Below are 144,179 nucleotides of genomic sequence, written 5' to 3' on the forward strand. Positions count from 1 at the left end.
GGGAAAAAAAGTAATTAAGAGCAACACTTAGCTAGCAATGAGGAAAGCATTCCTTCTCAATCAAAGCATGGCTCATTTAATCACAATCAGTGTGCTTGTGTCAAGCAAATGAATGAGTAATGGCTAAAAGACCTTACCAGCATTGCTGGAAACTACCAATTGCTACTTGGCCAAATGCAAAACACCTCTAGCTTTAAGTGAGGCAAAATTTGTGGGGAAAGGTATTACCTTTAGTTAGAATAGCTGTGAAAATAAACAGATACATAAAAAAACACAGACCAACCAACAGAAAAACAAAACAAAACCAAGTCCCTACAAAAATTAAGCCCCCAGAAGTTGAGTTCAATGAGATAATTTCAACTGATGTTTAGAGAGAGCTGTTTGCAAGGGCCCAGATGAGGCTGTTAGCTGCTGAGTAGAGGACAGTGCCCCATTATTGCCTACACGACAGTGAGAAGCCTGAAGGAACTGGCCACAAGGTTTGCTGTACAATAATTTCTACTGGGTATGTGATTTTTAATATCCAACACTTTTTTCTTTTTCTTCTTCTTCTTTCCCCATCCCCACCCAGCCCCCAGGCCTGTAAGGTTTTAAGATATAAAGAGAAACTAAAATTGTGTTGCTCTGGTTTTGTGTGGCATTACTGAGTAAGAGGGTCAAATGTGTTTGTGATTCTTTCTGACATGATCTCTTATCTCAAAAAGGAGTCGTCACACTGCATAAGGAACTGTGTTTGGAGGGCAACCTACTCACTGACAGTGGATACGTAACCCCAGCTTTATCAGTATCTATCAATGAAGTAAGAAGTTAAATTACATTTATTTACACTACTGTAAAAGCTACATGACTACATAGATGAGGCCTCCTATTCTAAACTGGAGAAGCGAAAAATAAATAACCTTCCAAGAACTGGGAAAGGATAACTGCATACTTATTGTAGATTACAGCTTCTCTCATGCTCTATGAGAATTCTTTGAGGGAGGATAGCTTGCCAAATCACATCCAAGCTGTAATGAATAAAACCAACCAAGTAGATGTTAGAAAAGAAAAAAACATAGTAGCTACACAACGCTAACTTCTCAAATACAAGTGTGATAAACACATAAATGTATTGGCTTTCACAAATCATAGATGTGATTATGTGGATATAACTATACAAGTTTATAGTAACAAAACCAAATCTCAATAAAGACATAAGATGAGCAAACCGGAGTCATACAGTAGAAGAATCTGTAAAGTTAAAAAGAAGAAAATAAGGGGGGGGGGGCTGTTGCATGCTTGATAGAAGAAAAGCTGATGCCTATAAAATATAGAGTTAAAGTACTTTTTTAGCTTAACTTAGGTTGTAGAAAGAGAACAATGTTTATGTTGTTAGCCTGTGGAATTTAGTGGCCCCACTAAATGTGAGTTAACTGTTTCACACTGGTCCTCTAAAGTATCTTTAAAGAACAATGTTTGTGTTGTAAGTCTGTGGTGAGATAACAAGATTTAGTGACTCCACTAGGCATGAAGGAGTTGCTTCACACCATCCTTCTACTTATCAGTTAGTTCAAAGACAGAGCCTCCCAAACATCTGCTAGCTTGGGATACTCCTGTCCTGCTATAAATTTTGCATGAAGGTCACACTGTTTCAAATCTTTGTTAGTTATTAGAATAACTACAGATATGTCTGGTTTTAGTGAGTTGTGTAATTACTGAGGCGTCCAACTGGGCCAAAGGTGAAAAGCACACTGCGAGGAAGACTGCTTACTTCATCTTGAAGACCCCTACTCACATGAGGAAGACTGATTACTTCATCCTCAAGACCCCCGCCCACAATTATTGAAGAGCAGTGCACAGATGCCAAGAGGAGGAGACTTATGATAATAAATTACTGGACCTAATTATAATGTTCCCTGCCTATATGAATATGTATGTGACTAATGGAATTGTGAAAGTATATAAATCTGTTAACAAATACTAATGACTTGCACCTCTGGCTACGGTCACGCGCCCAGCGCTGTTTGCTTTTGCTTTATTGACTTTGTCCCTTAATAAAACCTTGTTATCTTGTTTATAGAAGTGGATTCGTATTTCACACAAGCACACCATTTATTCTCCTATCTAGTAAGATATTGTTTAGCTGATTCTTATTTCTCCCATGATAAAGCAGTGTTTTACCGAAGCTCAGCACTCCATAGTCAGTATGCACAGGTATTAGCATATACTAATCAATTACAGTTGTTACAAAAGATACATAACCCAAGAAAACCAGGGAGACAAATGCCAGCCTCAAGACTTGACTTCCCTCATGGCCAGGGCTGTCCACTTCATGGCCTGGCGACCCACAAACGTGGCAGAGCAAGAGCTCCCATCTTATCAGTGACAACTGGGAATGGTTTCCTTCATAAAATAAGTGTCTTCAAGTATCTCTACAGCTCCTGTATTACTTTTACTTAAAGTTGCAACAGCAAAAGAGCAGCTCAAAAGCAACATGGTCCAGAATGACTAGGTAAGGCTCATCTCACTACTGCTGCTACAAACTACTGCTATAAAACACTTAAGGTAAATGACTCATGTCCTAGTTTTGCTGCCATAGTTCTGCCTCTGTGTCTTCCCACCATGGCAGCTGAGGCAGTCCAGGTGAACACAGGACCCGGGGCGTGAGTCCTGCCGAGAAAGCCACGGCGGGGTCCCCATCAGGCGCGTCAGCCCTGAGCCATACCTCAGTGGGGGACCTGAACGGAGACTTGAGGGTTCCAGGGCAGCCGGTAGGCAGACTAATGACCACAACCACCTCCACAACCCACCCACCGCTGCCACCCCAAGCAAGGCGCAGCTGAAGCCTCCACCACCGCTCAAAGGAGACAGGCTAGGCAGAAGGAGCAGATAGCACTGCGCGCAGGGAGTCCAGTCCGACCAATGGGAGGACGCGGCTGCCGTGGTCTACGTACGGCATCACGTCCGACCAATGGGAGGGCGTGGTTGCCGTAGTGTACGTACGGCATCACGTCTGACCAATAGGAGAGCGCGGCGGCCGGTTTGGAACGTTGGTGGAGGAACGCCAACCGGCTGACTGAAGTCAGGGCTGTTCTGCTGCTTCCTGTACTCCGAGGCCGAGCGCGCCCGTCTGAGGTTGTTGGTGAGGAGAGCCGGGGCTCTGCGGTGGGCACCGGGGCGGAGTCGGCTGCCGCTGCGGCGGTATCGCCTCCGCCCGGGGCTCGGGCAGCCGCGGCCGTGCGAGAGACGTGCCTGGCGTGGATACGTTTCTCTGAGGAGGTATGGTGTGCCGTCGGTAAGGGTCTGTGTTCAGTGTTAGAGGAACCAGGGCCCGCTGCCGGCCCCTTGGGGACGCTTTTCACCCTTCACTACCCGACGTGCCGCCCCAGTGCGAACGTTAAGAGCCTGCGGCCTGGACTGCGCCGCGGGCACCGAGCAGTTTGCACGTCGGATAATCGCCGTAATGGCAGTAGCCGTGCTGCAAGGAAGTGTTTTGAAAGTGGTCTTGTCTGTGCGGCTTTTAACGCTTGTGGGTGTCTAATGTGTGTATCTGCGACTTAAAAACATCACTAAAAATTCCCTGCTGTGAGGGTGGTAAGATCCTAGAACAGGCTGCCCCAGGCGGTTGCGGCTGCCCCATGCCTGCCAGCGTTCAAGGCTAGGCTGGACGGGGCTTGGAGCAACCTGGTCTAGTGGCAGGTGTCCCCGCCCGTTGCAGACGGTTGCAACTGGATGATCTTGAGGTCCATTCCAACCCAAACCGTTCTATGAGCTTTACTCTTGTTTCTCTGTTCCTTTTCTTTTGGCACTGGGGAGCGTTATGCATCACTAGCTTCATGAGTTCTTCACCCTTCATATTTTTAAAGGAGAAGATGGCTGAATGCTTGAAAAAGCCTGTCAAAGACACTCTGGATGGTATAAAAGAACGAATGAAAGAGAAGAAAAATCAGAAATGGATGAGGTTGGATAAAATTAACCAGATCTGCACCGTAAAGGGCAAAGTAGCAAGTAAGATGCTTGATGTCTTAATAGTTTTCACAATTTTTTGGGTTGGTTTTGTTTTTTAACTAAGTTGAAATATTTGCTCTTGTGTTGTAGCCAACAGCTCCAAGAAAATTAAGAGCCTTCAAGCAAACAACAAAGCCCTAGCTCAGGCTTTGCAAGAAGAAAAGCTGAAACTGAGGGATGCCCAGGATACTATCCTTCATTTAAAGAAAGATTATCAAGATCTGAAGCTTCAGATGTTTAAATTGCAAAGACATCTTAGGCTCAAGCAAGCACAAGGACTTGTTGAGGTATTTTTAATAATAACTTTATGCTGTAGTGAAGCTGAACATCAAAATCTGCACTAATTTAGTCAACTCATAATTTGATACGTTCTTTCATTGGTAGTTGGTACTAGAGTATGACAATAACAGCATTATTTTCCTTCTTTTGTTTGTTAGAATCAACTGCAAGCCTTGAATAAGATAATTTCAAGAGTTTCTCAGAATTTACTGGACTCAATTAATCTCCTTGGCCCAGCAAAGGATCTGTGTTCCATGGGTGTAGTAAGTACCTTCTGCTCTAGAGAGGCAGGATTTATGTTAATTCTTCTCCCCTTATTACTTCCAACATAGATGCTCATAATTTTTGAGACTTAAGCTTAGTTTGGAGGTACAATTTCTCCCACAGGTCCCAGTATGACATGTGGTCCACAATGTGGGCATATGTAGTAGATGTTAGTGGGACTGATGCTCTGCTACACGGTAAATGGGCACCCTGTTTTTCTATGGGTTTATGTCTTGTTCTCTGTACTGTCCTTACAGTCTTTCCTCAGTCCACTGTCTGTATGATTAGGCTGGTGATGACTTGCAGGAGCTGAATATGTGAGATCCCACACTACTTTGTGTTTACACAGCCAGAAAGAGAAGCAGTCAAGGGCCTCTTTGGCCCTTCTTTGGGTAACCTGGCTGTTGACTAAAACTTGTATATCATGCAAGCTTTTTTCATCTCTTTAGTCACATTAAGATTTATTTTGTTGACAGAATGGGAGAGTGCTTTCTTCAGCTCTTGAAAACGGTTCCAGTGTCGCAGGGCCGATACACTCAGTGTAAGTATCTTGTATCAGTAAGCTTAATTTTCTGACTGGAAAAAAAGGAAGAACTCTAATGCAACAAAGCAGTTGTGTTGTGATAAAATACATTGCTATTTGGTAAATACTGCCTTTTGGTATTTTCTCTAGAAAACATCTACAGTGTGCTGATGGGGATGACCAAGTACTTCCGAGTGGGATGGAGGCTGATAGCCATAAAAATGAGCTCATTCCTTCTGTGTCAGAGACCCGTGAGGAATCTGACAATGCCATTTCCTCAAACAACCTAGTTCCAGACAAAGGTAACTATATCAAAATACCAGCCACTGCTGTATTCTAAATCAGGAAAAAAATGTGTAAGTTTAAAAAATAATTAATGCTTTTGGGGTAACTCAAGTATTTTTCCACTTATTATCATAAAGGTTAGGTATTAATGTTGGCAAATTTTGAATGAAGATGCCTAGTAAAATGGGGGCGGGGAGAATTGAAAATGTTTTGTCTTCTATATACCTGCAATATAGTTTCATTATATACCAAACAGTTCAACAGAGTAAAGTCATATTTAGTCATTTAGTATCATTTATGAAATCAACAACTGTTAACAAAGCAAAACACTCAGAAAATAAATGACCCATAGATAACCTTTCCAAATGGAACAGCTTAGAGGAAAATCCTAATGTAGTATACTTAACTGCTTCCTGTCTGGAAGCTGTATTAAACAGAACTTACCTTGATTGCCAAATACTAGTTTATACATATCAATGGGGAAAACTCTAAGAATAGTCTTAATTTCTGTGAGGTTCAGAACTTGCATGACACTTAACAGGTTACTACTATTTAACTTTCACATGACTTTCTCTTCAATTGCAAGGACAAACATCTGATTTTCATCTGGACATCATAGAGTCAGAGCTGGAAAATACTTCTTCAAGCAGAGAGGATGGACTTGGTAACCTCTTACCAAAAAATGCCTCTATTAGGAATTGCTTCGTGAAGTTGAGAAATTACAAAAAACATACTAGTGTACTGAACCATTCAGAAGCACCTGCTTCAACAAAAAAGCTTCCTGAACTGGATGAAGTTAGACTTGAGGAAAGTCTAGAGTTGTGTGCTGTAGAAAGCAGAAATTTAGATATTCCTCAGTTGAATGAAAATGAGGTAGGTTCAGAGCTGGTGTTGAGGACGACAGATTCTGAAACTGCACAGTCCCACTTAAACAGTAATTCTGATCTTAAACAACATGAGTGTAAAAACAGAGAAGACTCTCAAGTTAGGAAAGAGAAGCATCAGAAGGCAAAACTGGAAAAGCCTAAAACTTCCAGACAAACACCAAAACAAAGACAGGGTAAAGAGGCTTCCAAGAAAAAGCTGGATTTCTTGGGTGGCTTCAGTGATGCTTATGACTTTCATTTGGAAGAGAGTGTCCATCTTACACCTTTTCGACAAAATAAGGTGAATGACACAGATACTGGTGTGGATGATGAAAATGACTTATCTGAAACCAACACCACTGAGTCAAGTGATATTGAGGAAGATTCAGATGACAGCATCTATGAGCCGTACAAGGGTAAATCAAAAAGAAGGAGAAGTTCGGTGGACAAGATAGGTACATCACCAGTCCATGCACGGCCAAGGTCTAAAAGATGTTTGGCACAGCGTGAGCAGAAACTGCAGAATGAAAAAGAGACTGAAAGCCCTAAGTCAAGTGACAAGTCTATTAGTAAGTATAGCAAATGTTCTGTAATTGGTTTTGTTTTCTTGATAGATAACATTCTTTAAGGGATTTAGACTTCTATTTTAGGGTGGTTTTTTTTTTTAATACCAACAGATTAATGTTACAGAAATCATTAGAGTAATTATTTAGCTTTCTTTTCTCTCAGCAGATTGGAGTTAAAGACATGTCTTTTATAAGCAATTGGTCAACAATAAATCAATACTGTATTTTAGATGTGCTTAATGATGTACTAAAGCTGAGGACAAAAGAGGGGAGAACGAAGTATAAAATGAGATAAGTGTACCAATACATCACACTTTGCTGGACACTGCTTAGTGTTAACTTATTTTTCCAAACTGAAATCCAGAAATTGTTGATCCTCTTACGTATTTTTAAATACAACGTGAAGATAATAGTTACAGCTGAAAGTTACTTCACATCTAGTGTGTTCACTGATGTTCTCTTTTAAGCTAGCTTGCCTGAATTGTTGTGTGTCTAATTTCATCCCAGGGCAGCCTTCAGAGCCATCTCATGGTCATCTCCGTGATGTTACCAATACCACTTCATTGCTCCCCAGCACTGGGAATGCAGCTGTTGACCCAGGAGGTGAAGGACCACGATCTCCAAAACGCAAGCGAAGCTGTACTGTTACTGTGTGCTATAAAGAACCAAGTATTGGAGGGTAGGTGTCTTACTTTCCAGTTTGGTATAAAATGCTCATAATATTCCATCAAATGGAGGATTTGAGGGGGTAGTTTGAATATTAGAAAGAAATTCTTAAGAAGCCATTCAAGGAGAGGTCTAATGTTAGTAAGATGAAATAGTTCATGTGTGTTAAGTGATGTTTGGAACAAAACTCAAATTTTTTCTTTTTTTTTTTTTTAGGAAACTCAGAAGAGGGGATCCATTCACAGACACAAATTTCCTGAATTCTCCAATTTTCAAGCAGAAAAATAATGCCAAGCGCCTTCCCCACAGGAAAAAAACTGTGGTGAAATACAGTGAGAAATTTGTTGGCTGTCATTGATATTTGCAGTCACAATAGCAGAACCATGCTGGTTCCATGAAGAAAGGAAATATCCAGGAAATTGTTGCACAATATTTTGCATGAATATGCCATTATTTCTATGTGTCTTAATGCTAAGGCTATAAAATTAAGGGGGGCTGGTTTCGCTCCAGTGACTTTTTCATGATATAGAAGACACAAGGCTACCTTTGTAACTAAGGTGATTCCATTCAAACCCTTTTGCAAGAAGGCAGTTTCTTATGTAAATTTGTAATTTATGTTATAATTTTGTAACTTATACCTTGCTTGTTTAGACACTTAAGATCAAATGTTTTGGGGTTTTGGTTTTTTGTTGTTTGGGGTGGGGGGGGGTAATTGTGTTTATAAGTATTCATACAGCTCTTCTTGTAATTGGTTGTAATGGTTGTAATTTCATATTGAGGTTTCTAATAAATGTTTCGGTCATTGTAAACACATCTGCGATGGCTGGTGTTCTTTTAGCAATTTCTGTGTCTGCTTCAAGTATAGCAATGTCATCCATATGCATGCTCCAAACTACTGTGCTCCTTCCCCATCTTCTGTGCCATAAGCTTTGTCAGTTGAAATTCAATTACGCAGCTGGAGCTCTCTCAAGTAGCAACTTAGGGTTACTTGGTACTGCTGTTTAGAAGTGTTACTAACTTTGTGCCTATCTGGTCAACTGTGAAGGTCAGTGAACATTGCTCTACTTTGGGTGAGGGTAAATTGGTTTTATGGAACTTCATAATAAAAGCTTCAGCTACTGAGAGTTTGAAAAATATTTTTTTCACAGTACTAGCCTTTAGATGTTGGAACTGAAACTTAACCTTCCATTTGTATCCTAAAACTCTAGCTCTGGGTGTTCCCATACTTCTTAGTACTATAGGAACTTGGTCACAGTCATTTAACTTTAGGTGCTCTTTACTTTCAGCAAATGAATTTATAACAGCTACATTTCAGGGACAGAAAAACAAACAAGGTGACAGCAGCGCAGCCTCACACAGGGTAAGGTGCATCTGGCTTGGGGGTTTTTGGATTAAGCTTGATGACCAAGGGCATGTGGGATATGGGGGTCTGGTTGGAAAAAAGGATGCTTAGGCAATCAGGAAATGTCTGACCAGCATTGTCATCTCCTTCACAATCCTGAGCGACCCATGCGCTGGTCTGCCCCCATGCAAGGTTGGATCTGCAGCTTCCCATGCACCTTGTCACCTGCCATTTTGACCCTCGCCTGTCCACACAGACAAGTCTTGGTCATCGTGCTTGTAGTAAGCATGGGTAAAGCCCTTCCCAAATCTTCACAAAGCCACGCCAAGCCACCAAGCTTGAAGAATGGCAGTTCCATTGCAGCTGCAGAACAAAGTCTTGAGTAGTCTGAACTGCTTCTTAGCAGTCTCAAAAAAATGTCTAAGCCACTTTAGACCACTGTTTGCTACCCTCTGAACAGTGTACGCTTTTACATGATGTGGCACAGAACTTAATCTTAGTGGATGGGGGAGGAAATAAATCTTCAGTGTCTAATTGTCCGTTAGGTATTAGACATCTGCAGGTTTGTTTAGGATACGTAAAAGAAGTGTACCTTCTGAATAACATGGTGAAAGCAGTGTGTCTGCAGTGTGCTCCCGTGTAAACTGGTTTGTGAATAAATGAAGGACTACTAGACAAACATGAGAAAACAGCATGAGCACACTTTGAGGTTAAAAATCAAGTACTGAACAGGTCAAAGTATTGTTTGAGATATTGAGGAGATGGGAGTAACAACACCTAGCTCTGTTAGCACAGAGATGGGAGTGCTAGCTGGAATAGCCACAGCTCTCCATGCTGAAGTATCAGCTCTGCTTAACAGTGTTGTAGTTGTAATGCCAGAATTAAGTAATGAAAAAAGACCAAAATAAGTAGGGTTTTGTACATATATAATTTAAAACTATTCTGTACCAGTACAATATATTAATTTTACAAATGTAAAGTTCATCAGCTGTTAAAGCATTTGCAAAACCACATATCCTAATGTAACTTTATTGCACAGTATCTATGAAAATATTAATTCTTAAATTAGAAAACAAATGTGTCAATATAGAAGAGACGATCTGATTGAAAGACAATAAGAAAATCTACTCTGAAAATAACAAAAGTTCACAGGATACCAAGCTTAACAGGTGCATCTGTAGGCCCAATCTACAAAACAGGATTACAGCATCCAGTACTGGCTATTAAAAGAAAAACAATGCTCACTGTACCTTTGTTACAGATCCAAATGCAGGTCAGACTAATCTCATACAAAACACTATGGTAAGTCTAGTGTTAACATTCTGAATACCTCGTGTACCACATTTACTACTTCCAGGTTATTCCTGATATCTATTTGCAGAATCATGTTGTGATTTAACATTGCACAGGCATTTTGCAGGAATATATTCTTTGACACAGCATAGGATTGGGTTTTATTCAGTCTTACAGCTATTGACTTTTACCAGTGTAACATCTGTAAATATAAAACAGCAAGAACAAAAGTTGAATCTGTTTTTCACAAAAGCAGTTATAATTTACAGTTACAAACTCTGATTAGAAAATATCAAGTGACAGCTTTTTGGCCTGTACTGATCTCCATTAGGAAGTTAGGTGTACCTCTTAAATGTAGTGTAAGCAGCAAAGTATATATGTAAGTGCTTATTTTGAAGATATACTAACATGAGTTGTAAAATGTTAATATGTTCCTGGGTCTAAATAATCACATTTAATAAGCATTTACAATAAAGCTTGGTAGAAAATCCAGTTTACCACAGAGCCAAGTATATGAGCTAGAAGCTGTCATATGTTGACCTCTTCTAATAGTCTCACTTCTGCTAAATAACCCAAAGAGTTTATCAGTGAAGAGTAGTAAATAGGGTGGGTCATGAAGTACAGCAAAACCTTAACTCCACTAAGCCAACTGACATTGACTAGGATATGCAAATCGGATTCTCTGAAGGTCTTTTAGATACTTATGTCCTGCATAAGCCAAGTCACTATGACATTACACACCTAGCCAGATTTTTTTTGTTGTTGTTTTTAATAGTGGTTATGAGATTACAACTTACAGGTAAAATATTTATCAAAACCCCAAATTAATAGAAAAACTTGCATCTATCAAAGCTTACAGGCAGTCCTTTTCCAGAACTGGCTGTTCTTTTCTCACAGCTTTTCAACCAGCTGAGTGTTTCTTTTAAAAAATAATATCTTATAAAAAGATTCTATAAAGAAACAAGTGTTTCAGAACCCCCCAAATTGTTGTTTTCCCTTACTATTTTCTTTTTTTTCCTGAAAAAAAAATAATAAAACTTTATCAAATAGGTACTGCATTAGGTAAGCTATAACATCTGTTGTCTGGGAATTTTCTTCATATTCCCAAACATGTGCAATTTCCCACATGTTTTGTGGGGTTTCTGAGGCTGTCACTGATAAACTTATTATGAACATATGGTAATCGGCACACAAAACAAATTTTTTGTAATTAAATACATTATAAAGTATTTTAATAAAATAATTTTTGTAACTTCGGTATAATACATGTTTGCAAAACTAAGAGGGTTTTTAAAAGTGCTAAGTATTAAACAGAAGTTTCTTGAAACCTTTGAGTCTCACAATGCAGATATAGAACGGCTTCCCTTGCCCATAAAGTAGGCACACTATGTGGTTGTAGAAAAGACAGTGTCACTTGTCAATTAATCCAGCTTCTTTAATTTTTGTGTAGAAGAATTTCTCCAGTATATTGGCACATTTGTAGTATTCACTCTCAGGGGGGTTGTACTCTCTGCAATTTGTAAAGACTCGCTGCAAGTCAGCCATGAATAATTTCTTAGACACGTAGTACCTATTCTTGAGTCGCTCACTCATTGTTTTGAGATCTGTACAGAAGAAAAATAGATTAACAGCATTTGACTCAAATACTTTTGGTATGCAATATCCCTTTAGACTGCTTTGCTATTTAACATGAACTGGCAAAGCTAGGATGTGGAATTCCTAATTGCCTTCATCTAAGGCACAGTCCCTTTTTTTTTAGCTTCAACAGCAGCTGAGCCCCTGGAACTAAGCATTATTTCACTGTAAGAATGACTGTGTGTAGAGTTTATTTATTTCTTTAAAAGATTAAAGCATCATAAGTTTTCAGTGGGTCTTAGGAGTCCCTAGCTCTCCACTAACTGCTCCAGCTTTGCTGGAGGAGGCCTTAAGAGTTTATTAGCAAAGAATTCAAACATCACAAACCATGTATGTTAATGTAAAGCCCTCACTTCTGTGTGAACACAGCAGAGATGAGATATCTGTCTGTACTACAAGCAGTACTTGCAGCTATGAGAAAAGATTAAATTTGATTCATGCTCTACATACATTTTAATTACACTTGCAAACTTTATAGTTATGTATCCCTTGTTAAGAGTTATGTAAGAACACAAAGCATTGTACAAAACTTTTGCTTGCAGAACATTCTTTAAGAAATGTTTTCCTTTATACTAAAATTAGTCATCCAGAAAACACATGAAGCACCTCAGTGTTCTACACACGGCTGCCTTCCTAGTAACTCTCATCAGGCGTTTAAAAGTTTGGCAACATCACAAGTGTTCTAGGCGGGAGTACAGGAATAGAAGTAGTGGGAGGTGTGCTGGATGCCTTGGCTTTTCTCACCTCAGAGACTCTATATTTTTTTTTTTGCAATACTTGAGCCAGGCTTCAGTAGCACCTTCGTGAAGCCATAACAGAAACAACTGAAATGAAGACAACTTACTGACAACAAGTATTGCAAGGACAGCAGAGACCAAAGACTTCCAACACAAGGACCTAAGTCTTAAAAATTAAGATTTAAAAATGTGGTTGCAGGTATTTTTGTTTTGGTTTGGTTTTGAGGAATTTATTCTTATTGGTTTGGGGTTTTTTTAATGGAGTTTTAACTTCGATAGAATAGAGAAAAACCCTGTCAAACTGAGAAGAGTGGGTTATTTAAGAAAAGTTTGATAGATGCTCTCAAATACCTCTTTCAATTATACATAAATTGCCATTCACTGGTGTTGCACAGTACCTTGCAAAAGCAAAGGCTCATTCAGTTCCCACTGAGTCTGAAATTCAGGTGCCTACATTTAAACTAGATATCCATAGTCTAATCATAGCACTCAAGTGAGAAAGCTGTTCAGCTCACCCTAAAGCAAACATTGCCCAGCTGGTCAGCTAAGTTGTTCTCTAACTCCAGTGAAAGTTTGGCTCCACCTGCCACTGAGCAATTCAGCAGGTGGGAAAAAAACTCAAAAAAACTCAAAACACCCCAGCAGTGTTTCCTGAAAATAAGCAGCTGAAAGAGCACTTAAAACAGGGGGGAAAGTATTTATACGTGAGAACTGACCATAGACGATAGCCAGAAAACCCTACAGCCATACCTCTCTAATATTGTACGATTTAGTCTGTATGCAAACATAAAGACAAATGTATCTTGTATGCGATAGCATAACAAAAGCCAATGATGTTTTTTCTTAATTGAAATCATGTCTGAGCAGTTTTTGTGCAGAATCAGCATGCTGGCAGTGAGAGCAGACAGAAAGCAGTTGACCATGAATCAGGAAGTGGTTTAGTTGTGGTGGGTTCCTTAGCTGAAAAACACAGCATAAAAACTAAACTAGTGGCTCCAGCTTAGTCCTAAAATGAGAACTGCTGCCCATGTCTCCACTGTGATACATCTGAGCTAGGAAAGGACAAGAAACATTACTATTTAGGGTTTGCCAATCCAGGCAGAAAGTTCTTTGTAATCACTGTTCAGATTAAACAGCCATCTAGATCTCTAGATCTAGCTTCTGCTCAGAAAAGGAGACAGAGAAAACTCTACCACAGTAGGGTGTCAATATTATTTTTTTCATTGGTAGAAAATACATTTGTGTCAGAGATACAGGAAGCCAGCTGCTGTTTTATAAAATACACATGAATTTGCTATTCGGAAAGAAGAAGTTGAATATAAAAAAAAAATCATTAAGCCAAATTGGTAAACACAGAGTAGGTGCAAAGCAACAGGAACAAACACTTTCATTCTCTGAGAAACTGACTGATAGTAGCCTGCAATGAACTTTTATTTCATTCTCTAATAACATTAAAAGGTACAGAAACTGTAATTAGCAAGATGGAGGTGAGAACTGCATAAACAACGGAGTAGCAGGATTCAATTTTAAATCTGCTGCAAAACAAATCAAACCATCTGTTTAGAACAGCACAGAATCATCACTGAGATCATATGACCCAGCAATCAAAAGAGAAGAAAAATGTTATTAGCAGTTGTGTACTTCCCTTTGCAAGTAATCCTATATAAACAACAGCTGCATGATTTAAAAACAACAATAAATAAGTAGACAAACCACCTTACCACCTTGTGCAACTTAGGCAGATCTAAAATATGAATGTAAAAGTTATCTTACAATCAGTTGCATGAAGCGTTTTCCTAAACTTAAATTGAAGCAAACTGTTAAGACTTAATAAGAAAATCCTGGTACTTCTGAACAGGCTTTCTGTCTATGATTTAGAAGGCTTAAATCTGTATTTCAAAGCAATTCAAATGGTCAGGTGTTTCTGAAAGTTTGCCTTTAACATACCAGCAGGATCTGCAATGACCAGTTACCACACACAAGAACATATTTGTACAACTCACATAAGCTAGCTCAGTCCCAAAAGTTTCTAGCTGACTGCACTGTTTAAAAGCTCTCTGGAGCATACTAAGATTTCACATGTATACGCTATATATATATATAGCTACAAAGGTCACAAAGCAGTCATAAATTTAAAACCACAGCATTGTACTCTTGGCACTTCAGAGCTGAAAGCTATTCAGCTGCAAATAATATATATCTCAATATAAAACAATCAGATTACATTTTATCTGCTATGTCTCTAGCCATAAAGATTTTTAAACTCTATACTTAAAAAATGTTAATGTCATTACCCATGGGAAACCTTATAACTTCATAATATCCAGGAGCTTCAGTTCTCTTCACAGGTTCCATGAAGGGCCAAGCGCTTTGGTGGCTCTTTGGTAAAGAAAAAAGTAAGGTATCTAATATGGAAACTCTATATTGTAAATCATTTTAAAATCTTTGCAGAAGATAAATTAGAACTAGCACTCACCTTCACCTGCTGCAGGATGGTTTTTAATGTGCTGTAGAGTTGATCTGGATCCTTGGGCTCCTTACTTGAAAGAAAATATGAAGACAGAAAGATTAGTTTAGATCCCTTCTAGATTCCTGTGATGTCCATCCTACCTAAAAGCAACTCCAAACAAAACAAACAAACAAAAAAAAAGCACTTAAGAACTCATCCCATGAGGATTATTTATCTGGTTTTCAGTGGATCAAAGGAAATATCAATTGACATTATTTAAAGACATTTTTCAAAGGAATCTCCAAACTGCTTCATCATTTTACTTAGTACAGCACTTACCCTCTCTCTTTTCCACTTGGTTTCCAGCCAGTTTCTCCTGTACACCAACAACATGAGACATTACATGGGAACTACAGTAGGTCAAAACATTAACTGAGTTATTGCAGCTCTAAAAAGATAACCCATTTCAGCACTGCTGCAGTAAAATGGGTTTGTTTTAATAAAAGCTACTCCTAATAAATGACACAACCATCTAGCCTGCAGCCCCATTCAATTTCCTAAATGCCTCTTCCTCCAGACTGCTGGGAAGATTCTAAAATATTCTTACATGAAACACATCCTTTTTCATTAACTCAATACATATTTTACCACAAACTCAGTAAAGATTAACAACATCAAATTTATCCAATTTGACTCTCTAGAGAGAGAATACATGGCAGAAAAGCACAGTTGAGAAAAATCCTCCAAAAGATGATACTTGTTTTAATTCTGTTTTGTAAGTCCATGTTTAGCATAAAACTCATTCTTGTACAGGAGTGTAGGGCGTAACAGTGGTGCCAGAGGAAAACTGCTGACTACTCTGTGATACAAATCAAAGAAGAATCACATATAAATAAAATTACACACATCTACATAGAAGTGGATCCATCTGGGATGTGCAGAGGAAATCTCAGACAGCAATTGTAATGGAAACAGAACAATCTTTAGAGAAATCAAATCACCAGACCAAAACAATTACATTTTAATCAAAAAGAAATATGTGACTACACTAGTATTTCTAGTCTTGGACCTTTCTTTGGCTATTCTGATTCTGTTCTACATCAAAAGTGATTGATACATACTAATTCCAGGAATGCTTTCTATGGGAATCTGCCGTACTCCATCTTTGAAGCAAGAAAGGCCAGGATAAACTTTTCGTATCTGAGCTTGTTTCCTTTCTATGAGCTTTTTAATGATCTGTAATAAAGCAGAAGAGAAAACAGAAAATAATTGCTTTGCTCAAAAGTTACCCAAAGGATTAATGAAAAGCTGTGACAAACAGAAACACTCTCGCTTCCTAGTCTTATGGTCCTTATAGATCCACTGAACCTGGTAGTAAGGGTGAGCTACCTGGCCAAACACTGACTCTGCAGATGAGGCTACCAAGTCTCTCTGCTGCCTTTTTAGGCACAAATCTGGACGAATAGGAGTCATTGCTTGCTGTATCTATCAGATGCTGCACAGCTCCTGGGAAGCTGACAGCAGAGGTAGGGAAGGAGATTTCCTGGGAAAGGTTTGGGAGCTGGCTCTAATTCTAACAGCTAGTGCTTCTGAACTGCTTTGCACAGCTGGTCAGAAATTTCAAGACACATATTTCAATGCACATAATATGCTCCTATTCCAAAACTTTAGAGATACCTGTTCATTTTGAAGTCAGTATGTAACTGTTGGAATTTCTTAGGTACCAGTCAGAGATATTCTTACTGAAGATTTTCTCTTGAGGAAGTCAGAATGATGCCACTCTTTGGAACTGAAATTCTGCTCTGCTTGTAAATGCCAGGAAGAGCTTTTCCAGTTCTAGGGTACACTCTGTTCTGCTTTGCAATCTCATTACCTCAATTCTAAGTGAGTTGCTGTGGTGCTCTTGATACACACTTAGACGATTACCTAAGCTTTGTGTATCCTGAATATGTCATTTTCAAAATTACTTACTTCATAACCAGGGGTAAAAAAATGTGCAGCCATTCAGACCATCACAGGTTGAGATTTTGGAAATAATGGACATATTGGGCATATTTATATTCTTGAGGACCTTCACCCACACACAGATAGCATTTTCTCTCGAAGAGGAAAAAAACCCCAGACTTTCAATAGAGGTTACAAATGTTAAGAAAAATACAGCATACACCATCACACTGGCAATATTCCAGTGTAACATCAAAACACTTTCAAACTGATTGTTAAACACACCTTCAACTCTTCATATAATTTAGGAACTAGTGGCTCTTCCCAGTTAAAACAAGCTGTTCAACACTGACTACTCACAAGTCAGCAGGTCACAAAGTTTTGCATAAAAGGATTTTTCAACTTTTAAATAGTGACCGTAAATGAATTACAAATCACACAGTGCAAACTCACAAATAGTGTCCTGTGACCAGTACCCCGTGCTGGGTGACATGGTCTTAGCAGCCAAAGAAGTAGAGTAACCCAACCACGCAGAAATAAGAGGGAAAAAAATACTATCTATGTTGTATGGACATATAAAAACTTTCCCAGTGAGTGAAGTTAATAAATGTTGCAAACTAAAAGTACAGCACTCAGATACTGTCTTTCTTTCTGCAAGCATGGGCTAAATAGTTCTACTGGAAGGAAAACGACTGTTCAATAAAGATACATTTTAACAAAATTAAAAGTAATGAGATTTGACTAACCTTGAAAGAAAAAATTATCTTTGTCATTTGTATCTCTTTAAAAGCCCTTTAAAAAAAAGGTATTTAAACAAAACTGGTAACATCTTAAGTTATTTTGATAATAAACTGCCTTATGGAATAAATAAATAATATCTCACATAAATTCCAAAAAGGGCAGCCTGCAATTTAAGACAGGTCACCCTTAATTTGTATATTAAATGACAGGAAAAAGAAAATCCTCTTTCCTTCAAGTAAAATACGTGACATGCAGTACAAACACTCCAAGTGTTCAAAAGTCACTCTAATTAACATTACAGTCAGTAGGGGAGGGAGGAAAAAAACAGTTGTCAAACCTGCAGAACAACTCGGTCTCACAACATTTTGCTTAGTTACCTGTGACAGAATTTAGCTATGAAATACTCAAAATATCAGTACTTTTCAACCTTTCTGTTTTCGTAAAGTTAGTAAGGTACAATTTATTGCTTCTGCAAAATTAGTGCGCTGGAACTTAGATGAAAGTTTTATTCTAACTAATAAAAGTATACACTGCAATGTTTTAAGCACCAAAGAAAAGAAGAGCTAACCTGGCACTGACTGAATTGTTTCTAAACATCTGAATAGATTATAATGTTCACTGTTTTATTTAACCCTTTACCTCCTTTTGCTTTTTAATGATGACAGAAAATTCCGTGTAGGGGATCCTTGGATTTAATTCACATCCCATTAACGTGGCACCCTCATAATCTTTGATGTAGCCAACATATTTTGCTTTTGGTACTTTGATATCTTTGGAGAAACCCTGAAGAAGAAAAAAAGATTAAAAAGAAAAAAAAGTCCCTCAGGCTGTCATGATGCCATTTTCCTTTTATATTTGTTTTAACTTGAAACGCTGTGATGATTTACAACCAAATTCATCATAATGTTAAAATACAGACAGTGCAATGGAAAGAGTTACAGACCACTGTTCATAGTGTTGCAAACACCTTCTCATAGGAGTCACTCAATTCAAGAATACTTAATTGCTTATATGTATAGAAAAAGCAGGGAATAGGGGAGATAAAGAGAGGGAGGAAAAGATCTTTACTGTGAACAAAGTTCATGAGTTTTCAAATATTTTGCTACTGCCAGTCCTGTAGTCATTAGTCATAAGTTGCTGTTGAAGTAGATGAGATGACAGTAATTTTATAGCTTGAAAAAAGTGATTTTTTTTAATTTTTAATTTTCAAGTGAAAAAATCACAGAATCCCAAAGGTTGGAAGGGACCTCGAAAAATCATCCAGTCCAACCCCCCTGCAAGAGCAGGGAAACCTAGAGTACATCACACAGGAACTTGTCCAGGCGGGCCTTGAATATCTCCAATGTAGGAGACTCCACAACCCCCCTGGGCAACCTGTTCCAGTGCTCTGTCACTCTTACAGTAAAGAAGTTCTTCCTGATGTTCACGTGGAACCTCCTATGCTCCAGTTTACACCCATTGCCCCTTGTCCTATCACTGGATATCACTGAAAAAAGCCTAGCTCCATCATCCTGACACCCACCCATTACATATATGTAAACACTGATGAGGTCACCCCTCAGTCTCCTCTTCTCCAAGCTAAAGAGACCCAGCTCCCTCAGCCTCTCCTCATAAGGGAGGTGTTCCACTCCCTTAATCATCTTTGTGGCTCTGTGCTGGACTCTTTCAAGCAATTCCCTGTCCTTCTTGAACTGAAGGGCCAGAACTGGACACAATATTCCAGATGTGGCCTCACCAAGGCAGAGTAGAGGGGGAGGAGAACCTCTCTTGCCCTACTAACCACACCCTTTCTAATGCACCCTAGGATGCCATTGGCCTTCTTGGCCACAAGGGCACATTGCTGGCTCATGGTCATCCTCCTGTCCACCAGGACCCCTAGGTCCCTTTCGCCTTCACTCCTTTCCAGCAGGTCAACCCCCAACCTGTACTGGTACATGGGGTTGTTCTTCCCCACATGCAAGACTCTACACTTGCCCTTGTTGAATTTCATCAAGTTTCTCCCCGCCCAACTCTCCAGCCTGTCCAGGTCTCGCTGAATGGCAACACAGCCTTCTGGTGTGTCAGCCACTCCTCCCAGTTTAGTGTCATCAGCGAACTTGCTGAGGGTACACTCAGTTCCCTCATCCAGGTTGTTGATGAAAATATTAAATAGCACTGGTCCCAGCACTGACCCCTGAGGGACTCCACTAGTCACAGACCTCCACCTAGATTCTGCCCCATTGACCACAACTCTCTGCCTTCTTCCTTTCAACCAGTTCTTGATCCACCTCACTACCTGACCTTCAAGCCCACACTTCCTTAGCTTGTGGGAGACAGTATCAAATGCCTTACTGAAATCAAGAAAAACCACACCTACTGCTCTACCATCATCCCTCCAAATCCCATTAAAAGTTCCAAAGTTTTGCTACAGTCTTTATACAGTTCAAAAGTTTATTGAAAAACAAACCAACAAAAGAATTAACCAGCACAATAAAGAGCAGTGTAGGAGTCTCACTTTGGCTGCATTTTATTCTTCTGTTACAGTGCTACCTATGAAACCTCAGTAAAAATAAGGAACCCAAGCAGAACTTCTGCCTCACAATTTACCATCAAAGGCTTCAGACTTACATGGAGACTCAGCACCTCCATATTTAGGAAGAGACATTTTAGACATGAAAAGGGTCTGTGCACGTATCTGGTTGCTGTGTCACAAGCCCAGCTTTTATTCTTGTCAATGTGTAGAGTGAATTGTAACAGTTTTATATACAGAAGTATAGAACATCTGAAGCTGGAAGGGACTTAAGGAGATCATCTAACACCATCCCTGCTCAGAGCAGGTCTCATTAGATCTGGTTGCCTAAAGCTTTATCCAGCCTTTAAGACTTTAAGACAGCGATTCCACAACCTTCTGGGCAACATTTTCCAGTATTTGGCCACCCTTAGGACAGGATGGGAGGGAAAAAAATAAAAGAGAAGTCCTTCTATCTAGTTGCAATTCCCAGTGATCCAACTTGTGTCCATTGCTTCTAGTCCTGTTGGTGTACGTCTCCTAGAATAGTCCAACCTCTGCCTTCGCTCTACCATCTGATCAAATAGTTGACACTTACTTAATATAGCAAATCTATCTGACAGATTAGACATCACAATCCCTAACTTGGACCTCATGCTTCAAATCAGGAGTGACAGGGAGCACAGGTCAGGTAAGTTCCAGCCTGCTGCAGGTAGGTCTGGTCCTTCTTTACACTTCATATAAAATGAGTGAAGAAACTGAATGAATAAAGAAGCCAACCCCTATTCAATTGGATTTTAGACTGAACAAATCACAGGCTACACTGCACACCTATACTCTGATGAATCCATCAAAATAAAATACATTATAAGCCAATATCATTACCCAAATGAACACAAAGCACGTATTGTAGATTAAAAAAAATACACATAAAATTGCACAATGCATGATATCCTACTAGTTCATTGCATCTAGTTTATTATTACTAGATGTTAACTTCTTGCACCAAGCAATTTCTTACAGACTTACTTGTTTTTTGAAGTAGCCGATAGCATATTCATCTGCATATGTGAGAAAGTTGAGAATGTTGTGTTTGATGTGGTACTCTTTCAGATGGTTCATTAGGTGAGTCCCATAACCCTGTGTGAAAAGTGCGAGGAAAAAAGCCATTACAAAGTATCTGGGGACTGCACATGTTAGAAACTGTGGACCAAGGGTTATGACAGACTGTTTTTCAAAAAGCCATTTTTCCTCTAGATCCTGCTTTAAAGATTTTCTCATAAGTAACTTGGTGAGGTGTACTCAAAATCAAACTGTTTTCAGCCTTGTAAGGGTATCTTTATGACCCAACAGGGAACATAAAATATAACAGCTTCCAATGTCTGATTCACTTTTAATCTGAAGGAGACCAAAAACTATGGATTTAAAGACGTATATAATCTGCAAGTTGTAATTCAAGTTGCACACATTTTTTTCCTTTTCAGCTAGTATCAACTATTAATAGTCACATATTTCATCAATAAAAAAACTCCATACACTGTAATAGGGCATCCCTTCTTAGCCATAATGTTTCAAAACTGCAAAGCAGCAATATCAAAATTACTCCTTCTAGGGGCACCCATTCTGAGAGAAGATCTCTGATTTGCTGTGTTCTGTGCACCTGTAGCAGAAACTGCCTCAAAGGACTTATAATCTGAATTTATCATAGCACGTAAAAGGGAATAGTAAAACAGTTATTACCATAATAAGCAGCATAAAATTATTGAGTCCACAGTCAAATAATAGCTATGGCTTCTGACTGCACACAGGAATAATTTCCATTTTCATTCAACCTCAAAGTAATCAAAAGGTTCCACTTACTCACATTTCCAAGTGAGTTATAGTCTTTCTGCTGTGAGATGAAGAAATGTAAAATAGACAGGAAAGCCCATAATAATGTGTTGTTCCTGCATATATTCCAGTTTTAACATCATGGAGACTAACTGGACACTTACAGAAATATACATGGAATTGGTTTTGGTACTCTGGTCTTGAAAACTGGGGGCATTTTTACTTAGGTACTTAAGCCATAAAAATACATTACAAAGTATATACTTCTGAATTTATAATTTAATAGTTCCAAACATGGAAATAGCCAGCTAAAGCAGCAAGTTAGGTAAGTGCTGAAGCAAGCAATTTAGTAATGACACATTTTCTTTAAAATTCTACTAATCTAGGAACAAAACCTGTGCATTTTTCCTTCATTTCCAGCTAGTGTTCTATTCAGACCTCATATTTAAAATTGAGACCTCGTACATGTAAAAATAAGTACTTCTGAATTTGAGGAAGCTCTTAAATCTGTATGTTCATTTGTTAGTGGCACACATCATGCATGGCATTAGCTGTCAAGCTTCTTCTTTGTATTTGATACCATGTGAAGTGGTACAGCATTATTTGGAACTCAGAAGTGCTCAAGATAATGAAGACACTTTCTGACTGCAAATTTTAATTCTCAATTTCTTTGAAGAGGACAAAAACTCTGAACCAAAATTTTTAATGAAAAATGTCTTCCTTAAACTCAAGTTAGCAGTACATGAGCTAGCCAAGCTCCTCACTTGCCTGCTCATCAGCAGGGTGGAAGAAACAGTGTATGAGACTGACATTTTATTTACACCTGAAACACTGCAATTCATTCCAGCAATTTTAAAGCATCTAATCTTTGACAAAAGAGAAAAAGTCACCTTTGTGCCTCAAAGAAATTCCAAAAATTATGATGACAATTATTTCAGAAGTGCTGCTGAACTATTGTTTTTTATAACTTTCAAAGGATTTATTGATTCTAACACTTGCCAAAGTCTAACATTCCTAAAAGGAAACTAAGCCATGTATAGTAAAATTTAAAATAACTTTGTAACATGGGATCAAACTACCCCCAAAACCAGTCCAACTTTTAGCTATCACATATAAAGAAAAACAGAATTACCCATATTCCTTATTCAAATCTCGACTTGAATTAAAACAGGAATTTATTTTTGCCAAGAGCAGGCAGTTCAGTTATGTGTGAATATTTAGTTTTTCTCAGTTACCTGTTGGTAGCGGTCACCTTACTCAGGAATGTGGGAAGGCAAATTTGCAGAAATAGTCAATAATACAGCGCGGCACACAGATGGTAACAGAATAAAGTGAACATTATGCGTGCATATGCAAGCTAGGAGGCCCTCTGACGGGTCAGATTTATTTGCCCTATCATATTCTTCCTAAAGAATCACAACACATCTTTGGCAGCCTAACTTGAGTAGTGCAGTTGGTTGTTTTAGTAGAGCAAAAACACCTTTTATGAATTAGTCAAGCTTAGAATAGACCTAGTAAGTATATTCCATTGTTGTTTGTATTTGCTAAGACACTTTGGATACTTTTATGACAGGCCCTTGCTAAGTGCAGGGGATCATTCCTCTCTTAACATCAGTAAACATAACCCAAATACTGACAGTTGTCACAGGCTTTCAATCCCACTGTAACGCTTGCACACCCTTCACAAAATCTTTGCATGTTAACTGCTACAAACCCCGATTAGCCCACATCTTCATAAGTTTCAACTGAAAACATGAAGCTAGAGCACCATCTAAAGGCGAACTCCTGAATCAAATGGTCATAGTCAGATCTTCCTGTCCCCTGGGAAAGTGGGGGAATTCTCCTGTATTCAGTGTTCTCTATTCTTTCAGCACAGCCCCAGTTCTCAATACTCAGAACATTTTGTGAAGTTAACTCAAAACGAATGAATACAATAGACCATATGCTTATATTCAGATGCAAAACTATAATGTTTTTGGTATTTCTTGTTTTCATTGAAGTCATGTAATGCTGCAAAGTGACTGAACACAACTTATTGTCACACACAAGCAAACTTAATTCAGTCTATGATGAGGTGTTACATTACAAAGGCAATTGCAGGAGACAGAGGAGTGAATTGTCCAAGAATGGGAGACAACTGGGCAGGAACTGGTGTTGACAGAGATTTCATCCAATTAATTACAAGTAATCCTATTATGATGTAATGATTCTAAATCTGCACATTTGTTTAGGTTTTGTGTATAATATTCAGAATTATTACCTTTCAAACTCCATTACTCTTTGGCGACACATTAATATATTTAACATAACTAACAAAATTAGAAGCATATGCAGTTAGTGTATGTGACTCAAATGCATTTCATAAACTCTAGTAGAGAATTATTTTTACCTTGACTTGTTCATTGGAAGTCACAGCACAGAAAACAATCTCTGTAAATCCTTGAGAAGGGAACATCCGGAAGCAGATACCACCAATAACACGACCATCTTTTATTAATGCAAGGGTCTTGTGCTTCCTGACAAAAATAACAGTGACTTTAATTCATGTACATACTATATAAAGTGCCATTACCCTCTTTTGGTTTTGAATTTTGGTTTTTTTTTCACAAACTTGTTTCACTCCTTTCCATTATGCTAATGCAATTGTATATGCCTCTGTTAAGCCAGCTGCTTGTATCTACAGAAGAGTTGCTATTTTAACATTATGCTGTGAATTTATCATAAAATTCATCATTCATGCAGCAAGGTCCTGGCCTTGTCAAGTACTCCTGGATGCTAGGGTAATGCTCAATAAATAAGAGTTGTGTTGCTTTCATTGAATATATTGCTGACAGTTAACCATTATACATTTCTCAGGATGATTTTGCCCTGACTAAATTAGAAATTAATGGAGTTACGGGACAGCAAGTCCTTTCTAAGGGATTCCTGTTTCCTTGCGTGCACTCTCTATAGCTATGCTATCAGTTTCAAATGCAGCTGATGAAGCAAGAAATTATATTTCTTACTTCTAATCACCTACTCCCAGTGGAATTAAGATCATAATAAATACCCATTTCTGTTGCACTTACATTGACTGCCAAGAAATACATAACATGGTGCAATCTGAACTCTTGTGTCAAGGATTAAGAATTTTAGTGTAATCCTCAAGGTCTGGAAAGATTTACCCTGCACCTGTTATCTAGGTTATTCAATACATGGTATCATATAAACTGTATAAACAATACAGTAAACTACAGAAGGTATCTTTCTGGGGGGAAAGGTTGGTGCCAAAAGTGAGCCCTTGCAAAAAAAAAAAAAGTCTGAACACTAGCTATATTTTATGTGCTTAAGGGGATTTTATATATTTTATATACTTTTTTTTTTTGCACTTATTTTGGTGCTCCATATTTGTAGAACTACAGGAGTAATGTAGTACCTTTAACTTTTCATTTTGTTTACTCGTGTTTGAGTTATTTAAGCAGCAAGATTCAGTAAGGATGGCCATTTCAGAAGTAAGACTATCAAAAGGTAATAAAAGGTAATAGCTGAAAGGAATATGGGAAGAGAACTGTTGGATTCCAGTCTCTCACACTTGACACAGGTTTGTGTGTACCCACTACTCAGAGCAGGTCTCCAGTGTGTACCCTTGGAAATACACAGCAAATGCTGGGGTACTCTGTCCAGGCAATGTGCTTTGCTTCCTCTGGGTTGACTGTTTGCCTCAGGCACATAAGGGAGGACATTTTCTAGTTGTAGCAATATCCATAACTTTTTCTCAAGCACAGACTGTTCTCCAGACAGTTTTTTATACAACACTGAAACTACCAGCAGTTCCTCTCAGCCTATTAGAAGAGTCTTTCCCAATAAGAAATGGGGGAGAAGGCCATGACTTAACACCACTGTTTCAGAATTTTGCTTTGATGTTCAGTTACAAGGGAACACGGTGGCTTCAACCAGTAGCCTCTGCTTGAGATCATAGTGCTGCAAGGGCACTTAAGTCAGACAAGACCCTTATGCTGCCTCTCTCTCACAACCAAGCTGCGCTTAACCCCACATGGTAAAAGAGTATGGACTGGTGCTGTTTCCTCTGAAGAATCCAGGAGAAGGATCCATGATCAGCCTCCTGTACCTGGAGACTGAAGTCCTGTCCAACAATCCCCAATACTGGGCAGTTTGTACTTCAGGGACAGCACAGACCCAGCAGCAGCAGCAGCAGTGTTTGCTGGCACCAAGAGAGTACTGCCAAGGGAATGTAAGCCTAAAAGCAGAGGAAATGGGTCCAGGAGTGTTCTCCTAACCACTGCTGTGATAGTACTGAGCACAGAGGTTGATACAGTCTGCGGTGAAGAAAGGCCCTTCCACAAACCAGACTGCGTATTTGGCTGCAGTCAGCTCAGTCATTGCTCCTCAAGGTCTCTGCTGACACACAATGAACCAATAGGCATCCTCCACTGGAAAGTGCTGTGGTGAGTACAGCAAACCCCTAGGCTATTATTGGGCATGGATTGTTCAGAGGCAGAAATACGGGGAGAACAAACTGGTCAAAAGGAAGAAGACTGCAGGAAACACAATGGTGGAAAAGTGGACACTTCTGAGGAGAGCCTCCCTTGACACTTGAGCAGCTGAGGCACAGTCAGGACACTAAGGCAGGTGGAGGACAATGTGCAACTTCTGGATGCTGCTAAAACCAATGTGTCTCCTTCCAAGTGCCTGTGGTGTATCAGCTGTACCCAAAGCAAAACAGGAAACTTGCACTGATAAAGAGAAAAGCAACATGCTCGGTTGAGGAGTGATTTCTCCCATGCTAGCTCAAATGCTGCTGTTCTTCGGAAATCCCACAAGTTCTCACTGAAAAACTTCAGTCTGCTGCCATTTGGCTCACAATCTCCACAGAGGATGGAGCAGCCAGCAGGTTAGTTTGGGCCTGAAAACTACCAATAAGTACTGTAATTACTTTCTGACTTTCAGTTCCAACATTTGAAAGTACAAAACAAGTAGGAGCCTTCCCCACAGCCCCACATCCCTGTATTGGGTTTGCATGGCAAGGTTTTGGTAGTGAGGGGGCTACAGGAGTGGCTTCTGTGAGAAGCTGCTAGAAGCTTCCCCTGTGTCTGACAGAACCAGTGTCAGCCAGCTCCAAGATGGCCCCACTAAGGCTGAGCCCATCAGCAGCAGTGGTAGCACCTCTAGGATAACATAGTTAAGAAGGGGAGAAAATTACTGCACAGAACAATTGCAGCCAGAGAGAGGAGTGAGAACATGTAAAAGAACAGCTCTGCAGACACCAAGGTCAGTGAGGAAGGAGGGAGAAGAGGCGCTCCAGGCACTGGAGCAGAGATTCCCCTGCAGCCCATAGAGCAGACCATGGTGCAGACCATGGTGAGGCAGCTGTGCCCCTGCAGCCACTGGAGGTCTATGAGGAGCAGATCTCCACTTGCAGCCCCTGGAGGACCCTATGCCATAGCAAGGGGATTCCCAAAGGAGGCTGTGACCCTGTGGGCAGCCTGTGATGGAGCAGGCTCCTGGCAGGACTTGTGGCCCCGTGGAAAGAGAAGCCTGTGCTGGAGCAGGTTTGCTGGCAGGACTTGTGATCCCACAGGGAACCCACATTGGAGCAGTCTGTTCCTGAGGGACTGCAGCCCGTGGGAAGGTCCCACAGTCCTTCCTATCTCCTGTAGGAGGGACCCCACACTGGAGCAGGGAAAGAGTGTGAGGAGTCCTCTGAGGAGGAGGAATAGGCAGCAGAGACATCATGTGATGAACTTACCACAACCCCCATACCCCTGCAACACTGGGAGAGAGGTAAAGTTAAGCCCAAGAAGAAGGTCAGGGTGATGGTGAGGGAAGGTGTTTTAAGATTTCCGTTTTATTTTCTCATTACCCTAATCTGATTTGATTGGCAATAAATTAATTTTCCCCAAGTTGAGTCTGTTTTGCCCGTGACAGTAACTGGTAAGTGATCTCCCTGTCCTTCAACTGACCCATTAGCGGTTTGTTGTATTTTCTCTTCCCTCTCCACCTGAGGAGGGGGAGTGATAGAGCAGCTTTGGTGCCTGGCATCCAGCCAGGGTTAACCCACCACAGTCCCACAACAAGAAGCCATTTGTCATTAATACAGCCACCAAGGTAGTAATTGGGCATAATCCAGTTAGATTTGCCAGGATTTATAGGGGCTTGAAATTGGAAGAGTAGTACAGATACAGCTGCCCTCCATGCCACCTTGGCTGGTCCCTTCTTACACTGCTACCTCCAACCAGCATCAGGCATTCTGTTTCACCTATCAAACCACCCTCCAGCAGTACTCACGGATCAAAGACCAAGCGCGTGATGTACTCCTTAGGCATTCGAGGCAGCTGATGGGAGAACACGTTCTGCAAACCAACCAGCCACATCATGATCTTCTTGTTGGGCTTCTGGTTTAAGGAGTTTCCAACCACGTGGAATTCAATCACCCCCCTGCGCTCCTCCAGCCTTGCTGCCTCATCCCGGGCTGAGTGAGCTGAGAGGAAATTAGTCTGTACCACATAACAGAGAAATAAAATGACATTTTGGAGAATTTATATCCTCTGACAGAACAGCCTTGATGAACAAACAAGTGAAATCCCCTCTTCTTTTTTCCAAGCCACCATTTTATAAAAATAGAATTATCAATGATAACTTTTTCTTTTTGGTAGAAGTGACACAATCAAATGGGTTGCCCAGGGAGGTAGTGAATGCTCCATCCCTGGCAGTGTTCAAGACCAGGTTGGATGAAACCTTGGGTGATATGGTTTAGTGTGAGCTGTCCCTGCCCATGGCAGGGGGGTTGGAACTAGATGATCTTGAGGTCCTTTCCAATCCTAACTATTCTATGATTCTATATACATCTACACTACAGCATACAAAGGCTATTCAAACTTATTTTGGTAAAGATTAACAACAGCCATGATTATGACTCAAGTTCCAAAATCTCCCAAGGATCAGCACCCAGCCAGCTGAAGCCTATGCCACTAAGTCCACTTTAGTCTAGCCAGCTTGGACAATAGTGGATTTGCTGACACATACTGCAAATCCCAGATTTTAACAGACAAAATCATGTATTTTCATTTTAGTAGTGTTTTCCACTATCTGTGCCACTATCATAACAGCCTAAAAAGAACATCTTAATTCCTACTCATTTCGCTGTTACATATCTAGTAATTGCATCCATGTATTTGAATGGAGATCAAAGTAATACAGACAATTTATTTAACTTTTTTTCCCAAGATCATTTTACAATGCCAAAACATTTCTGCATGCACATACTGTTTGCTTTTTAGAGCAAAGTTTGGCTGCTGCATTTCTAGTCACTGCCAGCCCCAACAGCCAGACTGGCACAGCATTTGTAATCTGCAGAGCCATCAGTCACAGTATATAGTTTGAGTAAGAAATGTAGGTGGTTCCAAATCTTCAGCAGTCACTAGCTAATCCTTGGCAAACAAGAGCTGCTGGCAAAACATAGCCTGGCAAAAGGAACAGAAAGAGGAAAAGCCAGCCAAAAAAAAAAAAGTGCAGTTCTGTGCATGGCACAATTCTGCAATTCTGTTTGTTTTTCTCCTCCAGCAGGAAAAAAAAAAGAGCAACTGTGGAAGACAGAGCAAATAACTGTTTAGAATCTGCCCTTCTGCAGGAGACAGAGGTTTTGACTTTGGATCTTTCATTCTGCTGCAATATTTGAAGCCCGTGTACCTTGCCTTATGAGCTACACCTGCAATTAACAATAAAAAGCATTCTCTGGAACAGTTCTGCAACAAAAGTACCTTGCAAAATAAGCTGGGCTCTACTTTTTTACTATCACTACCTTCCAACTCTCTTTGCAAATAATGTACAATGCATTAAAAAAAGCAAAGCAGAACTATTCTCACATTAATGATACATTTCATCAATATTTTTGGCTTGCCTAATCACACTCTTTCAAGGTTTCTAGTTTTCTTATTGGCAGCATGGTCAGTTTTGTGGACTTTGTAATACTCTATCCATGTGGAATAGTTATTAAAGCTGGACCATTTGCAAATGGACCATTTGCAACACCAAGTCTACATATTTTTCTCACCTCTGGCCCGAGCATTGCTGCAGGATCTGTAATTGTTGACATTACTTCATTGATTAACTCAATAGGAATATCTCCCACAACCCTTGGTCTTTTGGAATCCTCCAGAGAATAGGGTTCATTATTTTTTCTCTTTTCTCCTAAAAAACAAAACCAGGATAAATTAGAAACAACCAAACTGTCACAGACTAGTACTTTAAAGTCTAGCACTTTCATTATCTTCTTTAGTTTGTATGCCAAGTTTGGGGTTTTTTAATCACTACAGAAAGGGAGAAAGAGAAATAAATGAAATCTGAACAATGCTTATCATTTCTGCAATTTTGTCTTTACACTAGGATATTAGCATGAAGAAAGATTAATACACCTCCTATACCTCTGTAGTTCACAATGAAATGATTTTTCCTATTTTACTTCAACATATTTTGCAGTGAACCTCTGTGTTACTGTCTTGGAAGGTAAGTGCACAATACACAAATTATGGTGCATACTTCTAGATTGGGATTTACTAGAATTAAGTGTCCATTAGAGATTTCTTTCACCCTTTTTGTAAACCAAGCAGCATGTACAGTCTGACACATCATACATATTTAACTTAGAAAATCCATGTAAAGTTTCTGAATCAAAACATACCATGTTAATTATTAACTGCCCTACTAACTGTGGACTGACCTGTAATACAGCAAAAGCAACTAGGTAAATGCATGAAAAGAAGTCTTCCAAAGAGTAGTAAAGTTACAATAATACTGATAGAGCCAGATGCTAGCTCAGGATTTACCCAAGCAGCAAACTGCCAAATACTAGCAAAGCATATAAACAAGAATATCAGTCCATAGTTAACTTGTTCCTGCATTTTTTCCCTAAAGAAAAAGAGCCAGAATGCCAAATTTGTGTTTGTGACCAGCACTTGAGATAAGTTAATTTGGTTTTGTTTATTTTTGTGTTGTTTTGGTTTTTTAAGATTCTTTTTCTGAAACAACTAGGTAGTTTAGGGCCCCCTATGCCCATTGTTTTACACATATGGTATAGATTTTTTTACCACAGTTATAGTACTCTAAATATATGGGGATCAAATGTTCATCCATTCCCCTTTTCAGGCTTTCAAGCAGTATAACTGCTTTCTTAACAGTAGAATTTTACTGTTGACCTCCATTTGCTGTGAAAGTTTTGATTCCTTTTCTTTATTTCTTACTTCTTACACAGTTATTCACATGTGAACAGACCTTCCTTCTTATTTCCCAAGAAATCAATTTCTTGTTTTAAACCAGAATTTTTTTAAGCAATCTGTCAGAAGTTCTCTGTAAATCCAGGTACACAAAAACCTTTCCAAATGCTCATCAATTCCTTCACAGATATGTACAATTAACAAGTTCTACAAAAGGCACACTGAATTTCCGTGCATCACATTGCTCACACATTTATTCATTCTATTCTTAATCAGTATATTGTTGCTTCTTCTAATTCTCTGAAATAGGAAACTTAACACTGACAGTTTCCTGAAGTCTCTTGGAACCCCTTTTAAAACTGGTTTTGCATCTGTGGTGTTTCAATTCTCTAGTGCCAAGGGCAATTCCGCTGACAATTCAGTTAGCTTTTTAGTTTCATATTTCTTTTAAACTCTCAAAGAAAAGTAAATATTTCTAGTGACTACTTACTACTCATTTTGCCGATCTGTTACTAAAAAAGAAAACCTGCACTCATTCCCACTTTAAAGACCATTTCCCAATTTGTCCTTCAAAGAAAACTGCTTTTCAGGAGCCACCTTAAGTTCTTCTGCAGCTAAAAGGCTAAGAATTCATTTAGCTTTTTCTACTTCCTTGAGGACTTACTTTACATAAGCTCGTGATCATCTCTCTGACCTACAGACTCTCTTGACAGGCTCATTAATCCTGAGGTGTTTGAAAAAGGACTTGTAAGGAGAATTTATGCATTGAACAACTTGTTTTCCCAAAAACTTCTGGGGTTTTTTGCTTTTTTTTTTACCCTGACCTCATTCAGGTTTTAAATTTAACCTGGTTGATGTGTTTCTGCTTTTCTTCATTGTTCAAATGTATGCAATTTCAGTACCTTGAAAGATTAAAACAGAAACAATGCAATGGCTCCTTCTCCTCTGCCTTTATTTAAATGAAATCTTTTTTCATGGCTCAAAATATGTGTACTCCAAGCAAAGTTTTTTTCAACAACCTATGACACCAGCAGACCTTTCCTCATCTTAATTTAAAATTCTTAATTTTTTACTTTTTTTTGCAAATATAGTTGCCATTTCTGCTACTTAAGCATTACCATAATTGAGAAAAAGTCTGTGTACACATCTTTTAGCAACAGCACTTCGTGATCTCTACTGCAGAGTGAAGGTAATGGTCCAATGTACTGCAACTACTAATACCGACAGAAGCCAAAAAGCAAGTCTCCCTCTTCATTACCTAGGTTTGGGTCAAGGGCAGAAGAAACTTTGCAAGCAGGACTCATATTTCCACTGTTCGGCTGCTCCAGAGATGAAGGACTTGCACTGTATGAAACAGATCTTGCAACAGGAGGGGGACTGATAACTGCAATAGCATAAAAGACAAGCATAAAAAAATTAGGACATGGAATCCATTAGGTGCTGACATACCCATGGAGCCCGTTATGATTCTGAAGGACTTTCATAATGATGGACCCAAATTCACACCCACCACCTCAGAAGTAGCAGCTAACACTGTGCAACAAAGCAATGCCACCAGTTTGCAAACAGAGACACTAAAGATTTATCTCAATATATTTTTCTAACCTTCTACATAATGAGACTGCATTATTGTTGGAAGAGAGAGTTTGCAAGTATCAGGCTTTATTCTGCAGTGCTGCGCATAAGCTAAGAAAACAAACTTCCTTCAGGTACCTGCCAAGCCTGCTGGCATTTAGCTTCATGAAAAGGCTTTTTTGTAAGGGCCTATTGAGAAGCAAAATCTCATCACTCAGCTTCAGATGTCCACTTTAACAGTGTTCAAAGAGAGGGTGGACAAATCAAACTCAATAAAGAGGGAAGCTGTTGTACCAGTTAAGAGGATGAAACTATCGTTTTAAAATGCCACAGACTAACATCTGTCTCTCAGATATTAAAAAAAAAGAAAACCCAATTCTCATCCCAAATCATCCTGGTTTTAATTTGTGTCAGGATTTTTGGCAGACAGGCAGGACACCTGCAGTCTTTCTCCTTGCCTTTATCCTGGTGTCATCAGCAGCAACAGCTCTTTTGTGCCGTGCTTGTGCCAAGAATCCAATGCTTGAAAGATGCACATTAAAATGAGCCATTACATATGACAGAATGAACTCTGAGGGCAACATGGTTTTTAGAGTTGCAGTGAACTTGTGCCTAAGGCATAATTTGCCAGTCCCTGGTGCAGACCAGGAATTTCTCACAACAAAAGCCTGTATCTATCACAGTGGAATTTCCCTACTACTTTAACAAATTCACTAGCAGATGAATTCAGACGAAGTGCTGACATGATGATTTTGTCAACTGATAGCCAACAGTTGTTTCAAAACAGTGAATTGTAATAAAATATTGAATTAAATACTTGAAAATAAAGCCAGCCCCTGAGCTGTATAAAACGGATTTTAATAACTTCTGAGAAGGAAGTAACAAGAGAAGGGGAAAGTGAAATATCAATGCCTCCCTGCAATTTTAGGGATGACTTACACCTCAGCACCACAACTGAGGAACAGTGCTGCAGAATAGCCGATGAGATGCATGGCTAAGAAATAAAGCAAGAAAAGGCTATCAAAAACCCCAAAGAAAATCAAAGGTGTGTGTGCACAGGCAATGGGACACCTGATGTGGAAGATCTCTACTTCCCTACTGCTAGGTCCCTATGTCTCTTCTGCTACAGAGTCAGTGGACTGGCATGATCCTCATGTGAGGGGACCACTGTCCAGCACGTGACCTACTCCACTGCAGGCCATTTACCCACTGGCACTGGCCATTCTCACTCTCCCACACTGAGTGCACTTGTGTCACTTGAATACTCAAATGATTTACCTCTGCACTCAGCCTGCTCTACTGGCACCTTTAGTTAGCTGGATTTCATCATCAAAATGGGATCTTTATACGAGAAAATACCAGAGGGTCAGGAACCTGTTCTTACATGAGACAGACTGGCTTCAGTATAGGCTGCTATTTATAAATCTGTGTATCTAAGTCTCACTCCTTAGAATTCTTCACTTATACAGGTTTACCTTTACATTCAGATTCTCCCTAACACAGCAATAAATGAAAATTACCTGTTTGGATTCCCAGCTGGCCAGTTCGGGAACTAGACACCATGAAATCCTGATCCCAAATGGGAGAATTCTGGCTGTACACTTCTTCTTCCAGCATTGACAGAAACCTAGGCACAAAACCAGGTGAAATAATAACAGGAGGATTCAAAACAGGTTCATTTTCAGAATAAGCATTTACAACTTTTTTAAATTTAAAAGTATTTACTGATTCAGTAAGAAAATGCTGTTGGCCAGTAAGTTTTTTTAAAACAACAAATACATACAAAATCACAAGGCAGATTAGACTTTAAGAACCCTACTTCAGCAGAGTGCTTTCACCTATGAAAATTTATCTTTGATTATAAGAAATATTTATCTAATTCACAAATGCAGAAAGAAACAGTTACAAACTACTTTTACAGAGCAAAACTGCATACTAATAAGAAAGCTATGAATTGACAGAGGTCAAGGTACTCATGTTATACAATGATGAGAAACTATATTTTGACAAACCAGTGTTTTGCAGATGCGTTTGCTTTCTGCCTCTTAGAGATTTATAAAATCCCAGAGTTAGTTATTAACAATGCTCTTAAGAAGATATTTTAATTTCTTTAAATGTCCTATTGTAACATTTAATTGCATGTTTGCTCTTGCATAACAGTACTTTTAATCTTACTTTGGTACACTTAGAGAAACTGTGTTATTTAAACCTCTTCCAGTATTATTCTATGTAAGAGAAATTCCACAGATAAGACTATCCAGCGCGCTCGCCTTTCCAGGACTAATACATCAGCTCCAAGAAGCAAGATAGTTGCTTTCCTATGTTGCAGAAAGCAGAAGTTGATATGGCACATTTTTACTCTCTAGTCATCTATATGTATAGAAACTATCCAGGTGAAACCAACAGACTGTTGAGTAAGACTTCCTGAACAGGATAAGGATTTTCAGGATCAAGTCCTCCTCTTGTATGCTCTTGTATTTGATATATAGGACATTTATATCTAAGCACAGCAATGTGCAGTGTTTGCTGCTATCTATACAGCTGATAACAGCTAAAAAGTTCATAACAGCTACTTGACCAGCTGTGATGGAGCAGAAGCACTCATTAAACTTCAGCCAAGGCTACATTTACAGGCAGTGCAGAGGCTCTGTGTTCAGACTGCTTGGTGACCATTTCCTAGGTACACACACACATAAACTGTGGGTGCTCCCTTTGCCCAGAAAGGAGCTGCCAGAACAGCCAGGAGCCCAGCACTGATACCAGGCACTGGCTGTGTGCTCTGAGCTGCAGCTACTACCCAGGGTTCACTGCCTAACACCAGCAGAGCCACAGGTTGCCCAGGGGGGTTGTGGAGTCTCCTACGTTGGAGATATTCAAGGCTCGCCTGGACAAGTTCCTGTGTGATGTACTCTAGGTTACCCTGCTCTTGCAGGGGGGTTGGACTGGATGATCTTCCGAGGTCCCTTCCAGCCCTTGGGATTCTGTGATTCTGTGAAATGCTTCAGACAAGTACAGCCCATAAAAGATTTCAAACATTATTCCCATTTCCCACAGATCATCAGCAAACAGTGCTTGTCTTTCTTCCCCACCCCTCCCCCCCCCCCCCAGCAGAATACTAAAAGGAATGGCAGTGAATAATACTTCTTTTCAAATTACTTGATCTAGGGTGCAAATGGAAGTGGAAACATAAGGGCACATGCACACCTCCTTCCTTCTCAAATCTGCTTCTTGTATCAATGCATTGTAAAATCCTTTTTTATACCTGTTTGAGGACCAGATCATGATCCTATTCCCAGATATACACAAACGTTCCTGTATCAATAGCAGTCTACCCCAAAGACAGTTTATATTCTTCAAAGTGATAAAAGGCACTATTAATAATAGTAGGAGCAAAAAAAAACCCTGTCTCTACTCAGCTCTGGAAAGCTCACAGCTTTCACTCCCCTGAGCACTAACCCAACTCTAGCCCCAGAAAGTAGCTTGCATAGCATCACTGCCACCAGCCCTCCTGTAGGTTCAGTTCCTTTGTCATTAGGAGGCACAGACTTTTAAAATATGGGATAGAGAGCCAAGCCACCCTCACAAAAACAGGTATTTTTTAAGTGAAGCACTATTTTTAGGAAGCATACACTGAATGCATCTGTCACCATCACTCTTAACCAGCAGTAAAATGTTTGAAATTAAGGACTGTCAAAGTTGTGCATGTTTTGAGATAATTCATTCTCCCATATAGCCCAATATGTAATAACTGCTATTTAACTGTGAGAGATCATCATCTGTCTTCCAGTACTGGAATAGGTAGTCAGTATAAAATTCTTTATGATTCACTAATGTAGTAATACTGACTACTCTCTGTCAAATCAGCACATCTTTTCTATGGGTAGGGTTACTACTTGTTCCCTATTACAGTGTTGACTTAAATTCTTAGCTGTATACAAACTCCAGTACAACACTCCATTTTTACTGCTCCATCACAAAAGCAGAAGCATTCTGGAGATCTGGACCTATGTTGCTTCCAAGAACTACAGGAAAAACAAATAAGTGACCAACAGCACCTGCTAATCGGCAATAAGCACAATCCCCCAGCAAGATGAATAATTCTTCCTATAAAGTAAAGCCCTAGGACAAAGCAAAACAAGCAGCTGTGTACATACAATACACTAGTTCAAGTTATGACAGAAAAGAAAGCTGCAGTATCTACTTGTTACTGAATAAAAGAAGAAACTATTTTAAGCTGCAGGTAGTTTTTCCATTTCCATGCCAAAGTTGCGTACTACTAGTTAACCTTGAGTGCAGGCATGTTGCGACCGCTTACTTTGGAAAATGGGTGAGGATTAGTGTTCGTTTCTCTTGAGGAAGCTTGTCTTTTTCCTGCCTGGCCTGCTCCAGCAGCTGTCGTCTCATTACAGTAAAAACAGAGCGAAGCAATGTCCTACCAAAAACCTGGGTGGTTTCATACCGAGGTAGACTGTCACAGAACTGAGGGACATTGCAATAACAAAGCCACCTGTAAAGAGGAAAAAAGCCAGGTAATTATCACCATCTAACATACGAATTAATGCAATAAAACCACTACCCACATCATTTATAATGAAGCCAAGAGCTATATGACCATATAAATCTGTTCCACGTCAAGTTTGCACAGAGTTAAGCAGCACTTATATTGCCCAGTTTTTTAAAGAAATGACAGCCAAGTACTTTTAACTCTCCATATATTCTTTTTCTTTGCAGTCTAGTTTCCACAAAGCACTCTTGCTCCAGACATTAATAGACCACATAAAATTCATGTTGATGGAAGGTATTCTCTTCACATTCAGCCTGCCATGTCTCCTGCCTGCAGCTCCAAAGACCCTTACACTGGCCTGTTTTCTCCTCCTTAAACTTCTACATTTCCTCACATAGATGCAAAAAGGTGGCACTTTTAACTAGCTCCATCCCAGTCTGACTGGACTCTCAACGAGGTCTTGCACCAGCTGGCTTCTTCCCATTACACCCTGACTTGATACTCTTTAAGTTACAGTAACTCCCTCCCTAATGAGTTTTGCATTAAGTATATATGAAATAGAGCACATCATGTTACTCTTCTTGGAAAAGGGATCATGGTACTGACTACATGGGTCATGATATCTGTTAATTTTACACAGATTTTGATATCTGCATGTAAGCGAACAGTCAATGGTAGCAGAATCAGACCACAATCATTATAAAAGCTCCAACAATTAAAAGAAAATGTTATGAAATAGATGCAAACAGACTGTGCTGGATCAAGCATGAGTTTTCTCGTCTGAACCCGAAGTACAGCCTGTCTCAAAATGCTCTTCCAAACTCCTGTGTCTTAATCTTTGCAAACACAAAAGTTGCAATAGAGTTGTGAAATACTGTTGTTTGCAGGCCTTTACTCCCTGTTTTTGACTGATAAAAGCACACCTCTCAAAACACAAGGATGAGTGTGAAACTCTGATATAGATTCATGCAAATCATTCGGTTTTCAAATTAGGACTGTCACTCAAATGAAACAAGAAGTCACAAGGCGTACTCAGCACCCTGAGCAGTGTCTTGAACACCACAGAGGGGCAAAGCTCACAATGACAGGTTAGATCAGCTGGAAAGAGGTGGCATTTTGGGATGCAAGGAACCTTAGAGACTGCATGCAGGAAGGTTTGAGAAACCACAACTGACAAAATGATTGACAAAAGTCATCAGCCAGAGCCAATGCTAGCCATTGATTCCTAATAAAAGTTGACTCCAACCATAAACAAATGGAGGTCAAAGACCCACCAAAAATGGTCTTAGGATCCCCATGATTATCAGAAAACACTACTTTATACCAGATAGTTATTTGAGGTGACAGGTCATCTGAGAACATTTCAGTTGGACACAGACACAATGCAGTCTGCTGTATCACCAGTCACAGTCTCAACTCATAACAGGATTGGCAATTCTCCTTCAAGGAGCTGAGGTTTGTCAGAGGAATGGCCACCAGGGAAGCAGGCAGAAGGCAGCGCTCATCCTCTGCTAGGAAAGGTATCCCGGGCCATTCCTGGGAACAGGCACACTGAAAGAGACCTTTGCTAACTGCTACCTGTGCTCACAGGCAGCATGTTAACTGTTGCCTGTATTGGCAACCTTTATCATTGCTGTGCTAACTAAAAAAGGCATTGCACTATTGTTATGAGAAAAACAAAATTGAGATCCAGCTTTTTATAGTAGCTCTTCTTCCCCCAGGGACTAAGTTATTCCCTTGAATTCTGACAATGTATTAAAAGGTCATAACAAAACCTGCAATTTTAAGGAACTTACTCCTCATTTCATATTCAAGCACTTACAAAATCATTTTAATTTTTTAAATCTTCCATGATTTGGCTTCAAAGTGTGATGCTTTACAATGCTTAATGTTACCTTTTTTTTTAATTAAGTTGAATAACAAATTGCTTGAATTTTATCTTACATGAGGCTCATATCGTAAGAAGTCTGAGAGCAATTCTGCAAACGCAGGACATGCAAAAGTACTGCCAGATACAGATGTTTATGACCTCCACCCCCTGGTTTTGGTTGATGAAGCCTACCTCTTGGAACACAATGATGCATGTGAAACTCTGATATATCTTCACTAAAATCCTCAGGTTTTCATACAAACCCCATAACTGCAAACATTCAGAAGCTGCACCTATGGCATATGGGTACTGGTGTATTCCTGAAATGTATATGTGACATATTTGTAAGCAAAACTTGTAACAAGCAAGAGCACCATTACCTGGTATAATTCACTTTATACCCTGCAATATCATCATTGGGTGATCTTAGTCTTCGCTGAGAAGGTGTCTCCAGGTGCCAGTAGTTAATGCGGTTCAGAAACATTTTAGCCAGTTCCACTATTGTTTGCCTTTCCTTTGAGGGTAAGTGGCTAAATTTGTACTGCACAAAATTATTCACACCCTTAAAACAGAAGAAAATTGTTTCATTACTTAGCCATAATTTTTGCAAAAGTGTCCTCAAGCATTCCTTACTCTCTGTTTATTAACTCTGAACTTGCATTACATGGGAAAGAAAACAAACACAAAAGACCACAAACCTCTTGCTCAGCTATTTTTGTAACCACCACAAGCAGGTTCCTCAGTAAAAAAAAAGAAGGTACATCCAGATGTTTTATTATATCCACTTCCAGCAGCTGACTTAAAGGGCAAGAAGAAAAAGTCTTTATTCTTCCTTACTTCTCAAAGTAAAAAACTTTGTCAGTGGACAGAGAAAGATCTGGTAGGCTTTCTTCTACCTGCCATTTTTGCTGATAACCATTCTGCATGATTTATTTCCTCTGTAAATCAAGTATAAACTACTAACCTCCCCAGCTACTTTTCAGTAGTCAATTAGGGCTTGTGGATTTCTAGTTAAACTTGTGAATACACATCATATTATTCCTTCAAAAAGTTAACAGTATTTCACAAGTTTGTCTCCTCATTGCACTTGGTATGCTACTTAAAAAAAACAAAAAAAAACCCCAAAAAAACTACAAAATATAGTAAAAATGTATGAAGTGCTACAATATATATATACACACATTATGTTATAAATGAATTACAATACTGCTGCTTAGCAGAACATTCCGCATGACTGAGTTGCTGAACTGCTAGAAACAGAATTGAAAACATCAGTCTATTTCAAGGGTAAGTTATTGCAAAATACATGTAAAAAGAACTACTGCTTTATCGCTATGCCTTACTTTCTTATGCAAATTGAACTGTATGTAGAATGTGATGAAAAATTATGTAGTACAACTTTTTATTTTAATTATTTTAATGACTAGGAGTGTATGAAGATTACACACACTTATTCTTTGTTCAAACTCAAACTAAAGAAGAACTTATAGTGAAGATGCCCCAGAAATTCAGCAATGAAGTGTTTTGATTTTCCTAAATTAGAAGAAGTGAGAGTTGCAAAGAAATAATTTACTGCACATAACAGACTTCACATTTAAAATACCCTGATTAACAATAGAGCATCCATTCATCCACTTACAGGAAAACACTGAGCTCCTGTTTCAGTGAGGTATGTGAGCCTCTGCATAGTCTGTCTAGAACTAATGGCCCACTTCTGTGCTAAAAGTGCATTCTCAGGAGCTTGTTTAACCAAATCTGAATTTGTCATATGTTCTTCATCCACTGAGAGTTACAAAGGCCTCAGTTATTCTTTGTTTTCTGCTTTGTTTTTTATTGTCTAGTCTTTGAAAGAGAAAGCTATGATCTCACTGAATTGGACTGTAACATTTTCATTGCTTTACAGAAAACAAGTGTCATTTTAATATTGGATTTCAAAACTTCAACAGCATTTTTCATCACTTGAAACAAAGATTAGAACTAGCACACATGAAAGTAGTATTTTAAATTCATTCTCTAAAACCACAAAAAATGTCAGTTTCATTAAAGTATAAAATGAATGGTGAGAAAAGTCAAATAATGTAACTATTGTACCAACACTACAGGAGAAGCAGCAGCAGCAGTCTCCTACAGTCCCCCTCTTTGTCACATACAAAGTAATATACAGAACCAAGTGCACACTACCTACAATGCCATATTTTCAAAACTAGTAGACTGTAACATAGTAAACATAGTCAACTATGTTTAAAAAAAAAAAAAAACAAAAAGAAAAAACAAAACCAAAACAACCTCTCCTAAAAAACATTAAATAATAATAATAAAATAAAGCAACACACAACCAAACCCATGTTTTGACTATTTACCTGTTCAATGCTGGGTTTCTCAAATGGGGGACTCTCCAAAGATCCTTCTACTACAGGTTTTCCCATCTGTAAAATGCACTTCCTCAAAAGCTGTTGAAAATAAACAAAATTTTAAAAATTAGGATATTTGCATAGATAGGGTCAATGGAAGCCAGAGGTACACAACACACTGCACGCAGTGCTGAAGACCTTCTGGCTATATATCAGCTTGTCTAGTAATCTAAATTTGTACCTAATAAACTTCATTGTTGATTCAGCTTCTTAGAAACGTGTGTAAGGGGCCTCTCCGAGTGAATGCAGGCAGCTAGGTTAGCATTTATGACAACTGACTTTTCGCAAGAGGGTAAGACTTGCAGGTTGCGCTGTTTATAGATGGGACTCGGGGTCAGATCCTCAACCATATGGGTGACTTTTGCAGCAGTATATGGTACACTGCAAGTACCAGAACGTCTCACCCAGAGTTAGCCACTAGAGTATCACATTGGAGAAAAAGTCTCACCAGATAAACTCAATATATGCATGAGGGGCAGTGACATTGGCTTATGTATGAGTGAAAAACCTGACATCATACTACACAAGTTCAGCTTACTTTGAACAGGTAGAAATAAACTTGCTTGGTGTCTGCATCTTCTTCTTTGTGGACACAGGTGAACAGATACTCTACATCCAATACAATCCCCAGGAGCCTATTCATTTCTTCTTCAGACACATTCTCCAGGTGTGAAACATGAGCAGCTAAACAAAATAAAAGTCCAAACCTGTAAAAAGCCTGCTGACAGAACCAACAGCACAAGTATTCCCTAGGATATCTCAAACTAAGCTATAATGATAAAGGCATTGATCCTGTAATAACCTACTTAAGCTGAACATCTTCTTAGAGGTAACCGAAATATGTATCACATCAGAGCAATTTGTAAAGGTAGTCCAGTGGTGGCAATTCCCACAGCAGAAGAAGAAAGGCTGATAGGAATCACAGTGTCTTTTAACACTTGAAAGTGACCACAAAAACCCTGTTGCTATAACTACATTGCAATATATAAATAACTACACACATTTTTGTCCGGGTACTATGCTTTTCAGACAAGGTTTCTTGACTAAACATAATAAATCCATAATTCCCATAAACTACATAATCTAGGTGTTGAGCAGCACCTTATCCTGTGAAGATTAAAAAAACAAAACAAACAAAAATCAGCTCCATAAATACAGGTTTTTTTTTTAAAGTGGACATTATTGGCTAAGTCTCTTACTTTCATATCATGTAAAGTCAAACTACACTTTGTGCACACTATACTAACAAAGCTTTTGCAGACTGCACATGCTCATTTATTCAGAAGTTTAAAAAAACAAGCATCTTTTAATGTATCATAATTTCGAAGCGACAAACTCCCTTTTATCATCTCCAAAGGTAAAAACAGATCCACATCTGTTATTTTCAAAAGCTTGAGGTTTCTACAAGTGAAGCAGAACATTCATTTCAAGCTGGTTTGAACAACTGGCCCCAGGAAAAGAGAAGGCAAAAAGCCCCAAGAAGTCAATTCCCAGAAAGAGTATATTTGCATTATAAAAAGCAATGACCTTCTCTGACTCCAGGCCAATGTAAGCAGTTATGCACATCCTTTCGTCTGAAAGGACAAGAAAATATCCTTTAAAAGAAAAGGAAAATTACTTAAAAGGTTGTCCATACAAGTTTTTCTACAAATTTAACCAACATTTACTTCTTAGATACTTATTATATAAACTTAGATATGCCAGTGCAATTAGGACTGGTAAGCAATTTTCAAAGCAAATCTGACTCCTTAGTGAGGGAGGAAGCAGGGAGTAATAACATGACTTGAAAACAATCCTATTTATTGGCCACCTGACAAATATGGTTTGTCTGGGGAAGGTTGGTATGACACCTGCCAAAACATTTAAAATTTAATAAATTTGTTCAGCTTCAAGTAAAAAGGACATCATAGCTCAGAACACTAAAAAGATGCCAGCAACTGTTTTCACTTAAATGAACATTTACAGTGTCCTAAGTTCTGAGCATATGCTCAGAACTGAAAGGGGATTGGGGGGGGAGGCATCATGACCTATCTTTAAGGACAAATATTCAGCATTCTGGGCAGAATAAAACCATTTTGTTTCTGTCCTTGAGCCAGATATGAAGGTTTAATATTCCCAGCTGTCTGATCTTGCAAAAGTAATAATTTCCCTTCTAGATGAGCACTGCATTAGAAATTGATAACATACCAAAGAAACCTTGCACTCGACTAACAAATGAATAAAACATCAGCATAAGAAGCCATTTCCAAGCAGTTTCCATAACAATACTGAAAGTTACCTTGACTACTTACTGGGTGTATTTAAACATTTTATTAGAGACTTATTACCCACAAGGTGAATCTAAAAGCAACATAAAATATTACCAGCATGCATTTACTACTACCTGTTACCTTTTACTGTAGAGTCACCAATGTTGCCGCATCAGCCCAACAAACTCTTTCTTCAGATGTTCACAGCCCTTTCCAAAATTCTTGTGGCCATTAGCAAACCTTTTACTAAATCAATGTTTTTGTACACTGACATTAAACACTGCATTACTTTTGACTAGCATTACACAGTCTCATCCATCTGCATTGCCCAACCAGTACAACCTTCTTCAGCTGCTGCTGTGCTTGCAAAACAACCTCACAAAACAAATAAAACAAAGAAAATCACAAGTATAGGTTGCTACAGTATGCAGAAGAAGAAAGCAAGCAGAAAGAGTACAGCCAATGCAATGATATGAAGACCTGTTAATTATTTTAGTTGTGCAACTTCAATAAGCAAGTACTTCAGTGTATGATTGAGGAGCAGTGACAAAGTGGATTAATGAGAACTGTCCACAGCCTACCTCAAAATCAGTGTGTACATAAAAACACTACTGATCTATACAGCACAGGCAAACCAAAAAATACTCAAATATGCTACATAAGAGTGCATAGCAAGAACAGAAGACAGTGCTGGGAAAAAAAAAGGGAGACTGTGTATATAATGTACTAACACATTAATTAACTAGTTTTAAAAGTGAATCAAGACTGAAAATGTTTACCAGCAGGAAACAGTACCAAACCAATCAAATATAAAAGAGTGCCTCTGACTATGTACCACGTGTTCTTAATGCACATGTAGACTGAATTCTCCTGAAACCCAAGTCAGTCACCACTTTATGGTAGTGATGCAATACACTGCCCAAATAAAAGAAATATGCATTAAACCCCCAGGACTGAGCCAAGCCGTGGGTCTGAGCCACAAATAGAAGAATACAAGTCATACGTGAGTAGGCAAAATACAAGAAAAGAATACAAAATGAATACAAATCATAGGCATGTAGACAGAAATAAGCTCTATAAGCTAATACAGGCCACAAAACCACTTTACACACCAAAAACTGCACTGCTTGAAGATTGAACCATACTCCCAAAAAGAAATGTCTTAAACAAGACCAATGCCTAGGATTGCCTTCAGAAGAAAATATTAAATTAAAAAAAAAAGGAAAAAAAAGGTAAAATTCAAAAACATCCTATATTTTACATCACGTATGGCTTTCACCAGACAGGAATTTCTACATCACTATTTCAATGGCTCTCCAAGGAAGTGAAAATGCAGTGCAGATGATAATCTGAAGCCTACACACCTTGTGGTCACTCTGGCTTTAAAGGCATTCAGCAAGAACACATGCTAATTTAGAGATTAATAGGAAAACTATCTTGGAAAACACTGCTGAAAGACATATTTCTGCCAGTAAAGTGAAGAAGCACAGCAATTCATTTCAGTTATTCCAAAGGAAACATCATCCTTATTAGCTGAAGTCAGAAGAATAAGAAATACTACTTTTTCTAAAAGCAGCAATAAAAAAAAAAAACAAAAAAAAAAAACAAAAACAGTTTGTTCCATAAGGTACATTTGATGGTACTGGTTTTATAGTACTGATTTGCCCTGGCTCCCTAGCTCAAGAGTGATTTAAGATTTCTCAATAGACCAAAACCAGCCTTAGACTTTAGAAGCACTGAGTTTTTCTACAAAATACATAGCATCCACAAATTCTGCTGAAGAACTGGGAACTGACAGAAATAACATCTCATAAGATTTGGGTGAAAAAAAGAAAGACCCCTTTCTTCAAAGGCCACAGATTAAAGGGACAGGTAACACAAGGTCCCCTAACTGCATAACCAAACTCAGCACAGAGAAGCTATATGATGAAAGTTTAAAACTAACTCAGCTAAAGCCACCAAACTTTCTGTCACACTATGCAGTTGTTAATTTCCTGCAAGTAAACCCAGAGGATGGGGATGTCAAGAAAGGAAAGGAATCTGCTGAAAAGCCCAGAAATAGATCAGATGTAGTTAGAGCATAAAATGGAAAGGGGGGGGGGGGAAATAGAAATAAATCCCAATTTAAAAAATCCTACACAAAATGGAATCATTGAACAGTTAGGGTTGGAAAGGACCTTAAAATCATTTAATTCCAACCCCCCCTGCCATGGGCAGGGACACCTCGCCCTAAACCATGTATTTTCAAAGACAGACAAATAAATGATCCATTGTGAAGGTTTTTTATTTCCTTTTTCTTATTTCAGTGTTATAAGTGTTGGACATCAACAAAAATTAAATAGCAACCACTGCTTTTCAATTAATTCTGAATATTATTTTAGCTCAGATTTTATTCAATATTTGCTAATGTATACAGAAAAGGTGATCAGCTTTTATTTTGGATGCACAAATTCTTTAAAAAAAGTACAGTGATTCACCACTCTTTTTCAGGCTTTCTGGGTAGATCATTATTTATTATTATTCTGAAACGAACCAAACAAACCCACAACAGTATTTGACAGTGGATTTTGAGCAGTTGCTTCCAAGATATGCAAGCTGTCTGCACAGCCAGTTAGACAATGCTAAGATGTACAACCCCAGTATTCTTTTCCGTGACACAGAATAGGCACAGTTCGTTCTGTAGATAAGAGTACTGCTTTAGCAATGTTCAAGAGTATTTCACAGTTTATTCTGTACTAAGAGAACATAGTACAGCCTACAGTAGAGAGTCATTCACATTGTGACTACGGCTGCTGACAGATAAAACCATGTGAGGTTAATGCATGTTACAAGAAGTATTAAAATTGTTATGGGTAGCTTAACAGTGCTTTTGCATTTCAGAACGTATGTGTTGTTAGAAGTTGTACCTTAGTTCATTTTCTTCAAAACTCATTTTAGGGTATTCTAATCTAAGTTATGGACATTTACACCCAACCATGACCCCCATCTCTAGATGTTGCCGTGACATCTTGACTTTTGTCTCACAAGAGCAGAGCAGAGCAGAGACTCCTGAGTACAGGCACATGGACTGCAGGATCAAGGCCAAAGCTTACCAAGTGCATGGCTGCAGCTGCGGCAGGGCTCTGCGAGGCTCACCACAGCCTGCTGCAGTTCTGCCCGGGGTGGTGTGGGAGGTGGGTTGGGGTTCTTCCACCCATTGCATTTACAGGATTCCTCAGCCTGAAATCAAAGCAAAGGGGTATCAATCAACACTGCAAAACACAGACACTTCCTGAAATTGCATTATTTCAGGGGCAATAAAAACTAACATTAACTACAAGTTGGGGGGGTTTGTTTTGTTTTGATAGGGGAGTTGGAGTGTTTTATTATAGTCATGGGTTTGTTCTTGCTTTTTTAGCTACCACACAGCTAGGCTTTATCTTCTAGAAATAATTAGAAATAGTGCACTAGAGAGATTAACATCATTCTAGTAAGCTCAGAAAAATACATACACAAACTCTGGCTAATTCCTTTACAGAAGCCCTCACTAGTGAAAGAAGTACCCAGACATTTACTGGTATACCAACATGTACGACTCCTGCCACAAAGACAGTTCTAATGATTAAAACACAAACAGGTTATCAAACAGGCAACATGTTTATCACTGTCTCATCAACCATATTGTGAATCACGCAACTGAAACCAAGCCTACAACAAGCCAAGCAGGGCTAACTAAGTATTGAAATAAGCAAATAATAACTGCACTATCGGAGGATGCTCTCTGAGGCAAGGCTTGGATACAAAAGCAACAGATGCTCAAGAGAATGATGCTACCAATGCAACTTGATGATTATTCTGAGAAGTTTATTTACACTCACTAAGTATGAAACACCACAGAAAGACTGCAGTTAAAAGGGGTGGTCATGAAGGGAGAGGTTGTGACTTTGGTAATCGTGTCTCAAATTATTCAGAAGTTGGAAGTACCAATTCTAGTTACCCAAAAAAGAGCTTTATAGGAGGGGATTTTCTGCATATCCAAAAAAACTTAGTTGCTTTGTTGGTAAAGTACTTCTAACATCATTAATGCTCCTATTTGAACACCTAATTGGAAGGAAAGCGTACTTTTCTACTGTTCAGGTATTTGTGCACTGGGCTGTCACAAGATACTCGTGAATTTGCACTGCCAAGACCTCAGTGAGGAAAGTATGCCAACTGCTGCATAATATTTCTGACCAAAACAACCTTAGAAGGAAAAAATGTGATGTTAATATATCCAGCACTAATGTGTAATTTTTCAAAACCAATTTTGAATATACTTAATGCAATCTATTTCAGGAACCTATCTCATTTTCCTTTTATGTTTCCAAATCCCACCTTACCTAAGGAAGAAGCACCCAGAAGAAACAGAAAGGATCACAGCTTGACAGCTACTAAGACTGACAGCTTTGTTGATTGATGGCAAATTGTTCTTCAAAATAATTTTAATATTCAGCAACCTGAGCACCAAGAAAACTGCTGCCTGCACTTTGCCAAGCACCACATGAGGTTTTTACCATCTCTAATGCTTAAGTATTTATCCAGCTGGGCTCCTGGCCACTGCTGCCATAGCCTCTGCCCATGCCCCGGAGCAGTCTAGCAGGTACTAAGGGATGTGAGTGGCATTTTCAGTAGCCAGAGATGACTCAGAAATCCACCTCCAAGTGTCCAGCAAAAGCAGTTCCACATACTTGCCTTGGAAATGGGACAACCTACATTGCCTGAACCCCCTGGCTCTCCAAACTCACTGCGTGGGTGCAGACTGTCTGCCACCACATGTATTTATAATGTGGCATCAGGGAGGCTTCAGTATGAAATAGGAGCAAGATTAAAACAGGCTTGGGATTTTTTTAAGTCTCATAAAATGTAATAATGTTTTCTATGAGTAATATGATTGTCAGAGAAGAGAAAAAGGCAGAATGTTATTTTACAGCAGAAACCATCTCTTACAATTTCATAGGCATGGAGTGTCAGGTTTACTTTTGTTTGTTATCCAGACCTACATCATCTTTTAAAGTTTAATGACTAGAAAGGAAGACCAGTGATTGAGTGATACCTGTGAACCAAGGACTGCCCTGCTACAGGGACTTAGGACGTCTATGAGATGAAGTGAAACCTCACTTTCAATGGGCAACTTGAATTAGACAAAACCTATGCCAAACAAGCTATCCACATCTGCTTTGTGGGACAGGCAACTGTTTCTTTGCCATTAAGGGTTTTTGCAGTTAAAACAAGGATAAAGTAACTGGCACACTAAAAAATGTCAGAAAATGAGATTATTACCAAAGAAAATTCCAAAGACAATTGTAACGAAGTTTTCAAATAAAAACTGGTTTAATATTATGTTAGGGAAGTAAGATTTGATCCTTCCCATGCAACTGTTCAGACAAATATTCAACGCTGTAAGTTACTGACAAATACCATGCTTTTATGAATTGCCTTAAATCATATCAAATGAAACATGTCCAAAGCCATCCAAACCCCTCAAACTAGGCTTGTGCTTTTTGAGAAGTATTTCTTCAAGTGGAAGCAGTATTTCACAGAAGCTCACCACACGGTGTTTACTATCAAGCCTAAAAGCCATAAACAGTGAGTAACTACACAAACTTTAGTGTCACACAATAATTAACAGCAAAGATGCAAACAAACAGATGTATGAATCATGATAGCAGCTCAGTAAAACTGCCAAAAATAAATATCAACCCACCCACAGAAGAATAAAAACAGCGCACTCAACAGCAGATTTTTTCTGCTGTCAGTAGTATTTCCTTGCCAGATCCTTTTGAAGCAGCTGTTAATTTGTATTGTTCAAATTATTCCAGAGACCTTTCTCAAACAGCTACTAGGGTGGCATTTTTTCGTTAATCTCTCCATAAAACACCAGAAGCAGCATAAATGTTAACCAAGGGGAAACAACCCGAAAAGGTCCTCTTTAGAACTGAGCTTTCATTGTAGATGTTGACAGTGCAAGTATTTTGCAGTGAATACGCAATGTGAATTCCTCAGTGGCTTAAATTGCTGAGTTGTTTTAAGGCTTCCACGGTGTTTTGTTCATTCAATCCTTTCCTTGACTATCTTCAGCTTTTCCCTTTCTTTCTTCCTTTTTTTTTAAGTGCCACTCATCTGCTTTTCATTACAAAATAAAGTATGACTTCATCTCCTCAAAAACTTAATTTAAGATCGAAAAAGTTTTGAGGGGAGGAAGGAAAAGAAGCATTTGAACTATCACATCCAGCCCTTGGAGCCTTGTTTTATGGGACATCTGCATAATTTTGATAAAGCTCCTGGAGAAAGCTGGGGACTTCTGTCTTATTGAAGCCTGCAAAGTAATGACTCTCATCTTTGCAGGCCCAGGGATAACCAACACTGCATCTTCATTGGCAGGTTTTAATAAAATTGGATGAATGCAATGTTATAAAACACAATGAAACATTGTTGCCCACCCTCCCAAAAAAAAAAAGTGCCAAAATTATGTACATTTTTAATTGCACAATAAATTTTCAGTCTTTTTTTTTGACCCCTTCCATGTTAGGTTACAATGTGGGAAATCAAACTATTTGATACCTCTGGGCAGTGAAAACTGAAACTCTGGACAAACTAAAGTTACTGTTTCCTTTCAAATACTGAATATACTGAGAGCAGGTCAAAATGAACAGTGGGGGGAAAAAAAACCCAAAAAACAACAAACCAGAGCATTTTAACATACATTGTTAGCATTTTTATTTAAAAAGGAAGCACCTGAAAGTTACAGCATTGCACTAAGTGGGTTTCAGGTGTCTCAATGGTAATAAATAAATGAGGAATGTTACAGTAACTTATGGACTAAAACATTCCCCACTTTTTGGGTAGTGAACATGCAAACTTCAAGCTAGCTTAATAACAAAGTAGAAGACACCAGCAGTTTTAAAACTGAATTTCAAAATGGCTGTTATGCTGAGCTCTCCTTCCAACTCAAAATCATACAGGTTGCTCTGTATCATAACCGAGATGAAAAGCAGACCCAACAGATTATATATGCGCAACATTAGAAACCTTTCTATTTCCAGCAAGTATAATTATTCTAGAAAAAATATTTTTCCTCCCAACACAAGAGCCATGTAAAATACCCTGTGAGTTTTTTTCCTGCAAGCAAGAATCTCAAATTGATGCTTTTAACAAAGCACATCACACAAACTATAACAAATACATGGATGAATTTAAAATGCTTATTTTTTTCCTGCTCAAATGTCCAGTACCCAGCAACCAGACAGTTAGATACTGATTAGCGAGCCGCTCATATGTATCAGGTGGCCCATAATCAGTTCAATGTTCAGCTTTAAGGACATGTTCTTTATTGATCAATCCAAGTATTTTATTCCCTGTATTTTCCAGTTTCAATTACAAAAGACACCATATAAGGCTTTTATTAATAATAGCAGCCCAATTCACACCTTGTAAAGGTAATGGAAGAATTCCTATTTAATTTAAAGTAAGATACTTTAATTGGGCCTGTGACTTTATAAAACAGATTCACCCCAATATGAAAATGATGCTTTAGATGTCGTGTCTGTCTCCTTCTGCACTTCTGCAGAAAACAACTTTAATACATTTCAAGTTGAGCTTCAAGGATCTGTACTCACACTATGCAGAGCCCAGCAGTAACACAGCCAAGTCTGTTTCCTCTTAATCTGTCTTATGAAAGTCAAGGTAAATACAAATATTTCATTACAGAAACAGTGGTACATATTTCTCCTGTGAACTCGTATTTATGTAGAATCAGAAAAACTCCACAGAGGTCACTCTAGAATGAGAAGTGGGGAGAAGTGCCTCTAGATTTTACTGCAGCCTCTGCCACTCACTAATCTGCCACAGGGCCTTGGCCAAGTCATCTCACCATAACCCTTCGCACTCTCTGTCCATTTTGTTTATCTAAAGCACAAAGTCTTTCTTCAAGGAGGTATTATTCCCTGCTACTTGTGCAAATGCCTTAGGCTACTGAGCTCTAACTGTACTTAAAAGCATCCAGGCATTACTGTAAAATATATATTGAGAAATAACCAATTTTACAGAAAACTTAGTATACAAATAGTACATATATCAACTTATTTATAAGAAAAACTCCCAGTGAGACTGGAGGGAGTTGTATTTGCACATACTGTAAACCAATAGGGGAAAGAAAAAGCTGAGGAGACTTCCTCCTACATCTTCATTAAAAATATTTATGTGTGTAAGTCACACAGTATTGCTTTTATATAAAAGTGCTGCAAGCTTGCATGCCTAATGCTCAATTTCACACTGGATGAAACCAAAATGATGTATATAGCCACTCATACATGTACAGATACAGCAAATGCCAAATGCAAAACCTGCACAACATACAGCACTATTGTGACGTTGTGAGAACTGTGCCAACTAGTAATATATATTTTATTCTCCCCAAACTTGAACACTTAGGAAGATTTGTCTTACACAGAAGAGCCTGCTACCTTCTTTCCACCCCAACCTTTTCTTACACAAGTGGAGCAGCTCAACAGCTACAAGCCTTCCATTCTCTACCAGGAAAAAGAAACAAACCCCACATTTCTCTAGCCTGAAGAGCAGCTCCCTTAACTTCACTTTCGTTCTGCTCAGAATATGCATACACTGAATATGTCTTTGCCAGCAGTCTCTGACTGCATTTCCCATGAATAAAAGAGATCACTGAGGAAGGTCCAGGAGGTCCCTCCTGGGGACTGAGCACCTTACCCCCGAGCAGTGCCTTCCACACTCTTCTGATCACCATTTCTGCTGTCACCTGTGAGACTCACTTCTACACCACCAGCAGCCTCTCCATCTTCCAGTGTTGCTGCTCTTCATCCCTAGCAAACACAGGCTCCCTGCCTCTGCTACTGCCAGCATCTCTGAGGTTAAGTTCCTAGTAAACTGTGTGTGCTGAGTTCTGTGACAAATTCATGTGGGAGAAGATGATCAACACCACGGGATGCTTTGTGCCATTACATATTTTGTGCACTCCAACTTGTACAGTTCTGTGTGTATTTACACAAGATTCACATACAACCACTATGTGAATGGACACGGACATCCCCTTTGGAAATGGTGTTTCCTTTCTCTCACTCTTTTGCACTCACACACAGAAACCCAAAATAAATGGAAGCGAAGTTGCAACCCATAGTAACAAAAAGTTTGAAGTTACACTCTGCACTGCTACAGTTTCTTGCAAACCACTGATGTTACCAGCCAAGCAGTGTCTTTTTTGGAGTACCTGCCAGGTGTTCAGAAGAAAAATAAGACATTCTTCCATCCCACCATTCTTCCTCCTTTATCCCACAGGAGAAGCCACTTGATTAGTTTACAAGGAGCTTCCCCTCTGTCTACTTGCTTCTGTTTTAAGATCTGAATGCAAGTTGCATGCCAGATAATTACTGAAGAAAAGTGAAACAGGAAAGGTTGGTTTCCCACTTCAATCTGCACACAGAGCAGTGTTCAGAGCTGTGGCTGTGCCTAGATGTTGGCTGGAGGAAAAGGCTCTGGGAGATCCCCAGCCACAGGTCCTGTTCCATCCCCCACCAGAGCACCAATGGGGCATGCACCCTGGACTTCCTACAGAAGAGGGCCAGCAAGGATACCCCAGCAGAGCACCAGCAGTACAAGCCATCACCATGCAGACAGCACCCTTTGGGGCAACACTCCTCAGGAGAAAGCTTTTGCCCTCACAAAGATCATCTGGAGATACACCAGGAAGAGAAATGACCAGGGAAGAAAAAAAGCAATTCACACAAACATGCTCCTGACAGACAGATTAATTTAACAGCAATCCTTGGCAACAATAAAAAAAATGAGGGTGCAAAGGGGACTAGGCACTGGGAAAGCTTCCACCTACACCACACAGCCGCCAGTTTCAAGTAAACCAGCTGCTCTTTTAACTTGCTGACACCAGTGTAATACTGCAAATGTCCATGTATGCATCAAAGCCGAAGAAGAGTTGCCTCCACATTTGGCAACGGCCAAGAAATTGAAATGTATGTGGCTTCCTCAATTTGCTCTCACATGACAGCGTTGCACCATGCCTTCAGCACACAGATAAAGCTCCCTCGCACCACCAGGCAGGACTATAGAGCTATACTGTGATGCTTCCTCACATATATTAGCATTTTGTTTCACCTTTCAGTTAACATTTGTTCACCCTGGAGAACAGAAGGCTCCAGGGAGACCTTACAGCAGCCTTCTAGTATATAAAGGTGGCCTCCTAGGAATCTGGAGAGGGGCTTCTTAAGAGGACTTTTTAAGAGGGCATGATAAGACAAAGGGGAATGGAATTGAACTGCAAGAAGGTAGATCTTAGATACTAGGAAGAAGTTATTTATTGTGAAGGTACTCAGACACTAGCACAGGTTGCCCAGAGAATCTGTGACTGCCCCATCCCTAGAAGTATGAGCAACCTGGTCTAGCACAAGGTGTCCCTGCCCATGAGGGGAGGCTGGAAACAAATGATCTTTAAAGTTCCTTCCAACCCAAACTATCCTGTGATTCTATGATTTGCCATCAGTAAGAGAACAGAGAAAATGAAATGTCCATTTCTCACAAGTAACTATTTTCAACGCTGCAAGCATTAGTAAGGGATCTGACATCAGCACTGCCAACTTGAACATGTCAGACCCACTGTGCATCCAGGAATTGCCCTGACAGCAGCAGCGCGGCCAAAGCTCAGAGAGAGAGCACACTGGGCCTGCTCTGCACACCGCATGTGCACGTACAGCGGTGCTGTCACAGATCACCGAGGGCAGCAGCTCTGACCAAGCCCTCCCTTATCTCCAGCAAACAGGCAAGTCCCGTTTCTCCCACCGAGAACAGAACCGCGGGGAAAGTGCTCGTAGGGGGAAGCCCAGGGCAGCTCTCCCGAGTACGAGGGCTGGCGCTGGAAGAGCAACTCCGCCGGGGCAGGGCGCAGGTGGACGGCGGTGCCTACTGGCTGCCCGGGCCCCGGACACCGGGACAGCGCTACGTGACCGCCGGGGATACAACTTTCCCAAAGCCGGAGGCCGCGCCCCTTCGCTCCTCTGCCAAAGCAGCTGACGACGGTGCCAGCCCGGAGCAAAGGCTCTGGCGGTGTCAACAGCGAGGCCGCCGCCGCTCCCCGGCCAACCGGCAGCGCCTCCCTCCTCCGAGGCAGGGACAGACCCCAACGGGTGTCCCCGCTCCCCGCCGGCATGTTTACGCGGCGGGCAGCTGCGGTCGCAGCGCTGCTAACCCAGCGCTCACCGCCGGCACCAGGAGCCGCCCCGCCCGCCGCTGCCTCCGCGGAAGGACGGGCGGACAGACGGATACCGGGGACAGGCACCTCCGCTCCGCCCGGCTCGGGCAGGGAGAGGGCGGCGCTGCCCGCGCACCCGCGTTCCCTGCGCTCGGGGTTTATTTTTGCGGCCAACGGACCCACCGGCATCGCCGCTTCCGCGGGGAGCGCAGGGCTGCAGCCGGGCCACCTCCCCCGCGCGGCACAGCCCTTCGCCACCGCCTCCCTCCCTCCTTCCCCTCCCTCCCGTCAATCCCCACCCTCCTTGGGCGGGTGGGCGCCCGCGGCCGGGTACCTTGCAAGCAGAGTAGACGCCCAGCTTCTCCAGCTTCTTAGCCCGCGGCGCGGCGCGCAGCTGCGCCTTCTTCCCGGCGGTGCGCGCCGACCCGGGCCCCCCGGGGCTCTCTGTTGCGCTGCGGGCCGGACCCCCGGCGGCCACCCCTCCGGCTGCCGGGGAGCCCTGCTGCGGCCCTCCGCCGGCCCCCGCCGCTCCGGCCCCGGCGCCGCCAGGCTCCGCCATGCCCGCGGCGCGCCGGCAGCCGCCGGTCCGGCCGGCCGGCGCGGTGCGGTGCGCCCGGCCCTAGACCCTCCCCTTCGCCGCGCCGCCGCCGGCTGCTCCCCGGGGGGAGAGGGAGGGAGGGGGGCGGGAGGAGGGACACGGCGCTCCGCGGGCGGCTCCTGCCCCGCCGGGCGGGGGGGGCGGCACCCGGCGCTGCGCGCTTCCCTGCGCGGGAGCTGCGCGGTGGCGGGCGGTGTCTTGCGCCCCGCGGAGGAGCGGATGTCGGCGGCGCTCGGGAACGGCGGCCGGTACAGAGCAGCCCCAGGGGCTGCGGGGAAAGTCGCCCTAGAAAGAGGCGGCACCGGCGGCGCTCCAGAGGGCCGGTGAGCCCGCGGGGCTGCCCAACCTCGGTCCCCCCTTGTAGTGACACTACTTTGTTGGGGTTAACCATTGCATCTCCGCACTGCGCGCTTTGCAGCCGCCTTTAAGTGATGTGTTTTTCCCGCAGCTGGCTTCTAATTCAATATATAAACATCAGTCAGTTTCAAATCCGCAGCTCCTCTCATCATGGTTCTGGGGCTTGTTTGTTTGTTTTGCTTTGAGGGTTTTATTTATTCACGGAGAGGTGTTAACAGCAGGTCAACTTAAGTTGTCTCAAAAGGATGACCTTTTAATTGAAAGATAAAATTAAGTGATCCCACCACAGAAACTGCACTCTATGCACAGAAGCAAGCTGCTTTGGTTTTGAGGCGGTTACGCTTCGTTGCACGTATGTAAAACCCGTGGTCGAGCTGCGAGAAACCGCAAATGACAATTATATAGTGCGGCATCACGGTTTAGGAGGTCGGGATTGAGGCTGGGCGTTTGCCTGGGATCTGCGGCTCTTTGATGTGTAAACCTGGAGTAGCAGTATTATTGCGGAAAGAATCACAGCGTGTGGACACCCAGGGCCTTGCCACCTTGCGTGGCAAGAAGACTCCAGACTTGTGTGAAGTTAGCAGTAGTATTTGGAGTGGGAGAGAGAGGGAGAAAACATTTTCCATGTGGTCTCCCTCTTCCATCACCTTCTCAGCTCCTGGGGATGTTTTCAAGCATCAGATTATTCATAAATGGGGAGGTGGGGAGGTGTGTGGAATAAACGCTGTAGTATTTTAATGAAAAGGGGGTCTGGGCTTGGTAGTTTGGGTTTTTTTTGGCTGAGGTTTTAAAATCAACAGGGAGTTGATGGGGGAGGAGACGGGGGAGGTTGGGACCTGCCCTGCGGCAGAGGCCGGGGCTGGCTTCGGGCTTCGCAGCCGCCGTGACAGCGACCTATAAGATGGCTGCTGCCATCCCCGGGGCTTTAAGACGGACTGTTAAGGTGGAGGGAAGGCTGCCCTCGGCAGCGGCGGCCCCGAGCGTCGCGGAAAATAAAGGGAAACAACCCCTCCAGTTTGTCCTAAATTTGAGAGAGAATTATAGGGGGTTTTAACTATGTTTTAGAGTGCCTGAATCGTGTTTTCAAATAACAGATTAGCGATGTATGTAACAGCCACTGAAGAACCTCTTCGCTTACATTTTTCTTGCCAGTTAGGGTTAGGCTTTCTTCTCCGAGTTGAAAACGAAACTGCTCTTGCTTAACTTCACTTTCAGCTTTCCCACTGCGCTTCCTCGGTAGCAAACGTTACAAGTGAAGAGTGCATCTGAAGCAACGTATTGCCTCCTGTGGACCACTCAATATCCATGCCGGAACACAGACAGGCAGTTTTTCTGGGAGCTATAGCCTTTACATCCCCAAATATGGGATTTTTTATTTTTATTTTTTATTTTCTTTTCATTAAAAGACAACACTAGCTTCTCCTTTAAACAGCAAACTAATGATAATTAACCCACCATTAAGGTTGCCCACAAATGAATTACCAACTTCAACTATGAAAATACGATTGCTGCTTTCACACAGGTGTGTAACTCCCCTGAAGTTTTGCTAAGACCACTCAGTGTGCATTTATGCCTGAAGCTGCACACAGGGTGTTCATAGCATTACAGCCTAGGCAGACAACTTTATTCTTTCACCTTATTCGTCAGGGTCCTTAAAAGTCTGAGAAGCTTTTGCTTGCATGTAAGTAAAATCAAAGAGAGAAGCTGTCATAAAGTAGATACTTTGGTTAAATGCCCGAATATTTGTTTACATTTCATGGTGTGTTTGTGAGGGTCTAGTGGGAAAACCACTGCCCTATTCCATACAGTAAGGCACCAGCCAATATACGTGTTAGAAATACTTTTACTAAAGTCCTTTCTTGAATTCTCAACAGCAAAGCTGCCCTGCAATATTGTGTCTCTTTTTCATCCCCTTTTTATCTTGCTCACTAGATAACCAGAACAGTAAGTACCAGCCTGTGGCTAGGGATACAGTTACTATAGTAACATTTATAAACACGGAATTCACTACACATGCAGAGCTACTGCTTACTGGGAGTGGCTTAGAAAGAAATGACTTCAGCTGCAAATAGGTAAGTCTTTCTCTTTTTTAAGTCTGATTTAAATCATCACTCTCATTCTTGTGCAAATGCATTGTTAAAAAAATAATAAAGAAAAAAGCTTGACTTTGTTAAACTGTTGCAGTGACAGATAAGATATTACATTCAGTAATAACAAATGAATAAGGAAGGAAAAGATCAGTCACCAGCTGAATGGGGCTATAACCTGGGCTGTGTTGAGTGGTGGTAGCTTCAGTAAATGTAATTTGGATGTAACAGGTTACACTAAGAAAAATTGAAGAATTTGGTCTTTGATGGCTGAGTGTATAGATTACATTCTCAGTTTCACATATCCAGGTTGGCTTTTTCTGTTGACTGAATTCATAAGCAAGTACATGTTAATTTTCTACTTGCAATGTGTGCATAACTCTGAGCACAACAGAATCACTCTAGTGGTTATATTAAACATGCACTATTAAGATACTGAATTAGATTCAAACTCTATGCGCTGCCTGACAACCCCTCACCACGTTTCTCAGTTCCCATCCTTTGGGGCATGTCAGTAGGTTTACACAAGTGGAACTGACCCTGGAACTGGTGTTTAGGAAGCAATGGTGGGAGCTGAGTGAGACGAGCTGCCTGCCTCTGTGGCTCCACTCCCAATCTCAGGTGAGTGGCTGGGTGTCTTCAGGAAAACTGCTCATCTGGATTGAATTAAGCAGGCCTGGAGTGGGATGAAACATGAATGCCAGTCCATGTGATTCTCCTCAGATCGCTGTCATTCTGCTGGCAGCCCCAAGGAGGTCTCTGCTCATTGCTCCCAGGAGAAATGCATCTCGTGTTTACCGCTCTCCCTGAATTCACTGCTAACACTGAACAGGCTTAAATGCAGGAGAGTGTGCACTATTCCAGCAAAGGAGGTGGCTGCATTCTTGATGTCACAAAAGAGGAAATTAAAATGCAGTTTAGGGTGTGCCTGACGCTTGGTTATTGCCTAGTTGTCATTTAGGGCTTCTGGGGCCTATCTCGATCACATAAATTAAAGAATGAGTCAACTAATAGCAGCCTTATGCTGAATGCTGAGATGGACCTCCCAGCCCGCGGCTGAGCTCTAGGAGCCTACCTTTTTACCCCTTATCCCCATCTCCCAGCCTAGTTGGAAACCTCTGTCCCTTTCTTTTGCTCAAGATGGGACATTCTTCCTGCTCTCCCACCTGTTTTTATTCTTACCATTCAATGCAAATGTGAAAAGCGGAGCTCTTTTCCCTCCAGGGAATTTCTCGGAGTATAAAATCCTATTGTGTCTTTTCATTAGCACATTCCTTGTGGGTGAAGTGGCCTCCCTCTTGGCCACCAGAACTCAGGACTGCTATCAATATTTTATGAATCACTGGAAGTATGAACAGTACAAAAGTTTTGTTCATTATGGTCTCTCCAGCATCTTGTCAGCTTCCCATGGTGCTTACATGTGACTTTAATAATGCAGATGGCAGGCCTTCCCACCACTAAGCTTTGTCTGCTGTGGGGAACCTCACAGAGAAGGTTTTTTAACCTTCTGTTAAAAATTGGGTGATTTTTAAAACATGCAGGAAAAATAATGGAGAAAATGTCATTGCAATGCTCATGGCTGTTTTCGCAGCACAAACTTCTTGTTAGTGATGGAGCACTTGGCAGTTTTTATTCACTTCTTACCCAGAGGATGCTCTTCCTGACTGTAGTCAGAGTTGTGATTTAACACAAACCGAGTGAGAAAACTAAAGGCTGGGCTCATGCAGCACAGTGAATGTACTGCCTTTGCCAGTACAATGTGAACTGTGTATGCCAAGTTCAGAAGCTGCTTGTTAAAGTTCTTTAGCCATCTGAAGTCACTAGGTAGGCTTATACTGTGTTGTTTTGCGGTAGTGAGGGCTCTAGATTGCTTCATGCAAACATAGGATGGACTGCCTATTTTGTTCTTACTATTTCTCTCTTCTGTCTCCCCACATTATTTCTCTAACATCTTTTTCTCTGTTTCCTGTTACTTAACGCATGGCAGAGATCCCTGAAATTCTGTGGGACCCCATTAGTGTACTTTGGCTGTGGGAGTTTTGCCAGCCACCCCATGCCCATGTAGGGCAGGTTGGTCAGTGCTGGCAGCATCACAGACCCCTGGCTGACTGGCACAGGTTCAGCTGGCAGGAGCGGGAGGGAAGGGGTATCTTCCTTTTTGCTACCTGCACCCAAGTAGTTGCTGATTGGGCACTCTTGATATGACGCTGGTTTAGGCAATGATACTCTGCACAGGAAATACCTTTTATTTCTGTAAGATGAAGTTACACTGGCCTAAGCACATCTGACTGTGCAAGCTAATCCTGGGCCCTCCCCATACCTGTGTGGGAGAGCACCTGGGAGTCCTAAGAACTAGGGACACAACTGCATGCAAGACTACTAACCACATGGCAAGCTGCAACGACTAAACAGGTTAAACCCCTTCATTTAGGCCAACTATAATTGTGGTGAGTGTGACTGGAAAAAGCAGAGGAACCTCAGGAGCACAGAAACAACCCCAGATGTGGGCTTGTGGGGTTAGGGTGTCTGGGAGGAGAGTGCAGAAGGCATGGTTATGTTATCTTTACCCATCTTGCATCTTCTGCCACAGCTTTCTCTTTGTGGATCCCAAAACCTCGGGTACCTCCTCTCCCATGCCAAGCCCAGCAGGCTCAGTGCTTCACAGCCTCCCTGCCCTATGCAGGGACTCAGTGGGTTATGAACTGGCACCTCTGGCCCACCAGGACAGACCCTTCTACTGGGAAGGGGTACAACATGGTTTTGGAGTCAAATGGTTTTGTCATTGCTTTGCTACTCCCATTTCCCAGTTCAATGCATCCCTCCCAACTGAGAAGCTGCACCTTTGCCCAGGCAGACAGTGCCACAGATTATAACTCTCATCTAAGAAGACCTAACGATGAGGAATGCTTCCACTTCATAGAATGACACAAAACCGGTGGGCCTGGAATGTCAAAATTCCAGTTTTGGACAACACTTAGGAAGATAAATAAGGATACTAATTATCCTAATTTATTCCACAATTATTTTAATTATTAATTGCTTCCTTCTTTCTTGCCAATTATCAGGTCTTAGTGGGAGTGTTCCCAAGTCCTGAAGGCAGGCTCTGCCCCCAGCATGCTCCTGTGACTCACCAGGTTCATCTTTATCTCTTCCCACACCTTTCATAACAAGACTTCCTTGAAGCTGCGGTAGTGCTTCTGGGGATACAGTAAGTAGGCTACTATGCACACCTAAGTTGACTCACTTGGGAGATGTTCCTTCTGCATAATTCCTTCTGCAGCTGGTTTTGGAGGATGAGAGGGCCAGCTCTGCTAAACTGGTGGAAGGTGTAGGGCATGGCTGCTGGGCTAGCAAATGAATTTGGGTTTTCAGGTGAAGAGTTTTTCAGAGATCTTATTACAAGCTTAAGGGAGGCTGTGTAAGGGGTTTCATATTGCATACTGCAGGGCACTGCCAAATCAAACAGTGCCTGCTTGGCAGGGGCTGGTGGCATCAGGCACAATGCAGCTCAGGGAAGCAGTCCCGGCTATGCCAAGAGTCACTGCCGTGGTTTCTGTAAGCAGGTGCGATGCATTCTCCAACAGTTTTCCAGAGGAGGCGCTAACTGTGTGAGAAAGGAAGGACATCAGGAGAAGAGAAGCAGGGCTCAACACACGGAGATGATAAAGCTGTGTCGTGGCATCACAGGCACATGGGAAAGGGGAGAACCTAGAGGGAAGTGCTGGCTGAGGCATGAGGTAAAGCAGGAAAGAGGGAAAAGACAAGCAAAGAAGCCAGTGTTCATTCAGCAAGAATTTGAGCAGTGAGGGCTGTTTGTATGTATTAGCTGATAACATTGTGATGAGAAGCTCAGAGAGACTGTGACCTCCATTTTACATGGCACAGCCCTTCTTTGCCTCCTGTCACCTGAAGGCAGTCAGGCATCTTCCCTGTGCTGGTTTCAGCAGTAACAGCCATCGTTTTCTGAGACCACAAGTATGTAGCAAATAATAAGCAATAATAATGCCAGATCTCACAGAGGAAGGGGTTCAGGATGAGAGATTGTGTAAGTTAAGTGCTGACTGTGACAACTGTAAGTGAGGAAGAAGCATGCTCTGGGTGGAGACAGAAACAGCATGTGTCAGAGGGAGATGACTGCATTAGGGACTCTTCTGTTTGGATACAAATCAGATCCTGGATCCTCAAAGCTCAGTGGCACCTTTGCTAATTAAAAAATGAGATTGTAGTGTCAAACTGCAAAAGGCTTACTGGGGTGATGGTATCCTCTGCCATATGAACCCGTGGTCTGCAGTGTTATGCTTTGCCCCTTTTACAGACAGGGCAGTGTACAGAAGAGGCAGAGCAGCCTACCTTTCCTAGGAGCAGGACTAAGCATTTACCAAGAGGCTCTTTGTTGTGACATGAAGGGTAAATATGATGTATCCCCCCTTGAAAACATATGCAGTCTCAAACTGTGGTTCACTCCCTATTCTTCTACATCTTCTAATTTTTTTGATCTGCTTCTATTTTCAGCTCAGAACATTAAACAGTGTTGGGTTTTGGCTCCCTAAATAGGCACAGAGAAACTGCAGTGAGCTAGAAAGCTGAATTTCGTTCTTTGCTCTCTGAGACTGAGAGTGCTTTAGCTTCATATATTGTGCTGTCAGTATCTCGCTGTATCCTCTAACCTGACAGCAAAAAGCTTGCAAGTTTCTTTCTGTTCCTTATGAGGAAAATGCCAGGAAAGAGGGAAATACAGAATAATCTTTCTACTTTGTAAGAGATCAACAAGGGAAATGTTTTATTTCATTTTTATAAGGTTTTCAGTGATTAATATAAGCAATGTGTACATAATATAAAAATTAGGATCAGGGTTGCCCTTCTACTAAATGTAAGCAAAATGATTGCAATGAAGAGTTGTAGTATATCTTGTTGTTCTACATGAATTATTATGTATATTATCCTGGTTATTTACACCTTGTAAGTAAGTAGGACTGTTTCAGTGCTCTGAAATCGTGATTTGTTAGCACTTACACCCACTTAAGAGATATAAACATCTATGAAGTATGTGAGTGTAAAGAATTCTTACTGAACTCAAACTAACATTTTATTGAAAGTTCTCAATTTCCTGCCTCTAATTCAAGGAGTTTTATATATATGATATGTAAAATAGGTTAATAGGTAAAAGGCTGACTGAGAAAAACCTATTTACTGGATTATATGTGCATATTAGTCCTAACTGTTCTCAGGCCTGAATGCACCATCACAATGACCACAGTGAAAACATTCGTGCCATCTCCCGTTCTCAAACCCAAACTATGCAGAATAAAGAAGAGACCTAAGTAAACTTATTTTTGCTGCTTTTTAAATCATGTACCACCTTATCTTGCCCCACTGAAGTGGTGCAGCATTTCTAGAGGAGGCTGATGCTCACCTCTTGTGGAGGTTTCCCATATATTGGTTCTACAGCAGATTTGTGAGCTGCAGCCACCTGCCAGCTCAGCTCTGCAAGGACAAGCCATGTTCCAGCATCATAAGGGGGTTTTAAGTGGCTCTGCTAATACTACAGTAAGTATCTTCTGCAGAAGATATTTTCTTCTTAAAAATGTATAATTGATCTATTTCAGCTGATTGGAGGCACCGGGTTCTTTAAGATACATTAACTAGGGCTGCAGGAGGTTGGGGCTTTGTCTTTGGCAAAATTTTGTCAAACAATTGTCATCACAGGTAAAAAGAGTGTGCGTTCAAACGCAAATCATGGAAATGCTCATAATCCACAGCTGATGAACAGAAGTGGTGCCAGAGAAGAAAATACACTTCCCAGAGGAAATCCTGTAACAGAAAACAGTTGCAAAATAGTTACTTTAGGTATCAAGTTTAAAGAGAGCCCCAGAAAAAGGATGAGGTTGAAGCAGGATGAAATTACCAAAGGCTACTCTTGCAATGTGGCTGTGGGATGGTACTGCAGCTAAACCGCTGCTGTTTGCTCTCGTGCTGGATTAGCAGCAGTTAATCTGAAGTCAGAAATCTCTGAAGACAGAGTATGATAAAAACCTATAATATATGCATTTTTGCCTGATATTTCTCATCCATAGGCACATAAATACTAAACACTGAAATAAACATAGTGAATTTAAATAAAAACAATGTATTTTCATACTCAGTAGAGATGATGTATTGGCTAGCAAGCTGAGCTTCTCATATGGTGTCAGGATTTTGTGTCATTATGCTGCCTGTATACGTGTCATGTGCTGATGATATAGGGGGAACAGGATGTTGTGCAGGCAGCTGTAAGGTTTAGCTGTACATCATATTATAGGAGAGAGCAGCCATTCAAACTATCAACCAATTTCATCTGCTGCTTTAGCACATTGATATTTACAAGGTTTCTTCCGCATTTCAAATTACAGGTAGAATTATCAGTGCTGTCTACAAATAGGAGTGCCTCACATTTTCAGTAACTTACAACTCTGCAGATATTAACTGCTCACACAGAAATTTTCCGAGCCTGAAGCAGAATTAACTTGTAAAAATTGCAGGCAGTATGTTTCAGCTGTTTCTATTATTAGAAAATATGTTGTTTTGTATGTATTAAACCAAAACGCTAATAGCTATTTCATAGAGAAACTCCAAAATCGATGTTTTCAGGTAGGGCTCTGGAGATCTGGCTGAGACTGCACCAGTGGTGCACCTTTTATCATTGTAAATGTATCCAAATCAGAGCAAGTGACAACAGTTAAAAAGCAGCATCAGTTTCCCAGTGCTGAGTGGAGACATGCCAGCATGTAGGTGCTGAATGCAGGCAGCCCCCTCTGCACCGGCTGGCCTGTCAGGGAGTGCCTTGCCAGGACTTGCTCTGCAGTTCTGACTCTTGGGTTTGTAGCACTGGGTGCCAGACCCAAGAATAGTAACACAGCATCATGGAATTAAATTGAGGAGAGACAAAGCTGGGGAGGAAGAGGAGAATGGAGCAAGGAACTAAAGCAGGAGGAAGGAGGTGCATGGGAACAGGTGATGGATAGTAGCTTTGGCTGGAGAAGGGGAAGAGAGGTTTGCACTGAGGAGAGCCTATGATGGCCTTGGCAGTACCTGGCCTTGATTCCATGTTTTCAACCTCATTGCTCTTCAGTGAGCTCTGCTGCAAAGCATGTCTCTCCTTCCATTCTGATGGCTGGAGAACAAAGAATGCACATGCTGCTGCTAGCAGGTCTCACAGTTCAAAGAGCAGGGGTGTTTCCTGGAGACCTAAAAAGGTCACACACTTGGCCCATTTGATAATACTTTTGCTCTTCATTATGCTTTCTTTATTGAGAAACTGTCACATTCAAAATCCACCCTACATTAAACAAACATGAACATTGAGAAATCTATCTCTTGCAAGCAAGAAAAACAATAGGATATTGTCCACATAAATGTAATTTATCTTCTGTGTGCCTAAACACAATGGTATAAAACAGCGTTTTTTCCAACTGACTCCTAAAAAGCTCACCACTAAACCCAATGGCAATCAGACAGTGATTTGATTAAAGAGATATACCAATGCTTCTGGCCCCATTTCATATTTCCCATTCAAAATTGGTACTTTTTTCTTTTTTTAATCTTAATTTGAATATGCTTTTTTTTTCTTTTCCCTCTCAGGCAGGGTATACATTTTACCATGTCTGGAAAGTGATGGGTAGATACAGAAAAGGTGATGAGGAATTATGTTGTATTCACAGTTCTAACAGTGTGAATGCATAGGGGGGTATGCACTGCATCACAAGGAGGAAACAACTGACTGAAACCTTACTAGGTGCAAGAATAATCTAAACTGTTGCGAACTTCATATTTCCAAAATTTTCACTTCTTGAATTTACTGCTGCTGTTTAACATAGTTGTTAGTTACTATTTTTTTATAATCTCACATTTCCCAGTTTCTTGGCCACATATGCATTAGTATGCAATGATGCAATTCAGAGTTCATAAAAGAGTGAGAAAAAGCTTAGGTAGCATAGTATGTCCTAATAATAAAATATTCAAATGTGAAAATATGAGAACTCTTCACATATTCAACTCCTCTATAGAATGAGAAGAGTGTAAAAATCTCAGGACAAAACAAACCCACCTGATTTTGAACTTTGTGGAGATGAGGAAGATGACCTGGAGAAGGTCACAATTGTATCTGAGAATAACTCCAAGCACATTTAGGTTTCTTGCTCTGCATATCATAGAATCATAGAATAGTTAGGGTTGGAAAGGACCTTAAGATCATCTAGTTCCAACCCCCCTGCTATGGGCAGGGACACCTCACACTAAACCATATCACCCAAGGCATCCCATACCACCTTCTTTATCATAAAAGAACCTACAAAGCCCTAATTTTACTAGACTTTGATAGCCCTTGAAGACTGACAACAAAAATCTTTTGGCTTAGAGCCACAAACTAATTTCAAAATTGACCCAGATTCCTAAATATTGAGACACATTAAGCAGAAGATTGTTTATTCATTTGAATTCTTTATGGATAACCATACTCCCACATCATATTGTGATCTTGCTAATATTAACAATCCTGGTACTTTTAAAAAAATAAATAATTCTTTAATAAATGCATTATCTATCTGCTAAGACAGAAACTCCACATGACAGGGAGATAAGGAAGGCAGGTTTGTTGGGCTTGACACCTGTGGATATAGGTCAGATGTTTTGGGGGGTTAGTTGATAGCTTTCATGGTGTGGCAGCTGCAAACAATTGCAGCAAAGCTTCCACTTTTACTTCTTGACCAGCTTTCTCCAGTGGCTTCCTCCTATGAAAGGATAAATGGCAAGTTCTAGATTCTTGTGCCACACTGATCAGGGCAGCTTACAGCGAGAAAGATTTTTCTCTGATAAACTAGGCAATGACAAGACCCATACTTTGTGGAATGGATCCACAAAGCATATGCCAAGCAAGCCCTTTCGGAGAATGCATAGACTTTTACCACTGGGAAGGAATGAGGTTTCCAAAGTTTGCTGTAGTGGCTGTTCAGCAGTTACCTGCTTGGCAGCAGGAATCCCCAGCAAAGAGACAGATGGCACTGAGGAAGAAGAAAGAAGACACTTTGAAAACAACACACAGCCCATTAGCCAGGACAGTCAAAGGTGTTGCAGGGTTACGGCCCATAGCTGAGAGATATGTACACTCCACTCCACCAAATAACAGGAGAAAAAACAAGACAGAAATTTGCTGGCAGTAGATAGCCAGAGATATAAAGGAGCAAATGTTTTAACTTGACAACTTGGAGGAGACATGAGAAATTCCCTTACAATTGATACTGGCATCAGACAATAAGTTTTAAGCTTATTAGATGAGTAGCCTCAGTAAATACTATGAGTTAAGCAGTAAAGTCAATTTACTAACATGAAAGACAGTTATCAGAAATCAGATTATTTTAGATCTGATAAATCTCTTCTGTCAATGAAATATGCTTTAATATTGTTTATTAATTTATTTCATGAGACTAAGTGCCACCACATTTTGCTATCAGCAAGCTGGAAGCATGATCTGTGGGGATGTTCTCAATTGACAATTTCTGAAATAGGAATTGGTTATTATTTATTGTTTTTAATGAAGATCTATTCAGACCTATTTCCGTATGACGTAGAACCCTGCTTTGCCTTTCTATAGGGTGGAAAATCAGTTATTAATTACAATCAGAAACACTGATACTGCTTCTCCACCCGGCCCTGCTCCAGGCAACATTAGATAAAGCTCTTGCAGTTCTTAGCAACCCTATTCACTATATCTTCCCACTTGGTGATTTTCATTACCAGTTATCTTGTGTACATTAGACAGCTGTAAGATTACAAGAAAAATGCTTGCTATTCCATAAAGGAGTACAGAAGCGGAATATTCTTATATATATCAATATACTATATAGCATATTAATATATATACTTATGTAGTATGTATTAGTATATATTAATATATATTTTTATAGATATTAAAAGCTGGTGAATAGTTTCAAATGGTTTTGTATTTTAGCTGTAGTTACATTCTGTAGCATCTTCCAGTCTCTGCTGAAACACATACCCAGCACTATAATACTTTTCTATCACATCCCCCCAGGCATTAGTAAGGAGTGTGCGAATACTGCAGTTGGGCACTCCCTCCTCAGATGAGTGTATTCACAAAACTTGAAAGACTTCTTCACATTTCTTCATATGAATTTGACTGAAATTAAGAGGGTCAAAGATCAGTGGAGAAAGCAAAACCTATTTGAGAGGCTTCATTTTTTTTTATGAGGCAAAAAATAATCATATTCCATATTTGGAAAAACTGATTCCAGAAGAAAATATGTTTCAATAACAATAACATGCAACCCTCTGCTGGTGTGAGGAACACTAGAAACCAACTTGAACATGCACTGACCCTGAACCACCTAACTGGTTTGTCCCCACTCCCCCTTACTCTCCCTTGTCCCAGTGCTTGTTGCTATGATCATTCTTTTTCTCCCTCAACCAACCAATTTTGCAGCTTCTTGAACTTCACTGGGCGTACCAAACCTGGTGGTTTAGCACTAGAGCTCAGGTACTCTTTCAGAATATGCAGTCACACCTTTAATGGAATACAATATTGTCATATAAAAAGTGGGAATGTTTTCAGATGCATTTGTTTTCATCTTATAGGGGAAGCAACTTGATTTTATTACAATGAGCTTGAAAGGCAAGATAAAGGCAAGAAAATTTGGTAAAGGATTCACCCAACTGGAGTTTTCTGGTTCTAGTTACCAACTTCCATCCTTCCCTCCCAGGTTAAGTTTTTATGCTGGCTGCAATAAAAGATATCATAAACTCACTCTCTGCTAATGAGTTAAGGCTTGTAGTTGGTAAGAGATACTTTAAACATTCTAAGATTAAAGTCCACATTTTTGAACCACTGCTAAATACACATTTATTTAATCTAATACACTTAATTTTCCAACTGTTATTACATCAAAGAAAAAATTATACAACATCAAGCTCCATTTTCCCGCCCCTCAGGAATGTGTTCTTACAGAAGTATAATCATGTTCCTTCAGCACCAGGTAAGCAACTGAAAAGGATGGTCAGATAGGCAGAGCAGATGGTGGCATCGGCCAACTTTGTCTTCCTTCATTTAGTCCCACATTGACAGGTCAGCTAGATTTTGTCAATTCTTTCGCTTTGTCTCTGGTTTGCAGAAAAGAGACTTATATCCAAAAGCATCTAGATTTTACTCTTCCTTGTAGCCAAATTGTTCTACAAGGGTCATATTATGCCCTTTGTTAGGTTTATAGCTCATGGTCTTACTCTAAGTGTTCAAAGGAAATTTTAGCCAATATTCTAGCTCTCCACAAAAATCAAAGGAAAGAGGGAGTAAGCACAAGGAAACATTCACACAGTATAACTTAAGGCATCTACGTTCTATAATTACTGAAAAAGGTGTGTCCTCCAGTTTGGTGTTCTCAATCACCTCCCAGAGAAGAGGTGCCTTCACAGACTACATGTAGCAGTCTCCTACACAAGACAATGCCAATACTGCCAAATAAATATAACTACTGAATAAGCAGTGCCTACTTATAAACACTTTTCAAAGATCTGTGCCCTAGTCTAGCCAGATGGTATTAAAATACAATATAAATGAACACAATGAAGCCAGCTTAGTGTCTGGAAATCTGCCATCCCACTCAAGTTCCTTCTGTAAGACATCACTTTTGTCCTTAGGCCAACACATGGGAGCAGATCAGTAACCTCCTCTAAAGCAAAAATGATCTCCCAGCACAGCCATACAGGATCTCAAACAATACAGCAATTTGTTTCAGAGCTGCTTTCCTTTACACTCTGCACTCAAGCTTGACAAGACTGGTCACCTGCAGCAACACAACTTCTAAGACTTTCCATTCTCATCCTGCAGATTTCAACAGTGTCAAGGGAAAAGTAAAGTACCTATTCCTACTAAAGGAAAGAAGTTAGTCCTTGGCTTCTTATGACCATGAGAACTCTCACTCCCTTGTGTCCCTTAACTGTGAAAAACGTTTAAGGCATCATGTTTGTAAACTGTAAATTCTACACGATGTCCAAAGTACTTTCAGGTACTAAAAATTTTACACTGCTATATACAGCTCTGAATCCAAATCTCTCGATTAGTTCATTCAGCCACAGTATTTTGAAAGCACACACCCACATTTTAGAAGGAACTATTTGCAAAGTGGAGTTTCTTAGGAAACTGATGACCACAAAAAAAAAACAAACCAAACAAAAAAAAAAAAACAACCCAAACAAAACCTGATCCAGAACTGTCTCTTTTCAGTAAGAGTGAAGTAAATTCATGGAACAGAGATACAAACCAGCTCGATTCTAGCACACAAAGTGGTTCTGAAGAACTGAAACAGTTTGAGGACAGAGAAGTTCACCCGTGTAACAGTTTTCAGCCACAGTCATAGGCTGCAGAGCAAGAAACAGACACCAATGCTTTTTGTGCAACAGGTCAAAGTTGCACCCATAAACAGCTGCAAGAGAACATACTGGCAATAGAGTCTAAAGACATGAACCAGCCCCCCAAGGATACAAAAGCACACCTATCTAATTAGGACTCAGGTCCACAACTGGCAGAAAAAATGGACTCCAAGATATTTTGTGACAAACCTGCAAGGCCAAAGCTGCTAGTGACTGTATCACCAGTGGGTTTTAGACCACCACCACAGTTTGAAGAGGACACAAATACATGCCTGCCTAATTGCAAATCACAAACTGCAGGAAGAGGCACCTCTGAGACACTCTATGACAATGCAGGAAGCTACATTAGTGACCAACTGGTGAAGAGTGCAGTAGCTGCAGGTTCAAGATATATTACTATTTTGATGGTAGTTCTAAATGGGTGTGATAAGATACTCAATTACCTCAGCACTTAGAAATTAATCATAGGATAACTGGAGTGCCACAGTATATATAGTACAAGCTTTTATTTATCTGTGTCATGAATTTACTTGTAATCATCTTAAATGCTGACCCACATAGTAAATCAGACACCTCGTCTGGAACTGTGCAAATGCAATAAAACCTTCTGAAATTCTCAGTAAGAAACAGTAATCAAAAATTTCCTCTTTTTTTTTAAACCACTTTATTCAAACCTGAGCACCTCAATATAAAACTAAACACTGGTGAACTGCCATTTTCCTTGCTAAACCCAGATTACTGCAAATTTAAAATCTGCACAAGTAAGTTTCTGCTATCAGTTCAACATTTAAATAGACTAATTCATCTCTTCTGACACACTTGGTAGATTTCATATAATGAAAATAACTAAAAGAATTAGTGCAATATACTGGACAGATCAAAATAAAACGTACTTTGGAAAACAAAGTTGCAAAGTTCATTACTGACAGACAGCAGTACTTATGTTACAGATACAGGAGCATCATTTATTACTGTTCTAGCCATAAAGGAAGAACTTAGAACCCCCTTTGATTAGAGAGGAAAAAAGTTAGCTTTAAGTAACTGTACATTCTGTATACCTTTAAGCAACTCTTAAATATTACAGAAAGTATTAAACAAATGTAGACTACAATGCAGAGTACCTATTTACAGTACATTAATATCCAAATTTAAAATCAAGTTGGATGTACATAATCGTTAGTGCACTATTTTTTTCCTTAGGGGAAAACCAAACTGTAATGGTCAAAAAATCAAGAAACCAAGGTTTGACCAAGGGATCAAAACCAAGAAAGAAGTCACAGACACCAAGTTTGTTGTGGTTTTACTTGAAGAGCTCTTACAGTTTGTAGAGGAAATAAAAAAAAAAATAATTCCTAAGTCAAAGTTGAATTGACTGGTCTGTACCCTCTGAACAGATTAGAAATGAAGTTAAACTTGATTTATCGCTAATTCCTTTAGATAACTAACGGGGTTGATATAATTTACATACAGTGTACCAACTAAAACTCCACTTTCCTGCAAGCATAGGGTTCTTAAAACTGTTAATGCAAGTATTATTTGTAATTAAATTATTAAACTATGGAATGTATAACTGAAGAATGGATACCTGCAGAAACAACTGGTTGCATGAATACTGTGAATAAGTTTAAGTAATTTTTAAACCCTGTTTCTAAAAAGGTTTTAAAGCACAATTAAGAATTATGAAAAGTCCCAATTCTATTTGTTATAACAGTAATCAGTATTGAGGCTAAAGGAACTGGCCAATCAGGTCCACAGAGAGTAGTTCTTCTACACCCCTAAGTGATTTTTAAAACCTTTCAACTGAAGGAAGTTTATTCTGCTTCCTTCTCTACTGCTCAAACGTTAACAGCCAGTGGTGGATACATGCATGTTAAAAATTTAGGTAAAAAGAAAACCCTGTATCATGAACTTGACTATTACCATAAGTCTCTTCGCTGTTTGGAAGCTGTATTGGGCCAGGTTAAGCACTCCAATTCCATGGTTATTAACAGTTAGGAAGCAGAAGAATATTCAGAACAGTTTAAAGCAACTGATGTTTTAGTTACTACAACATTGACTCTTGGGTTGTTGTGTGGGTTCAGTAAGGTCTACTCCTCTTCCTCTGGCAGAATTGGCTCCTGCATTCTGTGGTTCACTCTTGGGCAGTTTTTTTGCTGTGAAATAAAAAAAAAAAGAAAAAAAAAGAGTTAAAACTGGATTAAGTCACCTGAGTACACAGTCAACACTTTACTACTCTATAAGCGTATCAATATAATCACTATAAAATCCTGTTTGATTCAATGCATTGGTAATGATAGGTGACACCTTCTTAATGATTAACTACCTTATATATGATTTTCAAGTGAAATGCATTAGTAACTTGAGCAGTAAGTGCATCTGTTCAGGTATGCTATGCCAGTAAACAATGGGTCTGCTGGGAATCCACCTACACAGTCTTTAAGATCAGGATGCTAGCGCTAAAAGATACAAAAAGATTGAAAATGAACAAAATGCAGACAGACAGAAATGGGTCAAACTACTGCCCAACTCCCTAGCCAGAATAAGTATTTGCATCTAAAATGGCCCTCAGCACTAGATCAAGTCTCTGCCTTTTTCAAGCTGTCTTTCTTCAGCTCTGAGTCAATTGGCTGATTTTTCTTTGTTGCCCTTGTAGCTCCAGGGTACCCCCCTCAGCCGTGACATGAAAAACAGGGTGACAAACACTACCCTTCAGAGCAGTAGCTGTTCCTAGCTTTCTCTCCACCAGAAAATTTCTAAGTTCCACATAAAGGACTTCCATGGGGCTGTCCTGTCGATGCTACTAAGACCCAACAACCATCCCTGATCTACAGCCTGGCTGCATGCTTCAACTCCAAATTTCTTTGGCCAGCTTGTTAAAGAACACCTTTTCCTAAAAGGAATGAAACTCAAGTGCAACAACCAGATAACCAGCACAGTACACATTCACGGCTGTTCTACAATTTTTTGATAGATCCCAAGAGTTCAAATGATACTAAGCTGCTGACAGTAGAAAGGGACAAAGCACCAGTAGAAAAATGCCATCACAGCGCTGTCATTTTTGATTCTAGAACTGTAAATTAAGATGAATTAAGTTATGAATGAGTTCTAAAGAGGTCTATTTACAAGCAGCTGTAGCTTGTATCCCTCCATTCTGTCCATGTTCTTCTTAATTTTCTCCCATTTTTGAAGATCATATTTATTACACATGGTCCTGAGAACTGCATCCATGTTGTTCAAAAGGCAATCCCAAGTTTCATGCAGTACTTAAATCCTCACTAAGATTTTCTTTTGGGGTCTACTACTGCAGAGACCTTGCTCTGATGCACTAACAATCTGAACTTTACCCACTGATGTAAAAGAACACTCACATGGATAACTAACCTTGCAGACAAAAGACCCAAGTATTAATTGGGTATTGCTTTCTAAAATTTACTTTGCATACTTCATTAAAATATGGGGAGGTAAGCATTACTGATGATATAACACATAGAAAAAAAATAAATTAGATTTTAGGGATTAATTTTATTGTGTTGCTTTCTTAAAAAAAAACAAACAAACAAGATGCAAAGTGCAACTTTAAAGAAATTAAAATTTCACCAGAACAGTGTAATTGAGCAGGCCTATCTTGAGCCCTTACGAGAAAAATATACTTTCCACTCACACAGTTATGTGTTCTCCCCATCCCATATTTATAGTTACTATGAAGCAAGTACTTGTTATAAAGTGTTGCTATAGCAATAATTTAATTTGTATCTGCTGGAAATTTGAACCACACCACAAATTACCTTCTGCTTTACTGCCTTGGAAAGTAGAAGGTAAGTGCTCTTTAAAAATATTTAATTTTGAGATAAATGCTGTTTTTCAGAAAAAGAAGTAGAATAGAGAGGTCACAGTAGGGCAAAATACAGAACAGATTTAATAAGGTTATTTAACACTACATACTGCTATTCCCCAGTAGCAGAGCCACTACTGTGATTAAGAATATTATTAAATAGGTTGGTGACAAGCCTAAAAAAGTATGCTTTCTTTTTCCGCCATTTACAAAATTTCATTAGCAGTAAATTCCAGTTTCATGTCTTTCAATGGAATACACAAAATTTCTTGACAATTTATACTTACTATGACATGTTAGCATCTTTACAGAAATCCCTAACATTATATTAGGGCTAAAAGTGTACTAGTAAATTTAATTTTCATATGCAGTGTTCTTTACTTGGACACCGAAATTAAGCACACATTATCATCTTTGGTACTACTTCTGGATTTCAGGTAGCTGCATTTGGAATTCAAACAAAATTTTAACACAAAAGTGTACTTTGCAAATATTTTGTTTAGACCAAAATGAGTATTTGACCTTTTTTAAAGCAAGTCCATTATCATTCTCTCACTTTGAAATGTTTCTGGCTTCAATTACCACTGTCTCATAAAAGATACATTATTCTAGGTTCTGTACCCATCCCAGGCCATGCTGCAAACAGCGTATCATCAAAAGGCACACATTTATACACTTTCACTTACATTCTTACATTAATTTGATTAACAAATGTCAAGTACATCTTACAATTAAGAAAACCATAAATAGCTTTACAAAGCTTACCTATACCATGGGAAAGATGGCTTTTGTATACAACAACTAAAGCTTAATTTTGTTTTGAACTTGAAGCAGTACAAGTGTTCACAATGAAATCAAAATAGGTATATGGAACTTGCTGACAGAATTCAGAAGTAACCCATCTTAGCAGCCCTTCCAAGTTAATCCAAGTGGTTTTGTGCTTCGCAAAAGAGCTATGCAACTGTACTTCAACTAAGTTGAAGATGTTCACACTTCTAAACATTAAAAAAGATATGAAAGGGCTTAAGGAAACTTCAGTGCCAGAAGCAATTTGGGTGAAAAACAAAGACCTTGGGTTAGAAATATTGTAATGGCATGAAAACAATTACCTTTAATTCACAGATTGTTCATATACTCACCAATTGCCATGAATATTTCATTTACATTCATAGATGTTTTGGCAGATGTCTCCATGAACAATAAGCTGTTGTCATCTGCGTAAGCCTGTGCTTCCTGGAAGTGAGAATAAGAATGTCTTACTTCATTAAGAAGAAAATAATCACAGTCACTACACATTGTACTTTTATTGCTACTAATGAACAACTTCTATACCATTCTGAAAGCAAGTTTGTTGAAACACTTGTGTGGCAATGCATTATTCATCAGTGATGAAAGTTACAAATCCATCTTAAAAATCCTTACTCATTTTAAAAACATCCAGATGAAAAATCTCCGGCAAGATTAAATAATAAAAACATATTTATTAAAAAGACAATCCTGATGCAGAACACTAGCTGTGACAGCAAGGACAAATAAGCTCTGGAAAGTGTCATCAAATGCCAGAAAGTTTATCATCATGCAGGAAAGAATGCAGTTTGTGAACTATCCTGAATCTTTCAACCACTGAGGCAGATGGCTCAGAACTGTTTCATTATCCTGACAGAAATGCACAATTATAAAACAAATGAGCAGTATTAAATAACTTGTAAATACTTTTCAATCTGAATTTGATCTGAAATTGATCAGTTTCCTATTTTTGTCACTTCCTGCTAGCCAATTCAGCTGAGAATCTCCAGCTTCTTATGGTTACATAACTGCCTTTACATTCAATAGCTCTGCAAAAAGCTAAACTGTAGAATGCCTATGATGAAAAAAGATCTACAGCATTATATATGCATTCATTTAAGTGACATCTGCTAAGATCTGTGTAACTGTACCTGAAATAACACAGTAACAAACATCTAGAAATCTAAAATGTGCTTTGCAAAGAGAAATTACTGTCAAACTTGAGGAGCCCATGAATCTACATTAGCAAAAAACTGAACAGTTGAAAAATATTATTCTTGTAATTGTACAAAAAATAGTAAAGGTAGTTCTACTTTGGTAATTAAGTGTGAGAATGCCTTTGACTGCATGTATGTATGAAATTTGTTAAATACCACACATTTTTGCAAAATAAAGGTCTATCACACAGCTTTGTGCTAAAAATTGACATGGAAGTATAAAATTAAATAACTGAGTTGTTGAATTCTGGCAGAAAGATACCTAAAACACTGCTAACTTTCACAGTTCAATTCCCATAGTTACAAAAAAATTTATTACTACACACAGCAGTATCTCATACAGTGACAGCAAAACCAGATTAAAACTGTAAGAGAATTAACTAAGTAATAAATATGATCTTGCTTCAAATTCAATGAATCATGAAAGGGCTGGGAGCACCAGCAGCAAGCTTTATATGCTTGGAAAGTTATGTTGTTATGAGTTGCTTAAACTTCCCGGAAGACAAAATGTGAAATCACAGACATATCTACTAAACTAAAAAAAAAATGCTATGAAAAGCACAAATCTAGAACACTGCTTCAACTGTATAGTCTGAGAAAGTTAAGCAAATTAAATCAGCTTTATATCAGACAATAATAAAAATTCCCCTGCTGACAAGTCAGCAAGAATGGTTTGCACTGAGAGTTTACTGCTGTCTCATCCATTGAAACTGTAGTTACTGGTAACTTCAGGTAGAAGACAGGAAGAGGTCACAAAGAACAGAATTTCAATCAGCATTAAAGGTATGCAAATAGATTAGCTATTCTTCAAATTTAATTATTCAAAAAGTCTATTGCTTCATATTACTTGTATAGAAATAGATTTTTTTCAGTAGCATGTATAATTTAATTAGTCTCAGTTGACATTTATATTTAACAGCATGACCTCTGTAGCAGCTAGCTAGGCTACGCATATAAACTCCTCCTAGGTTTATTTTCTATTCCAATAAAATGCTATTTATATAAACAGAAGTTATGTACATACCTGGAAATCCACAGCTCTTTTGTTAGCTAGATCAGCTTTGTTTCCTGCTAAAGCTATTACAATATTAGGACTTGCTTGTCGCTGAAGTTCTTTGACCCAATTTTTCGCTCTGGCAAAGGACTCCTGTTAATGATTGCAAAATGATGCAACTGAGTTTTACCATGCTTTTGTACTCACTTATTATCCCTATCTCTGTTATCTTTAGTTCAAACCAAAAGCCAATGGCAAGGCTGCTACCTTTGTCCAAAGGAACACTGCAACTTGCCAACTGAGCTTTTTAACATTCCTACCTTAGTCATCAAGTGTGCTTAGCTGGGATACTGCTGAAAAGGTAAGTAAAGATAGGAAGATCTTTATGTAGGCAAAAGAAAGAGAAGTGGTTAAGAGAGAAAACGGGAATTTTAACTTCTTCTCTACAAGAATCAAGGTTATGAAAGAGTCTCAAAATACTTTCTTACTACTGAGCGCTGTTCATTATGGAACAGGGTTTCTGGGGTTTTTGAAGGTTTCGGTTTTGAAGTCTCATTTTACAAAAAAAAAAAGCGAAACTATCTGACCTACACACTTTAGCATCACATAGTCAAATATGAAATGAACAACCTGATCTAGTAAGAGATAACCCTGCCCGTGGCTGGTGGACTGGACAAGATGTCCTTTAAAGGTCCCTTCCAATCGAGCCAATTCTATTAAATGACAAACTGATTCACAGAAGTCACCAAGAAAAATTAAGAAAAGATCAGTGCAAGACCGCTAACTTCCAAATCCCCCCTGTGCTTCCCTAATACAGTACTTACCTCATTTGTTATGTCATATACCACTATAGCTGCTTGTGCTCCTCTGTAGTACATGGGTGCTAAACTGTGGTACCGCTCTTGCCCAGCTGTATCCCAAATTTCAAATTTTACTGTTGTATCGTCGAGACATACAGTCTGGGTTAGAAAAGCAGCTACAAAAAAGACAGAGGTGCTGAAACCAGAAATCTACTTATACCTCCTTATTCATAACAAAATTATGTTCAGAGATGCAAATGATTTCCTTAATTCAACCCTATTATCAAAACAAAGCAGGTTTCAAGTGAGCATTAACTGATAGACTGTAGCTGATCAACACAGAACAGTTATTTAAACCACCATTCTTTCCACAAATTAAAGACATAAGAAAGCGATAATTGGAAACAATTGGTTTTTGGGGTTTTTCAGAATAGTGAATCAGAGTAACCACAAGTCTTCCTTTAAATATTCTATGTACATTTCATCCTGCTTCAACAGACTATGCAGAGTACCAGTAACAGCATCCCATCGTGCTATAATCCACCTGTTCAGATATTTACAGTTCTACACATTTACATTACTTGAATAGTATCTCAAAACCTTGATTTTTAGCTCCTGACAACTCCAGTTTAGCCAATAGGTATGGAAGAGAAAAAAAAAAAAATCACTTCTCAAAAGCCCTTGTTCTTAAAGCAGCCATAATTTTACTTTGCAAATGATCTCAGGAATTTCAGCATAATTTTGACAGCCTACACTTTAAGGGAAATACGCACCCATCGCCACTACAACTGAATGCATTACTGTGAGTAATGGTCTTCTAATTACAGAAAAAAACCCGACAAATAACTTACTCTAAGTCTTCAAACAGTTACTCCGAGTAAAGATCTTCCATTCAGATTAAGGTACATGTGATAAATATGAAGGTGAGTACCCACACAATGTAGAAACCCGTATTACAAAACTAAGGCAGAATCCAAGAAAAAAAAATGAAAGAAACTCCTTCTACTGGGTTCTCTTAACCCTTTACCTCAGCCATCTGTTCTACTTTAGCTTTTGAAGTTTAAAAATAAGCACACAAACATCAAGACAGCTTGTCAGATAACTGTGATTACCTGCTTCAGTCATGTTGCTTGCCCAGTTATAGTACATACACAGCAGAAAATGAAACAATTCCAAGAATTTAGATGAAAGTTTGAGCAATCCAGCATAAATGCTTGGAGTTATTTTTCCAGTCATGACAGACATTTAGTGAAATACTGCAGACTGATTTGCCTTTGCTCCTTCCACAAATCCCAGACCTGCTTGATGAGATGCCAAGGCCCCTAACTTGGCTGAACTGGGGACTGTCATCACTAAGCATACTGACAAATTGTGGCTGATTTAAATCAAATGTCTAAAGAGGCACTGACCCATAACCCTTGCATACCTGGGATGTTACCCTGTTCCACATACTCCAAGGCATCATAGCTTATGAATCATTCCAAAACTGCTGCAACTCTCAACTTAGCTTGCTACAGTAAACCAAAAGCAAGTCAATCTTGCTTTATAAAGGACACTCTAACTCACTGCAGAAGCTGACTAGTTCTAAGTGGTCAGGTGTTCCTGCTTCAGGGGTATAAGCATCCACCACAGATGAATAGGCAGGTTGGAGAAGGTGAAGGCTTTGATGTTCCAACGTTAAATCACCGTAAATGTCTCTAAATGCCCAATATCCAAGCACTGGTAAAACAGGCTGCTCTTGGTAGCTCCCTAAGCAGCCCAGATCCAAAATAAAGACAAAAAAACACCGTAAGACTAAGGGTTTCCTCTTGAGAACCAGCTCAATATTCTATTTCTCCAAGGCACAGACAAGATGTTAAACAACTAGAATCTGTCTTATAGACATTCTTTCCAACAGAAGAATGTACAAGTGCTCCATAAATGATGGGGTGTACACAAGAAGAAAATAAAACCAAGGGGTTTATTCTATGACATCCTTATGTTTTTGCTGAAAGGAACATTTCAACTACCATAAAATGCCAGTTGATTTCTGCAAACAAAGTAACTTTCTTCTGTCTTGCAAGGCCATAGTAAATTGACAATCAGGTGTGTTAATTATCTGAAAGCCTATCATCCTTACTAGCCATACTTTTGTCTTAAGCAACTAAGCACTGCTACACTAGTTTGAAGTAGCAAAAGCACACCACCACCATCCAGCATGTCTACCTTTAACTGCACTCTTTCATTTTTATTCAGATGCACAATGCACATAAGCCTCTCTTTGTTAAAAGGCCCTTCTGTATACAAAGAAAATTATGCCGTAGGCAACTACAAGCTACAGAGTTCAACAGCTTTCTTTACACAGCAAACTTTTTCTGAATCCCAACATTGCTCCATTTAATATCTCTCAGCTGTATTATACAGCATTTCCTTGTTTTTATTTTATATAGAAGAGGCACAAGTTAATACAGTGATAGCACTAAACTCTGTATCTCAGGTTGAACTTAAGCTCTTGTTTAATCTTTGCATAGATTTTGAAGTGTGTAACAGTGAATTATCCCTAGTTTTACCTGACACTGAAACAAGAGTAAACAAAAAGGAGGGTAAATAAATTGGAGACTGTTGAAATCGAACAATTTGTTCAATTTCACTTAGTTTTAACAGATATTTTTCAACTAAAAACCATGCTGATATTGGGAAGTTAATTCACTATAGACCTTTAAGAATGATCTCCATATTACCACATAGCTGTATGAAATAATGAAACCTTTCACTCTAATACTTATCTAAAGCCATTATAAAATGCATAAAGCCAGAAGTAGCACCAGTAAAACTGCTAAAGGAAAAAAAAAGTGGTTCCCCATTTAAGCTGGCAGATATGCAAAATAAATACACATAACAGCTAGAAATAAGGTGAAAAAAAAATGCAGTGAAGTTCAGCTTGTAGTTATTCTTGCAAGCTTTGTATATTTTTTTTTACGTTTCCACATCTGTTCATGAGTAACAAAACATACAGGCCACTGAAAAGGCTTCACATAAATATTATGAAACAGACTGATTCATGCAAGCAGCAACAGGCACTACTAGAGAATATTTATCAATAAAGTCTGTATGCTATTAGGTAGTTTTAGGATAAGTTTAAATTTATCCAAGGAGGAATACAGCTCAAAGCATAAACAACTTCAACATCAAACATAGCAGAAGAAATCTGCTGGGGATGAGGGAATAAAAATCTGTCCACAGTTAAACAGATTTTATTATTATTAATATTTTTTTATTCTAGCAGCCAGAACCTGTCATTTTTTCAAGTCAAAAAGTTTAAAGCCAGCACATTAAATCTGTGATTACTAATAAAGTTAGGTGTATTCAGAAATGTAGCAAGTTCTCCCAGATCAAAAGCAAAGCCAGGATGCACAGTTAACCTTTTTTGGAAGATGCAGCAGAGCAGTGATCTGGGATTTTGTACTGGTATTTTTGGGGGTGTTTTTTGTGTGGTTTTTTTCCCCATAGAAACTAAGTTCTTAACTCTTATTAAGCAGTTATTTCATGCATTAAGCATACAGCACAAATAAAATAGCCACACATCCATCCACAACTAAAAGGTACCATCAAGCCCAATGTTCAAAACTATGCAGTTCAAGCATACAACTTTCAGCTTAGAAAGTTATAGTTCTCAATGAAAGACAAAGGGCTCAGGTATGGTCCTTGCTGTCAACTACTCATTCTAGAAGTGCCGTTACATTCAAGGTTATCCAAAGCAATGATGAAATAAACTCAACATGAAACAAATTAAAAAGATAAATTCCTCACCTCCAATTGTACTTTCTTGAAACTCATGAAACTGTCCTTTTACAAAACGAAGCACCAAACTTGATTTGCCAACTGCAGACTCTCCTAAAAGTACTAGCTTGAACTGGCAAATTTTATTTCCAGCATTTGGCCCATTGGGTCTTGTTGCTCCTCGATTAGCCATGCCCAAATTAGAAAGTCCTTTGTTTCAAGGTCTTGAAAGCAAGTTCCAGGATTCAGATCTCAGTGGTGCTTCTGCCAATAACAACCTGTTTGTGAAAAAACAGTGGGTGATATAATATTTACAAATCAAGTAAGAAAAATCCAATTTGCTAATGCAACACGGTTATATAAAAATTGTCCTAATATCTACCAAAGTCAGTAGTCCATAGTACAGCTACCCATTGCTGTTAAGGTGACAGCTATAGGTTACATCTATGACAAATGAACCAGCTACCTTCATCAATACTTTGTCTTCCCATTAAAGCTTCAAGTGAGGGCATTAAAATCCATTTATGTTTCTTTTTGCAAACCTTCAGTCTCTTATTTCTTAGCATATCAAGACTGCAGTATAAGACAACATAGATTCAGGCTTTCACTTTACTGGTAAAATATCAAATTCTAAGAAATAATATTTTTCTATAATTTTGCTATTCCTAAGCAATATTCTGAAGTCAGCACTACTAAAGGATGCTAGAAAATGTAGCAAATTGAGAAAACTCAATCACCACATCAAGTTGTTTGCAAGTATACTTCCTCAAATCTCATTTCTTTAAATTACAGAAAATTTCCTTAAATCACAGATGATCTTGACATACAAATAATTAGCACCTTCTCTAGTTAACAGCTGTACTTTGAGAAGCAAAAATACAAAGCATTCCTTATATACAAAAATGGATTGTCTTGACCAATAAGAACTCTAGATCACTTCGTGCAAGCAACCAGAACTATTTGATGTTAAATTGCTATTTCCAATACTAACACATGTTCTAGCAGATCAGTATTCACAACAGAGATCTTTTTAAGAACAAGCATGAACACTGTATTTCTTAGTCTGCCTACCCTTTTTTCACACTCCTTAAAAAAAAAGTCACAATATGTATTCATATGAATAGGGAAGCCTTTAGTCCCTGTTAGTATCACTTCTGAGCTTTCACTTATTTCTATTTATTTATGTTTTTACATATTTAACATTAGAAAAATAAGCCTTTTTGCAGGCAGGTATTGCTGTATGAAAAACTGGCATAATAATTTTCTATGTTCTCTTCCCTCATACTTCCCAAACCAAAATTCCAAAGTGAGCCTACAGGAAATAGACCTAAGTGATGGTCTCTCAGCTCACAGTAAGAGAAACACCTGGTTCTGTGTTTCTGCTAAAAAAAAACAACCAACAAACCAAAACAAACAACCCCCCCCCCCCCCCAATCACAAAACTGAAACAACTCCCCCTCCAAAACAAACATAAAACAAAAAACACCAACATAAAACACACACACAAACCTATCCCAAGAACCAACCACAAATGAAAAACCAAACTCAGCCTATAACTTTGTCCTACTTCAGTTGCTTATTTACTTGAATTGTGCACACTTCATGGGGATACAGGTTTTCTAGCATCTAGGATGCAAGCAAGTTAGGTTAAAGCACATTCTCTTAATGCAGAAAATTGCTTTAAACATACATTGCAAAAAGGTAAGCAAACCTGCTACTTTCAAATGACTTCTTGCTCTTTCTTCTTTATGATAAAGCAACTGCATTTTAAACCAAGCAGTGGTCTTTAGCCATCTTCTCATTTTAAACCACTCAGCACATGCATCAGGCACTTGAGCATTCCAGTTTTCTATGCACCTAGCTCAGATACTAAGCCTTCATTCTTCTTAACTCTCTTTTGTAAAGTCAGCGCAAGTCTGAAGCATCTTGGTTTCTGAAAGTGTTTCTACTACTCTAGCAGAAGCCCATCTTCTACTAAGATACTCCCTTACAAACTAATTTCCATGCAATAAATAATAAGAAATCTTACCCTTATTTATTCTCTAACATAACAGCTGAAAAACTGCTATTTTATTTGTCAATGTAAAGAGAACTTGAATATAGATCTTGGAAAAAAACATTTTCAGCATCTTAAAGACATGCTATTTGTTCACATTGCTTCTTTTCCCACACCTCTCAAAATAATTTAGGCTCTTCCAGGTAGGATATTCCAATCTTTTATCCTGTGTGTCCCAAATTTGTGTTGTTTGACTATTATGATATCCTTAAATCACCGATTTTAGATCTTACTTGCACCACATGATCTAATAAATATCAAATTTTAGATGAGTGTTTTTACAAGCATATGAAAATGTACCACAGTGAAAGAACATTTCTATGAAGAAAAAAAAGCCCCTGCATATCCCACCACCATTATTATAAAGTACCATGATAACTGCATACTAAAATTTTTACTCATTAAATTTTGGTTGAGTAATTTAGAATACAGGAATGGATCTAGTTATTTTAAAAATACCAGACCTTTCATCCTTACAGCACAAAACAATTAATGCCCAGCTGGTGTGTTGGTTCTCAGGCAAGACTCTTCCCCCCACTCTTCATGTGCTGCTGAAATACGCTTCAGAAGTTGTGGAGCAATTTGGATAAAAACATACCAGTGACAACAGTTGATCTCTCCCTAATTTTACTACAAGAGAGAAAGCAGCAAGTCATGGCCAAAATACAGGTAGCTGCAAACACTGTTAGCCATTTGTTTATTTTTTCCTTTGGAGAAGTAATGAAGACAAGTTGTTTCTGTTTTAAAATTAAACATGTGTTTGCTGTAGCATTCTAGTGTGTTTGGATAACCCTGAAATTAAAACCCCTTTAATCTTAATTCATCCCATGTTTTTCTAGACTCTGCAACATTAATAGACATACGGATATATCCAGTGACCATGAGAGTTAGTACTCTTTGGAGCAAGTGATTTCTAGATGACATACAGTGAGGAAATCAACCCACTACACTGGTTACTTGAGAAGGCTATTTTTTTTATTTGCTACTTCCCATATTGAGTGCAAAAGAAGGTATGATAGAAGAACAGCCAACACTCATTTAACTCGCATATCTGTTTCAACTAGCCATTTACTGCTTTTAGTTATTTAGATTTATATCACTTACACAACAGTAATTACTACCATTGCAAAACTCCTTCAGAACCCAAAGCCGAAAGAAGCTGTCAAGAAAAATACCTAAATCAATTTTTACAGATCCCCAAGCTAACAGAAGCTGTAGTTATCAGAACTTTGAAGTTTACACTCTTGTAACACCCTTTCCCTCTCCCCAGAAATAATTTTACACACTCAGATGCCATGTACAAAAATAACCAGCTGCCAAGCTGATAAAGATCACACTACCTGAGAGGAAGGCCAGTAAGTCCCAGAAACGTACTGCAATATCATTCATTTAATAATCACATCAATGTATCTAATAACTTAGTAATAAAGCCTACTAGTCACAGCACACACTTTTAACAGCTCAGACTTACAAAAAACATGCAAGACTGAAAACCTGTAAAGCATATCCAGATGACTTTGATATATTAAAAAAGTCACTAACACTTTATATCAGTGTATACGGAAATCATAATATTCTGAAGTTTCAGATTATATTGAAACTCTTCATTAAGTTCACAATATGGCAGCATACAAACACACACACAAAAAGGAAAATATTAATCTAGTCTGAAGAGAAGCAGTACTACAGTTCAAAACAGCCATTACAGAATGGTTTTTGGCCTGTTCTTTTCACATTTCTATGCTTAACATAGTGCCTCACAAGGATCTAAGAGTAGATTTCAACACTACAAACCCCACATACATTCCAAGCCTCAGGTCACATTCATTCTCCAACACCTTAAACCACCTGTAAAACACTAACTTTGAGAACCATAAAAAAAAAGCATCACAGAAGAAAGGAACACCACATTCAGTACCCTACATGGACACACAAACTGCAAACTCAGGTCTTTTCTGACAAATCTCTTTCAAGACATTTATGAACATTTACTTAAAGGTCTTAGCCATACATATATTTTATCCTTACTTTTGGTGAAAATCTTCAAGAAAAGACCCACTGTCCACCCCCATTTTTGTATATTAAGCAAACATTTGTAATCAATGTGTTTGGAACATCTGAAGAAAGAAAACCCAGATAAGGTGTTTTCATTCATCTACACAAAAGCAATACACAGCCATGAATGCTCCATCCCTGGCAGTGTTCAAGACCAGGTTAGATGAAACCTTGGGTGATATGGGTTAGTGTGAGATGTCCCTGCCCACGGCAGGGGGGTTGGAACTAGATGATCTTGAGGTCCTTTCCAATCCTAACTATTCTATGATTCTATGACTTGCATCAAGCTCTTAAGGAAGATATTTAAGGGAATTACTTATATCAAATACTGCTGAAGAAAATATTATAGAAGTGTCTTAGATGGATGACTACATATGTATACAAATAAGGGAGATTTTCTTACTTTTATGGAGTATAATGGAAGAACTCCATCATATATTAAAAGACAAGGCCCACTTTGCAGTCTTAGCCACTACAAATACATAGGACCTAAGAAGCAGGAACTTTCATTCTTCTTGTGAGTATTCCCCAAAGGCACAGTAACTCCATGCTGAAATGCCAGAACAACAAAGTTTGGAGCACTATAGTAGGAAAGTTAATCCTACCAAGTAATTTGCCAGATGCTGGGTATTCTCAGTCTGGAAGAGAATTTTATATGATCCTAGACAGTCTCTGTTAATAAGTTTAATTTATGAAACAGAATAGTCACATGTATTTTAATAATCACCACACATTTTATTATGTTTGAGTCAGTGCACAAAATTAGCCAATACCTACAAACTCCCAATTTAATAGCATAGTTCAGTCACATAAGTGTTCAGATCAGTGCCTACTTGAAACTACAAAACAGCTAACACAGAAGTATCAAGATAACACTAGTAACAAAAGGCAACCTACTGAAGAAAGACAGTTCACACTGTTTCTGCAGTGAATGAGATTAAGTGCATTATCAAATACCAACACGACAACAAAATATCATGCTAAACTTAAAACTGGAACATTCCACCACTTTTATATTTTAGAGCAAATGACAGTGTTTCTTACCACAAACACAGTGTAATTACTCGTGTAATGATTTCTAATAAATTTTTTCACACTTTATGAACAGAGACAGATCATACAACGCTGAAGTTGCAACCATCATCTACTTCGAATTTGTTTATACAGGGCTATCTTGAATGTTTTAAAAAGCAGCATCAAAACACCTCAATTTTTAGGCATTCCTACTAACCAGCATTTTTGTCATTCTGTTCCAGATTGGGCAGAATCAGTGTGGCCTCTTACTCAAGTGTTCAAGACAGTGATATGCACAACTATCAAATGCTTGTCACATGTAAGCCAGTTTATACTGAAACATAATGAGACAGTCAGTTAAACAAATGAATCAACACAGTCACTCCAAAAAAAATCATAGCCTTCCCATTCAAGATAATAAGCATCTCATAAGCTCTTATGGATGATGTATAGCACCAATTACTTTCAGATAAACTGGTTTATCATGTAGGTAAGGATGACTACTATCATTGTCTCCAGCCATCTGACTTCAGCCAACATCTACTTTTCTCCTAAGATTTCTTATTACACATGCAATCTAGCCTGCCTGCAACTCTGAAAAGTCGCTCCCAAAATGGAAAAAACAAAGACATTATGCTTTCCACTTGTCTGAACATTATGTGAAAGAAGCTGAATAATTTCAGCTGCTTAATTAGCTGTTCTGCCTCTTTCCCATCCCCAGACTCTGAAAAGAGACATAAGGTAATGAGGGAGAAAAAATAAATTGAAAATGCTGACAGAATAGCCTTTCATAGCCCTGTCGTTTGGAACATATTCTTAAACAGCTTAGCTCTCCATGAGAAGGCATAGGTTTGTTCCTCCACTATGTACTAGCTTTGTGTGTAGCAACAATTATGCAGAGCATACCCAGTTTACTAGGCCCGCCGTGATCTCCCGGATAGACATGTTGTCCGAGTATTTTACTTCCCACCTTATCCACGATTCCTCCTTCAGCCGCAAGTGAAAGGGAAAGCGAGGAACCTACCACCCTACCTCCCATACCTCATAAGCGACTCCAAAGGAACAACCCTGCTCCTGTACCTAGGCCCAGACAGCAAGAATTAACTGCAGCAGAGCCCGCATGCAGGGGAGAACCCCCGCTCCCCTCTTCTCGCCGCGGCCCCGGGCCCAGCCCCTCCAAGCCCCGGCACCACAACCTCCCCTCCCCCGCGTCTCCCTTCCAGGCACAGGAATAAGGGGAAGTGGGAAAACCGGGGGCGCCATTTTGAGACGGGAAAGGAAAGACCAGCCTCTCCTTCCCGCACGCCGGGCTGCCCACCTCGGCAGCCCGTACCACGGTTCCTGCGGGGTCCGGCGGCGGGTACCGGAGAGGCGGCAACCGGCGGGAGGCCGAACAACAGACGCCCCCTCCTTCCCCTCCATCGCCAGGGCCACACCGCCCCACAAGCGCAACCCGCAACCCACGACCCCCGCCCTCCGCCACCGTCGCCGTCTCCTCACCTGGCCGGGCCACGGCGGCCGTGCGCGGGACGGGGGAAGGAGGGGGAGCCGGGGGAGCAGGCAACGCGCAGCAATGGATGTATATCTGTATGTCTGTCTGTCCGTCCGTCCGTCGTGGCTGGCAGGGAGCCGGGGCAGGGTGGGCGGAGGAGGGGGAAGAGGGGAGGTGGCTCCTCGGGTGGGGGCGAGGGGCGGGGGCGCAGCCGTGCCTCACCCAGCCCGCCGCCACTTCCGCCACCGCCTCGGCCCCGACCAAAACACACACGCACTTCCGCCGCCGGCGCCACGTCACGGCCAGCACGCTGCATGCGCTTCCGGTTCGCCCGCCCGTCACGTGACTGCATTTTCCCACCTTTTCCTCCTCCTTTTGTTTCCTCTTCCCCCACCCCCGGGAGGGGTGGCCGTTACCATGGCAACACAGGCCGAGGCCCTGGGTGGGTGCTGCAGCTTCCTGAGGGAGCAGGGGCGCGATGAGGGAAGGTTGTCTTCGTGTCTGCCCCCCACCCAGGGTTCTCGGCCTCTGTTTTGTGGCTGGGTAAGGCCCGAAGGAGCACGTAAGTCACTATAAAGATAGGGTGGGAACTTTGTCTGTGGGATCTGACAGGTGTCCTGTACCCTGCTGTCTTTCCTCGGCACCTTAGGAGTACGGAAGCACCTTCCATGTCCATCTTGCAGGGACTGCGGGTGCAGTGCTTCCTAAGGGGATACTGAGGTGCCAGGTATAACATAGGCAGAAAGGGCCTGGTTTAATGCTTTGAGAATTGGTTTCCAAAGCTATTAGTCAAATGAGTTTAAAGAAGGAACTGCACAGGGAAATCTGAATTATAGTTGGGAATTTACTTTAAGAGAGTGAGCAAGCAATGATATAGCCTTAAACAGGTTTTAGCAGTCTCCCAGTAATGAGTCTAAGAGAACAGGTTGGTAACAGAACAAATCTTGATTGGTAGGTGGATACAAACAACCCAACTTAACACATGCAATTATTAAATAACATGCATTGCTTTAGAGATTGTTGGACATACATCATCATTTTTCTGTATTACTGGTGTATTTTGTGAAACTTTTGTAATCCCAAGTCTCTTGCTATGTCAGTAACTGAGAAAGAATGCTGAAAAAAAATATAATAAATTGTTAGAAGATCATAAGAATGGTTAGAAGACTGGAAAACTTGCCTCATGGTGGAAGATGGGAAGAGCTGCTAACTTGTGAAAAAGGTCACTTGATCACAGACTGTATGAAACAGTCATAAGTGTTTCTTCAGTCTAGCAGATTCAACAAGGTCTAATAGTTGGCATTTTAAGGAACAAACCAAAATGTTAAGGCATTTAATAAATCTATCAGTAATGGTTTTTAATCATTGGTACAATGTAATGAAGATAATTTAGATGTTCCGTTACTGGAAGTACTGAATCAAGATTTGATGTTGCTATATTCTCAAAATATGCTTTAGTACAACCACATGTATTTAATTGAGGGAAAAATTAAGATACAGAGAGCCTGTGGCCAGTGTTATACTAGAGGTGAGGCTCATTATGCTATTCATAAAATACTACTTCAGTGTTAATTGTCTAGTCAGTCCGCTTGCCAATGCACGTTTATCCTCTGCTGTTGCTGCCATTTAGAAATATGCTGAGAACAGAAATAAAGGTTAAATCAGTCATGTCACAGCCTTTCTAAAAGTAATCTCTGCTTTTAGTGCTGCTTTCCAAAAATCTCACTACTTGAAAATATTATAGCCTATGAACTTGTTGAATGATAGGGAGATCATTAAATCTCATATCTGTTTGCTTTTCTGTTTTCAGTGTTCGGGTTTTTTTTTGGTCTAGTACAGCCATATCAATATTTTTAAAAATTACTGAAGTGAATAGAACAAAACCAGAATATTCTTTTTTCTTTTTTGTCTTTTTCTTTTCCATGTACGATTCCATTGGTAGCAGGTTTGTCTCAGAGTAATAATTTCACCATTCTACTATTAAGTAATAGTTAATCTTTATAAGGCAGATACGTATCAAAGTGAAAAAGACTCTGACAATCCAGTATAGCTCCAGAGAAACATATTTGAAAGTATACAAGTTTTCTGAGCTGGGGGTTTGCTAAAGCTTACAGTAAAGACTGCCTTTAAGAACATTTGTAAGAGTTTCCCTTTAAATCAGGTAATCTTGCCCTAATGCACTCCTCATTTGCTATAACCCTCTGGCTGGTTTCAACATGTTCAACTGGACTGCAGTATTTGCTGAGCAAAACATCAGAATCCAGATACAGATATTCTTTATTATATACATTATGAATGTACATCTAAGCACCAGCCAGCATCCAGCCAACCTGGCAGCTGCTCACTTCCTCACCTCCCTGCAGAGGGACAGGATAGAATAGGAAGAACAAAAGCAAGAAAACTTGTGAATCAACATAAAGGCAGTTTAAAAGATGAAGGAAAGAGGAGACAGGAAAAGCAATACTAAAGAAATCACCCACTCATGTCCCACAAGCAGACCAATGTCTAACCAGCCTCCAAGCAGTAGCCTTATTGGAAGCTAGATCCTTCTTCCTCTACCTCCAGTTTTTATTGCTAAGCATGATGTTATGTGATATGGAGTAGCTGTTTGATCAATTAGAGTCAGCTGCTCTCTGTTCCCCTCCTAACTTTCTTGGCCACCCTCCCTGGGTGGAGATGATGATGAAGTAGGGAAGAAGAGAAAGCCTTGACCCTGTGCAAGCATTGTTCAGTAGTAGCTGAAGTATTGCTTTGTTATCCACACTGTTTTAGTCACAAATCTGAACCATAGCACCATACAGGCTGCTGTGAAGAAAATTAACTCCATTCCAGCCAGGTCCAGTGCATACATGAACAGTTTTGGATTAAAAAAAAAAGCTACCTTGAATCTTTAGACTGTCTTGAACTTAAATTCAGTTTAGAGATTAAATGAGTATGTCATACATGGTATTTCATGTTTCAGTCTACTCAAATGTAGAGCCATGGAAGGTATGATCCTAGTGCCTTTCCTTTTCCATCTGCAAGCTTATACCTCCTGAGTAAATTGTGATAACCCTACAGCTGCAGGGTGGGTTGGATCAACCACTGATGTCATGCAGAAATGAGTCACTGAAAGACATAGTTTCATGGTGGATCCACTGCCTGAACCAACTCATCTTTAGCTGCAGGCTGTCTAGATCTGGTGCACATGACAGTGAAGGAGCATGAGTTCAGAGAAGACAAAGAGCCAAGAACCATCTGTAACAAGCTTTGGTTAGTTGTAATGTGAAACCACATGCTGGGTTTGCACAGGAAGAATGAAAGAAATACAAAACTATCAAGTGATGTTCTGAAAAGAACTGTAACATTACATATGAGGGATCAGATATTCTGTATTTCTAACACAAATACTTTCTAAAATCAGAATAATCTTTCAGATTAAGAAATACAAGGATGAATGGAATTTTTCTTACAGGAATTACATGATACAGTTGCACTAATGAAAAGAGGGCAAAAATTATGAAGAATATGTTGCTTTCACATGAGAGATTAGAGTGAGGTTTTCCTTTTTAAATTCCTGTCAGCAGATTTAGGATATGTTGCAGTATGCATTAGGATACTTAGAATGCGTTGCAGGCCATTTTGTTGAACCTGCTCGCATGAATGCAAATCTCATGTGCCTTTTGTCTTGTAGGTATATAGGGGGTCCATGTTTTGGATGATGTGATGAAATGCGCCGCAGCAGAGCTATGATACTGGTGTGCTCCTGGAAAGTGTGTTCATGCATGAGGGTCCTACTAGCTAGCTAATTCCCTGACCACAACACAGAGCTATAGTATATCCCTCCAGCTCTGAGAAACTCCCAAATTGTTTGTTGCTAGTTGATGATGACACAGAGTGTGAGCAAACAGCAAAGATTCTGTGAATGTGTGAAATAGAGGTAGGTGAGTGTGTGGCAGTAACCAAATCTCTGAGTTCCAGTTACTGCATTTTGGTCTTGACAGGTCTCTGTGAATGTTAGCAATGAAGATGAGTCTCTTTTGTTGTAGTCTGGACAAATAGCTGCTTGAAAGAAAAACTCTGAAATCAACTGGGTAGCCCTACCAGTGGTCATGATTGCTTATTTTATGTCATTATGGGTTGTAAGTCAAATACCAAAGGTGAAACTGTATTGGATGATGTTAACAAAAAAAATGTTGCTAGTGGTTCATAATTTCATGGGTTTTTATATATTTCAGCATTTCTCTGCAGAGTTTAATAATATGCTCTGTTCAGTCTTCTTGTGTTTAAATCTGACTCTATAGATGTAATAACAAATGGAAATAGATTTTAGAGGCCACACAGAACCTCTTAATTCTGTTTGAACTTCTCCCCACCCTTTTTTTTCTTTTGATGTGTCCATCTGCTATAGTATCTTTTTTTTTTCCCATCTGTCTTCTATTTCTGCTTGTGTACATTGTGTGTGTGCATCTATTGGTTTGGTCTTATAACAGCGTATAATGTGCAGCTTATTTCTACCAATAAAATGAATGGAATAAAAAACATGAAAGTAACCAGATAATAACAATAGCAAAGTGTATCAGCATGGCAAACATCCTTCAAGAGCTTCACAACATTTGCAGCCTTTTACATTGAGTTTTATGCCTTCAGATACCTCAAGTAATTTTTAAATATAGTGCTTTTGACTGCCGTCTATGCCAGCACCATATTCAAAATGAGAACTGTGTTGCAGAACATGGGGTCTTTGTGCTTCATAAAGAAAGTAAAATTAAGGGGTTTAGGCAGTTTCCATTCCTCAGTTTTAGCCTGAACAAGGCAGAAAAAGGCCCGGTAGTTGGGGAACTACATGTCAGTAAATAATGGTAACTTTCAAATGACAAGTACTGCTGTAGAAGGGAAGATTTTGTTGACTATTTTCCAAAACAGGTTTCTATAGAGATGTGTGTTTGGGGATTTTCTGTTTGATTGGGGTTTTTTATTGCAGGAGATACAAAATTCATGCTCAAGTCCAGAAAGTTTTGATCTTTTTTATTTTCTATAATAGAGTATTTTTTCTTTTTGTTAATTCTTCAACTTATCTTTAAAATTTATAGATCCTTCTTATCCTACAAATATTCTTCCTGTACACAAACTAGCTTTCAATCTAAGAAAGAATGAATATGGCACTAATTCCTAAAATGAACAGAACTATAGGGAGAAGGTGCATCTCCTTGGATATATCTACATGGAACTTGGAGTTCACGTTTTGTGTTTGCACTCTAGACTTTAGAAAAACACCTAGAAAAGAGAGGTAAGAAACTATTAGCTTATACTACTCTTTATCATATTGTGCATCCACCCATAATATGGTGAGAATGCACTTAGCCTGACCAGGCTTAATCCTGTCTACTTTTAATGTGATTTATATGAAGGGAAAATATTTCTAAATTCATCCACTACTATTGTAGTATCATTTCTGTGGCTTCAGTATTAACATTTTTAAGATTTCCCCCCCCCCCCCCCCCCCCGGTATAGGTTGAAAATACTGATGCAGTTTTTACAGCCTAATAATAGATTTTGGTGTGGGGGGTTTTTGTCGTTTGTTTGCATTATTTACCTTTTACTAGCAAGTTTTCTACAGTATCCACAGTGCTATAGTAATTTATATTAGAAGCAGCTCCTGTAGGTAAAAATGTTTTCCTGCTTTCTCTGGCACCTGGATACATCTCCTGTGGAAAGCAGTCAGTGAGGCATTTCCCTGTTCCACAAAGAGTCTAGCAAATGAGAGCATTTCTAAGAGCAGGTTTTTGATCTGAGGGGGTTTAAGATTTGCTTCCAAGAGATTGTCCGAAAGATAGCTAAGAGAAGCATGTATGTCGTTAGTAGGTTTCAGTCTGGTTTATAGGGAGCCACATTTCTGCTGAAATAAAACACAGAGAGGCAAAGCAGGGAGGGCTGAGGACTTCTGCTCTACTTGTTTCTGCAATAGGCATTCTTTTTACATGGTCAGGTCCTATTTTTCTGCCTTTGACACGGCCCACTCTGTAGGGGCCGAGTAGATTTCATTCAGTCAGGAACTGTGGCCACCTACTGGGGAAAAAAAGTAAAAAAATAAGTAACGTACAAAAAAATGGTAATACACAGCTAGATAGACAGCTAGAAATACAACAAACACAAGACTAAAAATTCAGGGCCCAGTTTCATGTGCCCTGCTATTACCATGTAATTTTCACAATGCTATACTTTGCTTTTCCTCTGTATAAATAGTTCCCTCTTGGTTCAACAGCTTTATCCTTACCCAGTTGCTCCTCTCAACAAGATCAAATTCATCCCTGATTTCTGTTCAAATCTCAATTTAGCCTTTCCTAGACATTGTACCTGACAGAGGAATGGTTCATAAGGCAAGACATAACCCATCGTATTATTTTGTTTATTAAATACCAACAATTACTGACTGCTTTATTTGGCAGGAGCAGTCTAAACATTAACACTAAATATGGTTGAAATATGAAATGAACTGAACATGTTAAGAATGTACAGGAACATCTTTACTTCCCAACTGGTCATGGATGTTCTATATTAGTGGGGCAGTACAGCCATGTCTACAGCAGAAAAGCACACCTACCTTTGAAGAAGGGCACAGGCATGGCCACAGCTAAATAATAGCTGATGATAACAGCTGTTACTTGAAGAGCATGAAGCTATGTTCACGCATACTAGAAGTTAGCTGATCGTGCTACTGATGTGTGCTGTTAGTGCCCCTGACAGCCAGAACAAGTAATCAGGTAGGCTTGGTGCCTGGTGGCCCAGTTATCAGAGAGCAGTTGCTGCCCCAAACTCTCATCTTCCATTTGTAGGAAAGGGCCTGAGAATCCAGTTTTAATTTAATTGTCTTCATTTTAAATCCTTATCAAACAAATGTTAGATCAAGAATAAAATGTCAGCAGCTGGTAATGTTTGTTAATTAATTATGGTTAAGTTCTGTATGTTTATCTAAAATTGGTTTTGCCATCATAGGGTTATAGAGAATGCAGCAGGATGTGATTAAATTTAGATGTTTTGCTGGGTAGAAGGGGCAAGGTTACTAAATGTCACCTGAAAGTAAAAGTCTTTGTAAGAGTTTAGGGGCTTTTAAACAGGGTGAAACTTGTTCAGTCTTACCTATGCTGCTTTTGCAAAATAATGTACATCTGTTTCTAAAAGACAAACACTGCTTTAGATGTATGATGTGCTGAGGCATTGAACACAGTAAGAGCATTCGCTTGTCCTGATATGTGGGTAGTGCTAACAGGCTTCTGTCACCCACCTCTGTGCCATCATGTTGATGGGAGTCTCAGTTTTCTTTAGAGCAACAGTCTCTGTGAAATATTTTATTAATATCTTTATGCATGTGACAGCATTTGTGAAAGGGGCTGTATTTTTTATTAGAATACTTAATAAATATTTAGTTTGGTCAGACTTCTGACCTTGTCAGACCTTTCTTTCCTTCAACCCAAATCAAAAACAAGCCACTTTTCTGAAAGCTGGTAGATTGTCAAGGACTTTAATTAATTGCCCTAAGAAAAATACTATCTCTGCAGCTGCATCCTAGTTACTTTCTTATATCACGAGGGTTACAAAACAGCCTGAGTGCAATTTCTTTACCTGGTTTCTCTAGGGGCTGCCAGAAAGAGGGTGGCAAGACCGGGAGGGGCCGCCCGCCCAGCAGGAGCTCTCCCGCCGCCGCTGCCTGCAGGGGGCGCGCTGGCGCCGCTCGCCGCCGTTACCAAGCGAGCGGGACAAACGGCTTCCGCGGCCTCGTGCTGCCATGGAGGGGCAGCTCCGGCCCGTCGCCGAGGGCAGGTTCAGCCACGGGTTTCCCGAGCTGTCGGCCGTGAGTGCTTTCGCCGAACGGGTCCCGCCGTTGCCGCGGAGCCGTCTGCCTGCTCTCTGCGCCTTTCGGGGGTCAGGGTCTCGCCGTGGGCTGAGGGGAGAGGCTGGATGATGTGGAGCTGGCGCGTCTCCCTGCGACCTCCTCCCCCAACCAGCCCTCCCCCGCCAATGCTTGTGGCTCCTTTTTCCCCCCCTTTTATCAAAACGAGGATAGTTGGTCAACATCTTGTGCAAGGTGTCAGATCCCCATTTGCCTAGTTATGCCTAATTTTTTGATTGTGTTGCTTAGGCTGGAAAATTGCTTTTCACTAGTGATACAGCTGCGGGTTGCCTGACTGAGATTTTACCCAGGATGACATGGTCTTTCACATGCTCCTTGTGGAACTTTAGTAACGATTTCTCATTAGAGATTGTGCTTTGAGACAAGTGTGAAACTGTATTTTTTTTTCTATATCCGTTCTCCTTAGAAACTACTATTCCTTTTCCAATGTTAGTTTTTGTCACATGGGATCATAGAAAATAGCTGGCAGGATGTCAAACACTTCTGGCGGTTCTTTTTCACTCTGCATGTTTTGCAAAATTCATCTGGCTTTCTTAGGTGGGACTAAGTAGGATTGGTTCAGATAGTTTTTCTGCAGCAACACAATTATAGTGATTATTATTAGGAATTGTTATTACTTCTGATGAAGGTCCTTCTTTACAAAGATGCCGCTCAGAATTGTTCTTCCCACATGCCTCTGAAGAGTTAGAGGACATTGAGACACAAATGGTCCCTTGAATAACTGCTCTCCCTTTAAATGGGCAGTTAAAATAATTTTTGAAATTGCTTCATTGATGGTGAAATCAGGTTAAGGGTTTCTGAAGTTATTACATGCAGTATAAATGAAGCTTCATGAGGTATACATGAAGAAGTGGTTATCCTTTTTAAAGATGGAACCTGATGGTTGAAACTTAGCATTCTATTGCTGGTTGGATAAAATTTCTGCTGGACTATGTTGACCATATGCTCAGAACATCAGCATCTGTAGGAACATATGCATGTGTTACAGCCCTAAAACATCCTCATATTTTCTTTTTACCTTGGCGGAATCACACCAAAATGGCTGCAGTACATTCTCTTTAATATACTGTGAATATCTGGTGTAAAATTGTTTTTGCTTTGCTTTACATATAGCCCGTTACTCCACCTACTGTGCAAAAGTTTCAAAATACAACAAATCCAGTTCCTGGTTTTGAAAGAATATTCTGTGGCAGAGCAGATGATCCTAACATTGCATCTCACTTGAAACATGGCGTAGAGTCACCTCCTTCACACAGTGTAAGAATGTGACTTTTTTAGTATTAAGAACGGACAGCTTAGGAATGCCCTTAATGAGAGCAACTGATTTCTTCATAGTCAGGGGTATAGGTACATAGCTGAGTGATTTACACTGCAGTGTTTCATTGCTATTGCAGATTATCTGAATTCTGAGGTCAATTAATAGGGTTTAATTAGCACGATTGAAATAGGAAAACACTTCAAGTTCAGTGACTTCTACTAGTGACAACTTTGCAATGACTACTGAATTATTCATGTAATTTCAACATTTAAGTTAATGAACAGTCTTCTACCCACAAATTTTGCTGCTTTTTTACTAATTGCAGACGTAAAACCTGTTGAGCTCTTGGCAAGAGAACTGCTGAGAATATGATTATGGTTCAGTGTAATTACTATGTATTCTTTCTTATGTTTGGGTTGAAGCTGATTTTGTTAGTTAAAAGTGATGTTTCGTATATGTCAGACCATTTTGTGTGTATTCAGAAATTATTTTTGTAATCTGTAATCAACTGAAGATATCATTGGTGATTTTAATCACATAATTATTGTTAAAATCTCTGAAAATAACAGTTGTGTTAGTAAGATACATTGTTATGATACATTTCATCAGCTGGGCTTGTGAATGTATTGTTTTCAATTTTACAAATGAAGTTTAGACAAAGAGGAGTGCAAGTCTCAAAAAGAAGTCTTCAGGTTCAAACACGTTAAGTCCAGAGGATGTTGAGTAGGACATTTAGTAGGCATAGCCAAGATGAAGAAAAATCTAGTATTTGGCGTCCCTTCTCAGAAGCTTTACGGTGGATTCATTTGTTTAGCTTGTACTGTCTGTTAAAGACTGTTTCACTTTGCATTATTAATTAAATATTAACTGGAGGAAGAGTTGGAATCTTGGTGATTATTATTGGTCTTTTTTCAAAACGCATTTTTGTTTTACAACTCAGTAGGTAAAATTATGTCAGTATAATCATGTAAGATTTCATTAGAACACTTATGATCAAACATTTGTTTGTGTGTATATGAGGGGGTAGCCATGTTCATGTGTAAATGATTGAATTTTGCTGGTTTTCCTGCTTCTTATGTTGTTCATTATGTCTTTAGGCAGCTTCATTGATAAATCCACTTCCTAAAACTAGTTTTCAACATAAAATACAAGACAAATTAGAAGCAATCTACTTACGTAATCGTAGAGCACCCTTGGGCAAATCACATGATGCTATGTTACCTAAGGACTTGGATATACTTAGTACTACATTTGGAATAACTACCATCCAAGGTAGGAAAATTCAGTGTTAAAATAATTTTTCTTCTAAATACAAGATAATTTGCAATTTAATATATAGCATGTATACTATGCTTCCAACAATTCCAGCTTAATAGAAAAGCTTTTTTTTTAATAGCAGTTATTGATAGGCATAAAAATGTATTAGTGCTTTTCAGTTGTAACAAAGAAAAAAGCAACTGAGAACCTTTGGTAACTAGTAGGGCTTTTCTCTGTGTTCCAGATCTGTCTTTGGAGATTTCCCTGGGGAGCTGTTTAGGTAGCTGACAAGTTACCTTCCCAACTATTCTAATAGGTCTAATAAAAGATACTACGTTGACTTGTGAATCTTTCTTCTATAGATGGGAGCAAATGTTGACCATGTAGTTCTCTTGCAACAGTTATGTTCATCTCAGTTTCTGTGATTTTTATTTTTTTCTCTAATCCCATGTCATTATGCTGTAATATTCCTATAGATTGACTAGAAATGTGGTAAGAAGTATCATTCTTCCACAGTATTAGCATACTCTGTAACAATAGTGTTTAAAGTTAAGAACAAACCAGACAAAACACCCATCTCCCTTACCTTCCCCAGCCATATATTTATTCCTTACTTTCCAGATGTATCAGGTGGAGAGCTTATAAATCCACCAAAAACTTTTGAGGAAGTGGATAAAGAAGCTAGAGAAGGACATGATCTGTACATTGTGTCACACAATGATTATTATGTGGGTAAGTTCAAAAGCTGACAAAAAAAGTTCTAATATAAGTAAAGGTAATTTTTCCTCTTTGTGTGTTCAACACATGCTGCTATTTTTTGAGATATAAACTATTGTTACTTACTACTGTGTTAATATAATATTAATTCTTTTTAAAAGTAATGATGTGAAGAAGATACATGCAACTGAGAGAGCATGACCTCTTTCTATAAATGTAGATCCCTTTGTAGTGAGTGTGCATTAGACAGTATAGGAACTTAATGAAGGAGTTGGAAGCCTGATTTTTTTTGGGTGCTATTTGAAAAACAACGTATTTCCAGGAAACTAGAAACTCATAGATGCCCTGGTTGCTTTCTGAGTTTGGCATTGTTTATGCCACTGAGAGCAATGTAGGATTTAAAGCCACAACCCATTCCAGTACTTTCACCTCTGGTTCCTCTCTTGTCAGGATCTGAACAGAATTTCAGGGCAGCTAGACTTTTTGATGGGGAGCTCAGCATCAAGCTCTGGTTACAAGGAATTTCAGGCTGCTAGCGGGCTCTCTGGAATGCAGATTCCTCAGCCTATAGCACCTTCCCGTGAGTCTGTCGCATGGCTTCTTTTTCTGCCCTTCGAGTGGGCTGTGTGTCCACTACTTCAGCCTCTGGGGGCTGTACCTGTGTGAAATAGTCTGCTCAGGGATGGTTACTCTTATTTGCTGTTTGTGAACAAATAGGGAGTGTCTTGTTTGCAGTGAAGTCAGTGGCAAAACTTCTATTGAAGTCAACATGGAGTATATGTGAAAGAGCAGCACCTCAAAACCACTTTGTTTCCTTTTAGCATTATTTTTTTTTAACAAATCGTAAATTAAACAGTACATGTCTCTGCTCAGCTATGGACAAATCATCAGAATGATTTGTTTTCATGACCCTTACTACTTAGGCTACCTGGTATTTTTTCATTAATTCTGTTGAGCTTGCCTTCATTCAGACATAAAAGTATATCCAACTATTTTACCACTGAAGCAATTTTTGCTTTTTATTTTGCTTTTTATCTTCACTTGTAGCAGTGAGATTATTCATAACTACTTAATAAACATGAGGAATGCAAATTGCTTATCTTTCATTGAGCAGAATTGTTAATTAGTTATTTGCTTGTGTTTCTTTATTGTTTTTCTTTATTGTTCTTAAAAACAAAGAGATGGTACATTTTTCTTCCCAGAAATATAAGTTGTAATGCTTTCTTTTTCCACAGGAGAAGCAATAAATAGGAAGTATGACTCTCCAAACTTCAGCAAGTCTTTTGTTTATGGAATTAAAACCCCTCACTTTAAGGATGGGCGATATGTATCCAAATCCTTAAATTGGCACTGTGCCCCGGAATTGTAAGTTGCAGTGAGTTAACTAGTTAAATCGTGGTGTGAGTTCTCAAGAAGAGTGAGTCTTCATATTTGAAGATAATTTTACATCTCAGAATCCTGTCCATAACTATATTGAACCAAATAGAAATTACAAGGAATAATATTCAGAATAGTTTCTCCAAAACAGTTCTACCATAGTATTACACTTTATGTCTTTAGTATTGCATAAAGACACTTTTGATTTTAAATTAGAAGATTTTTCAGTTACTAGATTTGTGTTTGTCTTGCAAAGGTGTTGCTTCCTTCTAACATATAATATTTTTAATATTATTGAAAAATTGTTGAGTATTGTTGAATACTTGAGATAGTGTTATAATTCGTAGGAGGACAGCAGAAAAAAATAATATCAAAACAAAGTCATGATTTCCAAGAAAAAAATTCACCCTCAGCTTGAAAAAGTCCATATGTAAGCAAAACTGAGAACAAAAATCACTCATGTTTGCCAAGTCACCGGTATTTCTTTCTGTCTTGGTTAAAAATGATAACTGTGCAGTCAGTACTTCCACTGCACCACTCAGTTGCAAGAAGGGGCTTTCTGCTTGTCCTTACTAGGCTGATAAGATGTCAAGTTACTAATGAGGGCTGTATTGTGTCCATGTGGTGGAGTCTTACTGTTGAAATGGTCTGTATCTGAATTGATCAAATTTACATTTAACAAATAACAAGCACACTGTAACACTCTATTTCCCCTGTCTTTTGTAGTTAGGAAGGTTTGAAAGAACTGAAATGTTTCACCTACTTGAGGATTTGACCATTTTGCTTACTCTTACAATACTTTTAGTCATTTTTGTTAAATCACCTATATTCTTACTTTATTACTTCCTAGGAAAAGGACATGGAACTAACTTGTGGTGTTATCTGGCATCATGTCTCAATCTCAGTCATGTCATTGCGATGCCTCATAAAACCTCAGGTGATCAGGAACAGCTTTTTAGTTTTACAGAACAGTGCTTATGAAAGGCTACAGTAGTCCTATGGTACTGTACAGTCAGGATCCAGCTGTACCAAAAATCTAGAGTTCCTGAACATGTACAAAAACTGTCTTTGTGGATGCTCTAGATTTCTGCAAAATCATACCTGAAGACTCACAAACAACATTACTGACTTTGTAACAAAATTTAATTTTGAGCTCAAGATCACAGGCTTAAGTGACTCTGGAGGACGTGCCCCTGGTACCTGGTAAGGAGTGAACACAAATGTCAGCCAGTTTCCCTTCTTCGCTTCACTGTGTCCCAGCATAATGTGAAGCAGACCTGGAGTAAGGGCAACATGAGGCCATATGGTCAGTCTGTCAGGGAATATGTGTTGCAGTGCAGGCTTAAATGAGCACTAGTATTACAAGACAAGTACAAGCTAACATAATTTTATTTAGTAAATTTTTCAGCATCCACATCTTATGTGTAACATGAAGATGAGAAGAGCACACAGTGCTTCTGTCTCTGTGTGGTTTTGTTGCTTTTTTTTTGTGTGTTTGTCTTCTATTTTAGAACAAAGCACTGATTCTGTTTTCAGTTTTGATGATTTCTGATTCATATGGCAGTTTTAATTATTAAACATAGAGATAAAAAGAATAATACATCTTTTTCCAAGTAATAGACAAACAGATCTTTAATGTTAAAGATCTTTAAAAATCTTTAATGATCTTTAATAACAGCATCTTAATTTTCTGGTAAATAAAACTGGGCCAAGTTTTCCAGATAGATATTGGCTTGGTTTCTGGTTTTGGTAGACATGAAATTGCATGTGAAGAAGTGGAGCTGTGATTCCACTTTAGTCAAAAGTAGTTTATTTGGAGACATTATTTCAACTGGAGATCTGATTTGTCCTAAATATACCTATAAGGTTACTAGTATATTACAAGGACTTTTCTCACTCATTTCTGTCATCTTAGGAAAAAAAAAATAGCATAGAATGTTTTTTCCTTTTAATGAGTATAAATGTTCAAAAGGTAAATGTTTATGTTTGGTTCTGTTATATTACAAACAGCAAATGTTCCAAACAGGTTTACAAAGGGATGCTTTTTTAGGATAGCTACTTCAAAGCAAAGTACTGATAAACAAATTTCAGGTGAACTATGTGTATCATCCCTTATTACATAACAGATGATCCAATTAATTTTTTAATAATAGCACAAGGTTTATTTTAGCTATTAAACTATTTGAAAATTAACAAAGAAATGTGCTTATTGACAGTATATCAGAAACTAAGAATGTTCCCCCAGACCGTACATTTGGAGTGTCACTCTGTCCATATAAATATGGTAAGTTCAGGGACAGAATAAAATATTATCATGTTGAAACTATGCTGAATTTATTACTGTTGGTTGTATAATATAAAATTTTCCTAAAATCTTGGAGGCACGGTATGGAAATTTAACAGTGATAATAAAGTTTTGGAGGGAAAATTTGAGGTGAAGTTGCTAGTGGGGAAAAAAATGAATATCAGAAATAGAGAAAAGCAGAAAACTCATATTGACATCTGAGTGACAAAGTTAAAGTGGTTATTTAATTCTTCTCAATGATTTTTCTTGCACTTCTAAAAGAAGAGAAAAAATAACTAGCAACAAATAAGAATACATTTTTGAAAGTAGCAGAGAGACAAAGTGGAAATGAAAATAAAAAAAATCGTGACAAAATTTTGAAAGTTAGTCAACTCAAATAGTCAGTATTGGAATTGTTGGTGTTTTAACATTATGTTTCATAACTAGGGAACACAGCAAATAGATAGGCAGCAAAAAAGGTAAGTGGCTCAAAGTTATTTAATAAGTCAAGACCAGAGAAGGCTTGTCCAAATTCTGCATAAGCATTCATACACACTTTACTGTGTAGTGTAATAAATTTAAATATTTTAAGTGTGTAGGTATGCTTGTCCTATAAGGAACAGCAGAAGAACTGAACAAAAAAATTCATTATTAACAAATAGAAAATAATGCATGTACATTTCTGTTAGAAGGGGATTAGATAAGCTACTAATATTTATTGGACTCTGAATGAACTTCTGCTCCAGAAAATGATCTTGGTGCTCGGGGACTTGGATGAGAGCTGTAGCTCAGTGTGCCAAAGTGTTTAAAAATAGTAATAAACTTAGGATATGTAGAAAATGGGAAGAGTAACACAAAAATAGTAGTTTGCCTTTATAGAAATGAATGGTAGTTATCTGACATTGTTTCTTGTAAGAACCAATACAACAGATTGGAAGTCATAGATTAATTATACGTGTTCTTTTGTTCTCCCCTATTTGGACATTGAGTAGCTCTTACTGCTGTCAGAAGCTTTTGGAATCAGTGGATGGTTTTGTGAAGCTATATTAAGATACTTCAGAAGCCTTGGTATTTACTGTGCATGAGCAGAGAAATCATCATATTGATTGTTTGATCTTTTAATGAAATGTATCAGATGTTTAGCAGTGCTTAAAATCAGCATCTTGAAGCTGAAATTTTCGTTTTGAAAAATGTCCATTTTCTATATATGCACAAGTAACCAAGGAAGTATTAATTTTTATAGGAGTTGCTGAACTTCTTCACCATGGGGTTCCATGTGAGATCCTCCATGGTAAAGACAGAGGGAGAAGTCTTTTGATTAAAGTTCGGCAGAGTTTGAAGAAAGCTAACTATGAGAATTTTGACCTGCTAACAGAAGCATTCAGGCATTATGATAAGGTTAGTGCTTTATAAACAGAGTGTGTGACAGCACTCTGCGAGATACAGACATGAAGAAACACAAGTATAGCAAGGCAAATATAGTTGAAGACTATAAAGACAAGGTAGCTTAATTTTTATTCTATATTCAGCCTACTATGATATGCTATGGAATTAAACACAGCAGTATTTGCAGCCTTCCAGGTATATACAAGTTAACAGCAAGCAAGGAACATGTGAGCAGGAATAATCTTAGCATTTTTTGCTCTTCAAAATTTGGTATTTCTTCTTAAAAGAAAAACAGTTGAAGGGATTATGTTCATGCTTTCTTCTAAGCTGTACTTTTTTGACTGTGTCTCCAAGCAGCAGGATTTCAGATTATTTTTTCTCTCTGGAAGAAATTTTCTAATTGACATTTCATATTTGACATTCAAAATTGTAATGTATACACATTCATATAAATTGTAATGTATACAGAATGATTGATGCCTTACTTTCAAAAGAAATCTTTGCTTTGCCTCAACATTTATGATCAGATTATCTTGTCATAATACTCTGTCACACTCTTTTACTCTCAAATCATTGCATTAAGTTGAAAATTATTTTTTGACACTTAATTTCTAAATTACAAAGGGTTTCTTTTTGTATTCAGCAGTTTTGCTCTTCTGAAATGATGTGTCTGGTGCTGTATATATATATATATATATGTAAACACGAATGTGTATGTATTCCTTTTGGTGGAGCCATTTTATAATGGCTGTTGTAACAACTATTTTGTTTTCTTTATAATAGAATGGTGATGGAATGATAGACAAGGACAACCTACGAAAGTCCTGTTTTCAGCTTAATCTGAATCTAGATGATGAGCTCCTGGATTCCTTATTTGACTGTTGTGATTTGGATAAAGATGGTCTGATTAATTATTTGGAGTTCACAGACTTTCTGAACTGGAAAAACAAAACAGCTGTTAAGGAGTTTGAAGAAAAAATAATTACAAAAGGTAGATCTCTAAGTATGGGGAAATCGTGGTGATGATCTTGTTCTCATAGTAACTATTGAAAGGGCATTGCTGTTGTTGATTGGGTGTTCCTATAGAAGGGTAGGATTTAGAGAGTGCCTACCACTGACAGAACCTCAGATTACAAAAAGTTTTTCAGAACCCTGGAGTTCTGTGTTGCATGTTGAGAATGTCACATGAATCAGGAGAAGGCAAAAGTTCTCTTAAAATCATTATCAGAAATGCAGATTAGTTATCTTACCTACTTTATAGTTTTTCAAGGATTTAAGGAATGTTTTTTACCTCTTAGTCTATAATGTGCTGATGATAAATCTTGGCTGTACCATAACTTTTGCTTATAGCAGAAAAAATGGATGCTCTTTTTCTGCCTGGAGACACAAAGGAGCTGAAGCAGGAAGATCTTGTGTTAAAAAAAACGGAAAGCTCAGAAAAGACACCAGAAATACTTACAAGACCAACAGATCATGTATTTACAAATTATCAAACAACTTCTTCTCAGTACAATGCTGTAGTAGGTGGTCTTCCAACAACCTGTAAGTACAGTGAATGGTACTTCTCACTTCTGAGCATTATTTAAGACAAAGAAAGCAACAAGTTGAAAAAATATTGCTACAGGTTCTACTAACATACAGTAGTGAATTAATATATCTAAACTAAGTTTGTTTAGGATTGTGGCCTGGAAGTTGCATGACTTAGATGTTTTGCATGATTAATCGATTGAAAACAATCTAGATGGCTTTGAGAAATTAAGCTAGTAACTTCAGAACAATTCAGAACAATATCATGTTGGAATTGCCTAAAAATGTTTTTATCTGGAAGTTCTGGGTAAGTTCTAGAATATTACTGCAAGATCTCCTGCTGTCATGTTTCATGATGCACCTGAAGCTAGAAGTTCTAAAAATACGGAAAATGGGATGAAGAAGAAAATTGTAAGACTCGTTATTGAACCTACGTGTGACAAAGTATCAAATTTGTTCTTATTTAATAAAAAATGTTTTTTTCCTTCCTGGCACTGTCTTTACATACAGGCTTTTCCATGCTGCCTGTTGATTGATTTCCATAGGTTGTCCAGTGCGTGGTGTTCCAAGTATTCGTTCAGATCTTCCTCCTCCGCGAATTCGCCGCCTCGGGGACAGAACTAATTATGGTGACGACGGCAGTGCTTATGCATTATTATTCCCTTCTGTCTTCAGTCAAAAGGGAGTGTATGAAAAAGACTTTTTCAAAACAAGACCGAAGGCAGAGGTATAATGCATTTTTTCAGAATATTCTGAAGAATGGGGCCTAGAAAGATGCTGGGGAGGGACTCTTCATCAGGGACTGTAGTGATAGGACAAGGGGTAATGGCTTAAACAGGGGATATTCAGGTTAGATATAAGGAAGAAGTTCTTTACTGTGAGGGTGGTGAGAAACTGGAATATATTGCCCAAGGAAGTGGGAAATGCTCCATCCCTGGTGGTGTTCAAGGCCAGGTTAGACAGAGCATTGGGTGACATGGTTTGGTGTGAGGTGTCCCTGCCCATGGCATGGGGGTTGGAACTTGATGATCTTAAGATCTTTTCCAACCCAAGCCATTCTATGATTCTATGATTCTTCCAAGATGAATGTACCTCTAGCCATGTGGGAGTGGAAAGTCGTATTATCAAATAAACAGTTTGTAAAACTCACCGGTGCAACATTGCCATCTTTCTTTGCATCCATTCAGCTATCGGATACGTATATGCTCTTCACATTCAAAATTATTCATAAATGTGGTAGATACTAATTTTATTGAAATCCTACTTCAATAAGTAATATAAGGAAGTACATCAGGGTGTCGCTACTAACATGCTCAAATGCTGTGTCAAATGAGGCTTGATAATTAGTCTGTGCTTAAGAGTCTGTGACTTATCATTTCTGCAGTCTGACAAGAGCAAAGCAGTTGTGAAATTTCCATCCTTGTACATATTAAAATTTTTGAGCAAGGTCTTAAGCAACATGGTTTAATAGTAAATGGTAAAGTTAGATCTGCTTTGACTACGTCGTTGAATGGATGATCTCCAAAGATCTTTTCTAACCTAAGTTATTTTATGATTCTCTGTCTTAAAAAAACACCGTAAGATTTTTACAGGTATGTAAAACTAGTTTCTATCACAGAGGGGTGTTCAGTGGAAAATTTTACCCAAGGTGCTCCTCCTCAAACAAACATGCAGGTTTTGCTAATGGCAAATTCAGCAAACTGTTTAAATATATGTTTTAAGTGCTCTGCTGAGTGTTGGTCATAGGTTCCGATCCACAAAGGACTTCTACACTGGCAGAGGATATAGGGAGTCACACCCCAGCGCTGTGTCCTCTTGTATTTCTGAAGATAGGATGTGGGGACTCTGTGATTTTTCTCTCTGATATCTCTGGGCACTGCTACCACCCTTTTATTTCACAGTCCAAATCCTGTGAATCCCACAAAAATGCTAAAACAACTTTGCTGCTTTCTCAGTATTATTTATTCTTTTGCATCTACATTTTTACGCATTTTCTTTTACGCATATTGAGAGGACTTCATTACCCGAAATACAATTTATGAGATGGTTGTTATAAAATGTGAAATTTCAATCTAAAGTGAGAAAATAAGCCTTGACAACATCTTTCTCTCTACTGGTCATTATATTAAATAGTCACATTTGAAAGTGGATTTGGAAATTGAGTATGAATTTTACAGAAAAGCATGTTGCTACTTAGTGGCTGGAGATGTAAAAGGTGTCGTGTCATGTTCTATGTGTATCTATAAAATGGCTTGTCAGAGTATTGTATACATGAGCATTTACCATTTTATAGTCTAGCTCTGAAGTGGGAAATCCATGCATGATGAATATAGCTAACAGTAAATAGAATTCATGCTTCATTGAGAAGCCCATTATACCTGTCAAGCACCAGATAAAACTCTTCTTTGAAGTTACAATGTTGCCTGAGATGTCATACTCCTTTGTAGACTGTATGGACTATGCAGAGTTCAGTACAGAACCACCTGTGAGTGTGTTAAATCACCCTATACTCATGCTTCTGTATTTGAATGATGGTCTTTATTTAGAGATGGAGCATTAATATTTTCAAACATGTAGTAGGTATTGAAATTGTTATATGAAAGCCTAGAGTCATTTAGTACTGCTGGGCTCATTTCTAAAAAATGAATACAAGTTCTCAGTATAAAGCAGTTTCATGAGGTAACTCTGTGTTACAGAAGAACAAAATAGTTCTAGAGCCTGCTGTTTTATTTACTGGAATTTGTCCCAGTCTACTGAAGAGAACAGGAGTTACATAACTGAGTAGTAGTGTGTAATTTATATTCAATAAGATCATGTTAATAGTAGGTAAGGGTCAGTTTAACCCCATCTGTAAGTCTGTGGTTTAGTCAGTGATTATTTCATGGCTGCTGATGAGTCAGGGCAGGGTTTTATTTTAATGTGGTGAAGCCAAGTTATAAGAGCAGGTAGTCCTTTATTTCCTTGGAGTGATAGCCTGTAATTGAGTATTACTTTTAGTTTGACTTTTAAATTTCACTAGCTTGTTGATGACATTAGATCAAATCTGGTTTGTTTTCCTCATGAGTAATGTTATTGATTTAACTGAAACAACACCTATGCCTAAGGAAACAAAATTTAGTTCATGTTTTCCTCTTGTAATTTCAGCTGGCATAAACTGTCATAGATTTATTGGCTAAGCTGAAGCCGTAGATTTGCTGTACTGTGAATCAGGCCTGTGTTTATACAAAAGACAGTTTTAGAGAAAGGTGAAAACAAGGTTGATTTGACTGTGTTAAAGGTCTCTTTACCAAAGTATGCATAAGATCTCCAGAGCATTAAGGTAACACACATGAACACAAATGATACAGATGAAGAAGCCAGACATTGCTTATACTAACAAAAGTACAAGTTATATCAATATTCTTCTGAAGCCACCTTCCTCTGAGTCAACAGGTCAGTGTGTGAGGCATGCAGCAGGAAGCATCCAAGTGAAAAAATACAGGAAAAAAATACTTCTGCTGAATTGCTTTGGTGTAAAACTATAGCAAGACCTAAAGTTGATGTAAACTACTTTACTTTAGTCCCTCGACCCACTTATACCAACTGAAGATCTTGTGTATAGTACTCTTGCTGTGAAATACAGGAAGTAATATAATCTGATGTATGTTGGTAACAGCGAACAGCAAAAATATAATGGATAAAAAGGACTGGACTTACAGCTTTTAAAAAGCATTCTTTTTCCCTGAGTCTTCTGTGTTTGATTTTTCCAGTGTTGAACTTGCATTAACATTGCTTCATTAACTAAAGACAATTTTGTGCACCACAAAAGTACCACAACTTTCATCCCAATAGGATTCAGATTTTCTTAAATAGAAACTTCTTTGGTTAATGAAGCAGGATGTCGGCTGTAGTTTTTATTTAAGAGTGGGAAAATATTATTTGTCAGGTAGAGATTGCTGATTTATGTAAATGCCAGACTTTATACAGTTGACAGAAAATTCTGACCAGAATTACATAAATTCTGTTATTCTGTAGATTGCAGGAATTCTACGCAACATTGGCATGAACATTTCAGATGAAAGGTTTGAGGAGATATGGAAGCAAGCCTCTATGAAGCATCAGAAAGAAGAGTTTTGCGTAGAAAGCATCAAGAACATACTGGATAAGATACATGCATCACACAGAGAAACTGGTTGCTAGTTCTAGTCTTTGGGCACTGCATTTATTTAAATTGACATTACTTATAATTCTGATGCTGAGTCCAATAAATATTTTCAATAACATGTTTACAGAACTTGAATTCATTTATTGTCTTTCTGAACTTTGAATTCACCCCATGTGTATGAATTTTACTGCTATCATTGTGGTTAGTTGGAACTGGTATCCATAAAGAGGAGACAGCGTATTTGTAAATGGAATGAAAATGGAATCAAAATATTTTTCTTACATCCTTTATTTTTTTACAGTATTTCTGAGTCTAAATAATATTTTGACCGTGGGCGCATTTTGTATTTTTGAATTTATTTTTTTTCTCTTGTAAACAAAATGACAGTTTCCATGATTTCTTATCAATAAAATGGTAGCTAGCAGAGATCGGGTTTTGGGAAGTTGACAATTTGCAGGATGTGCTTTACAGTAAGATACTAAGGAAACTGCATAGTCATGGGTATGGGATCAGAATTGTCATAAAATACACCCTGTAAGAACGCCTAGATTAAGAAGAGCTAAAATAAATGCCCAGTTGTGTGGCAGAGGGCTTATGTTCTTTATGCAAGCTTGTGGCTAGTAGGTAGCTGTAGTCAGCTTTCACAAACAGAATGGATATTTAGAGGTGTATGTGCGCATTACATAAAAACACAGGTTAGGTAGTCAGAAAAGTTTGGAAGGGCTTTCAAAGAGCTAACTGGTGGCCAGTGCAGTTTCTTGGTAAGAAGGATCTTCATTAATTAAAAACACTTGATCGTTATGGAAATCTCAGTTAATATAAATGAAGTCTAGTAAGAATAAACAATGGTAAGCAAGTAATACTAAAATTTGCAACTGTGAATTGGGATGTTCAGTCTTCACCTACACTACTGAGCTTGCTATGAAACAAATGAAAATTGTTTAGTATTGACCATGGGAATGATTACTTTTAGACTTTTTCAAATTAATTGAAAAGAGAAATCCTTGCCAAGTTTAGTCTTAACATACAGGATTTTGGGAAGGAGATCACTTTGTCACCTATTAGTGCTTTAAATACCTTAGTAAGATTTTGAGTGTGTTTCCAGCCAAATGTTTTACCAAGTTCTACAATGTAAGTAAAGGTTCTATATATCTTAAATACTAGGAATGTATGCGTATGCCAGCTTACAGTTTCATTGTAATGTTTAACTCATGTGATTGTTAACATTCCTCTTTTGCCAGTGTTTAAGGAGCTTGTCATTTACTAGCTTGTACAAGCCAGACCTTTTGGATGTTATTATTGTAGTATTAATATTAGCTGGTTTAGATTAAGTACGAAGAGTTTGCTTTCTGTTATCTCCAGGGAGCAGGTAGTAGAAATGCTGCTTGGTGAAGGCAGCTTCTTTCCTGCTGTGAATGTAAGTTCTGCGCTATTGCCTTGCCTTTCCATCCTTCTGGAAATTTGCATGCACAGAGAAGCATGCAGGAAGCAGACTGTGACTGTCCCAAGTGGAATCATGACAGAAAGATGAATGTACTGTGAATTTCAGTTGAATTTATTATGTCAGAATTTCACTACCTCCAGTGAAATTCTTTAAAGTTCCTTTTCTGCTAATATAGTGTGGGAGGGAAGAAACCTTTACCTTCATTGTGGAGCACTTTAGAAATCATTGGACAAAGTTACTTCAAAAAATTGATGTCATTTTGTCCTCAATAGAACGTTTTAGATGAAAGCTGGAAATTCTGTGTACCCATTTTTTAAATCTACTGTAAAGATACCCTTTTTCATTCTTCTGCTTTCAGTAGGATATTTTCCTTTGTCAGGGAATGGGAATTAACGTTATTCTTTGGCAGTCTGCGAAATAAGTCCAGAGTAAAAAAGATTGATAAATCATAGTTTAGCTTTTTTGCCAGTATGTTTCTAACCAAAGGCAAAAGGTTTCCTTTTGATCTTGGCTTTGAAATGAACTGGAAGTGGTGTTCACCTAAACTTACCTCTTCTGAAGTTTTAAAGGATTAATCACTGAACAGAGCTCCTTGTAGGTGCTTTTTTTTCATCACAGTATACATAGGAGGCCCCTGAGAGATGTAATTGCTGTCACATGGACAGTTACTTCTGTGAAGTTTTCCAGTACTTTTGTTTTCCTTTTGTTAAATGCTTTGTGCAGTCAGAGTCTTGGTGCAGATTTTTGTATTTCATTTGTGTTTGACTTCCCAATGTGTGTGAATTCAGTGATGTGTTTATAGGCTTTAGAGCTGCAAGTTGTATTTTGTGATTTTTATGGTTCCCTTAATATATTCTGGTTGACAGAAAAGGAAAAGCTTGCTTTCTGCTTTCTTGCAGCATGATTGCCTTTATCTAGGTATGGAGTTGAGGTAACTGGGACGGCATACTACCTTTCACTAACTTGTGGGGCCATATCCAAGGCAAAGTTTTCCAGAAAGGGTGAGCAAGCAACCGTCACTATGACACAAAAGCCAAGACTTTGTGGACAAAACTAGTCAACAGCAAATCCTGTCATATTCTATTTTTGTCGTAGAAGTTTCATAAAAATAGACACTGGATGAAAAACACAGCACATGCAGATATTTCTGCACTATATCTCAATCTTTGTTTCACAGCAACAATTATTTCAAAGAATAGCATATTTTTAATTGGTTCTGTTAAATGAAGTTTGTCTTAGAGCAGATGTATTTCAAGACAGATTGGGAGGTCTTTCTTTCTACAGAGGTAGAGGATAGCATTTTCTTCTCCCCCCAGAGCCATGCCTGGGGTACTGCCTTTCAATGCTTGAGAACACTTACCTGTTAAAGATAAGGCTGAAGATTTGAATATGCAAAATTATTTATTAATTTTCTGTTTCTGGCTCTTAATCTTTATAATGTGAATATTAGTACTGATAAACTGACTCATGCTATGTAGGGCAGATGTTGGACTCAATTACTCTTTTTACAGTTGTCCAGTGGAAAAATTCATATGTGCAATGACTTGTGTTTGTGATGCTGGAAGATCCAACCTGCTGTCTTCTACAGAGATATGAGAACAAATAAATGTAGACCTTGCCTTCATATGGTTATTACATAACCTTAAAATATGTCTTGTGGAGACTATCAGTAAACAGAATTGCTGGTTTTCAGTGTTTTATCTGATTCAAGTAAATTTCCTGGTTCTGGAACTCAGAAGTTAATGGCCAGTTTTGCTTGGTGGGTTGGTTTTTTAAACAAATGTATGTAATTGTTTGGGCACTAAATATAATGCTAATAACCCTTTATGCTAAGAATACTTCAGATGGCTGGCTGAGCAGAAAAGGAGGCACTGGGGCAACATGCCCAGAAATATGATTTAAGTCTTCATCATGCCAACAGATATGAATAGGTAGGATATCTTTGGAATGGCTTATCCAGTCTAATTAGTAGGTGTTTGCCATTAGGAGGTATTTCTTTGGAAACCAGTTATTTGCATTCGACAGTTTGTCGTTGGGCGCCATCTGCCTGCATGGTTTCACCTTGCTGAGTGGCCAGATTGCTTTTCTAGCAGATGGGTATGAGTTTAGGCTTGCCAAAACAGCACTCAATGCTGCATGTCTGAGTAGTTGGAATAGGATCAGTATTTCTTTATTCCTCTCGATATTAATTTTGAAAATGCCAACACAGATTATGCAAACCTGTAGGAAATGTTCTGGCATATTTGATGAGGATTAATCTTCAAAGAGAAAGGAGTCAAAACAGTCTTCGCTGTGTTCAGATTTGCTAAGGTAGGTGCTTGTTGATTTCTGCCAAATGTGTGTGGCCTGTCTGAGCAGACTGTAGTAGGCAGAGAACTTGTTCATCTTCAACCCACACTCCTGACTTCCAGATATCATAACCCTGGAAAATTGGGATGCAAGTATGTTCAGCTGTGTTGTGAAATTAGCAGATTAGGTGGTAAATTCTATAATACTTGATAGTAAATCTTTGGTGTATTCTGCATGTTTTCAAAGCTTATTTCTCCTTCCAGTGCCTAGATGGAAATGAAAATGACAAACCTAAGACCTAATCTGAAAAAAATAGAAGGGCCTAAATATCACTAACAGATTATTATATCTTTAATAATAGGGGTCGTTCATTCTACATCCTAAACAAATAATCTTGCCTGTGGTGTATACTTGCTAGGTAAGGTTCTACCATGTAATCAGATCAAAAGCAGACAGAGTAGCTTAAGAACATGTATTTCAAGTGATAGCTTTTCTATAAGCCTTGAATTTTTCTGCAGTTTCTAGAAAACGTTAAGCATTTCTTTGAATCTGAGGTGCAACAAAGAAATTAAATAAGAGCAGAAGGGTTCTCAAATGGTACTGGTTAATCAGGAGTAATTTTGTTTCTCCAGCAGTTTTCAACAGATTAGGGATGTATGCCATCCCATATGAATATTTTACTAAAAATGTGTCCCCATAAGTGAGTGACAAGGATGAATGTGTAACAGAATTTAGGGCTATGTTTTGCTAGTGAGCAATGAATGTAGCGTAAGAATGTATAGCATATCCATAGAGGGTAGCCCAAGGGTTCTGTCTAGCCCAATGTCCCATTGACAGTGGTCAAAACCATGATTAGGGGCAGGCAGTAGATTGGGGCAAATGTTACAATGTGCCTTCCTAGCAGTCTCCTAGTGGTTCCAGCATTCGAACTTCCAGTGGTTGTTACCTTCATCTGAAAATTTTCTGACTCTGCAGCACATTTTCTGAGATGCAGTGAACATGGATTTAAATATGGCAGATGGGAGCTTTCTCTGTGCTGTCAGTTTATTTCTGCTAATAACAGTATTAGGAATGATTAGTGTATTTCAAACATGGATGCAGAGGTAGTTTCAAAGAGGTTTTGTACAATTACAGGATGGTTAACACAAAGTTGGTAAGGCACTGCTGAGTGCAGCAGCCTTGTGATATATAGTTGTATGCTTAACACATAGTCCCCCATGACCTGTTTTGCTTTTATTAATACACAGAGTCAAGTGGATTTGATTTCAGTTTGCATGTTGTTGTAAGAACAGAATTTGGTTCAGTTTATACAGCTGGACAGGCTATGTGTTTTCTTTCATAAAATACTTTGGAGGTGTTGGAAGATGAAGCCTAAGATTAAACTGGTTTTGCTTTAATAAATAGTCCATTTCAATGCCACCTTGGTAGGTATAGCAAGGAAAATTGTTAAGCTGCTGGTGAGAGATGTTTATTATGCAGAGGAAGAATTGCATCTCAATACAGCAAACGGATATGGCTACCTCTTACATCTATTATAGGCCTAGATTTGTGTACTAGCTCATGCTAACCCTGTGAAAATAAAGATCAGATTCAGTCTGTTAGCTTTCTTAAATGCCAGCTCTCTTGATCTAGGGCCAAAGCTAATGCTGTCTGCGAGTGTTCTTTCTGCTGTTCATCTGTGCTGGGACTGTGGAATAATGCTATCTCTGTACTTACTGGTTTTCTTAGTCTGGTGGATTTCTAGTACTCCGACAATGATTCACTCAAGAGTACAGGACTGCTGAAAGTCAAATGTGAATGGATTTCAGACTTCTGATCTCTCAGCAAGCATCTCTTGAAGTCCTTGTTTGTACCCTCTTTAGAATGGAAAATGGTGCGAAGAATTTCTGAGTTAGAAACAAACTAATGATTAATGAACTGTTCTGAACTGGACTTAAAATACAGTTAAAATAGTAACATGATGCATAAGGCTTTCTTCTTATCCTGTGGTTAGGGAAACAGAGACTCATGTTTGCTATATTTTAGGACAAGTATTATACCCATTTGTAGCTGTGCATCCATCTACCTAAGACAGTAGGTAACTGTCCCTGCATACCTGCAGGCATACGCTTAATTGTCTGTCACAGACCTGATTTTCTTTTCTTTTAATAACATAGGTGGTTAAGTAAATGAGTTAACCCTTGTTAAACTATCTTCAGTGTTTAATACATCCTTGATTAAGATAGTGCACAAGTTCACCTCTAAAATTGCTGTGACATGAAACCTAACACCAGTAACAGAGGGACCAAAAGCTTATAAATCATAACAAGTATTTTTCACTTGAATAACAGCTATTGTTTCTTAAAAGTTGAGGTAGGTTTCAATTGCGGGAAACTATAGCAGTAGTCTGAGTATGTTGTCACAGAAAGTGCTAGTACTTTGCTACTGACTCATTTTTTGCTTCAAGCCATTTCCCACCATTTATTTTGTTTGTCAGTTTTCCAGTTCAAATTATTTACTTTGGAATTGTAGGATTGAGGATAGCAGAAACACATCCTAATAGTGTTCACAGGTGGTCAGAAATGTGCTAACAATGCTCCAGTTTCATGATTATTGGTCTTACTATTTGTGGACAAGAACAACTGAGAAATTATTGAATAAAATGCTGCATGGAAAGCATTTTTTTTCAAGAAACTAGGCATGGTTCAGGTGAGTGATGACTGTTTCCCTTTGTACTGCCTTTTCACTGTAGAACTGGGCAAGCAGAGGGCTATCCTGAGAAGAACTTTGCATTAACTGAAGAGCTTTGGGCACTGGAGCTTGAGAGATGTCAAATGACTCGTCAAAATCACCCTCTGGTTAACCAGTTAACAGAATTGTTGGGGGGGAAAGGCCCTATTTGGAATAAAAGAAAAAGAAAATAATGATTTTGTATGCTGTTAAAAAGTTTCTGTGGATTATTCCCTTCCTAAGTGCAAGAAAAGGAGGTATGGAAACAGTATTTTTCTTTATTCTGGTGAAAAAAGTTGAACAAACACAAGAAGAAAGTGGGGAAATAAGTAATGTATAAAAAGACACAATTTTTTTGTTTCAAAGGGAAGAAGAACTTGCATCAATATGACTTGTTTTTCTTTGATAAGAACACAGAAAGTCTGGAGGGACTTTTCAGTGAGTGCCATCCCTTTCTGCCAGAGAGCCTATGTGAAAGAAAGCTGCGATTCTCTAAAGGGATATGCCTGAAAAGTACCTTGACCCTTTCTTGACATACAGCAGAAGGTTTGTGAGAAAAGATGTATTGTAGCTGTCTATAAAGTAGTAGTCATTCTTCAGTATTAAAAGATTATTTGAAACATTGAGAGAGATGTGTGTTGGATTGTACAACAGTGGTGTGCTGATATGCAGCACCTTTTATGGAAAGACTTCTACAGGCTGGTTATACCATCTATTGTATTTGTTTCATGTCTAGCTACACTTCTTAGGACTACAAGTCCAATTATGAATTCTTGTAGTGAAACAGCAGAGTTTAGAAGTATTTAGAGGTTATGGAAGGGTTATTTCATATATAATAATGACATAATCTTAACAAATGTTGAGACTTCACTTGGAATACTGTGTACAATTCTGGTGTCCTCAACATTAAAAGGACATGGAACTATTGAAGCAAGTCCAGAGGAGAGACATGGCAGCCTTCCAGTATCTGAAGGGGGCCTATAGGGATTTTGGGGAGGGACTTTTCATTAGGGACTGTAGTGACAGAACAAGGGGTAATAGGTTAACACTTAAACGGGGAAGTTTAGATTGGATATAAGGAGGAAATTCTTTACTGTGAGAGTGATGAGGCCCTGGAATGTGTTGCCCAGGGAAGTTGTGAATGCTCCATCCCTGGTGGTTTTCAAGGCCAGATTGGACAGAGCCTTGGGTGACATGGTTTAGTGTGAAGAGTCCTTGCCCATGGCAGGGGGTTGGGACTTGATGATATTAAGGTCCTTTCCAACCCTAACTATTCTATGATTCTATGATAAACAACTAGCTACCCAGCAGCTCCTAGGCTGAAAAACAAGTCCTGATCTTCTGCATAGTTCTTTTCAAATAGAAAGTGTTCATTTCTAACACAGAGGGCGCATGAAACATTCAGTGTTTTATTATCCCAAAAGGTATGGGAGGAAACATTCCCTGTTAGGTGAGTCATTATTTTGTGGAGAAAGGTAGAGGAAATGAGGTAAGGAGCAAAAAGAGTAGAGTCAAAGAAATCTCTACATAAAGTGTTTTTCTTCCTCTCCCCATTATCAAATCACATCAGAATTTTCTATAGAGGGGATTTTTCTCAGTCAGGTTAGGAAATTAGTTAGGAAAACGCAAGTAAAGGCAATGAAATTATGGTGGTCTCCTTCTTCTATACTTATTATTTTTCTTGTTATATTGAAGAAACACTGACAAGACCCACAATACTTCTTATATATATGTCACCATTATCATAAACCAGAATATTTTATTCTGCTGATTCTTTATTTTCAGTGACTGTTGAAATATGATCATAAATCATAAGCTAAGTTGTTAGCCATGTAACAGAAATAGAGTATTTTATTATTATCTTCCGTTTTCCTGGAAACCATAGGAATATCAACAATTATCACTTTATTGAGTGACTACTGGTGGGGAGCTGTGGAAAGTATACTTGCCTTATTTATTTCGTAGTATTGCATACAAGTGGAGGATATATAGTATTGCTTCAACTCATTTTTATGGCAGATCTAAGAGTTGCAGCCATTCCTCACATTTCTGATGATCAACCCCTTTGTCTGAATTTCTAGATCTCACTCACATCCTTTAGTCCAGGATTCCTAGTAATGTTATTCTAGAATTGTGAGTTGTCCAAAATATTTTCAGCCAGCACTTATAGAATCAAAGAATCACAGAATGGTTCGGGTTGGAAGGGACCTTAAAGATCATTCAGTTCCAACCCCCTGCCATGGGCAGGGACATCTTCTGCTAGACCAAGTTGCTCGAAGAATATATTCAAGAATATACTTCATTTTACATATGATGATCAAGATACATATTTATGAGGTAGCAAACTGATATTAGGCACAAAAATCTCTGTGCCTGTCAACTGTACTTCATTGAAGCTGCACCTTACCTAAAGGTTCCATCACATTAAGCAGAAGAACATTTGTGCACCTGCATGGTAGTCCATTTTTTCCAAGATTTTCCTCACTATTCAAAGCCTAAGGGAAAGTTTAGAACCACTTTCATACATTAGTTAAGCACATGAGCTTAGTGGGCTGATTCTAGACTCAGCACTTAATTTACCTTCCTCAGTCACCAGCCTTCATTTATGCTTTTCACACATATATATGTATATTCAATTACAATGGGAAAATAGTAACATAGAACTGTAGAGTGGTTTGGGTTGGAAGAGACCTTAAGGGCCATCTAGTTTCAATCCCCCTGCCTCGAGATTGTTTTGCTTGTGAGAGTTTTTTAAAGAAAGATCTTGTAGCATGGTGCTGGTTCAACATTTGCTCTTAACGATTTATGCGACTCAAAAGCGATTTATTTTTAATAGGAGGTTGTAAAAAGAGTGGGAAGAAATCTTTGTCTGAAGGATAAATTCAGTTATACCCCGCTGTAGCTTTTAGAATGGACGATGGAGGGGCAAAACAAGTTTTTGCCCCTGTGGAGCGGTTCTCTTCCGCGGCCGCAGGAGCGCGGGATGCGCGCTGCGCCGTTCCAGCGGCAGGAGGCGCTCTAGGATTTTCACACCGAGCGCGGGCTGTGTCACGGGCTGCCGAGCGGGTGCTGCGGCCTCGGCCGGGTGTGCTGCGCAGTGGCCACAGCGCCGCTTCCGCGCAGGAACAGAGCTTCATCATCGGCGGATGGGCTTGCTTAACGCTGTATTGCCCAAAGTGCATAATGGCAGGTGATGTTTTTCACTTCTCTTGGAGCACAGAGTGAATTGTGCCCCTTTCTCTGTATTGAATTTTAGGGGAGAACATTAATCTGGGGATCTCATTGTGTGTTCATTCTGGGCCTTATAACCTTTCCCAAAATAAATGAAATTAAACAATGCCAGGGTATTGCAATGTGTAAATAAATGCCTTATCACACTTTCTACCCTGCTATATATCTTAGTATTAATCATGCTTTGTAGCGTTTACATGACTTGCTCTCAACATACAAATTGAAGCAGGTAGCAGATTTTCGGTCCAGCTCAGTAAGTTTCAGTTAAACCAACCTGCAAATGCTGATGCAGATGAACCTGGGAATATTTCTGTCTGTGAGAGTTAGCATATTTATATCGATAATGGCCTTAGTTTATAGCTTGCAGAGCATCAGGAAACATCTAATTTTATCACTGATGCAAACAATAATAGAAAGTTATATAAAAAGATTGTCATCCCTTTAACGGTCAGTTCGTGATCTGACAGTTGTAGCACCCATGGCAAATGGCAATTAAAATGGGGAAAAGGAAAAATCCTTAAAGGATCTCCAAATTTTATGCTAATATTGCAATAACCATTTACAACAACATAACAACTGTGGGAAAAGATTCATTAGTGAGTACATGTATTAAAGAAATATTCATGTCCTGGGTGTTAATATACGGGTTTCCATCAATCAAAAAGCCAAAAAATTTTCTACCTTTTTTTGTTTGTTTGATATTGTTGAAAGCATTTATAATATAAAACGTTGTTGGACACAAAGGATGAAAAAATTACTTAAAACCAATTAACTGGCTATTCATATGATACTCCAGGTAACAAACATGTTTTGAATTAAGCATTTGGCTGTGTAACACCCAGGTATGGGGGTTTCAGTAGTGAGTTACTTACTCTGTTGCTCCAGCACATACTGGTAATGTGTTTTCTGTTTGTTTCTTATATCCTTTCAATGCTAAGCTTACTTGATGGTAAAATATACTCCAGTTCACTCAGTAACAGATTCACTCTAAATATCTGCCCCCAGGAACTGTTGCAGAGCAGGGGAGCAGAGCTGGGGAATGTCACATTTCCAGCTCGAGTCTGAGCTATATTAAAACCTATTGGTCTTTCTCCGTAGAAAGCAAAATGAAAACAAAACAAATTGAGCTGAAAATCAATGAAATTGTTCCTGTATTAAGCAAAGCCAGAGAGTGTACATTGTTTTCCTCTTAAATCCTCATGTGACAAATTTCTTTTTCAAATAAAAACCTAGACTCTAAGCCAAAGGACATCTTTCTGTAAGGTCATAGAGATAGGGGAAGGGAATACAAAAACCCTCCTGTGTTCAAAAGGACTATATATTTTAAATTTATTTATTTGTTTATTCATTTTAAGTACTGGATATCTAACATGCTTTTATTTTTTTTTTCTGGGACCACTTGAATTACCTTTAGGAAGACTGATATTTCAAAGGATAGGCTGTCAGCATTTTCTGAAAGTAAAATCCATTACAGTTCCTCACAGAATATCTAGAAATGTAGGCACTCACAGGCAGGAGACCTTACAAGCAAAGTAACATGTCTTCGTATTACTTTACCGATAACCTTCCAGTGATTCATACATTAACTTTGTTACTGTGCTCCTGAATTTAACTTCTGCTTTAAAAGTGAATAGGAAGCAAATCCAGAATTGGTTATGACACTCTTGTCTAATGACAAAGAAATTGAGCCAACGTCTCAATTCCCCACTTGCTTATTACTTTTCCTGGTCAACATAGGGGAAAATGAAGTCCTAGGCCTGATGTCGTCAGCTTGCCTGATGTTTTTTACTTAACATTTTCCTAAAGGACAATGAAAATTCTGAAATTTCATCTGAAAAGACAACTACAACTTTAAGAGTATTTTGACTCGATTTGAATCTACCCTTAGGCTTGAATGGGAATCATGCTTTGCTTGCAAAAGTGTATCCTCTCCAGTGCCATCCGACAGCAAAACATTGCAACCCTTGCAAAGAAGTCTCCATATTAGCAGGAGCTCTTGCCGCTGGCAGTGCTGCAGAGAGTGATGATAGTGACACAAAAGTTGCTGACAAGCTGACACTGCATATTAATCTGTGGACAAATGATTCATGGTCAGACCGTTGTGCAAGTCACTTCAGCCCTGTTCCATACTTCGCTCAGTGTGGTGGCTTGTATGTGGAAATGAAGTTATTTAATAAAGGGCTATTCACCTACTCACTGTTTTCTTATGGTACTTGAAAATTAGATGCACCTTCCAGTTGGCTAATAAGCTATGTGGGGCATCAAATCCTTTCTCCCAGTGAACATAAATGGTCAAATTCAGAGGAAAATAAGAGCTGCTGCCAACCACTTCTGCAAGAATTAGTATTTTCCAGTTCTTGTTTTCTACCTCTGTCATTAATGTTGAATTTGGAAAAGTAAAGATAAATTGGACTTCTGACCCTGCCAAACTGTGGCTCTGTTTGCTTTAGACAAATGCCAGTTGTAAGTTACAATAATAGCAAGGTACAGACCTGGAATGTCCACAATTCCAGAACATTTTCCCCTTGATGCTTGTGACAGTGGGTTTTTGCATGTGTGTGCATGTGCATGCAGATTGGTAAAGACTTTTTAAGCACTTTGCTACATGTTATCATTACATCTGCTACCTGCTGCTTCCAGCTACTTCAGCCTTTGAAATTGAAGGAGAAATGATTCTTTCATTGCCTGTGCTAATTCTGACAGTGCTGAATTAAACTTTGCCAGTTTCTGAAGAATCATTTTTGGTAATTGATTCTATGGGCTGTGACAGTTCTGCCACTGGGCATTGGGCTTTAACTCCAACATCACTTGTATAGGTATAAAGCAGAAAAAACTCAGATACAAAAGTGTATCAACTAATGAAAGGAGAAACAGACCCTATGTATAGACTGACATAAACATTTGCATAACTAAGTACAACTGGTATTGAGCTGAAATCTGAGAAAGTGTAATTTAAAGCATATTTGTGATGTGAGTCATGTGGCACTTACTTGCAGATGGTGCTCAAGCTGGCATTTCTGCCTACTTACTGTGGCTTCTGGACTAAACATGATGATGAAGTTGAATAAAATATAGTGGATTTGTGTTCTTAAACTGGATAGCAAAGTAATGAAGAAATTAAGGAACTGAGCGCCTGCTTTTCTTGTGACTGCTGGAGTGACTGATGTTTCTCCGTTTTGAGGGTGGTTAAACTATGGGACATGTGAGGCCCTCACTGTTGTTACTTCGTGAGGAATATATCTGCTTTGTCTAATACTTTAATATATATTTTGCATATGATTTGATAGACAATAAAACGTAAATGAGCATCTGTGTGCAAGAAAATGAAGAAGAAAATGATTATTTTTCAAAATGATTTGTGGATAATTTCCCAAAAGAAAAAATGAAAGAAATGCCAGAAACCCAGTGAAAGCTGCTGGATTTTTTGTTTCATGTCTATTAAAACACTTTTAAGCAACATCTGCTGTTGAGACCCCTGCGTGGTTTTAGCTACCCAAACACAGCAAGCAGCATCAACAGTGGACTATGTTTAGTATTAATCCACAGGTGCGAATGCTGTTCCTGAAATAACCTTAGGAAGCTATTTCTGGTTTGATTTCTTCAGTATCCATTTTATTTTCCATATAAGTGCAATGATGTTTCTTTACTTACAGCTTTCCAATCAACTTTTTCTAAGCTTCTTTTAGAGATCCATAAACTTACTTTTTATGATTACATAATACATAAACTTACTTTTAGAGATTACATAAACTTACAGGCTAGCTGCAGTACTTAAAGCTGTGTTTAGACACCTCAGTGTTTACTATACTTTTATTTACTTTCACTGTTCTTCAAAGCTACATGCTTTACTTCAAATACAGCATGTTTTTGTACTTGAATTACTTGTTCCCTAAATTGCTAGATAAGGTGAAATTGTCAGGAAATATGTTCTGTATAAGTATGCCTTTTGCATGCTCAAACAAAGGTCAGATATTATTGCTAAATATCTCTGTAACTTTAAATTATATTAAAAAAGCTGTATTTGATGTACTTAACCCAATGTTTTAAAGACTGAACAAAAATATGATGTATTTGTTCATGTCTGGGGTTGATGCATGACCAAGAAGTGGAAAAAACCTTGGAAGTGATATACTAAGGCATATTTGGTTTATGTTCTAGTTACTCAGATTTAATAAATATAAAAGATTTAGAACAAAGATTAATGATGTAGAGAAATCAGTGATTTTCAGCATAATCTTGTGTAATAAGACTTGTTTTTTGTTTTATTTTTTATTATATGAAGATAAACATATGTTCATGTTCATAAGTATATAAATATCTCATAAAATTTGCCTAGACTCAAAGGAAGATTTGGTAGAGCAGCGTCTTTTCCCCCATGAAACAGTTTCCCACAGTGAAAATTATGTTCAGATATTCCTTGTTACTGTGTAATGGAATACAAGGGCAGATTATGTTCTATGTGAAATGTATTAGTAAAATGAGAAAGAAAGCAAGCAAGCATTGATACAAGAGTAGACAAACTGATTCGGTCTTCCCTTTCATACAAAAATTGTATGTACCATAGTGTAGCCAACAGAGAAAGGAGCACAAAATATTTTAGCTGTCTCTCTCTTCCTCATACCTGTTCAGGGAAATGGAGATCGAGAATGGCAGTGTTGGGCCAGCTTTAGTGGATGAGGACTCTAATAGGAAAGTAAAACTGCTTATTTAGCATATTTTGGCAGTTAATTATGACTTTCAAAACATGACCAAGTCTTTTTGTAAAGCAACCAGCCCAATTAACAGAAATTACTGCACACTTCTGCAGGTTTAGGCCAATCTTACTGTCTCCTTGCTAAAACCCCATATTCCCCTGTTTTACTCTTTCTGCTAGGTGCATGTACTTCAGTTGTACTGAGACAGTGTGTCAGAGTTTGAGTAGTCTGCCCCCAACCAGAAAGGGAATATGGTAATGTCTTCCACCTGGGAAGAGTCACAGCTTCTCATATTAACTGAAAATAACACTCAGATGAGAGGATTAATTCAACCCCCTTGGTTTCTCCTCTGAACAATTAAGCTGGGATTTTATTCAGGTGTTGTTGCTCATACATTCTGGTATTTTGTTTCTGTGGGGAAAAGAATAGAGAGCTCCTAAATGGCGTGGCGTGGTGTGGAAGAGCTATACTTCTGCTATCCCTCAGTCTGCTGATTTTGCCATTTGGGCTGGGATCCCAGCAAATAATACAATGGCATGTTGGGGTGGAATGAAAAGAGGTGTGTGACAGTCTTCTTGGTGTTATTAATTCTTGTGGGAGCTGTGTGGTTTGTTTGCTTTTGTTCAAGGTGCAGTCCTAGAGATAAATGAAATTTTAACTTCTGATATGTTTTCTTTAAATAAAATGCTTTCTATTTCTTATGGCTTTAAGGAAATACTTAAAAACATTACTAGAATCTGCTATAGAGGTGGAGGATGGTGCTGTTTTTCCTAGGACTAGTTAGTGATGTTTTTATAAAATACGCCATGAAGTTTTCAGATTGCCCAAATAACCACTGAAAATGGCCTATGCAAGTAAAGGCCGGAAACTTCAGGTTCAAGTATGCCTATTTCTTCTTCTCCTTTCCCACTGGGACACAAGAATCTGCCTTAACAAACACCAAAACAGACTTTATCAAAACTTGTTTCTGTTTGTTCTCCTGGGAAGTTTTGTTTGCTTACTGGCAATGCTTCTGAAACTCTCAATGCAACTCATTCTCTTCAACCTCACACCTCCAGCAGCAGTGCAAACCTCTATGAAGTGGATCTCACAGGGTTTACTATCTCCTTCATGTTTTCATGGATGTGAATTACTAGATGATGTTCTGAACCATGCAAAGAAGAACTTTGTCAATCCAAACCAATTACTATAAACAGACAAATAAGGCTATATGGATTTTCAATATGCTTTAATTACTTGTGTAGATATTCCTAATGTGTGTCCCTGAAAGGTAGCTGCTTTCTCTTGAAATGAAAGTCAAGCAAACTACCTTTCCAGGTGGTATTGAGCAGTATGAGTGATTTGTCAGTGAAGTGCAGTTCCGGTATTGTGGGGGAGCTTCAACATCCCCCTACACTGGATTTCCTCTCTAGGAAAAATTTCTATAGCCGGGTGGAAGACAGAGGCAAATAAGAAATTAAAAGGTTTTGGCCCTGTTCTTTCTGATATGCAAAGGCAATGCTGGTAGTAACCTATTAGAGATCTAGCTTAGCTGTGTGATGAGTGCTGGGTTACAAATCCTCTGCACTTCAGTGCTGTTCAAATCAAGAATTTGATTCTGAATGCAGTGATTCTGGTTATAAATGGGCTGTTAACTGTCTTAAGCTAAATGGTGTAAGAAAGTTGTCAGAAAGATGACAGCAGGGCTGATCTTTAGCTGAAAACAAAAGCAGGAAAAGTGTGGTGCTGATGATGGCTTGATTGGAGCAAAATCAGGCAATAGTGCTGCCCTCAGTGGTATCCTGGGTGATACAGAACAGTGACTGATTTTCAGTGCCATCCTTATAGATGGAGGATGCATTACATTAATATTTAGTGCCTATGAGCTTAGTGTCCAGTCCCCATCTGTTTACAAGAGTTGAGTACTGATTATTCAGATTAAGAAAACAGACTACAGTTCTTGAACTGAATGGCTGCATGGGCTTTTATGAACTGTTGGAAACATTTATATCAGAAAAACAGTGAACCTGTTATGAATACAGGTAAATAGAACAGAAGGTGCTCAGACTTTTTTGCTAGTAATAATGAGGAAACATTAAAAACATGAATAAAAGGCAATTGCAGAGCATTCTGTAGATGAGGTTGCAGAAATTCAGCTGGAATGTTCCTTAATTATTTTAATTTTGTTCTTGTAACAGCATTGCTCACCAAGAATGAATGTTCTGACTCATGTCAATATCTGCCTTGACTTTTAAATCCACATATACCGAATATCTTTCCCTCTTAAATTCTAAGGGAAAAAAATAGTATTCCTCTTGGCTTCTCTAGATAAGAACACTATAGAAGAATTATTGTTTGTTCCTTTGTGCCTTCTTCCCCCAAAGGAGGAGAAAGGGAGGATGAAACTGGTTCCCAACTACTCGGTCTGAAGTATTGTACCTGTTCTTATAACAAACTTTCTAAAATGAACAAATGTAACTATATATCTTGTATTCTGGTATTTTTATTTTTTTTTTCCTCAGAAGAAAAATATTAGAAATCCTTTTTTTGTAATTTAGCTTTGTTGAAATCTATTCTCTATATTTTTGGCTATTGCTAGTTTTTGTTTGATGCCTCAGAGGAAAAATTATGTCATACTGTTGCAATAAAACTTGTGATTTGACAGTTCTTCCTTTGTATCCCATGAGGCAGAAGAGAATAGGATGAAATGGCTTATTCCCCTTTCATTTCACATAGGTGTACAGGAAGACAAGCAGCTGCTGCTTCATGCAAAGAAATCTGTGTTAAGGGCAGGGCTGCTGCACCTTGCCCATCAAGGACTAGCCCTGTATTGTCCCTTCAGGTTCTACAGGTTTTAGTTATGTGCAATGGCTCCTTTAACCTCAGGTCTGTGTTTTTGTACCCAGTTCAATGCCTGATGCTGATCCTTATGTCTAAAAAAGCTTTCATGCATGAACAACACTGTGAAGAGAACACTGTGACTACTTTTCCTTAGCGCTTATGTGTACTTCTGTCTCTTAGAAAATTGGCTTTGATAAAACAAACCAAAGTTTACGAAATAAAAAGCCAGCAAAAGGCATTGCTCTTCTAAAATGAAGGAGATTGTATAGATGGGAAGCAGTCTTGTTCACTAATGAACTGCTTAAACAGGATTGAGAGATCTCTTTTTTTATTAGGTAGGTCTTGGGTATTTCAGTGGTCACTATTAAAATACTAACTGAACTTCTGGCATTCCTTGAGATACATACGCAACATAATAAAAATGCAACTGAAAAAATACTGAGTTACATCCGTGGTCTATACTGCAACATGCTGCTATCTAAAAATTATATATCTTGACTCAAATTATCAGCTTTTTTTTGTGGGATTTTCAGACTAGTCAGGTGGTTGATCAACAATACCTCAAGGAACTGAAATTGTTCTTCTCCAGTTTGCTTCCTTTGTCTCAAGATTCATGCAGCAAAAGAATGAAGTGACATAGTGTAAGTTACAAACTGGTTTTGTGTTTTGAAGTTGCTAACAAGGAAAAGAGCAACTGCAATGCAACAATATGCTGCTGTTGAGGAAATGAGAAGAAACTGAATAGTCTTAGCTTGTTTCCCCTGACAAGGTCAGAAATCAGTAGAATATTACTTTGACACTTAAGTAACTAAATTATCCTTATGATTCATGCACCATGGTATAAGATTTGAAGTACCAGAATATGTTACCTAAAACCCATTAAAATTTTTGTTCTTGGGGAAAGGAAAGGAGGGGAAACAAATAATTTGTTGTAATGTTAAAGAGATTGAGAGTCATAGTTTGCATTTCTTTTAGTACCTGCTTTGACTTAGACACAATGATTTCTCAAGACAAATTTAAATGCTTTAAATGAACATTAGGAAGCTTACCTGCTCTAAAAGTAATTTTTTTGTTTAATTGTATGGCCTTCAAAGTGTTTTGGGAGCTTTACAGAGAGCTATTGGAAGAGGCAGCTCTTTTGAAGATCTCTCAGTGTACCAAAGGAAGCAAGTGCTGGCCATCCTCTGGTGGCTGTGCTTTCTTGTCAGTGATGTGGACAGATACCAGAGTTCTCTTTTGAGGATTGTGAGTGCATTGTAAGGATGGAGGTCAGCGGGTATATCATTCAGAAGTTATTTTTGTCTTGTGTTTTGCTCAGCAGCCTCAGGAGAGGGGTAGGCATGGAATCATTTAGATTGGAAAAGACCTTTAAGATCAAGGCCAACTGCAAACCTCACGCTGCCAAGTGCACTGCTCATCCAAGAGATTACAGGTGCTAGAAATCACAAAATACTAATGTGAGACTGTGATGGTCTCTTTCTAGTTTATGTGCATTTGTCTCTTTCTTTCACATAGTGCTGTCACTGAAAAATAATGTTTGGGGGGGGGGGGAATGCAATCTTTGCCAGGGCTTTCAGCAGCATGCCACGAATTACAGAATCATAGAATAGTTAGGGTTGGAAAAGACATTAAGATCATTTAGTTCCAACCCCCCTGCCATGGACAGGGACACCTCACACTAAACCATGTCATCCCAGGCTCTGTCCAACCTGGCCTTGAAAACCACCACAGATGGAGCATTCACAACTTCCCTGGGCAACCCATTCCAGTGCCTCACCACCCTTACAATAAAGAACTTCTTCCTTATATCCAATCTAAACTTCCCCTGTTTAAGTTTCAACCCGTTACCCCTTGTCCTATCACTACAGTCCCTAATGAAGAGTCCTTCCCCAGCATCCCTAAAGGCCCCCTTCAGATACAGGAAGGCTGCTATGAGGTCTCCATGCAGCCTTCTCTTCTCCAGGCTGAGCAGCCCCAACTTTCTCATCCTGTCTTCATCTGGGAGGTGCTCCAGTCCCCTGATCATCCTTGTGGCCCTCCTCTGGACTTGTTCCAAGAGTTCCGTGTCCTTTTTATGTTGAGGACACCAAAAAATGCAGTTGAAACTAAAGTGTGTGCAAGCCTTAACATTTGCTCCTCTGAGTGAAAAGAATTATGTTTGGGTTTTTTAATACACAGTTCACCTGTGTATGGCAAGGTTGAATATGGAATTCGGCATGCAACATGAGATGTCTGGTAGAACTACATAAGCTTTTACTTGTATTAAATGATTTGAGTAAGAATAAAAACCAAAACTGATGTCCTTCTAAGTAGCTCTTCTCTTTGAATATATCAACAATATGTATTTGAATTGCCTTTGTTTGCTTTACTATGCTCTCAATATATATTTTTCCTTCATGTGAGAACTTTTAGTTCCTTAAACAGACCCTTTATAAATTAAATGAATGCACTTTTGTTTTAGTTATTTTTTTTAGTAAGGGAGAAGCTATAAAAAGATCTCAGTATACTCTTCAACATCCTGGCTTGTTAAGTGTCACAAAGTCATCTAAAAAAATCACATAATTTTTCATAATATTTTGAAATATACTTTATTAAACTTAAACCACAGACTTTCATAATAGAAAAAGGTGCTTCATTGACTACACTTCCTACAAAACAAAAAGAACAAAACATCAAACTCTGAGTGGATGACAACTTCCAGGGAGCAAAAAGAGGCGAAAACCTTTTTAACCGTATTTAACAGTAGTTTCAAATTATCATTTCTCTGCTTTGTCCACTTACAAATGCTGGTAGAGTGAACATCTGTATTGTGTGTTCCTTCAGCAATGTCCATGCCCTCATTAGTGAAAGAGGAGAAACCTGTGTACTTGTGACTCAGCTGTTGTTACTCAGTGTAAATTGATGTTAAATGTGGGTCTCTGGCTAAGACTATATGCTGTAAGCTGTGACACCTGGGCCCCAAGTGCTTATACTGTTTTTTCACTCCTGCTGTGAGGATGGTAACTGTGAGGAGTGAGGTATGGGATTAACAGGTGCAGGTAATAACACAATGAAGTACCACAACTGTGCTTACCAGTTTGTTGCATCAGTAATATTTGTATTTCTGCTATTCAGCGGGAAGAGCAGATGCATGTTAATGTATGTCAAACAGAGACATTCACAGGGCTGTGGAAACTTTTCAACCTCTATTATTAATTTTTTTCTGAGTGTTCAGTAAGTACTGCTACAAAATTTAATATTGTTTGTGGTTTGCTTTTAAATAAGCTGGAGAAATAAGTCTGGAGAAATTCCAGGAAATGGGGGCAAAAAAGGGAAGGTCTCTTCAGCAGTTAAACAGAATAGACAAAATAACCTAGGTAACTGAGCTGGTTGCCTGGACACTGACACTAGGCAAGATGATTGAGACTGATACAGGATGCAATCAGATCGTAATGTTAGCAAAGCTAATGCCAATCAGCATGGTGCTATGGAAAGCAAGTTGTGTGTTGCATTTTCTTTTGAGTTAGATTGGAAGTACTAATGAGACGGTCTTTGCTTAGCCCTGTGTATGACACTGAGCTTGAATACAATGCGAATTTCCTTAAAGCGGCATGCATGCAGACAGTGATATGAAAAAAATTAGAATAATGTCAATGCATATCGAAGTAGCTGTAAGTATGAAGTATCCAGTTATGTGGATGTTTTGTAATGGAATTCTCTGATTTTGAACTGTTTTTTTTGAATGGCATTGTGTTTTAGAAGCATAAAATCATTGCTGGCTTAAAGTGGAGAGGGGTGAAAATAACAGAAGCCAGTACTGTGTGCTTCTGCAATGAAGACTGCAGAGTACTTGAAAGCAGCAAGGTTTTAGGATGCAGTGTATTAGCAATAATAATTGCTTAAGAAAGTATTTTTAGAGACTAAACATGTGTACTACACTGTCATAGAAGTCTCCAGGTAAATACATATATAAATGTGTTTAATAAAATCATCAGTGGAAAATATCTGATCACGTTTTCTTCTCATAAGGACATCAATGTTTTATTACTGTCCATGTTGTGAATTACTTTTTCCCCAGCATGTATCTATAAGGTACAGATCACCAGCATTATTAAAAATGTCTTTATTCATTAGATGGCAATTAATGGGTAACTCTTCAAACAAAGCATGTGCTTATTTGCTCATGTAGCTCACATGTTCACTCATATTACCCTTGGTGGGGCGACAGCTGATGGGCCAGCCCCAGCTGGATGCTGAGATGTGGAGGAGTGTGTTTATACCCAGGGGCTGCCATTCAGCTGTTTGGAGAGTCGTTGGCTCCAGCAGATACTGTGGTATCGCAGTGGTCTGGTTTGCACAGCCCCTGGCTGATGCCAGTATGTGCTAGTGGCCTTGCACAGGTTGAGCAGAACCTTGTGGCCTGAGTTTGTCAGTCCTTGCATATTCAATAGGACCATCAGCCTCTGGAGCTTAGCAGTCCTTGGGAGACTGACCTACATTGCCCTCCTGCAGAAGCAGGGAAATGAAGCATGTGTTACTTGCTTTCCAAACCCTTCAGCTGCACTGTGTGTTTTGTCTGCCTCTGAAAATTCAGCACTGCCTTACTGAACAACTGTTACTGTCTTTAGAAAGTCTTGAAAACTAGCAAACACAACACCCACCACTCCTCACACCCTCAAACTTTGCAGCCCTTAATTGATGCTTTTGAGCAAAACCCAATATTTCATTGTCTCTTATGTCAAGCAACAACAAAATTCATATAAGCTGCTAGCAAATTTGAGATCTAATTTATATAGTTATGCAGAAAGGTGCAAAAGCTTTCAGAAACATTGAAGCCATAATAGACAGAACATTTTTCCATGACAGGGAATGAGCAAAATATAACTGTGTGGTGAAAGAAAAAGCTGTGTGCTTACTGAAACTGTTGACTTCTTGTTTGAGGGAAGATACCTCAGTTGAAGTTACCTGTCAGTTCTTCCACTATGTGTTTGTTGGTTTGCTTGTTTAAAGACCACAAAGATGATGAGAGGAATGGAGCACCTCTTCTATGAAGACAGGCTGAGAGAATTGAGCTTGTTCAGACTGGAGAAGAGAAGGCTTTGGGGACTCCTTACAGCAGCTTCCAGTGCCTAAAGGGGCTGACAAGAAATCTGGAGAGGAACATTTTACAAGGGCCTGTAGGGATAGAGAAAGTGGGAACAGCTTTAAACTGAAAGAGAGGAGATTGAGATGAGATCTTAGGAGGAAGTTCTTCTCTGTGAGGGTGGTGAGGCCCTGGCACAGGGTGCCCAGAGAAGCTGTGGCTGCCTCATCCCTGGCAGTGTTCAAGGCCAGGTTGGATGGGGCTTGGAGCAACCTGGTCTAGGGGAAGGTGTCCCTGCCCATGGCAGGGGGGTTGGAACTGGATGAGCTTTAAAGGTTCCTTCCAACCCGAACTGTTCTATAATTCTGTGATTCTATGAATATGTGTATCTGGCTGTGGTAAGAAGTATGGTAAATACAGAGTAAAAATGCATGTATGTGCTCAGTAGGTTTAGCGTTTACATATATTAGTAAAAACAAATAATCTTTGATATTAGAAAGTAATATTGAGCCAAACATGAATGTAGTCTCTTCTACATGCCAAAAACTTGAGTGGGTATGTGCATAATGAATGTATGTACTCAGAGAGAGACACTAACACTTGTTTTAATTTTGTTACAGATTCTCAGTCTTGTCTCAGTATTGGGTTTTAAGTAATTATTACTTGCAGACTGACGAATAGTGATAAGAAGCCATGTGAAAAAAGGTTAGTTTAGTATACTAAAAGGCATTTCCTGAAAGAAATCTCTTCAAAATCTGGCAGCAGATGCAGGTAAGATGAGTTTTGTCAGTTTTGTGGACTGGCAAAACCTCACTGAGTGTGGTAGGTGTCATGACTTTTCAGAAGCTGTTTCAGTTACTTAGTTGTAAATGTGTTGTCAAACATAAGGGACTGTAATCCTGGCCAGAAACAGACCTGTGTGGGTTTTGTTTTGATGACAAGTGACGCAGAGAAGCTTCAGAAAATGAACTATGAAATGGTAGAAATGGTCCATAGAAAAAACAGAGACTGCTTTTGGGGTAAATGCAGTCTGGAAAAGTCTTTGGAACTAAGGAAAAAGAAATTGTGATGCCTCTTTTTCCCTGAGAGTGGGGAAATTTGGGGTCTGGTACCCTTTTTTCTAATGGATGAAATGTATGGGGGAAATGACTGTATATGAACATCTTCCTCTGGAGAGAGATGTCAGTAAGGTAGGAATTATTTTCTGAAGATAATACTAATAAATTTTTGTGCAGCTCTTAAACTGTTCAAGTATGGCTGAGCTTTTGCAAAAATGCAGGAAAATAAATCCAGATTCATTCAGTATATAATGTCCATAAGAGTCTTCAACTGAGCATTGATGTTTTAATCAATTTCACAGAGACCAGTGAAGTTTAATTATGTGTTTCTGAGATACAGAGTTAGATTGATACATATGAGCCACAAGACTCTACATAGACACCTTGCAAAAGATGAGAACATTGCAAAGCATGATTTAGCCTACCTTGAAAATACTTGCTTTATTATAATCTAAAATGCAGGTGACAAACAGCAAAGATTAAAAAGTTGATTTTACAGAAAACAAACACAAGCTTCTTCTGTAATCTTTTCCCAGTGCAGCTGATGTGGAAAATGTTGGTATTGCTTATAGTTGTTTTGGTGCATCTTTGCTTAACTATTTATGATTACTGTTATAATTAGTATCTCTAGAAATGCTATAAACAATATTATGTGGAAAGGAATTACTGATAGGAGTGGTCAGAGCAACAAGGAACCACTTGAGCACTTGCATGAGGTTCTACTGCCTGGAGAAGACCTGGCTGGAGAATTCAACCCAAAAGCCTCTCACTGCCACAAGAAAGGCTATGCTTTGTTAGCTGATCTCTCACCTATAAAGCTACTGTGGCCATCAGATGGGAGCAAGAGCAGCTGCAGCATCAATTGCTATCTCTCTTCCTGCACCCCTTCTGACCTGTGTCTGCATTTAAATAGAATACAGCACTTACTGGTGCCAGCTACTGCTATGACTAAATGACAGGTGGCAGTCTGTGGTGGGTGACAGTTACAACCCGTGGACCAAATGTGCTACTTGCGAGCAGCTGTTCTATGAGGCAGGAGGGACAATTGGCAGGCAGGATGCAGCAGATGACACAGGGCTACCCTAATATTCAGCTACCTAGAAAATAGACCTATGCCACTTTCTGGAGGGGCGGGCGGGGGGGGGGGAGGAAACTCACCAAAACAAACCCAAAATAAACCCCAACCAAAAGAAAACTGACTTAAAAGCAAATCTCTGCCTTTTTGAACTGCTAAAATGAGATTGATACCTGATAATATTTTTCTCCTTGTAAAAAGTGCCCAATTTCATCAGGGCTCTGTTCAACTTTTTCCTGAGCTAAAGTTAACTGCAAACCTAAATTATGTTTTACTACACATGTATATCAGGAATGTGGCACAAATCTGAATGAGAAACTTTCCTAGAAAATGGCTAACAGGACCATAAGCCCTCCTGCATGCAATTAAGTTTTAGATGTCTAATTAAGAAAAATCCTCACATCAGCTGCCTTTCCAAAAACACTAAAAAAACCCCAAAAGCATACAACATTTTTGGTAAAGGCAATAAAGAGTGGGAGATATTGTGAGGGTGATTCATATCTAAATGACATTGGGGTAGATTAAATATATACAGGAGTTCTTGCGGCTCAGGTCTTAAACAAATACCAGAGGCCAAAGCTGTTGGAAGGATAAATGTGAGAGCTCTGTGGCAATCGGTTATCACTTCTCGTGTTCAGGATGGATTTAACTGTTAAGGATATGGAGGTAATGCTCTGCTGCCCTCTGTTACCCTCCAGCGTGGTGTGTTAATCATGCTGTGAAAGGTGTACAGCTGTTTTCGACCTCAAATGAAATGAGGTGGGTGAGGATGGCTGTGGTTTGACTGTGTCCGTCCACAGCACCTAGCGTGACCAACAAGTCGGGGTGAGGGACGGGGGCAGATCTATCTTCTTCCTCAGTAAATCCATGCCTGCGTAAAAGAAACTCTGAAATCCTGTAGATTGGAACTGCTGCCAACAGGAAATAACTGGTGATTAAAGGAAATAATCCTTGCCTTTTGATGGCTTGTTCAGAATTTGTGCAGAAGATGAAGCGGAGCATCAAGTGCGCCTGAAAGGCAAAATAGATATTTTCTGTTGGCTGACATTTATTTTTTACTTTATTTCATTAGAATGGCTTTAAACATCCATTTGCTTAGGATTTTGGGTGACATTATGTGTGTGTTTTGTGTCTGTAAAAAGAGAGGAAAAAAACCCTGAGTTTTGCTGCTTACTTTTTTCCCCTTTTTTTGACAGGTAACCTTTAGATCTATCTTTTTTGCCCAACTCAGTAATGCCCTCATGGGGCAAAGGCTCTGGAGCTCATAAGTAAAGAAGCATTGTTGGAATTCCATGTGCTCAAACTAAATGCAGGGCTGTAAAAATTTCATCTGCATTGCTATTACAAATATTAATGGCTTAAACCATGCTTTTCCCATGGCTGGGAACGATCTGGCTAATTTAAATAACTTTTTGAAGTGGGATATGGGCGACTAGCTATGAAATTAGCAGTATAATAGACTTGTTTTCTAAATATTTCTCTTCCAATTGGAAATATGGTTCTCGGCCATTTCGGATGTGGCCTCCTATCTCACCTGAGGTGATATTTCTTCTGTTTAAATATAAAAAGAATTGGAGTCGGGCATTGAAAGGACTGTGACTGATTCATGATTCCTCTTATAAGACTGATTTATAACTAGGGGGAGTTTTGTTTGCCTTTTGCTGTCTGTAGTTTAGAGCTGGTGGTGGTAGGGGAGGATAAGTTTCTCAGGCTATTGCTCCCTATTGTCATGAAGTATCATAGATGTTAAGAAATTGCTACTAGAGCTAATAAATTCTCCTACTAAAGAATGCTGCTTCTCATTTTTGCTGTGGTTCAGGTCATTGAACTTCTACTGGGATTCAGGCCTGCTGGAAAATAGGTAGACTCTATGGTAGTATGTGAAAAGCCTTGGGTCACAGGGTGGTCTTCATGACATCCTGTGTTAGCTTGGTAGGAGATCTGCAAACTGTGCTAGGATGTACAACTGTGGAGACCTGCATTAACACAACAAAGGTATAAGGGAGTATTACCAGGATGCTATTTTCCACATTCCTCCCACAAAAGTCTTGAAAGATGTCTTGGGGAAATGAGTCATAGAAGGGATGCCCAAAATAAAAGGAGAACTGACCCTTCAGGCTTACTCCGGAAAGCTAATCTCTGCCATTAGTGTTTCAGTCTTGTAGCTTTAAAAACAACAGGTCAGCTGTTGTTTCCTGGTTCTCCAGCTGAGGTTGTTATCTCCAGGAGGTATGGGGACAATGGGTGTGTTTTAGTTGATTGTTTTCTTTGTTGGTTTTGTGTGGGGGCTTTTGGGTTTTTGATTTGTGTTTATTTGGGGAAGTGAAGAGGTGGGGTTTTGTTTTTTGGGGATGGAACTTGGTTTTTTTTTAATGAGGGTGGTGTTTCTTTAAGGGATCAGGATCCTGGAAGTCTGTTTTGCCCAGGAAAATTGTTTTCCTTTCAAGCTAAGGGTATGATTTCCCCGAAAAAGTGTTACAATTCAAATTATAAACCAAGTAAAGGCCCTCTTGATGCAGCACCTCTGGTCTTTAGGAGAGTGAATGCTTGTGCAAACACGATCTTTTCTAAATAGCTGATCTGTACTGTTACAGTAAGTGAGTGATTGGAGATGCTTTATGGCTCTTTTGAGTTCACTCCCCTGTGGGAATAGATGAAACACAGTGAGATGTTTCAATAGACAAGGCCACTGGAGAGAAAAGACCTGAAAGAATAAGGAGTGGTCCAGAAGCATCTGTGTACAATGTAATTTCCATTTTAAATGTCATCTCTCCTACTGTTTAATTGTGCTCTGCTGTCAACCAGTAAATACTACAATTCTGTTTTTGTAGAGTCTGACAGAGTCATTATACCTTCTTAAAGGAAGAAAAAGGATTTTAAAAGCTTGTGTCTAGTGCTTAATTTAAGTACTGCAAAGTTTCTTCATGCCTGGAATTTATGCCAAAATACAGTGACTAATTATAAGTGTGATGTAATGAATGAACAGTTAAATTACAGCTTGTTTTTCTGTAATGTAACTAATCATAGTTTAGTTTCCTTGTGCTGAGTAAATACCAGTGTAACTTTCTGTGCTCTGTAGAGGCTGTGATTAAAGTCTCTCAGCTTTCTGTAAACCTTGCTCTTGAGATGTATCGTAAAAGCTATTAAAATATTAGTATTAAACCCAAGTTACATAAAGCCATACTTCCTAACAAAATTCCAAGACTCACAATTAAACTTACTCCAAAAAAAAAAAGAAGTCATTTGAATGGAGAGGAGGGTTGGGGAAGGTCAAGAAAAAAGCTTTCCCTTGTTAAGAAAACGGATAGATGTAAGATGTGGCACATGTGTCTAGGTGTAAATTGTAAAGTGGTAGGGCATTTGTCCTTGTAAGGTCTGGAAAGTGTTAGAGGAAAACATGTCATGCTCAGGTCCAACCAGTAGTGAGGCTGAAGATGTATTCCCAACAGGCACAAATACATCTGTAATGTCTGGCCACAGAGATCATGGACAGGCTTTCAGGGTACTCAGTATGAGCACAAACAGCACTAGTACCCTCATTGTGCTCTAGCTGAGTAGGTCAGCCTGTGAGGATCCTGCCATCAGGATAAAGCTTTCCCTGCCTGTCCTTCTCCTAATAAGATTTCCAGGTACATGGCATCTAAGATTCTGGCCTGGGAGGGAGCATGACTGGGATTTCAGTGAGAGCTTCCAGGAACAGATACATATTTTATGTTGGACCATGCCTGGGTTTAAAAACAAAACCAAGGAGAATCTTATCAATAGAGCAACAGTTCTTCTCACCTCTTGTACCATTTTGAGGGGAAACTGTGATTTTCCTCGCTTGTAGATTTATAGGACGGGGGGAGGATGCCTGTGGGAGTCAAGGGCTCCATTCCATTAGGCTTACTGGCACTTGAGGACCAGAGCTGGATCTTGCCTAGGTGCTCTGTCATCTAGGCTCTTAAGCAAAACCTGAGCAGCTGGTATGGAAATAATAACCAGTAGCTTAGCACCTGGCTGGAGACAGACAATTTCCTTGTGATCTTCTAACAGGTCTCTATCCTAAGAGGACTGGTTATTGCATGCATGTTCCCATATTTGGGCAATGAACAAAAGGAACTGCCTGAATTAGACAGATTGAAGTTATTCAGAGAAAGATGGAAAGAAAGCTGCCTCTCTGCTGACATCCTATATCCCTCAGGCACTGAACATCAGGCAGGCTGGGTTAGCCCCACTGCCATCTGTTAGATAGGCTGAGTTAACTTGCATGTTTAGTTTTTTCTGGTTTTTGGGGTATGGTTGTTGGGGTTTTTGTGTGTGGTTTTAATTCTTTTGTTATTGGTTTTTTATTAGCATATCCAGAGAACTGTTTTAAACAGCATTTGGCTGTCCCAGCACATATAAGGACAGTGAGAGGAGTGCCCTAGCTGTCATTTCCTGATCAGAAATTTGCCCAAGGTAGCCAGTGAAACTGGTGTTTCTTTGCAGCCACAATGAGTCACAATAAAGACAGCGGGTGGCATAAACTGTACAGGGCTGTTCCTGCCCCCCATTAGTAGGTATCTGAATCCTGCTCCACATCTCAGTGCGTGCTCATTTCAGTCTCTTTTCTGGCACTGCAAATAAGCCTCAGCTGTCTCAGTAAGAGTTGAGCCCTGAAAAGACTGTGTGTCCTAAGATCAGGATCCTGTGGAGCCTATTTGTAGTCAGAGTCTTTTCTGCAACAAAGGTAGCTGATCTTTGCAAATGTGCAGTGGGATTTTTTTGCCCCCTTGGTGAATGGCAGTTCCCTAGGATTAAAAGTGTTGCTTTCTTGTGTGTTTCGCAGAAAGCCAATTAGTGTTGATTTTTTTGATTTCTGTTAGTTGTGTGTTTTTTTTTCCATAGCTCTTTTCTCAGATTGGAAAATAAAAAGGTGGATGAGTCATCCTTTTGGTTTTCCAGTCCTTATTTTACCTGTTACTTCCACAGTTCCTAATAAACTATAGGGATTTGTTGATATTTCTAATATGGAGATAGGATACTGCTATGGTAAAGCAAATAAGTGATGCTGTCTCTCATAGAGTAAGTTTCATGAACTCTGTAACTGCCAGAGTAAGCATCGATAATTTAGTTGCTACTGGACATAACTAACTTCACATGTAACTGCTTACCAGGTCCACCACTACATGCTTATTATTTTCCATGGTGTGCCTTGTTTGAAACAGCATCGTTAGCTGTACAAACTTATTGGCATTGCTTTGGGTTAAATGACAGTACAGCATCGTGCATAGTTGCCTATAGAAAATGTCCAAGCAATTTCTTCCTTCTCTCCATGAGAATAGAGAAGTGATGTGGGTAGTAATGAATATTTAGAGTGCTTTTATTAAAAAAGAACAAAAGAATCAATACTCCAACTAAACACACGCTTTCTACCAGCATTCATTATAATTTAATTGGAAGTTTACCAAGATGAATGCAGTTAAGCACTGTGTTGCACTAAAGGCAAAGGCAACGGCTACATTCATCCCTGGTGCACTTCCAGTGGACTGTGGAGTTATGCCAGGAGTGTATTTGGCATGTGTTCCACATATTGTTTTTGAGGATGTTCAGGGGGAGGATACTCATGAGTTAAAGGCATGAGTTTAAAGCAGCAGAATGGTGGGGAAAGTACATCACTGGTACTTGTGACACTTTTGAAAATTCTGTATGTTCCATTTTGGGTTTCTTTTCTAAACATCTACGTGAATAAATGTATTCTTTTCTGGGTGCCCTTGATAGGAGGGGGGAAGCTTTACAGCAACAGTGAAGTGACTGCACATAAACCCTATAATAGTAATTCTATATTGAGAAGTACACTGTGGAGAAAGTGGTCTCCTAAGGCTGTGAATCCACAGCAAATCCACTTCATGCTTAACCTTTGAAACAAATTATAGTTCATTTATAGCAATAATATGCTTGGCAAAATTTTGATTTACATTCACAACTTTTATTTTAATCTGGAAAGCCATTGGAGCCTTGTGGTGGGTACAAGCGACTTAATGAAAGGCTGGGGCTGTCTAAACAGCAAAGGAGTTCCTATTGTCAAGTAGCATGGTTTCAAAGCAGGACACAGCTGCAATGCAGAAAACTTTGTTTTTTTGCTATACAGTAACTCTGTCATGTTAGGAAAATCTCTTCCTTCCTGTGTGCTTCATTTATCTTTCATCATGATCTTCACAGGTTAAAGTCTAGGTAAGACTGGATATAATCTGCAGAATACCTCCTTGCAGGACTTCATGGAACAAGGGGTGTTCTATATATACAAATAAGTTCTGTACCCTGGTCAGTTCCTTGGTTTTGAAACAAAGAGGCACAAAATGTAATCAGTTCTAAAGTAATGATAAGTTTGGCTTTGTAATGAAAAGTAACCGTTTTGCCTGAAGGCAGTTTCAGGTCCTCAGAACCTCAATACAAAAGGTGTGACAAGAACAGAATGGAAAACGACCAAGGGGGGTGGGTAGCACCTGGGACTAGCTGATGGCCAGGATGGCAGCAGTTAAAACCTATTGATAAGTAAAAGAACAAGATGATTGCTATGTCTGTAATGTTAATTAAGCTGGGAACCACCATCATATTTTGTATGAATGCGGGAAACTTTCTGGAAATGATGTAATGTTCCCAGTGACCATATAAGGATGACCTGTAGAGCAATACGGGGACACACGTTAGGAGGAGCTATCCCCCGTGTCTCCCGGCGCCGTAATAAAGAATACCTGCTTGTCAACTTGAAACTCTGTTGACGAGTTTGTTCATGGAGTTTTCTCCGAATCAATTTGGCGACCCAGATGGGACCCTCTCTGCTCGGCTGCAGGACTCGCTGAGGACAGGGCTCCCCTAGGGCCCTCGGGAGTTTTTCCCGGAGGGACCCCTCGACTCATTCGGATCACTGCGGGAGCAGACAAGGACCATCTTCAGAAAAGGTATTCTTTTATATTTAAGGGGGGATCCTGCAAGACGTAGTGGCAGTAGGCGTCTTGTAGAAGGCATTGTATATTGGTTTGGTAAGCGTACGCATGGTGAGGAAGCCTTCCGTAAATCGAGATAGGAAATCTCGTGGGTAAAGGCGTATACCCGGCTGCTAGCGTCCGTTTGGTATACACCCACAAGAAGCAGTGGGCATCTTGTGGTTTGGGTTATGCAAGACGCAGTGGCAGTAGGCGTCTTGTAGAAAAGGTTTTTACCGGTATACAATCACAAGAGGCAGTGGGCATCTTGTGGTTTGGGTCATGCAAGACGCAGTGGCAGTAGGCGTCTTGTAGAAAAGGTTTTACCGGTTTACAATCACAAGAGGCAGTGAGCATCTTGTGGTTTGGGTCCGCAAGACACAGTGAGTGTCTTGTACAAAAGGTTTTACGCACGAGAGGCAGCGGGCGCCCTGTGGTTTACAGACACAGGGGGCAGTGGGCATCTTGTGGTTTGGGTAAAGGTGTAAAACGAGGCAGCGGGCGTCCTGTGGTTTACAATCACAGGAGGCAGTGGGCATCTTGTGGTTAAGGTCCTACAAGACACAGTGGGTGTCTTATAGAAAGTCCTGCAAGACACAGTGGGTGTCTTATAGGAAGGGTTTTGGATTTTACTGGTATTTGACTTCTATTGTGGCTTATTACAGTTGTGATTTTGGTCTTGTGATTTTTGGTATTGGTGACAGACTACTATAAATGTGTCTCTGTTTCAAGTATTGTAACTGTGGAGTGCCTATTCTGTGGCTTGTTATAGTGATGATTTTCGTCTTGTGATGTTAGTGTTGGCAGCAGGTTATAACTATTAATTGTTTGATACGATTTTAGTCTTTGTCTCAAGTGTTGTAGCTGTGTGGAGTGTGTGTGGGATCCCGTGTGCGTGTGTGAATGCGAGATTGATAATGGGAAATCAGCAGAGTGGAGAAATCTTGAAAAAGAGTCCTTTAGGGTGCATTTTGGCCCATTGGAAAGAACTGGGAGGGTCTTCTGGGGGCTCGCTAAATAAGAAAACATTGGTGAAATATTGTAACCAATGGTGGCCTTTGTATAGTTTAAAAGATCAGGAAAAATGGCCTAAAAATGGAACTTTTAATTATGATACATTGTTATAATTAATGTTGTTTTTGAGGTGGCAAGGAAAATTGAATTAAGTAATGTATGCAGATAAGACAGACAGAATGCAAAATTAATATACCTTCGCCAGATCCCTTAATTTTGGCTTTGGAAAAGGACAGGGAAAAACTTGAAAGCTAAGCTGGAGAGATGTTGTTCAGATCGTGATACTGGGGAAAGATGTTTAAAGTTAAGGAAAACCAAGAAGGAAAGTAGGGGAGCTCGGGCAGCTCCTGTGGTTGAGTGGGATGAGTGCTGGGGGAAATGCATGGGATGGCTCCGGTGGCTGAATTGGAGCTAGACTGACGGGGACCTGGGTAATCTACCCTAGTAGATCTACTGATTAAATTAAAACCGGGGACTAGAGGAAATAAAGTAGAATTTTAGTGGATACAGGAGCAACTTGTTCAGAGTTAAGTCAGAGGGAAAAGAATTTGTTACAGATGTGGGAGCTAATGGTCACCAAGGAAAAAAACAAACAAAACAAAACAAACAAAAAACTTTCTGAAACCCTTTCAGACAATTGGAAAAACAAAGGAGAATGCATAAATTTTTATGCATACTAAATTCTCCAAAATCTATATTAGGACTAGAAGAAGCATTTAAAGAAGGTAAAATGGAATTGAGAGTTAAAAATCAGTTAATTTCAGTTTTGAGTTTATATCTTCAACAGAAAAGCGAACAGGAGGACACCCCCTGAAATAGAAGAAATCCATAATCAAGTATATCTGGGAGTATGGGCATCTGAAGTTCCAGAAATGGCGATAAGAACTGCTGAAAAAAGGTGGACACATGTGTCTTCAGTAAAAGGACCCATAAAAGAATGGAAAAGTTGTGACTGAACCCAGAGACACCAAGCTGACCCTCAAGAGGACTTGGGATAAGTAACTGAGGGAATTCATATTGACTCCTGTAAATTTGATATGGGAAATGCAGATATAGTTGAAATTATTTTAAGAAACCATAGGATAAGGGCCAGTACCAGTCCATGTCCTATATGCAAACACTGCAATTTGTATATTAGAGCCAAGTGTCCCAATTGTTTGGAGTATATTATTACTCGTAGGGGAGACCAGGAACAATTTTTTGAGAAATCAATTACAGTTCTTTTGCATTCGGTGTGAAATTACCACCTCATTGGAACAGTTGTTGTGGGTCAAATACTACTGCCATAGTAGCCGACGGGGAATATACCTTTAACCTACCAGAGAGGGCAAGACCGGAGGGAATCGGTGCTGCAGCTGAAAAGGTCTGCCGAGGGCTGCAATCCCTGGGGCTGTGACCGCTGAGCACTATGATCCTGACCGGACCTCTTTTGGTGTCGGTTCTGATAGGAACCATATGGGAAAATGCCGTGGCTTCTAAAATCATTCACAACTGTAGTGAATGCATTACCACAACTAGACAAGGGAGAGTAACCTCTCAAATGCTGATCTACCACACCTTTTATGAATGCAAAGGA

General features: G+C 39.2%; 5 protein-coding genes across 5 annotated transcripts; 3 read left to right on the forward strand and 2 right to left on the reverse strand.

The window, feature by feature from the left end:
* The first annotated feature begins 3,061 nt into the window (after nucleotides 1-3,061).
* Nucleotides 3,062-8,104, forward strand: SGO1 (shugoshin 1). Its single transcript, XM_005143296.3, has 9 exons — nucleotides 3,062-3,258; nucleotides 3,846-3,987; nucleotides 4,078-4,274; nucleotides 4,425-4,529; nucleotides 5,007-5,071; nucleotides 5,204-5,355; nucleotides 5,925-6,773; nucleotides 7,278-7,449; nucleotides 7,653-8,104. Exons 2-9 carry the CDS (start codon nucleotides 3,852-3,854, stop codon nucleotides 7,792-7,794), a joined length of 1,818 nt encoding a protein of 605 aa, XP_005143353.2. The 5' UTR covers nucleotides 3,062-3,258; nucleotides 3,846-3,851; the 3' UTR covers nucleotides 7,795-8,104.
* Nucleotides 8,105-9,687: 1,583 nt separating this feature from the next.
* Nucleotides 9,688-55,517, reverse strand: KAT2B (lysine acetyltransferase 2B). The gene is made up of 18 exons (XM_034062865.1): nucleotides 55,293-55,517; nucleotides 46,806-46,932; nucleotides 42,003-42,148; nucleotides 41,414-41,503; nucleotides 39,434-39,615; nucleotides 36,995-37,186; nucleotides 34,200-34,306; nucleotides 32,363-32,488; nucleotides 29,946-30,082; nucleotides 28,181-28,389; nucleotides 24,285-24,411; nucleotides 21,095-21,205; nucleotides 18,217-18,360; nucleotides 16,014-16,128; nucleotides 15,232-15,268; nucleotides 14,920-14,983; nucleotides 14,738-14,822; nucleotides 9,688-11,675 (listed from the first exon to the last, which is right to left on the reverse strand). Exons 1-18 carry the CDS (start codon nucleotides 55,515-55,517, stop codon nucleotides 11,482-11,484), a joined length of 2,418 nt encoding a protein of 805 aa, XP_033918756.1. The 3' UTR covers nucleotides 9,688-11,481.
* A 258-nt stretch (nucleotides 55,518-55,775) lies between these two features.
* Nucleotides 55,776-70,869, forward strand: PP2D1 (protein phosphatase 2C like domain containing 1). The gene is given in 12 exon segments (XM_034060623.1): nucleotides 55,776-55,879; nucleotides 66,061-66,195; nucleotides 66,291-66,355; nucleotides 66,358-66,432; nucleotides 66,435-66,656; nucleotides 66,659-66,704; nucleotides 66,706-66,767; nucleotides 66,770-66,823; nucleotides 66,826-66,873; nucleotides 66,876-66,904; nucleotides 66,906-67,115; nucleotides 70,240-70,869. Coding segments are annotated over 12 exon segments (1,680 nt in total).
* On the reverse strand, nucleotides 68,872-88,609 carry RAB5A (RAB5A, member RAS oncogene family). The gene is made up of 6 exons (XM_005143284.3): nucleotides 88,428-88,609; nucleotides 81,833-82,080; nucleotides 78,068-78,219; nucleotides 77,274-77,396; nucleotides 75,386-75,479; nucleotides 68,872-72,567 (listed from the first exon to the last, which is right to left on the reverse strand). The coding sequence occupies exons 2-6, from the start codon at nucleotides 81,993-81,995 to the stop codon at nucleotides 72,452-72,454; spliced, it is 648 nt and encodes a 215-aa protein (XP_005143341.1). The 5' UTR covers nucleotides 81,996-82,080; nucleotides 88,428-88,609; the 3' UTR covers nucleotides 68,872-72,451.
* Nucleotides 88,048-110,302, forward strand: EFHB (EF-hand domain family member B). Its single transcript, XM_031043926.2, has 10 exons — nucleotides 88,048-88,962; nucleotides 98,666-98,840; nucleotides 99,447-99,557; nucleotides 100,778-100,907; nucleotides 103,136-103,203; nucleotides 104,447-104,601; nucleotides 105,373-105,580; nucleotides 105,940-106,131; nucleotides 106,662-106,843; nucleotides 110,131-110,302. Exons 1-10 carry the CDS (start codon nucleotides 88,048-88,050, stop codon nucleotides 110,293-110,295), a joined length of 2,301 nt encoding a protein of 766 aa, XP_030899786.2. The 3' UTR covers nucleotides 110,296-110,302.
* The last annotated feature ends 33,877 nt before the right edge of the window (nucleotides 110,303-144,179 follow it).

Source organism: Melopsittacus undulatus, chromosome 1 (assembly GCF_012275295.1).
Source record: "Melopsittacus undulatus isolate bMelUnd1 chromosome 1, bMelUnd1.mat.Z, whole genome shotgun sequence".
Taxonomy (NCBI): domain Eukaryota; kingdom Metazoa; phylum Chordata; class Aves; order Psittaciformes; family Psittaculidae; genus Melopsittacus; species Melopsittacus undulatus.

Excerpts from the sequence above, each read along its gene's own strand:
- RAB5A (XM_005143284.3), bottom strand. The coding sequence starts at position 81,995 with ATGGCTAATCGAGGAGCAACAAGACCCAATGGGCCAAATGCTGGAAAT. Across the intron at positions 78,220-81,832 it reads TCAAGAAAGTACAATTGGAG|CTGCTTTTCTAACCCAGACT; the intron begins GTGAGGAATTTA and ends TCTTTTTTGTAG. Across the intron at positions 75,480-77,273 it reads AAAGAGCTGTGGATTTCCAG|GAAGCACAGGCTTACGCAGA; the intron begins GTATGTACATAA and ends TCTCACTTCCAG.
- KAT2B (XM_034062865.1), bottom strand. The coding sequence starts at position 55,517 with ATGGCGGAGCCTGGCGGCGCCGGGGCCGGAGCGGCGGGGGCCGGCGGA. Across the intron at positions 46,933-55,292 it reads GCGTCTACTCTGCTTGCAAG|GCTGAGGAATCCTGTAAATG; the intron begins GTACCCGGCCGC and ends CTTTGATTTCAG. Across the intron at positions 11,676-14,737 it reads AGTTATAAGGTTTCCCATGG|ATCTCAAAACAATGAGTGAG; the intron begins GTAATGACATTA and ends TCTTCTGTACAG.
- EFHB (XM_031043926.2), top strand. The coding sequence starts at position 88,048 with ATGCAGGGGAGAACCCCCGCTCCCCTCTTCTCGCCGCGGCCCCGGGCC. Across the intron at positions 104,602-105,372 it reads CATTCAGGCATTATGATAAG|AATGGTGATGGAATGATAGA; the intron begins GTTAGTGCTTTA and ends TCTTTATAATAG. Across the intron at positions 105,581-105,939 it reads AGAAAAAATAATTACAAAAG|CAGAAAAAATGGATGCTCTT; the intron begins GTAGATCTCTAA and ends TTTTGCTTATAG.
- SGO1 (XM_005143296.3), top strand. The coding sequence starts at position 3,852 with ATGGCTGAATGCTTGAAAAAGCCTGTCAAAGACACTCTGGATGGTATA. Across the intron at positions 5,072-5,203 it reads GCAGGGCCGATACACTCAGT|AAAACATCTACAGTGTGCTG; the intron begins GTAAGTATCTTG and ends TATTTTCTCTAG. Across the intron at positions 5,356-5,924 it reads CAACCTAGTTCCAGACAAAG|GACAAACATCTGATTTTCAT; the intron begins GTAACTATATCA and ends TTCAATTGCAAG.